Below are 142,327 nucleotides of genomic sequence, written 5' to 3'. Positions count from 1 at the left end.
GGCACCCTCGTTTGTGCAGGCTTTGGCGGATGGACACAGATAAAAAAGAGTGGCCCCTCCTTCACCCTTTGCAGTTCAGTGTTCTATAAGCCAAGCTTTACTGCAGCCCCAGGAGGCCAAAACAGTGGTCCTGGTAGGTGGGAGGTTAGGCAGAGGAAGGGGCAATGGGGTGAGGGCTGGCTGCTGTGGGCTCACAGGATCTCCCTGCCCGGGCCAGGGTGCTCTGCCTTCCTTACCCTTTGAGGGTGAGCTTGGGAGGTTGTCTCAGAAAATGTTAGATGAACAAATATGGCTTTTCCTGACTGGTCACTGTTAGGTCACGTCCAGACCTGCCCTTTCATCTCTTCTTCCTAAGCGCGGCTCTCAGTGGTCAAGCCCTCATTTCTTCCTTTGGTTCCCTCGACTCCTGGCTGCTCTGCCCCAGGTAGCCGTGGGTGGACAGAATGTGGACTGTGGGGAACCCCCAACCCCTCCCCCCCGCACCTTGGTTTAGATCCTGGGCTCTGTTGTTTTTGTCTTGCTGTTGGGCAAGTCACATGACCTTTCTGAACTCCTGTTTCCCCATCAGGAAGTGGGGAAATCAACCCAATGGAGAGGTGATGAGATAATGTTTGGGAAGGTTCCCAGCAGAAGTCCTGGTATTTAGAACACACTTTTTACAATTCACCATTCTCCATTCTTTCAAAAATTCTCCTCTTATTCTTTTGGCTGTTTATGGAAAGTTGACTTCACCTGATTTTTGTCTAACCTGTAGCTGCCATTGATAGTAAACCCACGTCTGCACTAGTAAAAGAGCACAGGGGACAATTTGGGGATTTCTGGAGCCTGAGTCTGTATCTTGCCTTTGCTCTTTCCTTGGGGAGCAGGTTTTGGGGAGATGTTTCCAAACTGAACCAGCTGTCTCATCACTCCTCCTCTCTCCACAGATCCTGCTTCTCAGAAGATGCACTATTATAGATACTCCAACGCCGAGGTCAGCTGCTGGTACAAGTACCTCCTTTTCAGCTACAACATCGTCTTCTGGGTGAGTGGATGAGAGCAGCCATGTTCCCTGGCGTAGTCCTTAATTAGTAAATCATGCTTCTTCATGTTCTTTTGATTTGCCAGAGCCCCGTGAGGCTCTGGGTGAGGTGGCTGACAGTCAGGGTCCTGCCCTCATGAAACCAGTGACAAGTATTGGGTTGACCAAAAAGTTTGTTCAAAAAACTGGAAAATCCAGTTCCATTCAAAACGGAAAAACCAGAACAAACATTTTGGCCAACCCAATAAATTATAAAGTAGACCGTCAGGTGCTGTGATGGGGAAGGCCAAGGTGATTGAAGACTAGGTTAAGGGACCCTACCCCAGCCGTGGGGGGTTTAGGAAGATGGGGCTCTGACCCAGATGCGTGTCGGTTTCCCTCCATCCACACCCCAGGAATGCCCCAATGAGACATCAGCTGCCGGGTCCTTTGTGCACATTGGACTGTGGGCCAGGCCTTGTCCTGGGCTCTGGGAGGTAAGGGTGGACGAGGGGAGTAAAACCCTGTCCTTGTGGTGCTGGTGTTCAGTCAGAAGGGGTATTAGCCTACTGAGCCTCAGAGCAGGGAGGGTGAAGCCGCTTGGCCAGGGTGGTTGGGAAGCACATTCTAAGGAGAGGTGGCTTGTAGGCTGAGACCTGAGTACTAGTGAAGACACAGCTATATGGGGTCTTGGGAAGAAAGCTCCAGTAGGGAGAGCAGCATGTGCAGAGGTCCTGAGGCAGGAATGAACTTGGCATGTGCAAGAAGCCAAAAGAAGGGCATGTGGCTGGAGCTGAGTGAGTACAGGGCACAGGGGACACAGGTGAGGACATGGGCATGAAGAAGCCAGGTCATGCAGGACTGTATGATTCCCAGTAAGTAGCTGGAATTCTACTTCTGTCAGTAACTCTTGGTAGGTTATAAGTTGGATGGTATCATCTGATTTTGGAGTGATTCTGCAGAGTGAAGGCATGGATGGTGGTCCCATGTTCTGAGGTGGGCATTTGGGGCAGAAGGGTTTGAATGGTCTCTTAGCCAGCCACATGGACATGTCAGTGTCCCGTACCAGTGGCCATCCTGGAGATGAAAGTCTTGGCCACCATCAGAGGAAGGGGTGACCAGATCATCGAAGGAGAGTGTATTGACTGAGGAGAGGAGGGGTCTGAATATTGAGGTGGGGATGCTAGAGGTGGGGTTGAGGAGGAAAGTCCTCTCCAAAGTTGGCTGTGAGTGAGTGAGTGGCCTGAGGTAAAAGGAAGACCAGGAGATTTTGTGTCGTGGAAGCCTTGAGAGGAAGCCCTTCATGTAGAGAGGAGTAGGATGAGGACAGAAAATTGACATTGGCTTTGACAAGGTGGAGGGTATGACCTTGACCAGAACTGCTGGGGATGGAAACCCACCTGGAGTTGGTCCAGGAGCCCATGGGACATGAGAAAGTGGAGACCAGTGACTCATGACAGTTCTTTCAAGGACTCTTGCCTTAAAGAGGAGCAATTGGGTACCGGCTGGAACTGGTCAAGGGGTTAAGGGAGATATCAGAGCATGTCAGTGGCATTGGTCCAGGGGGAGGCAGACATTGATTCTGTGCAGGAGAGCACGGTGACATGACCGTGCACAGAGGGTTTTAGAACCTCATTTACTACAAGCGTCGAGTCTGTGGCTAGTGTCTGGGTGGGGCCTGATGGAGAAGGAGGGACAGGATAAGTGGTCATGATGCCACATTTACCTCTACTGAGGATTTTGACATTTCCTATTTGGACTGGAACTTTTGACATCGAGGCCGGCTTACCAGGATCTCTCAGCCTTTCACCCTTGTTTTTCCAGCATCACCCCCTGATGATTTATCTCAAAGTTTGGGGGGTTTTCTGTCCTGGAGAAGTAGGGTGGGATTCAGTGGCTTGGCCATTCACCGCATGACTTTTCTGGTGCCCAGACAACCTTTCACCAGCAGCCTCATTATTGCCCCTGAGGTAGGGCAGTGCTGGACATTTGAGGTGGTTCCTGTGGGCCCCTCCTGATGGGAGGACTGTGGTTGCCCCTTCCCTAAGATGTGTGGCTTCTCAGACCTGCATTGCTCCCTATCTGGAGGAGAGCCTTCCGGCCTCACCTGGAGTCCCCAGCCCCCAGCCAGGTGCACAGTTGAGGGCCACCTGGCTTAGGCAGGTGGTTTGACACTTTAGACACTTTGTCCACCCGCCTGTTGTACCCCTTGCCCAGTGGCCCGCTGTGCTTCCTTGGCCTTACATCCCGACCTCTGACTCTCATCCTGATTTTTGCATCTGGGGTGAAACTCTCCTGCTGCTGCTGTGGCCCAGGGCCCTGGTAATCTCTGTTTCTTCAGAGCCTCTTCAGGATAGATTCTCTGCTCTTGGGAAACTTAACTAACTTGCCCAATATAATACATTTGCAGCACCAAATTCACATAGCAGAGTTCATGAATCCAGAATTGTAGCAAGTCTGCTTGGTGATTGAAGGGGGCTACAGCGTTATCGGAGTTTTGCAGAATTGGCAGTGTCTGTGGTCGAGAGTTAATCATTTTTCAGTTAGTGTGCCCTGGGGCAGAACAGCACAGGACAAACAGGAACAGTCAGGAAAATGAGGCATGAGAGCTCTGTTGGGAAAAAGAGAGGGGGAGGCTGCCCGGCCCCTCCCTGCTGGGTTCTAGGCGGAGATTTGCTGTCTTCATCTGCACAGGAGCTGGGAATGTGGAATGAGGCTTGGGAATTGGGGCGCAGAGCCCTTAGGGAAGTGCATGGTGCAGCGGGGGTTCCTGGGTGCCAAGTCTGGACTCTCAACCTGAGCTGATTTCTTTGTGAAATACTGCTGTCACCTGCCTGCTGCCTGCCTCACAAGGTTGTTGAAAATGAATAAGATGATGTGCCAAGCCCTCACCTCCTCAGAGAAGTTTTCTTCTTTAAATGGAGAAAATACAAAAATAGAGGAATATAATGAACCCCCCACCCCGGCTGCCATGTTCCCATCAGCTAGCTTCAGAAGTTACCAACTCAGCCTATCATGTTTAATTTATATCTTCCCCCACCTTGGATTATTTTGAAGCAAAGCACAGATGGATCATTTTGCAGAGAGTTTTTGTTTGGTTTCGATGAATTAACAGTGAGTAAGCTGAGCAGAAGGGTGACAGCCTTGATGGTGGACTTGGGCTCCTTAGGCAGGTTTGAATATGCAGAAGCAACCTGTTGAATTATTTGACCAATTCTAGGTGCTGGAACAAGCAGAGGTTTTATTTAAGTTTGCCCCATCCAGAATTATTTTCACAGTAACATTCTTTATAGCAAACACCTGTAGCACTCTAACCATTTTTTGTGTTTTTTCTTTTTAAGCTGTCTCCTTCCAACTTCAAGGCCGAGATTTTTCCAAGGGACCATTAATACTTGCTTGAGGCGAGAGATGTGGATGCCCGCCATGTTTGTGTGTGTTCTGAACTGCATGTTTTACTGGGTGTACATGGAGCTGGGCTTCATGGGGATCTTATCACAGGGATGTCAGGAAAATGCTGCCACCACAGCATTTTGAGGACACTAGCACTTTTTACCCTTTCTCGGTTTTTTAAAATTATTATTATTATTTTAAAATTTATTTTATTTTATTTATTTTTGTCTGTGTTAGCTCTTTGTTGCTGTGCGCGGGCTTTCTCTAGTTGCGGCGAGCGGGGGCTACTCTTTGTTGCGGTGAGCGGGGGCTACTCTTTGTTGCGGTGTGCAGGCTTCTCATTGCGGTGGCTTCTCTCTTTCTTTTTATAAATTTATTTCTTTATTTATTTTTGGCTGCGTTGGGTCTTCATTGCTGCGCTGGACTTTCTCTACTTGCCACGAGCAGGGGCTACTCTTCGTTGTGGTGCGCGAGCTTCTCATTGTGGTGGCTTCTCTTATTGTGGAGCACGGGCTCTAGGTGCGCGGGCTTCAGTATTTGTGGCTTGTGGGCTCTAGAGCGCAGGTTCAGTAGTTGTGGCACACGGGCTTTAGTTGCTCTGTGGCATGTGGGATCTTCCCGGACCAGGGCTCAAACCCATGTCCCCTGCATTGGCAGGTGGATTCTTAACCACTGCACCACCAGGGAAGCCTGGTTTTTTTAAATTACAATCATTCCTTGGATGTGTTAGACCTGTTTCTAGGGCAAAGTCTCACTTTGACACAGGAAAATGCAACTCAAAACCACAATGAGATATCACTCTCACCCATTAGAATGGGTATTATTAAAAACCAGAAAAATAACAAATGTTGGTGAGGAAGTAGAGAAACTGGAATCCTTGTGCACTGTTGGTGAGAACGTGTAATGGTGCAGATGCTATGAAAAAAAGCATGGCGGTTCCTCAAAAAGTAAGAAAGAGAATTACCATATGATGCAGCAGTTCTCCTCTGGGCATATACCTAGAAGAATTGAAAGCAGGATCTTGAATAGATATTTGTGCACCCTTGTTCGTAGCAGCGTTATTCATAATAGCTGAGAGCTAGACGCAACCCCTGTGTCTACCGAAGGATGAATGGATAAACAAGAAGTGGTCTATACAGGCCATGGAATATTATTCAGCCTTAAAAATGAAGGAAACTCCTACGCATACTACAACATGGGTGAATCTTGAGGACATTATGCTGAATGAAATAAACCAAACACAAAAGGACAAATACTCTATGATTCCACTTATATGAGGTACGTAGAGTAGTCTGCTTCAGAGACCCAAAGTAGAATGGTGGGTACTAGGGGCTGGGGGGAGGGGAAAATGGGAAGTTACTGTTTAATGGGGACAGAGTGTCAGTTCTGCAAGATGGAAAGAGTTCTGTGGACGGTGGTGATGGTTTCACAATACTGTGAATGTACTTAATGCCACTGAGCCGTACACTTAAAAATGGTTAAGATGGTAAGTTTTATATTATGTGTACTTTACTATGATTAAAATTCTTTAAAAAATCTCACTTTTACTTGCAGAGGAAAGGAAGCTGGGAGGGGCTTACAGCCTTTGTCTTTGTTCATTCTCACCCCACCTGATTCCACAGAGAATTTGAACTTCCCTGGTTTTGCTGAATGAATCCTCTCGAGGGATGATTCCGATGATGCCTGCAGCTCCCACCACAGACACTGAGTTTAATCTGCAAAGATTCTGATAAAGCCCTTGCCTGGATTTATTTCAGAGGTGTATTAAAAGTGAAAAACGGAGACTGCTTGTAGGCACAGACGACAGAGAGCCCGCCCCCTCTGCTGTGGACCTTCTCAGTGACAAGGGCAGGTCTGAGCCACAGCTTCCCTGCTTGTAAAATGCGGGAATTCATTTCTGACCCTAATGTGCAGCCTGTTTCTGGGTGAGGAACATTTGGGCTCTGTGACCAGCATGGCTTGAGGCCCCTTCCTTCGAAGTAACAGATGCCTCCCACGAGTAGGGTGAGCATGTAATTTGTGCTCCAAGTTGGGAAACTTTTAAGAATGAAAGAGAGGTTATTAAGAATTTTGCCGGAACAACAGACGTGCCCCAGGACTGCCCCAGGCAAACCAGGACAGTCCCTAACCCTAACCCTTCCCAAGAGAGGCAAAGCCAGTCTGATGCGGAAGGACCTAACGGTAGCTGCCTGCCCTTGCTCCCGTTTGTGGCATTTTTGTGGGTGGATGGTCTTAACTCTCTTTGTCTGGCCCCACAATGGGCTGTTGACTCTGGATCATTCTAACCATTAGAGAATCGCCCTTATTTGAGCTGAAAGAGTTCAGCTCCATGTGATATCAGACCCCAAGGCCTGATCCCTAGGTCTGAGCGCAGATGGTTTCTCTGCTTCCATTTCTTGGTAATTCAATGCAGTCAGAAAGGGAAAGTCTAGTGTTTTAATAACATGTGTAGACTATTTCACTTCCACTGCTGAGAGGTGGTACCTTTCTTCCCTTCCAGTTTTATTTATTAAACTTTTGTAACTGCATGGAAATTCTAGAAGACTACACAAGGCATCCCAACTTGACTGTGTTCCCTCCTTCAGGCTCCATTTTCCTGTCTGCAGTCACACATAGTTTCACATCTTGGTGAGAGTATCCACGTGATCTTGAAGTGTGCGTTTTCGTATCAGCATCACCTAGTGTAGAACATTCCAGGTTGCCGCACAGTCTTCCTGATTGTATTTTTGGAAATTCCTATATTGGACATTTAGGTTGTTTCCAATTTTTCTACTATCCTAGATAAGGAGCAGTGATTAGCTTTTGTAACACAGATTCTTCCCTTTGGGGAAAGGGGAGAAATTATTTGCTGGGATAGATTCCCAGGAGTGAGAGTAAATGGGTCAGAAGGTGTGTCCATCGTTTTGACCAGCCTGACATTTATATAGTCATATTCTCCAGAAGGGCTGCCCCAATTCATAGGAAATAGACCGCCTTATCTTTTGGCTCATAGGGGTGTGTGTTTGTGTATTTTTCCACATTTTGTCTTGCCAAGACAGAGGGCGAGGATTGCTTAATTAGAGACTCTGCTAGAGCTAGGAGTTGCTGATCCGTTTAGGGCCTCAGCTCCTGATCTCACTGGCTCAGGCGCATCTGCGGCTGGGACCACCAGGAGGGATTTGCGAGGATGGGCAGTATGGTGCCCTGTGATTATTCCCCAGGACATATGATTATTACACACTCACAGGGTGGCGTCAGGTCTAAGTAACTGGTGATGTGTATAACTCTGCTTCCTTGGCCAGTAAATAGTCAGCATGGCCCAGTCTGCTGGGGTGATTTGTCATCTATGGGGGAGTACCCTATTCCCATCTTGTTTGTACCTTTTTTTTTTTTTTTCCTAGAAATGCTTTAAAAAAAATCGCTTCTAGGGACTTTCCTGGTGGTCCCGTGGTTAAGAATCCACCATCCAGTGCAGGGAACGGGGGTTCAATCCCTGGTCAGGGAACTAAGATCCCACATGCCGTAGGGCAGCTAAGCCCACGCACCGCCACTACTGAGCCCGTGCGCTCTGGAGCTGGCACACCACAACTAGGGAGAAGCCCGCGCGCTGCAACGAAAAGACCCCACGTGACACAAGTAAGACCCGACGCAGCCAAATAAATTAAAAAAAAAAAATCACTTCTATTGAAGTGTAGATTAAATAGAATAGGCCTCTCGCCTTCTGAGATGGCCCACACTCTGTCTGTGGAGTGTATTTCTCCCAAGGCCATTCTCGCCTTTTGAGACGGACGGCATTCTGACTATGGAATATGTATCTCTATAAATAAATCCACTTCTAATATACATACTGATACATACATACATAGAAAGAAGGAAGGGAGGGAGGGAGGGAGGAAGGAAGGAAGGAAAGAAAGAAGGAGGAAGGAAGGAAGGATGAACCTGTACCCATTTCAAGTGTTCAGTGCGCTGAACTGGCAGCTGGATCCTCCCTCCCCTCTCATCATGATCGCCACGATGAAGATGTGAAACGTTTCCATCCCTCTAGAAACTGTCCTCATGCCCTTCTGTAGTCACTCCCTCCCCACCCTTCCTCTGGCAACCACTGATTTGCCTCCTGTCACTTATATAAATTAGATTTCACTCTCTGATCTGACTTCCTTTAGTTTAGGTGATGTTTCTCTGTTGTTTTTCTGCTTTTATTTTATTAATTTCTTTAAAAGTTTTTCAAAAACCATATTTTTATATTTAAAAATTGTGGTAAAACATACATAACAAAGCTTAGAATTATAACCATTTTTAAGTGCCCAGTTCAGTGGCATTAAGTGCCTTCAGTATTGTGCAACCATCACCGCCATCCACCTCCAGTCTTTGTCTGGCGTCTTAAGGCAGAAGATTAGGTCATTGATTTTAGATCTTTCTTCTTTCCTATAGTATAAGTACAGGCATACCTCATTTTATTGTGCTTCTCAGATACTGCATTTTTAGCAAATTGAAGGTTTGTGGTAAGCCTGCATTGAGCAAGTCTATTGACACCATTTTTCCAGCAGCATTGGCTCACTTTATGTCTCTGTCACATTTTGGCAATCCTTAGACTGTTTGAAACTTTTTCATTATTATTGTATTTGTTATGGTGATCTGTGATTAGTGACCTTTGATGTTGCTGTTGTAAAAAGATCTGTGACTCACTGAAGGCTCAGATGATGGTCAGCATTTGTTAGCAGTAAAGTACTTTTAAATTAAGGTATGTACATTGTTTTCTTAGACATAATGCTGTTGCACACTTGATAGACTGCAGTATAGCGTAAGCATAATCTTCCTACGCACTGGGAAGCCAAACAATGAGTGTGACTTGCTTTATTGCGGTGGTCTGGAACCAAACCCAAGTACATCCAAGGTATGCCTATATTCGATGCTCTGCGTTTTCTGCATCCTACACATTTTGATATGTTTTCATTTCATTTGGTTAAATGTCTTATATATGCATACTGTTTATATAATGTGTCTTTTCTTTCCCTCTCTGGCTTACTTCAGGATTTTCTCTTTGTCACTGGATTTCAGCAATTTTATCATGATATGTGCTGGTGTGTTTTCTCTGTGCTCTGTTTGAAGTTCATTGCGTTTTATGGATTTGTGGGTCTGTATTTTTCATCAAATATGTGATTACTCCCATCATTATTTCTTCAAACGTACACCCTCCCTCCCTTGGACTCCTTGTTGTCCCACAGGTCACTGAGGTGCTGCTCAGTTGTTGTTTTTTTAACCCCCTTCTACCATTTAGTTTAGAAGGTTCCTATTGCTTTTTCTTTAAGTTCACTCATCTTCTATAGTGCCTGATTGGCGATTAAACCCATTTAGTGATTCTTCATTTCTAATGTTGTATTTTCTATTTCTAATAGTTCTATTTGGATCTTTTTTATATTTTCTATTTGTCTCTTCATCATGTTTATTTTCCTTTAAATGTTTGAGCATATTTACAATATCTGTTTTAAAGTCTTTGCTGCTTCCATCTTCTATCTCATTTTTGTGTCTTATAGTTACTGAATTTCTTTCCTTGTTATAGGTCATGTTTTTATTTTCCCTCTTGCCTATCTAGTAACTTTTGATTGGATGCTAGATCTAATTTTTCTGCCCAAGTATTCTTCCTGTCTTGGTCAGCTTGGGCTGCCATAACAACACATCACAGGCTCTTTGGTTTAAACAAGAGAAATTTATTTTCTCCCCTTTCTGGAGGCTGGAAGTTTGAAATCAGTTTGCCAGCATGGTCAGGTTCTGGTGTGGGCTCTCTTCCTGGCCTGTACATGGCTGCCTTCCTGCTGTTTTCTCATGTGGCAGAGAGAGAGAACCCAAGCTCTGGTCTTTCTTCCTCTAATCATGGAGGCTCTACCCTCATGACCTCATGTAACCCTACTTACCTCCCCGCCTCCAAATACCATCACACTGGAGGTTAGGGCTTCAAGATATGAATTTAGGAGGGACATCTTTTGAGTCTGACATCTTTTGTTAAATCTTGTATGTGAGATTCATTCATGCTGTGGTACGTAATTATAGATCGTTGATTCTCATTGTTGTGGAATATCCGATTGTGGGAATATATCATTTGAGTTATTTGCAGTTTTAGGCTATTAAGACCTGTTGAAGTAATATAAAAACCTACCAGGGTTGGGGACCTGAATTATAGGGATGTCCTGGGGTTCGTGTGGCTGAGCTGAAGGAAATCCTGTCTAGGTCCAGATGGTTTCAGTGTGATAGTTTAGTGCAGGACTTGGCAGACTACGGCTCGCAGGCCAAACCTGGCTGTCTGCCTGTTTTTGCACGTACAACTTTACTGGAACACACTCCTGTCCATTCGTTTACGTATTATCTGTGGCTGCTTTCCTGCTATAACAGCAGAGTGGAGTAGTTGAAACAGAGACCTTCTGGCAGGCCTTTAAAGCTGAAAACACTATCTGGCTTACAGAACTGTCAACCCCTAGCTTAGTATCTTGTTCTCTACTCACTGTTAATCACTGAAATGTGCCAGCGATGGCAGGGGTTGGGGTGGGGTGAGGCTGGGGTGGGGGTTCCTTCTCTCCATTGCCTGGGGCGCTGCCTGTAACCTCCCTTGGAGAACTCTGCCTCCCTGCCTTCCTTTCTTTCAAAGGCTGATACAGTCAGATTCTTGGGCAGGGTGTGGTGGGCGTGAGCTCCCTGTTATCAGGGAGCACGGAGATTATGTGGAAGCTGCCCCAGAGCCCTGTGGGTAGTCCTCCCCACCTCCTCCTCGGGCCCGGGCCCTTCGCAGGAGTTCACTGGCTCTGCGGGAAGGGCACATGTGCTTCTTCTGGTTTTCAGAACCACCCTTCCGGCAGGAGGAAGAGCTGGTGTGTGATAGCTGTGTGACCCTGAGCAAGGCACCATCCTGCCCTGGGCCCATTTCCCTCCGGGAAAAGAAGCTGGGCTTTAGCGTCCCTTCCAGCTCCCAGAACTTCCAAACTCCCACAAAGAACTGGCTTGGTTTAAGCTTTTTTTTCATGTGGGACTGTTTTGAAAGAGGCGTTTCTTTTATGCTCTGTTTAGGGTCCAGAGTGATCGCAGTCTGGAGGGGCAAGGCCTCCTGATCCCGACAGATGTCCTGGGACTCCCCCTCAGTGCACTGGCTCTCAGGGCCAGGTTGGGTCTAGGGTCTGTGCCCTCTGGTGTCCTTTCAAGTGACCACGAGCATCTCTGGTGTTCCCTGGACTCCCCAGGCCTGGACTCCGGATTTCCAGTTCTGGAGAGTGAGTGCCAGGACTGTTGGGTTTCCACCTGGCATGATTTATGGTGGCAGAGCTTAGGCAGTGGGAGGTGCAGAGGCCCTTGGGGATCATTGGTCTCTACCTATTCAGTTTTGCAGGTTGGCAGACTGAAGTCCAAGAGAGAGGGATGGCTTGCTCAGAGCCACAGGGTGAGTTAGGAACAGAGCTGAGACAGTTCTATCTTCTTCCACTCCCTGCCCTGTTTTCTTTCCATCATCCTTTCCCCACCTCACTTGAAAAGCCTCCAGAAGGCATCTGTTTCCTTAAACTCTGCTTTACTCTTGTCTCCAGAAGCCCAATGAAACAGATGCCTCTGGAAAGCAGGACCTTGTCTCAGGACAAAGCTGCAAGTCGTTGGGGGATGGTGCGCAGAGTGCTTTCAATCCAGCAAATGATTATGGCGTCTTGAGGGTCCCCGCGGCCTCTGTTCTGCCTCCATGTCAGGGCAGGGCTCGCTCAGTGCTCCAGGGTAAGCACATCACTCGGGATACTTCTTTGAATTCTTACAGCCCTCCTATGGCCCAGGAAGGGTCATCCCCCTTTTGCAAAGAAAAACAGGCTCAGAGAAATTTCTGGACTCGCACAAGTCCTGTCACTTGTTGCAGGGTGGAGCCGGAACCAGGACCAGCTGACCCATGCTATTTTTTCAGCGCTGCCCTGGACTCCCTCGGGTCTCGGTGCTTACTCTTGGGTTTCCTTCTTGTTTTTTTCTGAGGCTCCCTCTGGTGGCCCAGGGGCAGGGGTTCTGTGAATGTCACCCTTCCTCAGCCAGGGGAGTCTGCAAGAATCAGGGGCCGGCAGGGCATGGCCTGAAAGCGTTTCGTGGCTGCTGGTGGTTTGTCTCGAGCTTGTGGAGGAAGGTCCTCTGGAGCCCGCAAGAATTGCCTAAGTGCTTTCACGCACTGAAGTGAAATCTTACAGGAGACCAAGCCCACTAAATCGTGGGTGATGAGGGGCTGCTTTTGACTTCCTTGGCGTTGGAATCCTCCTCCAGTCCAGCAGTGCCTGGCTACATGTGTACACTTCCGCTGTGTCTGGGACCTGCTGGGTAAAGGCTTGCCCACTTGGTGAGTGGACTCCGTGTGTGGCTTCCGGAACAAGGCAGGGCTGGACCAGCCCAGAATGCCCCCCAGGAGACCTCTCACCTTCTTTCACAGGAGCCTTTGCCTAAGGTGGAGAGGTCACTACTGAATCTTCACAGTGACCCCCAAAGAGGGCCTGACTGGACACAGAGTGATCCTCCCCACCTGATGATGTGGGACGTTGGCTTTAGGGTTGCACAGCTTAGAAGCCCCTCCTGCGGACTCCCACGCCGCCGGGCACTGTGACTGCCCCGTGTGGTGGAGGGCACAGGCTGGTGCCCGCTCTTCCTGCCTTGGGTGGCTGCCCTGTGGGCAATGAGATGACATGATGTCAGGACAGAGAAATGCATGTTTGTTTCTTGACTTTGCCACCAGCTAGCTGTCTGACTTTAGGCAAATAACCAAATCGTTTTACGTCGGAACTTTCCCATTTGAAAAATGGGGGTAATAGTACCAGTGTTATGGGGTGTGGAGGGTCTCTTTAGGTGTATTGTGTTTAATGCAGCCCCTGGCACCCAGGAAGGGGTGGTGCTACTTGCCCTGGTGACCACCTCAGGGTACGCACCTGATGGTCCAAGGCTGGCCTGCCTTTGGGCTTGGTGGGAGTTGGGCTCCATTCTTTGGGAAGGAATTTAATCAGGTGATAGGAGAGAGACAAAGGAGGTTACTCTGAGGCTGGAAGGCACCTTAACTGTCACTCCCAGATGGTTGGCAGCCAGGAGGACAGCCCAGCTCCATAGACCATCTGTCCCAGGGAGGTCCAGGGAAGCGTCTCCACGGGGAGCCAGGCAAAGCTGGCCAGAGTCCTGGATCATTCAGGGGGCTGTCGTGTGAGCTCCCAGACAGGTCACTTCCCCAGTTTGGTTCTCCCTCAGTCTCCTTGTCTCTAAAACAACTGTTGGTCCCTGAAGGTCCTGCCTTGGACCACTGTTCACTGAACCCATGATCTGACATGGGTCCCTGCCCCCCCAGTTCCTGTCTTTCTGGTGCAAAGTTAACTTTAGTTCTTCCTGTAAAACAGAATGGAAAAAAACACAAGCTCTCATTCTTAGAGCCCCGTTGTTGCGAGAGAAGGAGAACTGGGTTGCGGTGGTAGGGAGCTGGTGTCTCAAGCTGACTGTATTCGGCGAACGGTTTCCGAGGGGCAGAACTTCCTCACCGTCCCTCCTGGCACCGAGTGGTGGGTGGGTTGTCACGGAAAGTGGTTAGGCAACACTGAACAGAATAGAAAACATCGCTGCCCTCAGAGGGCTTAAGTGGGGGGGAGGCACAGTAGACAGACAGACAGCTCATGTGGTCTAGGATATGCGCCATGAAGAAGATCTAGCAGGGAAGGAGATCAGGAGTGATGGATGGGGAGCGTCCACATAGCATGGCAAAGGGAGATGTGTTTGAGGAGGAGAAATTTGAAGAGACCTGAATGGAATGAGGGAGGAAGCCAGGAAGGGATATGGAGGAGGAACATTCTAGGCTGAGGGATCTAGTCAAGGCTCTGAGGCAGGGATGAGTTTGGTGAGTTCAAGGAACAGTAACAATACCAGGGTGGCCCAGAGAAGGGGATTGGGACCGGGGAGCCGGGTCGGAGATGGTGTTGGAGACGCACGCCACAGCATGGCTGCCCATGTTCTCGTGGTCTACGGCAAGGAGTTTGAATTTTATTCTAAGTGTGAAAGGAAGTCATCAGAGCGTTTTGAGGAGGGGAGTGATCTAGACATATTTTTAAAGGATTGTTCTAGTTGCTTGGGGACCTGTGGGGAGACGGTGGGGAGGCCCCTGCAGGGATGAAGCATGGACAGGTGGGAGCAGAGAGGGTATGCTATGTATTTTGAAGGTAGGACTAACAGAGGGGTCCTGATAGGTTGAATGTGGAGTTGGAGGGAGAGAGCTGTCAAGCCTGAGGTCTAGGTTTTCTGTCTTAAATGAGTAGATGGTCAGTGGTGCCATTTAGTGAGAAGGGGAGAGGTGGGGAGGAGCTGATCCGGGGTTGGGAGACCACAGCTCCATTTGGGGGCACGTGGAGATTGAAATGTTACTAGTCATATTCAGTGGGCAAGTCGAGTAGACCTTGGGGTGTTTGACTCGGGAGCAGCTATGGCTGGAGGTTAGGATTTGTGAGTCAGCCATGTTAGTTATGAGATCATCTAGAGGGATCAGGGGAGGGCAGGGGTCCAGGACTGAGCAGTGAGGTTCTCCAGCATTTAGAGGGCTCTGAAAGACGAGGACAAACCCACAAAGGAGACTGAGAAGAAACAACAGGGAGGGTGGAAGACAATTGTGTGTGTACACTTGGTGTCCCCAAAGCTGAGTGCCTCAGTGACAGAGAGAATGACCAGCTGTGTTGGGTGAGATCAGGTAAGCTGAGGCAAAAGACGTGACCCCCCCCCCCCCCCCCCCGCGGAGAACGGGCAGCTCGTGCTCAAAAGACCCAAACTCCCCGATGGCTTTCAGTCAAGGGTTTTTAAAGGAAATGTTAGGGGTGGGAGTTGCAGGGTGTATGATTAACTTGTGGACTTTCTTCTGCTTGGTTAGTGGTGATGTAACAGGGAGATGGTTCGGGAATCTGAATCATCTGCCTTCCGGTTCCAGTCAGTCTGGGATCCACATACCTCTTCAGGTCAGCGGGTTATCACCATCCTCTACAGGGTTGGGGACGGGTGGTGGTCTCAGTTTCTGCAGAACAGCTCAAAGATAGTGTCATATTGTTATCTAAATCCCTTCTGGAGGAACCAGGAGTCCTGTGACTCTGTTGTTCTAATCAGTAGCTGCTTGAGTCTGCTCTTCTGAATGGGGGGAGAAGGGGAGGGGAGACCAACAAGAAGCAGCGGGCACAGAGGGGCTCATCGTACCCAAGAAGGCCCCGCAGGGTCCTGCTCGGTTTCAGTCACCCCTTTTCTTTGATATTCCTCAATCTTGAGGGAAACAGGGGCGAGACGAGAAAGGGAATAAAGTTGTGGATAGAGAGATGAATCATCAACTTGTCAGGGAAGTCTGTTTCAGAGGAACTGTGTTTCAGAGGGACTCGGTTTCAGAGTTTTGGTCCTGGCCCTCTCGGCTCGCGTGCTGCTTTGTTAGGTGGGGGAATCAGGTCTTGGCTGGACTCCGTCACTTGGGGTCCACAGACTGCTGTGGGAACCAGCAGTAAGGAGTCTGAGAACCCTCTGAAATTCCCTCCAAAACATGGGGCATGTGCACATTTTCTGAAAGTGGCCTGTGACCCAGAGGAGGTTGGGAACTCCGGGGCTTTCTCTGAAGGCCCTTCTTCCGAGTCCAGCCTGCTAGGGCTTGCGGTGGAGTAGACAGGAGCATCCTAAAGCTGGAGAATTCACTTGGGAAAGTTGCAGCCACAGAGAACCTTGCCCTTGTTGTTTACCGAGAGGTCCTGATAAACGGCAGCAAAATGCCAGCAGAGTATAAAGCAGTTAAGCAGAAAGATACGGGACTGCTTAATTTGTAGAGGCCACGTGGTGTTTGTTTTCTATGGAACAATCCTCCCGGGTGTAGGCATCTGTGGAGTGTATTTGGGGGTCCCTTTTTGTCATGGTGCACGTGAGGCACCTTAGCCCCGGTGGGTTCCTGTGGGTAGGAGGTCAGGTTTGGGGGGCACTGCTTTTCTGGGGTGAGCACTTGGCCTGGTGCAGGCTTCTTTTAATTCGGTAACATAACCAGGCATTTCCTGAGCGCAGGCATGCCCTGCAGTGCCGAGTGTAGGTACCACAGTGAGGAGCCTGAGCCTTGCCAGCAGACGGCCTGGGCGGCTGCTTGTCTGTGCTTGGAGTCTGTCTCCGGGGCTGGAGGCCCGAGGTGGGCGGCACAGGGTGTGCTCTGTCCTATGCAGGGCTTCACCTGCACTGGGAGCCCATGAAGGTTCCTGGGGCAGCCATCATGAGGGGTGATGTCTTCTTACACACCAGATAGTGCATTGAAATGAGTAGGGGGCTTGTGGAATGGGGAAGAAATGGGGCGTGGCCTGATGTCTCTAACTCCATAGTCTCACCTGGACAGAGTCTGCTCCGAGATCTTTGTCTCTGCCCTCCAGAGCATGGGGACAGCTGGGGTTGAAGGAATTTGTCCCAATGGTCAGGGAAGATAGGTGTGGGTTATCTGAAGAGCCTCACCGTCCTGTTGTTCTGGTGTAGAGTCCCTGTCATCTGCAGGGGCCAAGGGGGCCGCCTTGCCCTTGTTCTGCCCAGCCTGGACACGAGCCAGGAACACCCCCTGACTAGCAGTGTGGTCCCTCCTATGAGAAGCATGTTTGTGGAGCTGGTTTCTGACCTAACTTTCTCTCTCTCTCCTTCCCCTGTGCCTGCTCAGTTGGCTGGAGTTGTCTTCCTCGGTGTCGGACTATGGGCGTGGAGCGAAAAGGTAGGTGTGACTGTCACTAGGACCCTGAGCATCAGTCCGCCGGGTTTGTTTGTCCCTTGCTCCAAACTCCTCCCTGACGAGCCTCTCTTGTGCAGGGTAATGGTTCGTAGTCATTAATCTTTACAGAGCCAGCTCTTGGAAGTTACCGAACTTATGATGAAAACTCCTGGGGTCCTGCTGCTGGCCCTGTTTCCCTGTGGTAGGGTCGCTGCTAGAGGTCAAGGTTGGGCTGGTTGGGATTTTGAGCCCTGTGAGTGTGGGGAGCCCTCTCTCCTGTTCCCAGAAGCCCTGAGTCACCCTGGGGCATGTCTACAGCTGTGTCCAGGGCAGGCCTGGGGCTACCTTCTGGGATGGACCCTGTCTGTGCCTCTGGGAGCCAGCAGGACCCTGAACACAGTTGTGTTGATTCCTGAAGCTCTTGTTCTTGTCCACGCGAAGGACCCCTGAGTCAGGGAGCAGGGCTCTGGGATGTGCCCCCGGGTGCCCAGTAGGCACCTTTGAATCTCCTTGCCCAGCCTGTAGAGAGGGGAGGAGAGAAGACCAGGCTCTTACTGTCCGGAAGGACAAGGGGCAGTTGGAACTCCGAGGATGGGACTAGACCCGGTGTGGGCAGGGTGGAGCTTTGGTGTCACATTTTGCTCTGCAGGTAGGTGGGCGCTGGGGAAGTAGAGAGACCAGGCTGGAAACAGTGGGAGCTAAAGCTTCCTCTTGAGTCTCAGGCCCAGGGCTCTCTGTTCCTTCAGTGGAATCTCTTTCTGCTTTCAGGAGGAGGAGACAGGACCGCTTAGGTCTGTGGGCTTTCTTGCCATGGCCTTAGGAACTGGATACGGTCTGCCTTTGGGTTTGGGCCCCTTTAAGAGCTTGTAGTGCAATGTCACTTTGCCCTAGTGACCAAGAAGCTGGTGCAAACCATGACTCGTAGTGCCACCGTGTGACCACCTCCGGAACAGCAGCATCTCAGCCAGCGGAGCCCTGAGCCTAGGCCTGGCTACCCTGGCTCCCTGATTCTAGCTGGGTGCCTGGTCCGGCTGCTCTTTTCTCCATCCTCCTTTGAATCCTGTAGAACTGCTCTGTCCATTTCAGTCGCCATTAGCTAGATATGACTAATTATATCTAAATTAATTAAAATGAAATACAAATTAAAATTCAGTTCTTTAGTTCCACCAGGCCACATTTCAAGTGCTCACTAGCACGTGTGACCAGTGGCTACCATTGTGAACAGTGCAGATAGAGCACATCTGCATCGTCACAGGAAGTTAGTGGATGGCGCTGCCTTCGCCTGTCCTTGGCGGGTGTGCTGTTCACAAGCGTGTTCGTGTGGAAGCTGTTTTCATCTCAGGATAGTGGGGTGCTCCATGAATTGAGTGCAAAGTCAACCACCAGATGGCCAGAGGCCAGGGCCCTGGGGTGCCTTGACCACGGACCAGAGGGCCCCTCAGGGCCTCTTCCACCCCAGGCCTGGCGTCAGTACCCTGCAGGCTACAAAAGAAGTGTGGGGTCTGCCTGGGAGGCGGTCACAGCCTAGATGGAGGCCAGGAACAGGAGAGTGGCTGGGGGCTGACGTAGGCAAAGATCTACTGGGCAGAGGGGCCTCTAAGGGGGCAGGTGGGGAGGGGCCGTGCCATGCCGTGGCTTTTAATGACAAGACTGAGGCTTGGAAGGCAGGTCCCTGTCCTCATTTAGGTCCGGACACAGCCCCCCAGGGCACCCTCGACTCCCTTTGAAGCTGATGTTACCCTGCTTTCTCTGCCTCTTTCAGGGGGTGCTGTCCGACCTCACCAAAGTGACCCGGATGCATGGCATTGACCCTGTGGTTCTGGTGCTGATGGTGGGCGTGGTGATGTTCACGCTGGGTTTCGCTGGCTGTGTGGGGGCCCTGCGGGAGAACATCTGCCTGCTCAACTTTGTGAGTGGCCCTAGACACGTGGGTGGGAGGAGATAGGGAGGTAGGGGTGTGGGCTCTACCGGGCAGGCCTAGCCCTTATCTGGGGGGTGGGTAGCAGCTCTTATGAGCCTCCCCCAGGATCTGGCAGTTGGGGGAGGAGGCAGCCCTTGGTGCCCTGCTGCCCAATGAAAGGTAAGGTTTCAGGGAACAGTCAGATGAAACAGATCCTCATCCCTGGAGAGGTTGGGCCCCTCTGGATTTTATCTCCTAGTGGGCAGAGTCGGCTGCTCTCTGGCCTGCTCTCCTCCCCTTCCCTTGCCTTTCATCTCCCTTAAGAAGTCCCAATTGTTTGTTTGCTACTCACCTTTGCCCTTCCTGGCTAAGATCAAAAGATGTCAGTAGTGTTAGGGAATCTTTTCCCTCCTCCAGGGCGTGTGAAACTGTTGGCTGTGCAATGCAGAATCCTTAATTTCCTGGCAGAACTTCGAGTTACTAAGAGTTTAGTTTTATACTTAGGTACACATTCATTTTGAAATGCATTCGGCTAAAATTAAATAGCACCTGGTGGGGAAAACACATAATTGTCTTTTGCACTATAGTTTTTGTTGAATTTATTAGATCAAGCCTTTTTTTTCTGGGCTTCATTTAGAAAGCAAAACACGTGGGCTTTTTCTCATTTTTTTTTTCTCTTAAAGATTACGTTTGGTTACCTTGCTTCTCTATGAATGGAGAGTTCACTCTGGAGGGCCTTATGTGTGTGTATGTTTGTACACTGGAGGGCCTCATGTGTGTATGTTTGTACACGTGCACGTCTTATTTTGAGATATTGTTGGTTGTTGCATAGCTGCTTAGTGTGCTGTATGGCCAGTGATAACGGCTGTGATAACTTGAGCTCTACAGGCTGGAGCCCCGCCTTGATGGGAGGGGGTGTGGACCTGTGCCTGCAGTGGCCTTTACAGAATTCCACCACTATTGTGGCCAGGGACAGCTGTGCTTCTGCAGAGGTTTTTATGCAGTTGACTATCATATACACACATACAGAGTAGGTACTGATAACGTTAGCAGCTCCAGAGTTGTAAAGAACCCTGCCAGGGAACTCAGATGTCCTGTATCTAAAGTATGTAACCTGAGTGAACCTCAGCTTCCTTATCCCTAAAGTAGGAGTAACAAGTTTCTAGCAACTGGGTTGGTTGTATGTGCGAGGAGAGTGGTCAGATAGCGTGTCTGGAGCACAGTCTCTGCCCTGAAGGAGCTGATACCTGGTGGGGTAGGATAGCCATTCATTCCCGTGATGGAGTTTCCTTGGAGTGGGGGCTACTTCATAGGAGGTGGTTGGTACGTTCGTTGTCTTGGAGCTTTCTCATACTTTCACTCATCTGACTCTTACCAACAATGCAGCAGTGTGAGTAAGGATGAGTTGCCCAGAGTACCCAGCCAATAACGTGGGATTCCCCAGACTCCAACGTGAGTCTCTTGGGTGCCGAGCTCGTGCTGTTCGCAGCAGGCAGAGGTTCTGGGTCGTCCAAGGATGCGCGTCTGGCTGGGAGGCCAGAGGTGTAGTGACTTCTGCTCCTGTGCTTGTCCCCCTGCAGTTCTGCAGTGCCATTGTGCTCATCTTTTTCCTGGAGCTGGCCGTAGCCGTGCTGGCCTTCCTGTTCCAGGACTGGGTGAGGGACCGGTTCCGGGAGTTCTTCGAGAGCAACATCAGATCCTACCGGGATGACATTGACCTGCAGAACCTCATCGACTCCCTTCAGAAAGCTGTAAGCACCACCTTCTCCCTGATAGAGCTTGGCTTTCCTGGCTTCAGTCTGTGTGCATGGCTCGGGGCCCAGGCTGGTGGGGAACACTGGGCCTTCCCGTCTCAGCTCTGCCCACAGCCGGGAGGCCAGGGGAGGTGCTCCCCCCTGACTCTGGTCAGGTTAGCTTTGTCTGCTTGTGGTTGCTGGCAGGCCAGGCTTGCTCTCAGGGTGCCCTCCCCCATTTGCTTTGGGCAGGCAGTCCAGCTACACCCACAGCCACCCTACCCTCTACCCCCGCAGGGCCCGGGTCTCTCCAGCCCTGGCCACGCAGGCGGCTGCAGTCTCCTAGGTGCTGTGTGTGCTGAGGGGTAGAGCTGGGCGCATGACTCCCCGACTGAGGCTATTCTTGTCCCCTTCCTCCTCGGGACCTTTTCCCCTTCCTGTTTGGGAGGGCAGAGCTGCCTGGAGGAAGGTTCTTCAGATGGAGAGGAATGTGACCTCCCTGGACACTGTTCCCGGGGGTTTGTCTAAGCAGTCCCAGGCTGTGGCCTTTTCTCTGTCAGGCCTTCCTCCCCCTTGTGTGTGGCTGTACCTGGAGGCTGGGACCACTGCTGTCCCCCATCCCTGCCACCCCTCCCGCCCCCCCCAGCCCCAGGAGAAACCAGCTCCCCACCATGCCAGCCTGTGCAAGGTTGTTGTTTGATCTGTGCTCTGCCAGAAAACCTAGCTTCCTCAGGAACTTTTTATATGGAACCCTTTTGTTCTGAGGAGAAAATAGAAGAGCATTAAAAATAACTATGAGCTGTTCTCCTTATTAACCAGAGCTTGTTTGCTCCTTATTTCATGTATTGTAGGATCCCACAAAACCCATTTATGTGATCAGAGATCCTTCCTGTGTCGTTAGATCCTTCCTCTGTTGTTAGATCTCTTCCGTGTTCGTCTGCGAAAGTCCCCATCCCACCCTCTCCTGACATCACTGCCCCCTGTGCCTTTTCCTTTTCTGTTCAAGGCTGCCATTCTCTCTTCACTTCCACATAACCTTGGGCTTGCTGGTGTCAAGGATGCCAGGGTGGTTCCTCTCTGCAGTGGCCTCAACGACATTGTAGTTTTCTCCACTGCCTTCCTCTCCTTTTAAAAGATACCTTTCCTTAGAGATTCAGTAAATGATGGAGCTTCCTCATGGTAGAATATCAGGTAGTCGTTAGAGCACCTGGAACCACGGAGGACAGGGGCAGGGGAGGCGGGATTTTTACCTTAGAACCGAAAGTGAAGCCAAAATCCTGGTTGTGGGCCTGTGATCACGGCCATAACCGTGACAGCTGTAAGGGCGAGTGTGAAAACGACGTCTGCTCTCGGATTGGGACGCCGCTGACGTCACAGTGCTGCTTTCACTGCATTTGGTTTTACGATTTTTTAGACAAATGGGGTTTTTCTTTGCTGCTTCACCAGATAGTGGGGGCTTCTGGGAAGGGAGGGTGGAGACCCCGGGTCAGGGCAGAGCTTTGACTGCGTTACCTTTCACCCCAGTCATAACTCTCCTTGGGAGTAGACTTCAGCAGCTGTTTCCTGTAAAGAGGCACGAAAGGTGACTGGGGTCAGCTTGGACCTTTCCTGGGGAGGAAAGCACACTGCCCACAAAGAGGTGTTCTCTCGGGGGGCAGTAGAGGACCACATCAGAAGGAGAGCGAGAAGCCCGCTCTCCCGGGTTGGGGGTCAGTTGGGGAGGAAGGGAAAGTTCCAGGGTGAGGAGGGAGTGGAGCTGACTCCACGGGCACTGCCGAGCCGGCCTGGTGTGTTGGGCCCAGACAGGACCTGGACACAGTTTCCTTCTTAAGGGTCCACTCGGGTCACCTCGCTCACATCTCAGTGATGGGAGGTCCGTGGGGCGGGCTTCGATTTCTCTGAGGTGCACTGAACCCCATGTCCCTAAGACAGACACCTACGTGGGGCAACGACAGCCCTGGCTCAGAGCCTCGACAGTTCTCGGCTTTATGATTGCAGAACCAGTGCTGTGGGGCATATGGCCCTGAAGACTGGGACCTCAACGTCTACTTCAACTGCAGTGGCGCCAGCTACAGCCGCGAGAAGTGTGGGGTGCCCTTCTCCTGCTGTGTACCCGACCCCGCGGTGAGTCTGCCCGAGCATGGACGGTCCCTCTGGAGCGGAGCAGTTCCTGCCTCCCTGAGGGCTCTGGCTTCTTCTCTTCTGCGGATGGATTGAGTGCCCAGCTCCCCCTCCACTCGCCTCAGGGCTCTTGCAGCTCTGAAATCTATAAATTCCATAAGTGTTTTTGCATGGCCCACCCTGGCTCTGGTGTGCTGGGTGAAGCAGGCAAAAAACAGTGGTCCCCCTCCCGTGAGGGCCTCTCACTCAGGGGCGCCTGGACAAGGTGCTGTGAATATAATGAGCCCTGGTCTCCTTTCTCTGGAGAAAACAAACAGTCAGTCCTCCGAAGCCCTGGGCAGTGGCATACATCGCCATGCAGAATTCTTTCACTGTTCTTTCTTCTTCACCTGTCTTCATCCCCAGGCCACAGACCACATCCTTGGGTTCCAGAAACTGAGCTCTTCGGTGGCCCCTGCCCTGTTTTTTTTGGCCACGCTGCACGGCTTACAGGATCTTAGTTCCCTGACCAGGGATTGAACCTGGCGCCACAGCAGTGAAAGCGCCGAGTCCTAACCAATGGACCGTCACGGAATTCCCTTGGGTGTCCTTGAAGGAGCACTAAATGTTTGCCCAAACCTAGCCTGAGCAGAAGGGAGCCCCTACGGCCGTCAGTACCATCACACTGCCTGGTGCTGGGCCACGGGGCTCTAGGCACGTTCCCCAGCCCAGGAGGGGCTCAGGTCTGCAGAGGCTGCACAGCGGTGTCTGACATCTCCACCATGACTGTGAAATCTTTAGCAAGTGTAGCTTTTCCCTTCTAGCTCAGGGATTGGCAGACTACAACCCCTGCACCAGATCTGGCCTGCTGTCTGTTTTTGGATGACTTGTGAGCCATGAATGGTTTCCGCCGTTTTAAGTGGTTGAAAATAAATCAAAAGAAGGATAATATTTTGTGCCACGTGAAAATCATGAAATTCAAACTTCAGTATCCATAAATAAAGTTTTATTGAAATACAGCCATACCTGTTCATTTACATATTGTCAATGGCCGCATTCATGCTACAACAGCAGAGTTGAATAGTAGCTACGTAGGTGGGTTTGAAATATTTACTATCTTGCCCTTCACACAAAAAGCTTGCCAACCTTTGTCCTAGCATGGAAGGTTAGTTGGCAGCATGATGGAAGGGCATGAGCTGTAATGGAATTGGTGCAGGTGTTTGCTGGCGTTTGGTTGTGACTTTTCTAGAGCTTTCTACCACCGGCTTCTGGAGCACAAAAATGACTAATCTTTCTGCTTTTCTTACAGCAAAAAGTTGTGAACACACAGTGTGGCTATGATGTCAGGACTCAGGTGAGCGCTCCAATGCATATGACTTTGAATTCTTCAGGTTTATTCTCTAGGGTCCAACTTCCCGATTTAGCACAAGTGCAAATTGGAGTGGGAAAGCCAGGGGACTAAGCTCAGAGGTGCCACCTAAGCTGGGAACCAGGCAGGCGGGAGCATACGGCCACGCACACGCCTTCCCGGAGCCGCTGGCAAGACAAGATTCATAGGGACAGTAATGGGTGTGATATCAAGCTCTGTGAACGACAGTCACAAAATCTAGCAGTTGCTACGTTAGTGGAAAGAAGATGGATGAAAGTTCGGGGGAACAAAGACGACATGTTTAAGAGGTCCTTGGAGTCCCAGGAGGTGTCTGTTATGTAGGGGTTCAGGATGGAGTTGCAGGAGGCACATGGCTTGGTCCAGCCGCCATTATGGAGGCAATGCTAACAGGGAGGGAGATAGGCTCAGGGCAGGAGCAGGGCTCAGCCCTCTAAGGGCTTCCGCAGGCCGTACGGAGTGTGCGCTTGGATGTGAAGAGGCGAGGACCCACCCCAGTCCTTGCCCTGGTGGCCTCTGGTGATGTGAATGACAGCTGTTCTGAAGGAGAGGGATCTCGGGGAAACTGCAGGCACCCTGCTGTTGGCCGTGGACACTAGGGATGTGACCCTCCAGGCTGGGAAACCTCAATTCCCTCTGCAGTGAGCTCCGCTTCATAGCGGTGGGCCTATGTCAGCATCAGCTTCTTCAGTGACCAATTTCCTCACCACTTGCATCAGTTGCTAAGGCTGCTGTAAAAAAGTACCCAGGCCCTGCGGTTAAAATAACAGAGATTTAATTTTCTCATAGTTCTGGAGGTTAGAAGTCTGAGGTCAAGGCCTCAGCAGTGTCGGTCCCTTCTGAGGCCCCTCTCCTTGGCTTGGATGGTGCCTCCTCTTCCCTGTGTCCTCACGTGGGCTTCCCTCTGTGTCTGTCTGTGTCCTAATCTCTTCTCACGAGGACACCAGTCATATTGGATTAGGGCCAACTCCAATGACCTCATTGTAATTTATTTACCTCTTTAAACAGCCTCTCTCCAAATACAGTCACATTCTGAGGTCTTGGGGGGTTAAGACTTCAACATAGGAATTTTAGGGGGACATAATTCAGCCCCTAACACTGCTAACGAATGAATGTTCCGTCAGTGTTTCATGGGTGAGGCTGATAGGGGAGGGGGGCCGGGGCTGACTGCTGTGGTCGGGGTGGGTGAGGACACGGTGTCTGCCGAGGCCACATCCCTGTGTGCTGACTGAGCCTCCGCTAGGGTCGACTTCAGCCTGTTCCTGCTGGCTCTGCTTCTTGGAGCCAGGCTCACCTGGGCTCGGGGGTACACTCTGAGAAGCCATTGTCCCTTCCCTCTCCTGACTCAGAAGACGCTGAACCCTCTTTCCCCAGTTTCTCTCTTTAAGGCACATTTTCCTTCCCCAAGCCCTCGTCCCCCTCCCCTTTCTCCAGACGTGGGCTGTGGAGGTGTGTTGAACAAGCTGACCTTGAAATGTGTGGAGGCCCTAAGAGAAAGGGGTTAAAGATCACAGCCAGGGAGCCTTTGCTTAGACAGGTTATAAAATGCGAACGGCCCGGGGAGGGGCAGAGACCGAGGCAAATAGACGTGTTTCTCCTGGAGAGTTCTGTCTGTCCGTCTGTCCTCGGCATCAGCCTCCCAGATCCCTCGTTCCCCCCAACCCCCGCCGAGGTTTGCTCTGCCCCCGGCGGGAGTCCTCTGGGGATCCAAGGTGGGGACGGCCTGCGTGTCGCGGGCTCAGGCCGCTGTCCTGTTTCCCTGCAGCTGAAGAGCAAATGGGACGAGTCCATCTTCACGAAAGGCTGCATCCAGGCGCTGGAGGGGTGGCTCCCACGGAACATCTACATCGTGGCCGGCGTCTTCATCGCCATCTCACTGCTGCAGGTTTGCCCCCGCTGCCCTTCGTGGCTTCCTCTCCCCTTGTGGCCGCACCTGTTCCCTTGAGCCAGATTTTACACTGGGAAAGATGCTGGTGGCCGAGGGCGCGTGAGGCCCGGGGTGAGTAGGCTGCTTTGTGTCTCCCGGGAGAAGAACTCGTGGGAGAAAGTCAAGAATTCAGTGAATCACAAAAACCAGGAGTTTTTTCAGGGTTGCCCAGGGCTGGGAGGAGAAGCCGGCAGCCCCCCAGGCAGCCTCGGAGGCAGCTGAGGCTGCTGCTCTGTGGAAAACCCACCATTTAGAAAATGTTCGGCTCTGACCTTGCCTTGAAGAGGGTGACTGGGGTGGACTCGGGGTCACCAGCCATCCACGCACCTTTTTCCTCCTTCACTCAGTGGTTGACTGATCTCAAAGGAAGGCCGAGAGACAGAAGCATCTGGAAAAAGAAAGAAAAAAATTTACTTGCAAAGCAGGCAAGGATCTCTTACTTCAGAAGGCCTGGCCCATCAGATACCAGCCACAAGAGGGATTGAAAGTGGGGGGTGAGGGGAGCAGAATTCCTCAGGTCACCAAGTTCACATTAGTCTGTTCCTGGTAGGAAAAGATCAGCCTTCCCACGTGATTATCCTGGTCACTGAGGTCGGGGTGTAGCTTCAGACACCAGCATGGCCCAAATCGGGGACAGTCTTGTTTTTATGGTGGAATCCAGGTTTGCAGGAAACATTCGCGATTTGGTATTTGGGGAATCAGAACCAGTCAGGGTGACCCTGTCATTTTCCGTTTCACCCCGGGTACAAAGCGAGTCGCGGCCTGTGATACGGGATGTGCATGGTCATGTTGCAGGCAGGGCAGAACGTCCGTTTTGCTTCTGTGGTGCCTACTGTTTGCCCCTTCTAGGCTTTAGGGAAGATCCCATTGTTTTTCACGCAGCAAAGCAGAGCCCGGGCTCGTTTGTTTTAGCTGTGGGTTGGTCTCGTTTGGCCACATGCCCAGTTGCTGCTCTCTGTCTTCAGCCTCTGCGGGTGGGTGTGGAGGTGATGGGAAGTGCGGGGTGCCCTGCCCCACCTCCCCCTCGGCCCCGATGCTGACGGCCGCTGCCTCTGCCGGCTTTGTTGTCAGATATTTGGCATTTTCCTGGCGAGGACCCTGATCTCGGACATTGAGGCAGTGAAGGCAGGCCACCACTTCTGAGGAGCCACAGGTGGGCGAGCAGAGCTGAGCCACGCCGTGGAGGCCGAAGCCCTTCACCGCCATCAACTTCACGTCCAGAGGGAGAGAAACGGACGCACCCAGCCCGAGCCAGCACCCCGCCTTCAGCATCCGCGTGACGTGATCTCTGTTTCTGCTTGCTGGTGCTGGAGACCCAGGGGCCCCCTCTCACCTGCACAGACTTGTGACCAGCAGCCCCGCTGGGGTCTCCCTGGAGTCAGAGGGTATGTCTTTAAGTGGGGGAGGTGACTCTGAGGGACAGACGGCTCTGGTGGCTGCACCCTGGCCTCCTCACCGCTCATGTCATTGGTGCTGGCCTAGGGGGCAGCCACACCTTCTGTGGCCCTCTGAGTGCCAGGGGGGCCCGCAGTGTCTGCACAGGTCGGGGTTTTGGCAGGATCCTCGGCCATGTCAAGTGAAGTAAGCCTGAGCCAGTGCGGGGACTGGTGCCACGGGAGTGCCTCGTCCATCGCCCCCCGGCGCCCAGGGCGGGAACTGTCTCCAGCCTCAACCGCATTATGCCTTGAGGGCACGAGGGGGCAGTGGGCATGGCTCTCCTGCGGAGTCAGCTCTCCTTTTCCTGAAGTGTGTAAATAGTTTATTTATAGGGCAGGAATGTTCTCACACCACATCTTCATTTCCTGTGGCATTCTCCTCTCAACAGCCTTACGCGGCATCTGGGACTGACGCCGTCCCTTTCAGTTCCCTTGAGTGTCCCACGAACCAGCTCCAGCAGCTTCTCCATATCACCCCTAGTAACCCAGCTGCACATACATGCTCCCCCTTCGTCTGTGCACCCCCCACATGCATACCCCCACTCCCCTCCCAACTTGGCCTCACTGTCTTCTGGTCTTGGTGCTACTGAAACTGTTACCCAGAACTTGAATCGTGATCCTGACCCTCCCCCACTGCAAGGCCGGGGAGCCCCAGCCAGAGATGGCCAGCTGGACCCCTTTGGCCAGGGCTCCTCTCCAGGCCACATGCTGAGGGCCGGCTGGCCGGCCTGGCATTCGCCTCTCCCTGGAAAGAGAAGCCCCGTAGCCAGGCCCCTGGGCCGAGCCACGGACCCCAGCCTGCAGCTGCGTAGAGGCTCAGACGTTTCGTTGCTCACTTTCATGGTGACCTTCCACCCCCTGACGGGGATATCTGTGGTCACCGTGTCCACCTTTCCTGTCAGGGCTATTGGGGGCTTGCTGTTGGAAATGAAGTCTGTCTTATGTACTGAATAACCCCCCAGGCGTAGCTGGGGCGTTCGTGCGTCTTTGGCTGGTCTACACTCTAACGCCTCTCTGGATCTCGTACCAGTTCTGTCCTCATCGTTCAGGGATGGAGTGCCACCTTCACATACTTGCCGAAGTGTACATGCTAATGTGGTATATACTGGTGGGTGTTTGTTGATGATGTTGGTTTTGTTTTGTTTTTTTACCATTTTCTCTGTAGACTAGGGGAAGAATGCTTGTGTTTTTAGGAAGTGTGATGCTTTTCTTTGACTGCCAAACTCTTTTATGGAATATATCTTTATATTAATGCCGTTGTTGTGATTGTTTTTGTTTTGGGTCATATCAAGATGGCATTAAGCATCTCAGTGGTAAACTCGGCTGCCGAGGGAAACGGTGGGATCGGGTGTGGGTAGGCATGACGGGAAGGTAGGTGGTTGGCACAATCTGAAATAAATCTCATCGGGTGATTTCTTTTAGGTTCTGTGTGCCACTTTCAGTGATTCTTTGTGCAGAGGTTACACCTGGAACAAGCTGGCTTGTGGCTTAGTTATGCCCAGCTGGAAGCATAAGGTAGAACTTTGACTCCACAGGCCCGGAGGAAATGTTATTTTAGGTTATAACTGTACAGCCCCAGGCAGTAAGGTCCAGGCAAAAGAGCTTGGGGACACTGGGTTGGAATCTGGGCACTGCCACTGCATGAGCTGTGTGTCTTAGACCTGCTGGCCCATCTGTGGAGGAGGTTAGTGGCAGTGCCAGGTACATCTGACCCAGGCTGCCCTGGGGGAGTCGGTGGCCCCAGGCCCTCACCGCTGGTGTGTGGGCACCAACAGCTCCTGCTGTCCCATCTATTCACGTGGACCTGGTGGCTGGACCCCTTGCAAGTGTCTTCACAGGTCACAGCCCAGTTGAGGGTGAAGTCTAGCTGTGACTTTTTCAGAGTTTGGGTTTGTTTTCCAATTAGTTTACGAAACTTGCTGGCCACCTTCAGCCATCTCATCTGACTCCGAGTTGGATGAGAATAGAAAAGAAGTGCAGGATAAGGGATGCTCACGTGGCATCTCCAGCACACTGGGCTCCCTCCACGGAGCTGCAGTGCAGCCCTCCCAGTCACTCCCTGCCCAGCCTACCCTGAGTCTCCAGCCACTCCCTGTCCTCTCAGCCTGTGCCTCTGCACTTCCCCTCCTGGCCCCCCATACACTCTCGCTTTGAAGTTTCAGGGTCTTTGCTCATCCTTCCTGTGATCCTCCTGCCCACCTCCTCCTGGAGCTTCTGCACTGTTATCTTTCCCACCTGCTGTCCTCGCCCCATCCCACGTATCCCCATCCCAGAAAGCTTGCCTTGGCCCTCTTGCCCTCTTACCGGCCCACGCCCCACCACTGCTTTCCTTCCCAGGCGGCTGCTCGTCCGGGCTCTGTCCCCCTCCCACCACCACCCAGTACTCTCCTCACTTGACTGAAGGCCACACACCCCAATCACCGGCCTCCATGCCTCTCTTGGCCTCTGCAGCACCTGGCACTCTGGACCACCCCATCCTCAAAGTCCTCTGCTGCCGCCAGGGCTCTCAGGTCTCTCCCGCCCATCCTTGTCCCACCTTCAGCTGTACCTGCCAGGGCTCACCTGTCTCCTGGGGCTCCCGTGCGCCCAAGGCAGGGCTGTGAGCCGGGCAGGAAAGCCATCTGTGCTGGTGCATGAGACTGTGCTGGTCTTCTCCACATGAATAACAATAAAAATTAATGGATCCAGAACTTCCTGGAACGTAGGAAGTACACAGAGTACCTAACACTTAAAAACTGATTGTCTGGCTTCCCTGGTGGCGCAGTGGTTGAGTGTCCGCCTGCCGATGCGGGAGACACGGGTTCGTGCCCCGGTCCGGGAAGATCCCACATGCCGCGGAGCGGCTGGGCCCGTGAGCCATGGCCGCTGAGCCTGCGCGTCCGGAGCCTGTGCTCCGCAACGGGAGAGGCCACGGCGGTGAGAGGCCTGCGTACCGCAAAAAAACAGATTGTCACCAGAAGAGCTGGGGGAAGCCATTTTTATGCTAAAAACATGAGGTAATTTGCTGATCAAGGATTTGGAAGAGCTGGGTTGAAACTCTGGGAGCCTCTTGCCCCTGAACCTGCACCTGCAACTAAAATAGGAGGTTGGGTGCCTGCCAGCTCCTGATTCTGAACCTCTGCTTGGTGCCTGCTGAGCAAAACCAGCACCGAGGGCACGACTGAGAAGCATCGGCGTCCTGAGGGTGAGCCAGTTACTGGGCTCCTGAGGCACACTGACAAGCAGCTGGAGGAAGAGTGCGGATCCCCGTCTCTATACCTGGATTTGGGTGCCTGGTTTGGTTTGGGGGGACCTTTGGGGGAGCATGATGTCAGCCCCACCCTGTGCCGGAGGCCCTGGCTCTGGGCAGCAGCACGCCCACTTCCTCGCATGGCCAGAGCTGCCGTCCACCCAGCAAGCCTGCTGGGCGGTGAGGGATCGGGCATAGCTCTCTCTTCAGGAGATACTACTTGGGGGCTGCCACTGGGACAGTAATGGGCGTGCCTGTGAGTGTAGGCTACTGCAATCTTAGGGACCCTAGGGGAGAGCTCCCCAGAAGAGGAGGCGGGGTGAGAGGCCAGCAGAGGACGGAGGGACTCACCTGATCGCTTCTCGGCCGGCAAGCTCAGAGTGTGGACTGCAGAGGCACAGAGAAAGGGGAGGGGCTGTTGCCGTGGTCCCAGCACCCAGGGCATCCTCCTGCTCAGGTGTCAGGAGCTCAGCCCTGTCACCTCGTGGTCCAGGGCCCTCAGCTGTCCCCGGTGAGTGGGGTGGCTGTATGACCTGCATGGGTGGGCGCTTTCTAGCTCTAGGGTCATGTGAGGTGTCTGGTCACAGGGTTTGTAGGATATGGGCCCCCAAACTGTGGTCACCTGTCCCCAGGGTTGAATCTTGGTACAGGTGCTTCCACGTGCTTGTCTGTCATCCAAGAGGATGCCTCCCAGCCTTCCAGGGCAGACTGGGCCTCCTGCAGTTCCTTTCTCCTTCATCTGGGTGCTCTCTCCAAAAATCCAGAGAATTATACAACTTTAGGTCCTTTTTAGTTCCTTGTAAACTCAGTAAGACCTGGCTTTTCCTCCTCAAAGGCTACAGTAAAGGTAGATTCATTCTCAAAATGCTTTTGGGGTCTCCAGGACACCTCAGGAAAACCTGATGTGGGCACTATAGAATGGCAATGGCAGTATAAATTTGGGAAGGAGAAAGTTAAGGCTACATTCAGATGGATGCTGTTCTGGTGTACTTACCGATTTTAGAGACTCCAGGTTTGTAAAAGGAGGAAGTCTGTGTGCCTTGTAAAGGTCTGGAAGAGTTATTTCTTCACTCTGCTTTCTTCCCATGCTCTGCATCTTGTACATCAGCAGGGGCTTCAAAACCATGGCTTAATAACTACCAAACTAAATTATCCCCTTGGATTGTAATTTTATTACCTCAAAGGGCTCTTAAACTAATCTGTTTTTTTCAGTATCCAAGCACAGAGTGTAAAAGGTATGTGTCCTGTTTTCCAGAGGCATCCACTCTTAAGTACCCTCCTAGGAAATGTCCATGCATATTCAAATGAGAATTTTCCACACAAATGAGAACTGTGTTTTACAATGAGTTTTACTCAGTGTATCTCAGAAATATTTCCGCATACGCATCCACAGTGTGTTTTCACAGTCCACTGCAGGACTGCCATGAGGGAATGAGCCTTGCTCTGGAACGGGGATTATGTTTACAGTCACAGGTAACAGAAAACCCAGTTGAAACTGGCCTAAACAATGAAGGGAGGCTTTTGGCTCCTGAACCTGGAAAGTCCAGGGGTGGGGTGACTTTAAGGGTTTGATCCGAATGACTCAGTGATGCCGAGGATCCGGTTTCCTTTCCCCTGTCTGCTCTGCCTGTCACAGTGTTCCCATCACCCAAGGCAGAGGGAGGCAAGACCCCACCAAGGACCACCTTGAGCCTCTGGTGAGGACAGTATGGTGGTCCCATTGAGGGAAGCCCCCCCTGCCCCAGCCCCCTGTGCTTGTCCATCCCGCTGAAACCACGTGGTGGGGAAACCGGGCTCCTATGGGAGGAGATGGACATGGGGAAGGCTGCCAACCACCCCCATGAACTCCTGTGTTTCAGTTACGGGGTGTTTTGCTCTTACAAGGGCTTATGAGAACCCCACGGTATTTTGTTATTAGAATTACTTCCTAGAAGGTTTAATAAGAAAAACATGTTTTTAAACAGGTTCTCCAGGGAGGTGGGCTGGCTTCATAATGAGCGGCTACTCGGAGCTGGTGTGTGTGAGGGCGGCCTGAGCACCAGGGATGTACGGGCTGTTTCTGGGCCAAGAGGGTTAGTTGGGAGTGGGGCGGTGACATCTCCTCCAGTAGCCTGTGACCTGCAACAGCACAGCTTCCATAGGGAGGCTCAGCAAGGTGGCCCTGCAGTCTGCCTTTGCCTTCGGAGATAGCTGGTCATGTGGGAGAGCAGTGGTTTGGGTGGCATCCCTGTGTACCGATGAAGACATGCACTGGAGATCCAGTGCCACCCCGAGGTTGCCAGGGAGGGAGCTGCAGAGCCCGGCAGACAAGCCTGCGATGGGGCTTTGGGGTCCAGGCGGCTCACTGCCTGGTTGCTGGAGAAGGGCAGCACACTCGGGTGGGCTCTGCCTGCCCACGTGGCCACTTCCCCAGACAGGCAACTACGTGCCCGAGGCAAAACTAGACAGTGAACCCAGGGTAAGTGGGGAAGGGAGAAGAGGGGGGTCTTGGCCCTGTGGGGCTGCATTCCCAGGGAGACCGGGTGGGGTTGCGGTGTATCTGTTTCCTCTGTAGCACCAGGCAGACTGCTTTGGATTAAGGATTAAGTAAGGCCTGTGCTGCAGTGGGAAGAGCACTGAGCCTGAGTTTGAGCTGGGGCTCGAAAACAAACAAAAATCACACGCACACATGCACAAACCCAAAACCCCTTAGTGCCTCCATTTTTCATCTGTCAAGTGGAGATCATTTTATTTCTTTATTTCACAAAGTTTCTGGAACCATTGGATGAGTTCGTGTAGATGAGAGCTTGGTAAACTTGGCAGGTGTTATCGACTCCGCAGCACCTACTACTCACTAGCCTTGTGGCCTTTAGCAAGTTACTTAAACCTCTTTGAGTCTTTTTTTTGTAAAATTGGGATAAAAACACCCCAACACAGGGTTGTTTCAAGGATTAAATGGGATGAGGTGGGTAAAGCGTTTTGACACAGGTCTAGATTACTTAGTAGGCACCCCCCAAAATTACTGCTAATGCAATTATTGAAGAAATTTTATCTGTAACTACCAGTCCCCACCAGGCTTAGCTGCCTGGGTTACGTGAAATACAGCTCAAGTTCCCAGCCAGACTGAAATGAGAAGACCCACTTCCCCGTCCTTTCAGGAGCAAGGCTTAGATCTGTGGGGAGCTCAGCAGGCATCTGGAGTTCAAGGTCTGTTTGTTTGCTCTCTGGGTCATGGGGGTGGGGAGGGGGGAGAAGGGGTTTCTTCTGCCTGGGGTGTGGATCCTGCCAGAAATCAACACAGCCTGAGAAGTCGTTCCTGGAGCCCCCAGAGGAAGCAGAGTGGTCCTCACCTGTCGAGGGGGCCAGGCCATCTGCAGAGACCGCCCGAGGGAGCCAGCAGAGGGCCACAGCCTGCTTTCGAGGGCTCCAGCGGGGATGATCTGGGGGAGAACAGGGGTTAGAGGAGCTTGGATGGGAAAGAAGAAAGGGCCGAATAGATGCTCTGAAACCAGCAAGATGACATGTTTGGACAGGATGGGGAGGGTCTTGGCTGGGGAGACCCCATCTGGTCCCACTCATGGTAAGAACAACAGAGGCTCAGGGAAGTGCTGGGACCCACCCGAGGCCTCAGAGTGAGGCGCTAAGTCCAGGAGGTGGTCTGTGCATCTCCCACCTCTGACGAGTGAGGGTGTGCATCCCCGAAGCAGGGCAGCCTCAGCAGGACTGGAAGCGTGTGTGTGTGTGTGTGTGTGTGAGTAAGACATGTGCATGGAGCCCTGCTGTGCTAGCCCAGGCCCCCAGGAGAAAATCTTTGTGTCTAAGACCATGTGGGTTTTACTATTCAGAGCCCCATGTCCCTGTCCGCTCCTGCAGACACGTTGAACTTGTCTTCTGTTCCTCCAACCCTAAATCCCAACCACACCCAGCCGGCTCCTCCCCGTCTCGCCCATCTCAGCTGAGGGGACCACCATCCACCCAGGGGCCAAATCCAGGAGTGTGGGTGTCACCTGGGCTCTGAGGATGAAATCGGCTCCTCCACAGTCAACAGAATATCCGGTCAGTCACCTCTTCTAAAGGCTAAACCTTTCACGTGCATTCGAATAACGGCATTTTGAAGTGAGCTTACCTCCCCTCTCTGCAGATCTCAAAACCATTCTTGGAAGCTGCAGGGGCTGGGGGTCTTTGTAGGATTCTCATATAAAAATGAATCTGTAATGATGTTCTAAGAAGCTAGGGTGTGCGGCCCAGCCCCCAGCTGGTGAACTCCCCTCCTTCCTCCCGGCAACACAATTCGTACACCCCGCAAAGTTGCATTTAAAGTTTTCGATTGTGTGTGGGTTTTTTTTCCTACACCCCCATCCCTGCTTCCTCCACCCCAAGGCTGTGCCAGGATAGATGTCAGCCACTGGCCTCGGAGGCAGCAATACAGCTGAGGCTGGAATGGGCTCATCTAGGACCCACGTTTGTTCCTGCTGTTCCAAGTATCTGCTACTGAAGTGCGACAGTCAGACAGCCTCATAAAAAACCTACTGTGGGCAACACTGCTGGGCAGGTGGGTGGTATTTTTAACACGAGAGGAAACGGGACTTGCCTGGTGCCACACAGCTGGTGAGGGGCAGAGCTGGGTTTACAGCCCAGGATGTCTACTCCAAGGACTGTTCTCTCTCCCTCTGAGGATACTAACTCAAAAGACACAATCAGTGAGCACAGAAGCGGGCAGGTGTGTGGGGGACATGCACTGATGTGGTACAGTGTGAAGGCAGCTCAGTGCTAGTGAAAGAGCCAGGAACCTGGGACTGTTTCCTCTGTAAAGTGGGGATAGTGATTCTTACACTACAGCTTGGCTAAAAGTGCAGTGGTTCTCAATGTGTGGCTCCCTGGACTGGCAGCCACCGTGTCACCTGGGAACTTGTGAAACATGCAAATTCTGTGGTCCAACTCCGGGCCCGTGGAATCAAAAACTCGGGAAGGGAGCTCAGCAGTCTCTGTTTGAACCAGCCCTTTGATGATTTGAATGCAAGCTCAAGTTAGAGGACCATTGCATTAGAGTCAGGATAGACTAATCATTAGAGCAAATGTCCCCTAAACTTTGATGGCTTTGAAAAATAAATGTCTTTTGCTTACATCACAGTCTCTGGTGGAAGGCTGAGGGGCTGGGCTGGCAAACACTCTGCGCAGTCTTTCAGAGACCCAGACTCCCTGCATTTTGTGACTCCACCCTCTGATAGGTCTTTGAAGTCTCTAGTCTAGTCAGCTGGTGGCTGGGGAAGAGGGTGAAGGTCCCGGGAGGGAGAATCTTAGGAAAGAGGCCTGGATGGCTTGCACATCACTTGTGCTCACGTTCTATTGGCCACAACTCAGAAGCCATGTCAAACTACCAGGGCTGGAAAAGGCCTCGCTGTGTGTGCAGGAGGAAGAGGCGAGGCCAGGTATCGGAGGACACCAGTGGTCTGTGCCCCGAGACCCACAGCTTAGGGAAGTGAAGACTGGGACTGGAATCCCCCTCTGTAGGGAGCTGAGGGCCCAGCCTGTGGTGGGCTGTTTGCCTATCTCACAGCCTCCACTCAGCCTTCTCACTGCTCCCAAGAGCAGCCTGAAGGAGGGCACCTCATCAAGCTGGATGGGTGTGTGGGATCCCACGGGGCTAGAGATGTGGTCTGTGAGCAGATAAGGGGGCAGACGGCACACGATCTGTCTGTGCCCTCCAGGTGTGACCACTGGGGAGGTGAGGCACAGCTGCGTGGCCCCAGAAGGACTGTCCAGCTCAGAACAAGAGTCCACGGGGTGGGAGTGGAGGATGGGAGGGCAGGAACCTGTTAGGGCTCAGTAAGACTTGGAGCATTAGCAGCTGTTTGACCTTGACAATAAAATTGACCTTGGCAGGGTGGCGCAGTGGTTGAGAGTCCACCTGCTGATGCAGGGGACGCAGGTTCGTGCCCCGGTCCAGGAAGATCCCACATGCCACGGAGCGGCTGGGCCCGTGAGCCATGGCTGCTGGGCCTGCGCGTCTGGAGCCTGTGCTCCGCAACGGGAGAGGCCACAGCAGTGAGAGGCCCTCGAACCACAAAAAAAAAAAAAAAAAAAAAAAATTGACCTTGGGATAATAAAATTGCCTGCTTCATAATCTTGTTCTGAGAATTAAGTAAGCTAGGAGAAGAAAGCCCTTGGCACAGTGCCTGCTGCCTCACGGTGGGTGTGTAGGAAATATTAGCAGTAATCTCTGGTTGCTCTTCTGAGGAGGGCCTGGGGATGGGGGGCCCAGGGCTCACTGGAGTTCTCAGCTGCTTACAGGGCAAGGGCACTGCTTCTCTCTACCGGGCAGGACAGCCTTGGGGCCTGCTGGGGCTGGGCCTGTGGTCTGGAGGTGACTGCAGCTGAGAGGGGCAGCAGGCAGGGCTGGCCGACTGTGTGGTCTTTAGTAGGTGCCAGGGGACCTGGGAAGGGCTGTGTGTAGGGCTGCCAGCGTTGAAGCCTGTTTGCCGTCTGCAGCCTCGGAGTTTCCTCCTGCCCTTTGAGTGAATAAGAATCCGTCCTGGGCTGAGACTGAGTCAATCTGTTATACTTGTGCTGAGTGGCCTGGTTCCAGGGGAATTTGGACGGAGTAGAGTATTTTCTAATTAGCAGGACTGGGGCTCCTGGAGAGGTTTTTGGGTCAGGGGTGCAGGCGAGTATAGGTCATCTGTCTGCATCAGAGGGCCGGCTGATGGAGAGGGGGGCGGCTGGCTCAACACTCCCTCCACCTGAGGACCCGGAGCTGCCTACTGCACCAGCTGTGTGCAGGCCAAAGGACTCAGCATCCTGTGAGCAGAGGACTGGCCTTCTCTGGAAACCTCCTTTTCTTTGCTGTGTCACTGGCTTCCCGGGGGAGGCGATGGAAGTGGTGCTGGGCAGCAAGGAGATGGGGTGGCTGCAATCAGAGAGAGATCGGGGCCCAGGAGGACCTCCTGTGGGAAATGGGCCAGCAGGAGGGGCCCTGAGAGAGGGTCTGGCCCAGGTCCTTAGTGTCACGTCCTGTCCACTTCCGCAGCATCCTCGGCAAGACAAATGGAGGGCGAGCCAAGCCACTGCGGTGGTCAGGACACACCGGTTGCAATGACCTCAACTCAGACAAGGTTAAGCAGAAGGGGACTCCTATGACAGGGAGGGAGGGTGGGACAGTCACAGAGAGGAGCGGGGCCTTGGGGGCTGGAACAGACTTCACACTGCCCAGTGTTTTCCTCTCCCCATCAGTGTCTCCGCCTCTCTTCAGCTTGGCCCATCTGCCCTACTACACACAGACCCTCACCCCTGTGGGGAGACGCAAGAGCCAGCAGCCCAAGTTAGAACCGTAGCCGAAAATCAGCCGACTTCTGCCAGCGTTTGTGTATCAATCCCTGGCCCAGGGATTGTGCGGGACTCAGGACTTTTTCCTTTAAACTAGGAGTCTGGGGACACAGAATTAGCTACCGGCACCCACAACCCCTGCCTAATATACTGACTCACCAAGTTAGTGAGGAACAAGGTCCCATATGAAGGAGCAGGAAACAACTCCCACTGTTACCTACCGTGAGCCTGGCCAGATGACTCTGACAAAAGCCCTGTGCAGTGCCCTGATTACTTGAGAAGCTCTGCCCAGGAGATCGGGCCTGGCTGGCTGCAATCCTGGGCTCTGAAGCTGAGCTCATAAACTCGTGTGTTTGTGCTCTTGTCTTTTTGTTTACAAATGTCAGCATTGGTGTCCTCACCCTGCACAGGTACTCCGATCCCAGCAATTCCATGATGGGGAGAGCCCCAAGCCCTCTCCCACGAACTCTGCTAATTCCTGGCACTCGTGCCCCTGTGCCTCCCACTCCTGTGTCCCTTAATGGTCCCCTTTATGTCCCTCATCTGTCCTGGCAGAATTGGATAAAGTTCACTTTTTTTCTTTTCTAAATAAGAAACCTCACAGCAAGCGTTTTGTGAGTTAAATCGTTTTGATAAAGACCTGGGGCAGGGTGGTCCACAGTCTCGGGTGTGTGGCTGTGCCCCTCGCTTCTTCCACTGCCATCTCTGGGCTCAGGAACCCTGATTTTCAGTCCTGTGTTACATGGAGTAACGCAGTTCACCCCAGCTTGGCCTCCCAAATGTGCATACCCAAACCTAGCATGGTTTGCAGAAGTTCACAGGCCTTTTCTTTTAATAGGACCTGCTTACTCTCCTTAGAAGGCAGTGAGGGTTAAAATACTCTTTTTCCTGATACGTAAAACTGGGACTATCCTACACACGCTTTCCCCCAAGTAATACATCATGAGTACACTTTTATGCCAATGGATATTCTCAACATGAATTCCAATGGCTGTATAGTAGAATCACAAGTGATAGGCAAGGATCTATTAACCCAACTCTGTTTATTGAACAAATATCCATTCTCCCCCACCCCATTATTATTATTATTATTATTTTTGCGGTACGCGGGCCTCTCGCTGCTGTGGCCTCTCCCGTTGCGGAGCACAGGCTCCGGACGCGCAGGCCCAGCAGCCACGGCTCACGGGCCCAGCCGCTCCGCGGCATGTGGGATCTTCCCAGACCGGGGCACGAACCCACGTCCCCTGCATCGGCAGGCGGACTCTCAACCACTGCGCCACCAGGGAAGGCCCCACCCCATTATTAACTTTCTTTTGATCACATACGAAATAATTACATATGTATTTGGATCGCTGTCTGGACTTTCTCACTTCAATCTACCTGTTTTTGTCAGAACAGAAATGTTTCTTTTAGAAGTCTGAATACTGACAGTATGGAGTTCAATATTCCACAATATTTTCTAGGCTGTTCTCGTTCGTTCATTCTTTCAGTTAACTTGTGGATCATTTTATTGAGTCTCTCCTCCACCTCCCAATTAAATTTCAGGTTGGGCTCGAAATTGTATTAAACGGATGGCTTCTTTGAGATTGTATTAGTTAGGCATTTCTGCATGACAGCACATATACATCTCACACTCTTTCTGAGGGTCAGGAATCTAGGAACAGCTTGGCTGGGGGATTCCGGCTCAGGGTCTCTCATGAGGTTGCACTGAAACTGCTGGCTGGGGCCGCAGTCTCCCCTGACCAGGTCCTGTGCCAACTGCACTCACGTAACTTTTGGCAGGAGGCTTCAGTTCCTTGACATGGGGGTCTCATGACATGGTCTCCCCAGAGTGAATGACGAGAGAAAGAGAGAGAGAGGGGGAGAGAGAGAGGGAGAGAGAGAACCCGAGGGGGAAGCAGAAAAGTCTTTTATAACCTAATCTCAGAAGGGACAGATCATCACTTCCGGTGTATCTTATTGATCACACAGACCAACCCGGATATGCGTGAGAGGGGCCACGCCAGGTCACAGCTGCCAGGTGGCGGGGATCATCGGGAACCATCTTGGAGGCTAAGTAACACAGAGGCGAATTGAACATGTTATGGTAATAGGTCTTCCTGATTGTGAATGTGGTGTGTCTCTATATCAACTTAAATCTTAGGTATGCTCTCAATGAGGATTTTTACTTTTCTTCATATAGGTCCCCCACAATACTTATCAAATTTATTCCCAGAGTTTTATATCTGGTTCCTATTGTGAACGGGATCTCTTTCACATTGTATTTTCTAAGTAGTTGTTGCACTCATACAGGAACACTATTGCTTTTTATGGCCATGATTCTTCCGTGGAGCTTAACGGGTGACAAAGCAGAAATTCCTCTAGACTTTCACTGAGCCCTTGGATCGCAAATGTGATCCTAAATCACATTTAGGTAAGATCCTAAATGTGCTCTTGGGACCAGCTTCCTCAAGTGACTGTGTGCCGGGGAGGCGGGGGGAACGTAAGGACGGCCTTCCTGTGGCCTATCTTTTCGCGGTGCCTGTGCTCCGGGCTGCCTGAGGCCGAGGTGACAGGGTCCTCTGGCCAACACGTGACCCTACCTTCGAGGGAGCCCTGTGGTCAGGGCATAGGGGGACAGTCAGGAGAGGCGGCCTGTGGCAGGGCCAGTCCACCTAATGCTCCACAGACTTAGCCCATCTACCCACGACTTCCAGGTACGAGTCTCAAGCAGCCTCTCTCCAGAGCCCTATTCCGGATGCCTCCCCAGCATTTGCACAGGCTCTGGTCAACTCCGGTATGAACGTTCCTTCATCCGTTCTTGTTTCCAGTAGCTACAGTATTTATCCAGTACCTGCTGCACGCCAGACAGTGCTCTTGAGGACATCAGCAAAGCACCTGCCCTTGTGGTGCTTGTTACAAGTCGGGAGAGAGAGAAAACCAAACTGTAAAATGGTATTTTACAAAGTGAGTGATACGGGAAGAAATAGAGCCGAATAATGGGGGATCAGGACTACGGAGGAGTTAAAAGTTTGAGCAAAGACTTGAAGGGGGTGAATGAGCTAGCTGGGTTCTGGGCAGACGGACAGCCAGCACAAGGAAGCGGGAGTGGTGGCGCCAGGGGCTATCTGAGGGGGTGGAAGGCAGATCCTGTGAGCTTTGGGCTTCTCTGAGTAAAATGGGAGCCACTGTAGGGTTTTGAGCAGAGGAGTAACATGATCTAAGTTTTAAAATGATTTTTGATGGAAGCAGAGACACCTGATAGGAGGCTCTGGGAGGAGGAAATGTCCCCCAATTCTGCCCTCTTGGTCCCCGCTGGTAATGCCACTACAGTCCTCATCACCTCCCTCCTAGACTCTGGCCAGACTCTGCTGACTCTTCTCCCCGCCTCCTGCTCCTCTGTCTCGGAGAAATGTCTCCAAGTCCTTCTCCAGTTTAGGAACTCTGGCAACATGAACGGTCTATCCCTGCCAACGTTGTAGCCTCCCAGGCTACGGAGGTCTGGCTTTGTCTGCATGTCCCTCTCTGGGGGTGGGTGCCAGTGTGGACGAGGCTGTGCACATCCTGCCCCATGAGTACTGAACTCCAGAGGCCAATTTTCTTGGGTCGCATTTTAGAACTTCTGAAATACATTTATTTCAGCCGCATGAATTATGTATCTTAGTCACTGCATAAAGCAATACAGAATTGTCTAAAGTGGGCTTCCTCCCCCTTCCAAGAAGAAAGAAACCATGTGTGTGTTCTTCCATATTTTTTCCTTTGCCCATACAAAAATAATCAAACATAGAATTTAAAAAATGGATTACACCGTGCACAATATCCTGCGTGTCGCCTTTTCATTTTCCTGCCCCGGACATTTTCCCCGGCCAAAGCAGACAGATGGACTTCATTCTCTGTGACAAATGTTAGTGTTCCTCCCCAGGGGCCCTCCCCGCCCCACCCCACTGAGGGACATTCAGGTGGTTTCCAGTCACTTTCATAACAACATTGCGTGCGTGTACCCCGCCCCCAGAGGGAACTGCTTTAGCATACAAAGTTAAACACATCACATCGGCCAATAAAAAATGAAAACAAAATAAAACCAGTTGGAAGGCGGCAGAAAAGCGTGTGTGAATACCCCGGGGCCCCTCATCTCGTTCGTTTGCAGTCGCCGGAAGCTGCCTGGGCAGGAACCGCCGCGGGCTCCTTTGGTCTGCGCGGCTCCCGGGCCGGGGTCCGGGCCCTGGACGGCCATCGTGTACCCGCCGCACCGCCGGTCCTCCCGCACCCAGATCCCGGCGCATCCCGGCGGGCGTAGCCGACCTTGTGCTGCTCCCGGCGCCCGGCTCTCCCACGTGCTGCCGCTCCCGCTCGGATCGGCCGCCAGGGGGTGCCACAGGCCGGGCTGAGCGGCCTCCTCCGCCGGGGGAGGGCGACGGGCGGGAGGACACCAGCCCATAGGTGGCGCCGATCAGGGCCAGGCAGCTCCCACCGGCGCCGGCCCTAGAGCGTCTTTCCGGAAACCGGATCCAGCCCGCGCCCCGGCTGCGCTGCGCGCTCGGCCTCCTGCCCCACTGACCTGGGATTGCCAGGGAGCGCTCCGCCGGCTGCGGCACAAAACGGGCAGCTAGCGGGGCCCTTCCCAGCCGGCCGCCACCCACCCTCTCTCAACGGTGTCACCACCGCAAGGATGACACCATCACCGCTCAGCCAGAGGACTGGACCTCACACCCACAGCAGTCGTCCCATCCCTACGGCCCCGTACTGTGCTGTCTCTCCCCTCTTCTTGTAGGCATCTGGTGGACCCAGAAAGTAAGAAGCTGCCCGCGGGAAGCTAGACTCCCTTCGTGCCGTTCGTGCCCCTCCTCCCCTTGTTTCCTCTCTGGACGCCGGGCTCCCACCCAGCCAGCCACAGTTAGGACAAGGGAGATTAGAGCTGTGCTGGAGGCTCGGATGGTCTCAGTCTAAGAAACTGAGCGAGCCGGGACGCCGAGCCCTGAAAGGTCTTCGGTGAGGAGGAGAGAGAAGAGGGCGGGTGGGGTCCAGGGCCACAGCGCTGCATGGCAAGAGCCTCTGTGTGGAGCCTCCAAGGTCTGGGTCACCCGGGGACAAGCCAGCCAGACCTGGGGGAGGGGCAGCCTGGCCCTCTGCACTTCTTGTGACCCCGTGGGATTAAAGCTCATCTGAACCCGCTTAATCCTTACTGTTGTGGGTCTACCTTGCAGGAGAAGACCGCCCACTCACACCTGGATTCCATCCGTTTTGGGTGCCTGATCCACCTTTAGTCCTCATGGGGAGGGAAGGGGACATGAAGGTCACCAGCCCAACTAGGCCACAGTGCTACAAACCATCAAAAGATTCACAGTACCCAGTGGTTGTCATATTTGAAAGTAGGATGGAGTCCCAGGGTGGGTAGCCATAGGCAAGTTGCTTACCTTCTCTGAACCCCAGTTTGAATACAGGGTCAGCTGGGAGTAGCTCTGAGCAGCTGTTAGGGTGAACTTTGGGTCTCAGCATGAGCAGCACCTACCCATCCTCACGGCCAAAGACAGGTGGGCTCCCTCCAAGCAGAAAGCAACATCCTGCTCTGTCCAGGGTGCTTCGCATTCAGGGCACGGAGACGACAGAGAAGACACACTTGCATTCTTTGTTTGTGATCATCTCCAGGTACTTGCAACAACAACAAAAAGATAAGCAACAACAAAAATTGACCCCAAATTGAGGGTTAATCTGTCAGCACACGCATAGCCTTAGAACCTCATTATAGGGAGAAGGCAGAGGATGTCTGCCTCCTTCATGTCCTTGAATGCCATGATCAAGCCCCTCGGGTGGCCCTACTGGTTCTATTTTGCTTTCTTCCTTGGCTGCAACACAGAAAGAAGGAAAGCTCTTTTCTCCTCCAAGGCCGAGTGTTAGAAGCATTACCTCAGTAGCCCAACGTCCTGGAAAAGAGGAAGCTTGGCAATGATGGAGCAGGTAGAGCGAGAGGCTGGGCAGCCTAGAAGCTCCTGGCTGGCTCCTCTGGCCTGTTTGACGTTGGCTCAAAAGACATGGAATTAATAGGCAAAGCTGCCTCCTCCTCCTCCTCTTACCTGTGGAGGAGAGATCGGTTCCCGGTTGGCTGGGGCAGTGTCATTGATATAGCTGGTGTCATCGTTACCTTCCATGAACGGATCACTCGACACCTGCCAGGGCCAGGAAGGGCCGGGCCTGGGTTTTGTCCGCAGAGCTGGAGGCTTTCACTCTCCCGTTGTCCCAGAGCGCAGGGGAGGTCAAGACACAGGCTCTGCTGGGATGTGGCTCTTGGTGGCCCAGTAGAAGGACTGGACAGCTCCTGGTGCTGGATCCCCCTTGCAGGTCCTGGCTGCCTCTTTGCTTCCTGCTGCCTGATCCCTGTGGCTGTCCTGGGCAGAGGAGATGAATTCGTGGCTGGCTGGGAGCTGAGGCAGAGCGATGATGCTGCACAGAGAAGTGGCTCTGGGAGTGACCCTGGCGTGAGGAGCCAGGGGCGAGGAGTGGCCTGGGGTGTCCCTCCTGGCGTGTGCATCCCAGGTGACGCCATGCTGCAGCAGATCCTGCACGACATGTACATCGACCCCGAGCTCCTGGCCGAGCTCAGTGATGTGCAGAAGCACATCCTCTTCTACAAGATGCGAGAGGAGCAGCTGAGACGCTGGAGGGAGCGTGAGGCTTGGGAGGCCCTGGCCCAGTTCGAGGGACTCAGGCCCCCCAAGGTCAAGCGAGGTATGTGGGTGGGAGTCACCAAGGGGCTGACCCCTGGCCTCCCGGGAGGTAGAAAAGTTATCGATGTCAGGCTATGTTCTTCTTTAAAATGGGCACTGGTGTGATGAGGGCTGGGGGCTTGAAACCCTTGTTCTGTGAGCATCCCTTCCCATTAGCCTGGGCGTCTATCTTTTGACTAGGTCTGTAGGGCTCCAAGGCTGCACAGGGAACTGCCTGGGGACCCTGATGGCATTGGGGCACGGGGACTTGCTTTGTCTTGTTGCGGAGGGCCCAGGTTCTGGGAAGACACCACTGGGATCTCAGACTGTGCTCAGACCCTGTGGGTGACTGCCTGGTGGGTAGAAGCCATGTTCTTTTTTTTTTGCGGTACGCGGGCCTCTCACTGTTGTGGCCTCTCCCGTGGCGGAGCGCAGGCTCCGGATGCGCAGGCTCAGCGGCCATGGCTCACGGGCCCAGCCGCTCCCTTGTCCCCTGCATGGGCAGGCGGACTCTCAACCACTGCGCCACCAGGGAAGCCCGAGGCCATGTTCTTGAACCTCACCGGTGGTTCTGGACGGAGGGCCAGGGTGCAACAAAGACACATCGCCCCTCCCTCACTTGCGTGCGCGGCATAGTGGTTCCAGCACAGCGCCCGTGCCCCTCCTCCCTGTCCTTGTGTGCGAGGATGCTTTGGGTTGTGCTGGAGCCCCAGCGGGCCTCTGGAGAGAGGGCGTCAGGGAATGTCCTGCGCTAAGAGTGACCAACCCCGATGGCAACAGCAACTGCAGACAAGAAGCAAGGGTTCAACCCACGTTTCCGGTGGTTATTCTGCAGTGACGTGCCAGGCAAGGCCGTTGCCGGGGCGCCTGTGAGTGACGGCGCACCTGACGCAGGCAGGCTGCTGAGTTGCTGCGGGACTCAAGGTCCTGCCGGGAAGGGCACTTTACGTGGATGCTGCACTTCACAGTTTGCAAAGCCCATTCATCTCTCTCGTTCACTCCCCACAGCAGCCCTCCTCTTGGTCTCCATACTGTTGACCAGAGTGAAGTGCAGACTTGATCTGTTTGTAAGTTTTCAGTCCGGGAAAAAGACATACAGGCCCCCTGGTGACCTGGCTCCCTCTCTCTACTCCAGGCTCACTGCTAGACAGTGCCTGCCACGTGCCGTAGGCCACGCTGGCACCCATCTGGACACCTTGCTCTAGCCTCTGTCTTTACACATGTGAGTCTTCCCATTGGGAATGTTCTCCCGCCTTCGTCCTCCTGACAAACTCCTTCAGTTCTAGCCCCTGCCTCCTGGAGTCTCTTGGGGATGCTCCTGGCCTAGGGAAGTACTTGCTCCTGGGCACATAGGACCCGTCTTTGCCCTAGCACTTGCCACACTGTCAGTGTCATGCATCGTCTGCTCGCCTGGCTCTCCCAGGGGACTCAAAGCCACAGGAGTGAGCACATTCTCCATTCTGTCTTCCATCCTTGGGTCTAGCACAGAGCTGGCACAGAGCGCGGAATCCCCTTTGAACAGGACACAGTAGGACCCCAGGGAGGGGGAGCTATGACGTGACTGCGTGTGGCTGGTGCCAAGGGTGGGGCTACACTGGCAGCTGCATCACTGAAAATGACAGGCTGCCTTTCCTGCCCCACCGGCCTGGGCCCTGCGGCCTCATGCCGTCCGTCAGGTGGCTCTTCTGCAAGGAGGACAGACGCCTAAAGCTTTAACTGCAAAAATGTTTTTACGGCGATTTGTCACACGTTGACATCTACATTTTCGTGTATAAATTATACATTAAACTTATTGGGGTTTCTGGTGCAGAAGACTCTTTTCCAGATAATTAATTTTCTGATTTATAAAGCATGGATAAGAGGAGGAGTGTGTGTATTCCAGATCAGGATCCCACTCAGATCTCAGCTCTTTGCTTCAGTCCTGGTGTGGAGCTGGGCAGATGGGGAAGCCCTGAGGGGCAGGCGTGGCCCCAGAGGCTGAAGAGCTTCTTACTGTGGGCCTGGGGTGCACAGTGCCTGCTTCCTGTCCTAGGATCACAATGAAGGGTTGCAACAACCCTCCACCTGGTCTGTGACCTTTAATATTTACCCTGTGCCTGTCCTCACTGAATGCCCCCATAGCCCTGTGACCCCATCTCAGATGAGGAAGCCACTGCTCACAGAGGTGACACAATCCATCCAAAGTCACCTAGCTGCTAAGAATGGAAACGGGATGTACACCCTGTGACTTTGACCTTGGTCCAGTGGCTGATGTTTTTCTACTCATTCACTTCTGAACTTGGGACTTCCATTCGATGGATGATCTGTTCATGTGTTCATTCATTTATTCATTCAGTCCCTTAGCCAACATTACTAAGCGCTGACCTTGGTGAACTGGACAGAGCTTTGGCCCTTGAGTCCATGGGTAGACAGATCAGATCCCAGGGAACATGCCAACGGGAGTGCCAGGAGGGTGGCCTGGGGCAATGCAGCCGCACAGCAGCTCAGGACAGGGTGTGTGGGGACAGACTCCATGGGCTGGATCTTTTCTCTTCCTTCCTTTCACAGGCACTTCCTTCCCAGCTTTTGCCTCCCTCCCTCCAATCTGTCCTGAAGGAAGCATCTGCTGTGTCCTGTTGCGTGTGCCAGCCCCTTGGGATCCCTGAGCACAACTTACTCGGTTCCGGTCAGACTGGAATGACCTTGCACCTCCTCCTGTCCATCCATCTCCCCAGTCCTGCCTGTCCCCTGAGACCTCCCTCCCACCCTCTCTCTTCTGAGGACACTTCCCAGCTCCTAGCAGGCCTGACCTGAGGGCTTAGCAGGGCAAGGTGCACCCTGTCCCTGAAAACTTCTCTGCTTCTCCTGCAGAGGGTAGGTGTAAACACTGGTGATAGGGATTATTCCACTTTACAGAAATTCAGGGGTTGTACTGGTCCTGGGACACACATTTGGGGTCCACAGAAGTAAGCTGGGGTGAAAGATGACGGTCGTGGCTGGGCACCCGTCACTCCCCTGACCATGCAGGTGTGTCTTTTTGTTTTCACCTTATATTTTACTGAGAAGCTTCTGGTGTTCTGCCCCGTCATGGAAGATACAGACCCTCAGCTTACATTGTTTTCCCATCTGCCGTCATGTTTGCTGTTTGTCACATTTCTGACAAAAACTTGAGGTCCAGCGGGAATTTGTGTTGCTTGTTGAGACTCTGGGAAGGCGGTCATCACGTTACATTCTCGCTAGATTTAAGCCACGCCCATCCAGCAGTACCATGACTTTCAACATCGTTTCCCCTTTTCGTGCCCTTTTGCCACCGCAGGAACCTACACCCAGTGTGAGGAGCTGCAGCCTTTACAACCCTTGGCCCCTTCTGGGCTGGCCCAGTTATCCCAGTTTTTGGGGGCTGGAGCTGGGTGTCGCCTGGGACACAGGACTCAGGACACATGTGTTCCTACTGCTGTTGTGACCCAGGAAGCTTCTCTGCCTGGTCTTGCTGGCTCCGCTGTGATTGGCAGTCTCTGTCAGTGTTAAATTGATTCCTCGGTGACCATCTTCTTATCCATATGGATGTCATCTGCCTGGGAACAAGACCTCTTTCCCCACCCTCCTTCCTGCTTTCTTCTCTAACGTGGCTGACACTGGCCACGCCACAAACCAAACCTGCAGCCTCTTGGAGGTGCCTTATTCTCACCCCCACAGCCAGCCCTGTGCCTGCCCCAGTCCAGCCTGTGGAGGGCTCTAAGTCCAGCTGTCCAGCCCTCACTACTTCCATTCCCCACAGCTGGGGTCAAGAGGCACCTCCCACCTGCTAGGCCCGCCTCTCTCTGCCTGCCCAGCCTGTGGCGCTCCCACAAGCAGCCCTGACCTGGGGCTGGAGGGAGACACCCGATCCAGCATCCTGTCTCAGCTCTCAGCCACTCCCACTGGGCGTCTGCCCTGGACTGGGTGCCCAGGTGGGCCTGGTCCATGCTCTAATGAAAGCTGTGTGACACAGTCCTTCTCACTGGGCATCTGCCTTCTCTCTGTTTCCTGGGAACCATCCAGTAACCACGGCAACCTTGCCCGCTGGGCCCAGGCCCTCCTAGCCTCGGTGTGTTTCCTTTCCGGGCGTGGGAAGCAGTACTTGCCTGCAGACATTCCCGGTGCACCCATGTTCTCAGTGGTCCCCTGCCTCAGGCTCACGCCCTACGACTTTTCTCCCCAGAGCAGCCAAAGTGTCCTTTTAACACACTGACTAGCTCAGGCATCTCCCTGCCTCCGTGGCTTCCACTGCACTCAAAGAAACACGAATGCTTTTCGGGCGCCTCTGCCTACTTTCCAACCCGATTTCCACCCTTTTGGGTCCCTCTGTGTGGAGGCTGGGCCCTCCCCGTCATTCATTTCTCAGTTAAATGTTGAGCTCTTCACTGACTACCTGCTCTCAAGGACCCCACCCCAGTCTCTCTCTCTCTTACAACATCTGGCCTGATTTCCTTCAAAGCACTTACCACATCTGAAAGTATCGTGTTTTTTGTTGTTGTTTGTTTGTGGTAAGAAAACACAACATAAAATTTACCATTTTAACCATTTTAAAGCGTGCGATCCAGTGACATTTAGTACATTCAAAATGTTGTGCAACCACCACCTCTGTCATTTCCATCATCCCAGAAGGAAAGCCCGTATCCTTTAAACGGTCCCTCTGCATCCTCTCCTCCCCCAGCGCCTGGCAACCACTGATGCGTTTTCTGTCTCTGTGAAGTTGCCTTTGTCGTCATCACCTTCCTCTTTTCTCATGTATCTGTTTGCTTGTTTATGGTCTGTCTCCTCCGTTAGTCTGCACGGGCCATGACACCATGGCTGCGGCGGCTGCCTTGCCTCCATCCCAGCGTCTGGAACAAGGCTGAGGGATATGGTTGGGGGGCAGCCGTGGGCAGGGAGCTGCTAAGACCGTTGCATGCGTGGTGTGTCAGTGGGGCTGGATAGAAGAGACGGGTATCAAAGGATTTCCCTTTTGAGTAGAAGACTGTGAGCTGTGCAGTGTGACCCCTTCCCTAGACCTTGAAAATCTTCAGTAAAAGTCTAAAAATCCCAGTATACTTGTGTTTTGGGATATATTGTAGAAGCTGAACTACAATCTATACTATGTAAGTAATGGCAGTTCTGTGACCTTGTCATTCATACTTACAACTCATTTCGTTTTCATTTCTTGTTTTAGGATTTTGACTTAGAGTTTAGTTTGACCAATGCTACTTTTTTCCTTTGCATCCACTTAGTGTACATTTCCCTGTATCTTTTCTTCCCCCTCACCCCGCCTTTTGATACCATTTTGTTTTAAGGGAGTCTATTGAAACATGTATCTTAACTAGCATATGTTCGTTTAGAACTTATTTTAAAGATAGAGTTGAACCCATTTTCTTTACCTTTATCAGGAATGAAACATTATCTACTGAAGATGAGAAACTTAAGGATATTTTAATATCCGTCTCCATGATTTTGTTGGCATAATAAAGAATTTTAGATTTTTTGGTTTACTTACCTTTCAAGACTTATTTTTTTATGCCAATGGCGGTTTCATAATCAAAACATAATAACAGTAATTACTTGGACACTAACTCCACTTTGTATTACTCGTACCCCACATTTTTCCCTCTGAGGGGAAAGTGAGAAACATTTCATTCCCCCTTTGCCCCCTTGTACAAACGCTTTGGCCAACCCAGCAGCACACCCTTTGCTGTTCGGATTCTCAGCACATCACACAGAAGTTATTAAACATCAAGGGAAATCCACATTTGAAGCCGTGTCCTGCACCATCCCTGTTCTTGCTGTCATATGGTGGTAGGCATGCTGATTTTCTTCAACTCCCTTTGTGAATTTTTCTGTTAGTTCCAACAGTTTTCCAGTAGATCCACTTAGAGGGTGGTGACTGTGCCGGAACATTGGGGAATCAGGGGCATGGATGCCCTGGATTTCTGGACTGTAGCTCTTTGGAGCTGTTGCTCATGGCCCCTTTCCTGGGCACAGTGGAACAGTGCTTCTAGGACAGTGCCACGGGGGGAGGGGGCTGGGGAATCTAGCCTCTCTGTTTTCTTACGGTGCCGGATTATCCACCAGTAGTGTCCCATCCCTTCTGTCAAGAAGATGTTTCCTGTCCATATGCAAATATTCAAAGAACAATTCTTTGGGGAGGGAGAATGATCTTTTTCACAGAGTATATGTGATGGGGAGAGAAAAAGAGGTGTCTGGCGGCGCGGGGAGGGTGTCCAGAGTCCTGTGCAAGGTAGACAAGAGGTAAAAAGTCCCCTGTGGCACGATAATTGGTAAATTGGGGCTGAGTGTGTGTCCAAGGGACCAGTGAAGGCAACAGATGAGCAATGGGGGTGCTGCCAGCTTCCCAGCGAGAGCCCTGGAGTCAGGCAAGAGGAACGTCATGAGAAGTGTATCTGTGGTGACACCAGGCCATCCAGCTGACCCCAGAGAGGTGTCCTAGTGTCCGTCACCTGTAGATGGGCACTGCAGCTCTCAGGGTGTATGTGGGGGGGGCAGGCAGATCCTGCTTGCTCTTCCAGACTTCCACACCCGAAGGGATGCTCCATTAGCTCATTTCCTGAGGGGCTCAAGGGTGGAAAATGACAGTGTCACAGATCACTTCTCCACCTTTTGTTTGGGTTGATGCTATTTTCAACATGTCTCTAGCTTGGTGGAATAGAAACAAGTCCCCTGGATTTTCATCTTTGGTCTACCGGGTTGACCTTGGAACATCACCTGTACAATGGGAATAATAACCCTTCCCCAGCAGTTGTTGGCAGGGTTCAAAAAGCTTCTTCAACAAGTGGGAAAGCTCCCGCCACCATGCGGGGCACATAAGAGCCAAGCCATGTCCACCTCCTTCCTTTCCTCACTGCCTCCGTCTGCCTCTGGTGGCAGATGCCCTTGGAATTTGTTCAGCCTCTTCCTGAATGTTCCCATGGGACCCAGGCTGTGAGCCCAGCTCCACCACTGCTTGGCCAACCTCAGTTTTTCTGGAGTCTCAGAGATGAGGGTGGGGATGGGACTTTTCCTGTGTCTGTCAAATCATTACTCCTGGTGTGGTTACTTCTTAGGGTAAATTGCAAGAAATTCAGTTATTCCAGTAAAAGGAGACTCTTGGTTCTTGGATGCTGATAAACTTTCCTACAGGTGAAGCAAAGCTGTGGCATTATGGTGGGTGGGAGGACTAGTCCGTCGGGAATTGCACAGTGTATGGCCTGGGACCACCCTGGTTGTGACTGTGTAGCTGGGTGTGGGACCCCTTAGGGCATGGAGAGAGGGGCTAGGGGCCAGACCACTACCCCCGCCTGGACTCTGAGACCCAGTGTGGGCCTTGCACGCAGTTGGTGCTCTGCCCAGGTGTGTGGAATTGACCTTGAGGGGGAGAGCCCACTTTCTGTCTCCTCAGCCCTGTTCGGCCTCCATATGGTGGACAGAAGGGTGGGGCAGCAGTGCTGGTGAGTGAGGTCCTCCGTGTTACAGTCTCAGCGTCGCTGAGGGGTGTCACTCTGCTCCCCTGCAGCTCAGTTCCTTCTTCCGTGAAGAGGGAAGGGCTTTCTGGGTGGCTGTAAGACTGAAGGAGCCACTGTGCAAAGTTCCCACGCTGGCCCTGGCTGGGGGCCTCTGCAGCCCACCAGCTCACTCCCTTTCCTCCCTGCCTTCCCCCAGCCGGCGCTGTGGTTCTGGCCGAGGCAGCTCTGCCAGCATCCACGGCTCCCCGTCTCCAGTGCCAGCATTTGCAGAAGCTGCAAAGCCCCAGACTCACCAGGCAGGCAGTGGGAAGAGCCAGGCAGAAGCTGCCATGAGAGCATGTGGGGCTCTTGGTGCCCAGCAGGTGTGGGTGTCCCCAGGGGTGAGAGTGCAGTTTTCTTGGCTCTGGAGGGAGATCAGCCTTATGTGGAGCCCTTAACTGTCAGCTCTGAGCGTCCTGTATCTAGAAGGAGAGAACTGAAGGTGTGGCCTTGTCCAGCTGAAGGCCTTTGGTAGGGGAGCCTGGAGAGGTTCCCAGAGAGTAGGCTCAGGTTCTGGAAGCTAAGGGGGAAGGGCCAGGGCTGCAGGAAGAATGAAGCCTCAGAGCAGCTGCATTCTTTGGAATGAAGGAGAACTCACCCAGATGGAACGCCTTGCCTCCTGTGTGTCTGACCTGTCCTGGGCCCTTTAAGTGCCTGTTTATCCCACCCCCTTAGGGACCTGAGGTTGGGTCCTTTGTATTTCATGAAATCTAAGATGCTATAGCTTGAAAGACACACTATTTTTATATATTACTAAGAAAGCTGTAAATTAAACCATGATACACCATTGTTTGTAAGATACATCCTGGTTTCAGAAATGTTAAGGTGTGTGTCTTCAAATTAATGAAATAAGTTATTATCTCCGTTTGAGTCGAGGTGGAGTTAGAATCGGGTCCAGGCCTGCTGGGGCTCCAGTTCCCCCCACTGCAGTGCACACATCTTCCTCCTCCTCACAGCTGCTCCCATGGTGAAATGACATATTCCAGGTGATTAAAGACCAGTGCAGAAAAAGCAAAAACAAAATCATAGAAGTAATCAAAGAAAATATGAGAGAATAGTGGGGAGAGCGAAGGTGTTCTTAAAATAAGATACAGCAATAAAAATTAAAGGAAAAATAAAGATAAATATGACTAGATTTTTAAAATCTTCTTGATAAAAGACACCAAACGGAGTTTAAAAAGAGAACAAAGCAGGAGGTAAATGAGAGAAAAATATCTGCAACATTTATAACAGGCAAAGGACTTGTATCCAGAGAAGAAAGCAACTTCCTAAGTCAGTTAGCAGAAGACAAACAGTAGAAAAGTGGGGAATAGACATGAACAAGCCATTCACAGGAGTGCAACTTCGAGTCACAATGACCGTGTGGAAAGGTGTTCATCCTCACTAGCGAACTATCAGTACATCACTGCAAATTAAAACAAGAATCCTAGCAAAAGTTAAAGAAGTTTGCTAGTAGGAATGTTGATGGGGGTCCAGAGAAAGAGATACTCTCTCTCCTGCATGGCTGTGGAGGGACAGATTTTCTGCAGGTTCCCGAGGAGCTTGGGCCCATGGGGATGGGGTTCTCCTGTCCCTGCAACTTTCTCCCGGCTGCTGCCAAAAGCCCACGGGCTGTGTATTATTATTATTTTTTAAAATTTTTATTGGAGTATGGATGGTTTACAATGTTGTGTTAGTTTCAGGTGTACAGCAAAGTGAATCAGTTATACTTATATCCACTCTTTTTTAGATTCTTTTGCCATATAGGTCATCACAGAGTATTGAGTAGAGTTCCCTGTGCTGTACAGTAGGTCCTCATTAGTTATCTATTTTATATATAGTAGTGTGTATATGTCAATCCCAATCTCCCAATTTATTCCTCTCCCCCTTTCCCCCCTGGTAACCATAAGTTTGTTTTCTGCAGCCCATGGGCTCTTTAAACAGATGGAGTTTTGCTCAGCTCCGGCTGGAGGGAAGCCCTTCTCCTGCCTGTTGCAAGGCCCCAGCTGGGGATACTGGGCTGAGCTGCCCAGGTGTAATCTCCTCCCCTTGCTTCAGGGGTGATCATGTCTGCCACCTCCCTCCTTCCCTAACTGTCCACCTCACTGCTTCCCTTTGCACCTGGAGGTCAGCAGGGGCAGTTTCTGAGAAAGGCCACCAGCTGGTTATCTCCTGACTCCCTGTAACCTGACGCTAGGTCTCAGCCCCGCTCAGGGGAGCTGGGCTGAAGCGGCAGGTTGCAGGCGGCTGCCTGCCCCTCTGTTATCTCTCCCAGTGGCTAGTAGCATCGCTGCTTTCAAGGTTCTTCTCACGTAAAAACTAGCAAAGCTTCCTAGGATTCTTGCATTTGGAACCAGATTTTGCATTCACCTTTCGGGTTTAAATTCTTTGGGTACATTTCCACACCTGTTTCCCTCATGTCCTTTCAAAATGACAGGACCTCAGGGAGCATTTATTTTTATCCTATCATCTCACAGATGTGCTTATTATCTGGTCACCACGGTTGGGTTCTCAATACATACCATAACTGATTTCAAACATGTGAAATTGAATGGCTGAGAATGTAGTCAACCTTGTTTCTGTGTGCACTTGATAAAGAAAGTATTCTGCTGTAGTGTGGAGTGTTCTATAGACGTCAGTTAGGTTAAGTTGGTCAATATGTTATTTAGACCCCTACACCCTAACTGATTTTTTTCCCTATAAATTACCTTATCGTATAAATTACCAGGAGAGTTTTTGTTGTCACAAACAGCTTTATTGAGATATAATTCATATACCATACAAGTCACCCATTTAAAGTGTACACAAGTCACCCATTTAATGTGTACAACTAAATGGTTTTTAATATATTCACAGAGATGTGCAGCCATCACCACAGACAATTTTGGAATATTTACATCACCTCAAGAAAACCCATACACCTTAACTAGTACCTGCCAGACCCCTTTCTCCCTGCTCCAGCCCTTAGCAACCACTAATCTACTTTTTTTTTTTTTTTTTCTGCACTGGGTCTTCATTGCTTCGAGTGGGCTTTCTCTAGTTGCGTCAAGCGAGGGCTAACTCTTTGTTGCGATGCGCAAGCTTCTCATTATGGTGGCTTCTCTTGTTGTGGAGCACGGGCTGTAGGCGTGCGGGCTTCAGTAGTTGTGGCACGCGGGCTTCAGTAGCTGTGGCATGCAGGCTTAGTTGCTCCGTGGCATATGGGATCTTCCTGGACCAGGGATCGAACCCATGTCCCCTGCATTGGCAGATGGATTCTTAACCACTGTGCCACCAGGGAAGTCCACTGCTAATCTACTTTATGTCTCTATGGATTTCCCTATTCTGGACTTTCATATGAGTGGAATAATAAAGTATTGGACTTTTGTGACTGGCTTCTTATACTTAGCATAATGTTTTCAAGGCCCATCCACAATGTAGCATGTATCAGTATCATTCTTTTTTTATGGCCAAATAATATTCCATTATATGGATGTACCACATTTTGTTTGTCCATTTATCTCTTAATGGACATTTGGGTTGTTTTCACTTTTGGCTATTATGAATAATGCTTCTATAAACATTCACATACAAGTTTTTGTGTGGATGTATGTTTTCATTTCTATTGGGTGTGTACCTACGAGTGGAATTGCTGGATCATTTGATAACTTTATGTTTAATAACTTGAAGAATTGGCAGATTGTTTTCCAAAGAAGTGGCACCATTTTACCTTCCCACCAGCAGCGTATGAGAGGTCCAATTTCTCCACATTCTCACCAGTACTTGTTATTATCTATGTTTTTGGTTAAATCCATCCTGGGAGATGTGAAATGTCATTGTGGTTTTGATTTGCATTTCGCTGATGAGTAAAGATTTTGAGCATCTTTTCTTGTACTTGTTGGACATCTATATATCTTCTTTGGAGAAATGTATATTTAGATCCTTTGCCCATTTTTAGACTGAGTTGTCTTTTTATTATTGAGCTGTAAGAATTTTTATACACTCCAGGCACAAGTTCCTTATCAGATATATGATCTGTAAATATTTACTCCCACTCTTTGGATTGCCCTTTTACTTTCTTGATGGCATCCTTTGAAACACAAAAGTTTTAATTTCAAATTTTGATGAAGTCCAAATTGTATTGATATATATTTTCTTTGTTGTTTGTGCTTTTGGTATCATATCTTAGAAACCATTGTCTAATTTAAGGTCATGAAGATTTATACCTATATCTATATTTTCAAATTTATTAACACAGAATAGCACATGATATTCTCTTTTAATCATTTCTTGTTTTACATTGTCTTCTTATTCCTAATGCCATATATATTATATATACTGTATACACATTCCATATATATAAAAAAAATATATATGGCATATATATGACATACAACATATATATATATATATATATATATATGTTTTAACTTAATTTAAGCATGCTAGGTGGTTTCCTACTTTATTACATTTTTCAAAGAAAAAATGTTATGTTGTATTTATAATGTATATGCTTTGCATTCACTAATATTAGTTTTTTTCATTAATTATTTTCTCCTGCTTTTATTTTAGTGTTCTTTTTTATGTCTTAGATTGAGAACTTAGTTTATTCATGTTACATCTTTTTTTTTAAATTTTATTTCATATTTTTAAAAATATTTATTTATTTATTTATTTATTTTATTTGGCTGTGCCGGGTCTTAGTTGCAGCATGCATGCAGGATCTAGTTCCCTGACCAGGGGTCAAAGCCTGAGCCCCCTGCATTAGGAGTGCGGAGTCTTAACCACTGAACTACCAGGGAAGTCCCACATCTTTTTTTTAAATAAAGCTTATAAAATTTCTCATTATAAAATATTTAAACATATAGGTAAAATGGAAAAATAATATAATAAGTACTTATGGACCCATAATGTCTTTATTAAGTGTTAACTTAGTGCCTTCTTTGTTTCTATTTAAGTACGTCATATACAGTTGAGACCCACTTTAATGCCTTTCTAAAATTTCACTCCCCATCTCCTTCCCCATATGCAAGCCTATTATAAATTCAACATGTATCATCCTTATGTCTTTTCCATACTTTAATATATATTTTGTAAGCAATATGTTGCTTAATCATTATATGAATGACATTATACTGTAGGCAATCTGAAGTTAACTTAATTTATTGGTTCTGCATTTTTTAAGGAGATATGTTTGTGTTGTTCAAACCTATTTACTTTTCTTGCTATAGAGTACTGCATTATAAGAACATACTATAATTTATTTATCTGTTTTCCTTGATTAGTCATTTATGTTGTTCCTGATTTTTAATATTTTGGACAGTGTTTCCATGAACCTTCTTGTTCAGGTTTCTCTGGGCACGTGTGTACTTGGAAGTGCTATTCCTTGGTCATAATGAGTAGCATGTTCAACTTTACTAAATATTTGCCAAATATCTTCAAAGTGGTTGTATCAGTGCCTTCAGCCATCAACAATTTATAAGAATTATCATTGCTCTATATCCTTTTCAACAATCAGAATTTGTCATCACACTTTTTTATTCTTTCCAGTCTTGTAGGAGTGAAATGACTGTATTTTTTCATCATAATACACTCACAGTAAAATTAATGGTGGTTTCACTCCTTGATGAAACAGTAAATCTTATTCATTTTATTATATGACAAAATGGAAGGATGCATAAAGCATTTCTGAAGTATGATGGGTGTCTTGAGGAAAGGCACTGTGTGATTTTTTGAGTTATGTGCTGAACTAGCCTCTTTACTCATAGAATACCATTTTTACTTGAAAGAAGACTGACAAACTATGTCTTTTTTCAGACTTGGGTATTTGCAGATGAATAAAGTGAATCTGTCACTTCAAGGAAAACAATGGATAAAATTTATTCCAGTCATAAAATTCCAGGTTTCAAGCAAAAATTAGAATTTTTGGAAAACTTGTATCAGCTACAATGAACTTATTAGATTCCCAATACGTAAAGGCTTTTCTCTGAGGTTCATAGTAATATTAACAAACAATTTTATGATATTATAAAATAAAATACGTATTTTATTTTATAATATCATAAATTTGGAAGATCTGCTTGATTCAGTGAACCAATATTTTCCAAGGACCAATGAGGAATGTTGCAAAATCACACATGAGTAAAAGATCCATTCAAAGTGCAAAATAAACCAATGGATTTTATTTATTTATTTATTTATTTATTTTGTGGCACGTGGGCCTCTCACTGTCGTGGCCTCTCTCGTTGCGGGGCACAGGCTCCAGACGCGCAGGCTCAGCGGACATGGCTCACGGGCCTAGCCGCTCTGCGGCATGTGGGATCTTCCCGGACCGGGGCACGAACCTGTGTCCCCTGCATCAGCAGGCGGACTCTCAAACACTGCGCCACCAGGGAAGCCCCTGGGTTTTAATTTTATTTTGCTTAAAAATCTTTAAACTTTTTATTTTGAAGTAACTTTTTTTTTAGGCCACGCCCTGTGGCATGTGAGATCTTAGTTCCTCGACCAGGGTTTGAACCCACGTCTCCTTCAGTGGAAGTACGGAGTCGTAACCATTGGACCGCCAGGGAAGTCCCAAGTTGCTATTATTTTAAGTAAATATATATTAAAAATTTTCTCAGTTTTAATTTTGAATATGGTAAATATTGATAGATATAACCCACGTAAACAAAAATTCTTTGAGATACTCAATATTTTTAAAGAATATGAAGGGGTCTTGAGAGCAAATTATTTGATAACAAATGCTTTAAAGGATACACTGTATGCGATGAGTTAGCTTTTCTACAATGCATCTAGACTAGTACTATCTATATTCCATTCTTGGGAGAACTGAGGGAAAAAAATGACCATTCAAATTATGTTTTATAGGGCTTATTTCTCTCACAGGACCCTAGTAGAGAAAGATTGTTCTAGACATTAATAAGTTAATACATGTAAAATATGTTGAACCATGATTAGCAGATAAGCCTTCTGTAGATGTTAGCTGTTACTATTGCTTTTATTAATTGGTGCAATCGTTTGACAGTTATGTGTATTCAAGTATCTTCTCTTAGTTGGTGACTTGATTTTTAATTGTCTTTATGGCATTTTTTGTGTGTAGAAATGTTAAGCTTTAATCTGTATTCAAATATATCAACATTGTCTCTCATAGTTTATTTTTTTATGTCTCATAGAAGAAATTCTTCCCTTCCCAAAGTAATAATGATATGCATTTATATTTTCCTCTAAGAGTTTCCAAGCATCCAAATGTTCCTTTTCACAGACTCATAAAACCACCTTTGTCAAGGTCCATGTTGTTGAATCCAATGGTCAATTCTCAAGTCTTCATCCCAATGACCCATCAGTAGCCTTTGACACAGTTGACCTCCCTTTAATTCCTGAAATTCTTTCTCCACTTGGCTTCTGGGATACTGCTGTCTTTTGGTTGTTCTCCTGCCTCGCAGGCTTCTTTGTCCTCATCTCCTTGGGGGTCCTCCTCCTATCTAGGTGTTGGAGTGTGCTGGGCTTCAGTCCTTTGACCTCTCCTGTTGTCTGTCTACACTCACTCTCTACCTGCTCTCGTCCAGTTTTGTGGCTTTAAATATCTATACACTGATGCCTTCAAAAAATTATATTTTAGTTCCAGCCTCTCCTCTGAACTCTGTTTTATTCAACTGCCTATTGGATGTCTAATAGACGTCTCAAACTTAATTTAGCCCAAACAGAAATGTTGATTTATCCAAGCAGTTTCTTTCATGTTACTCTTTTCAGTAATATGACCATCCATTCCATTGCTTAAGCGGAAAAGTTAGAGTTTTCTTGCTCTTTTTCTTTCACAACTCATATCCAAAATTTAAGCAAATATTGCTTTTTCCTTCAGAATATATCCTAAATCTTAACCACTTTATACCTCCTCCTCCAGGACCATCTTAGTCCAAGAAATGATTGTCTGTCCCCTGGACTATTACAAATGCCCACTGGCCTACAGATTTTCTTGTCCCCTGTTTCCCACACTGAATGAATGAAAGCTGCTGCTTCTCCAACTGCATTTCCAGTTTCCCTTCTTGCTCCCTCTGCTGCAGCCACAGTGGTCTCCTTGCTGTTTCATGAACTTGCCAAGCACATTACCAGCATCTGACCTCAATCCTACTCAGCTCCCAGTCTCACCTGGAGAACTTTGATTCCCCTCTACCCTGTAGGAGTCTCATTCCTGGTGACCACTATTTGCTTCAGGACCCACATGGGAGCATCCACCCTGCTCACTGTTTCACACTTCTGTTTGGAATAGAGTCAACAAAGCCATCTATATTGTGTTTGGAGAAGAGAATTTTATCTTCATGGGGACATCAAAAAGAAAAGCCTTTAAGCTTATAATTTTTCTTTTGAGCCTACTGTTATCTGTGCCCATGTTTTTTTGCTACAATTTTCCCCCTAGATAATGTATAATTTTAGTTTTGATTTCCCCTAAGATCCATGGGTTCTCTAGGAGATATTTTCTTTTTTTCTCAGTTTTGTTTTTTTTTTACATCTTTATTGGAGTATAATTGCTTTACAATGGTGTGTTAGTTTCTGCTTTATAACACAGTGAATCAGTTATACATATACATATGTTCCCATATCTCTTCCCTCTTACATCTCCCTCCCTCCCACCCTCCCTATCCCACCCCTCCAGGCAGTCACAAAGCACCGATCTGATCTCCCTGTGCTATTCGGCTGCTTCCCACTAGATATCTACCTTACGTTTGGTAGTGTATATGTGTCCATTCCTCTCTCTCGCTTTGTCACAGCCTACCTTTCCCCCTCCCCATATCCTCAAGTCCATTCTCTAGTAGGTCTGTGTCTTTATTCCTGTCTTACCCCTAGGTTCTTCATGACATTTTTTTTCTTAAATTCCATATATATGTGTTAGCATACGGTATTTGTCTTTCTCTTTCTGACTTACTTCACTCTGTATGACAGACTCTAGGTCTATCCATCTCATTACAAATAGCTCAATTTCGTTTCTTTTTATGGCTGAGTAATATTCCATTGTATATATGTGCCACATCTTCTTTATCCATTCATCCGGTGATGGGCACTTAGGTTGTTTCCATCTCTGGGCTATTGTAAATAGAGCTGCAATGAACATTTTGGTACATGACTCTTTTTGAATTATGGTTTTCTCAGGGTATATGCCCAGTAGTGGGATTGCTGGGTCATATGGTAGTTCTATTTGTAGTTTTTTAAGGAACCTCCATACTGTTCTCCACAGTGGCTGTATCAATTTACATTCCCACCAACGGTGCAAGACGGTTCCCTTTTCTCCACACCCTCTCCAGCATTTATTGTTTTTAGATTTTTTGATGATGGCCATTCTGACTGGTGTGAGATGATATCTCATTGTAGTTTTGATTTGCATTTCTCTAATGATTAATGAAGTTGAGCATTCTTTCATGTGTTTGTTGGCAGTCTGTATATCTTCTTTGGAGAAATGTCTATGTAGGTCTTCTGCCCATTTTTGGATTGGGTTGGTTTTTTTTTGTTATTGAGCCGCATGAGCTGCTTATAAATTTTGGAGATTAATCCTTTGTCAGTTGCTTCACTTGCAAATATTTTCTCCCTTTCTGAGGGTTGTCTTTTGGTCTTGTTTATGGTTTCTTTTTCTGTGCAAAAACTTTTCAGTTTCATTTGTATATTTTTGCTTTTATTTCCATTTCTCTGGGAGGTGGGTCAGAAAGGATCTTGCTGTGATTTATGTCATAGAGTGTTCTGCCTATGTTTTCCTCTAAGAGTTTGATAGTTTCTGGCCTTACATTTAGGTCTTTAATCCATTTTGAGTTTATTTTTGTGTATGGTGTTAGGGAGTGATCTAATCTCATACTTTTAAATGTACCTGTCCAGTTTTCCCAGCACCACTTATTGAAGAAGCTGTCCTTTCTCCACTGTACATTCCTGCCTCCTTTATCAAAGATAAGGTGACCATATGTGCGTGGGTTTATCTCTGGGCTTTCTATCCTGTTCCATTGATCTATCTTTCTGTTTTTGTGCCAGTACCATGCTGTCTTGATTACTGTAGCTTTGTAGTATAGTCTGAAGTCAGGGAGCCTGATTCCTCCAGCTCCATTTTTCGTCCTCAAGATTGCTTTGGCTATTCGGGGTCTTTTGTGTTTCCATACAAATTGTGAAATGTTTTGCTCTAGTTCTGTGAAAAATACCAGTGGTAGTTTGACAGGGATTGCACTGAATCTGTAGATTGCTTTGGGTAGTAGAGTCATTTTCACAATGTTGATTCTTCCAATCCAAGAACATGGTATATCTCTCCATCTATTTGTATCATCTTTAATTTCTTTCATCAGTGTCTTATAATTTTCTGCATACAGGTCTTTTGTCTCCTTAGGTAGGTTTATTCCTAGATATTTTATTCTTTTTGTTGCAGTGGTAAATGGGAGTGTTTTCTTGATTTCCCTTTCAGATTTTTCATCATTAGTGTATAGGAATGCCAGAGATTTCTGTGCATTAATTTTGTATCCTGCTATTTTACCAAATTCATTGATTAGCTCTAGTAGTTTTCTGGTACCATCTTTAGGATTCTCTCTGTATAGTATCATGTCATCTGCAAACAGTGACAGCTTTACTTCTTCTTTTCCGATTTGGATTCCTTTTATTTCCTTTTCTTCTCTGATTGCTGTGGCTAATACTTCCAAAACTATGTTGAATAAGAGAGGTGAGAGTGGGCAACCTTGTCTTGTTCCTGATCTTAGTGGAAATACTTTCCGCTTTTCACCATTGAGGACGATGTTGGCTGTGGGTTTGTCATATATGGCCTTTATTATATTGAGGAAAGTTCCCTCTATGCCTACTTTCTGCAGGGTTTTTATAATAATTGGGTGTTGAATTTTGTCAAAAGCTTTCTCTGCATCTATTGAGATGATCATATGGTTTTTCTCCTTCAATTTATTAATATGGTTTATCACATTGATTGTTTTGCGTATATTGAAGAATCTTTGCATTCTTGGAATAAACCCCACTTGATCATGGTGTATGATCCTTTTAATGTGCTGTTGGATTCTGTTTGCTAGTATTTTGTTGAGGATTTTTGCATCTATGTTCATCAGTGATATTGGCCTGTAGTTTTCTTTCTTTGTGACATCCTTGTCTGGTTTTGGTATCAAGGTGATGGTGGCCTCGTAGAATGAGTTTGGGAGTGTTCCTCCCTCTGCTATATTTTGGAAGAGTTTGAGAAGGATAGGTGTTAGCTCTTCTCTAAATGTTTGATAGAATTTACCTGTGAAGCCATCTGGTCCTGGGCTTTTGTTTGTTGGAAGATTTTAAATCACAGTTTCAATTTCAGTGCTTGTGATTGGTCTGTTCATATTTTCTATTTCTTCCTGATTCAGTCTTGGCAGGTTGTGCATTTCTAAGAATTTGTCCATTTCTTCCATGTTGTGCATTTTATTGACATAGAGTTGCTTGTAGTAATCTCTCATTATCTTTTGTATTTCTGCAGTGTCAGTTGTTACTTCTCCTTTTTCATTTCTAATTCTATTCATTTGAGTCTTCTCTCTTTTTTCCTTGATGAGTCTGGCTAATGGTTTATCAATTTTGTTTATCTTCTCAAAGAACCAGCTTTTAGTTTTATTGATCTTTGCTATCGTTTCCTTCATTTCTTTTTCATTTATTTCTGATCTGATTTTTATGATTTCTTTCCTTCTGCTAACTTTGGGGTTTTTTTGTTCTTCTTTCTCTAATTGATTTAGGTGCAACGTTAGGTTGTTTATTCGAGAGGTTTCCTGTTTCTTAAGGTAGGATTGTATTGCTATAAACTTCCCTCTTAGAACTGCTTTTGCTGCATCCCATAGATTTTGGGTCATCGTGTCTCCATTGTCATTTGTTTCTAGGTATTTTTTAATTTCCTCTTTGATTTCTTCAGTGATCACTTCGTTATTAAGTAGTGTATTGTTTAGCCTCCATGTGTTTATAGTTTTTACAGATTCTTCCTGTAATTGATATCTAGTCTCATAGCGTTGTGGTTGGAAAAGATACTTGAAACAATTTCAATTTTCTTAAATTTACCAAGGCTTGACTTGTGACCCAAGATATGATCTATCCTGGAGAATGTTCCGTGAGCACTTGAGAAAAATGTGTATTCTGTTGTTTTTGGATGGAGTGTTCTATAAATATCAATTAAGTCCATCTTGTTTAATGTATCATTTAAAGCTTGTGTTTCCTTATTTATTTTCATTTTGGATGATCTGTCCATTGGTGTAAGTGGGATGTTAAAGTCCCCTACTATGAATGTATTACTGTCGATTTCCCCTTTTATGGCTGTATTTGCCTTATGTATTGAGGTGCTCCTGTGTTGGGTGCATAAATATTTACAATTGTTATATAGTCCTCTTGGATCGATCCCTTGATCATTATGTAGTGTCCTTCTTTGTCTCTTCTAATAGTCTTTATTTTAAAGTCTATTTTGTCTGATATGAGAATTGCTACTCCAGCTTTCTTTTGGTTTCCATTTGCATGAAATATCTTTTTCCATCCCCTTACTTTCGGTCTATATGTGTCTCTAGGTCTGAAGTGGGTCTCCTGTAGACAGCAAATATATGGGTCTTGTTTTTGTATCCATTCAGCCAATCTGTGTCTTTTGGTGGGAGCATTTAGTCCATTTACATTTAAGGTAATTATCGATATGTATGTTCCTATTCCCATTTTCTTAATTGTTTTGGGTTCGTTATTGTAGGTCTTTTCCTTCTCTTGTGTTTCTTGCCTAGAGAAGTTCCTTTAGCAGTTGTTGTAGAGCTGGTTTGGTGGTGCTGAACTCTCTCAGCTTTTGCTTGTCTGTAAAGGTTTTAGTTTCTCCATCAAATCTGAATGAGATCCTTGCTGGGTAGAGTAATCTTGGTTGCAGATTTTTCTCCTTCATCACTTTAAATATGTCCTGCCAGTGCCTTCTGGCTTGCAGAGTTTCTGCTGAAAGATCAGCTGTTAACCTTATGGGGATTCCCTTGTGTGTTATTTGTTGTTTTTCCCTTGCTGCTTTTAATATGCTTTCTTTGTATTTAATTTTTGACAGTTTGATTAATATGTGTCTTGGTGTATTCCTCCTTGGATTTATCCTGTATGGGACTCTCTGTGCTTCCTGGACTTGATTAACTATTTCCTTTCCCATATTAGAGAAGTTTTCAACTATAATCTCTTCAAATATTTTCTCAGTCCCTTTCTTTTTCTCTTCTTCTTCTGGAACCCCTATAATTCAAATGTTGATGTGTTTAATGTTGTCCCAGAGGTCTTTGAGACTGTCCTCAGTTCTTTTCATTCTTTTTTTTTTATTCTGCTCTGCAGTAGTTATTTCCACTATTTTATCTTCCAGGTCACTTATCCGTTCTTCTGCCTCAGTTATTCTGCTATTGATCCCATCTAGAGTATTTTTAATCTCATTTATTGTGTTGTTCATCGTTGTTTGTTTCATCTTTATTTCTTCTAGGTCCTTGTTAAATGTTTCTTGCATCTTGTCCATTCTATTTCCAAGATTTTGGATCATCTTTACTATCATTATTCTGAATTCTTTTTCAGGTAGACTGCCTATTTCCTCTTCAATTGTTAGGTCTGGTGGGTTTTTATCTTGCTCCTTCATCTGCTGTGTGTTTTTCTGTCTTCTCATTTTGCTTATCTTACTGTGTTTGGAGTCTCCTTTTTGCAGTCTGCAGGTTCGTAGTTCCCATTGTTTTTGGTGTCTGTTCCCAGTGGCTAAGGTTGGTTCAGTGGGTCATGTAGGCTTCCTGGTGGAGGGGACTAGTGCCTGTGTTCTGGTGGATGAGGCTGGATCTTGTCTTTCTGGTGGGCAGGTCCACGTCTGGTGGTGTGTTTTGGGGTGTCTGTGGACTTACTATGATTTTAGGCAGCCTCTCTGTTAATGGGTGGTGTTGTGTTCCTGTCTTGCTAGTTGCTTGGCATAGGATGTCCAGTACTGTAGTTTGCTGGTCATTGAGTGAAGCTGGGTGCTGGTGTTGAGATGGAGATCTCTGGGAGATTTTTGCCATTTGATATTATGTGGAGCTGGGAGGTCTCTTGTGGACCAGTGTCCTGATGTTGGCTCTCCCACCTCAGAGACACAGCACTGACTCCTGGCTACAGCACCAAGAGCCTTTCATCCACACGCCTCAGAATAAAAGGGAAAAAAGTAGAAAGAAAGAATTAGGTGAAGTAGAAAGAAAGAAAGAAGGGAGGGAGGGAGGGAAGGAGGGAGGGAGGGAGGGAGGAAGGAAGGAAGGAAGGAGGGAAGGAAGGAAAAAAGAAAGAAAGAAAAGATAAAGTAAAATAAAGTAAGATAAAATATAATAAAGTTATTAAAGTAAAAAAATAATTATTAAGAAAAAAAAAAAACGGACGGATAGTACCCTAGGACAAATGGTGGAAGCAAAGCTATACAGACAAAATCTCACACAGAAGCATACACATACACACTCACAAAAAGAGGAAAAGGGGAAAAAATCATAAATCTTGCTCTCAAAGTCCATCTCCTCAATTTGGGATGATTCGTTGTCTACCATGTATTCCACAGATGCAGGATACATCAGGTTGATTGTGGAGCTTTAATCCGCAGCTTCTGAGGCTGCTGGGAGAGATTTCCCTTTCTCTTCTTTGTTCTCGCAGCTCCCAGGGGCTCAGCTTTGGATTTGGCCCCGCCTCTGCATGTAGGTCGCCGGAGGGCATCTGTTCTTCGCTCAGACAGGACGGGGTTAAAGGAGCCGCTGATTCGGGGGCTCTGGCTCACTCAGGCCGGGGCGAGGGAGGGAGGGGCATGGAGGGCGGGGCAAGCCTGCGGCGGCAGAGGCCGGCGTGACGTCGCATCAGCCTGAGGCGCGCCGTGCGTTCTCCCGTTCTCCCAAGTTGGCCCTGGATTCCGGGACCCTGGCAGTGGCGGCCTGCACAGGCTTCCCAGAAGAGGGGTGTGGATAGTGACCTGTGCTCACACACAGGCTTCTTGGTGGCAGCAGCAGCAGCCTTAGCGTCTCATGCCCGTCTCTGGGGTCCGCGCTTTTAGCCGCATCTCGCGCCCGTCTCTGGAGCTCCGTTAAGCAGCAATCTTAATCCCCTCTCCTCGCGCACCAGGAAACAAAGAGGGAACAAAAAGTCTCTTGCCTCTTCGGCAGGTCCAGACTTTTCCCTGGACTCCCTCCCGGCTAGCCGTGGTGCACTAACCCCCTGCAGGCTGTGTTCACGCCGCCAACCCCAGTCCTCTCCCGGAGCTCCGACCGAAGCCCGAGCCTCAACTCCCAGCCCCTCCCACCCCGGCAGGTGAGCAGACAAGCCTCTCGGGCTGGTGAGTGCCGGTAGGCCCTGATCCTCTGTGCGGGAATCTCTCCGCTTTGCCCTCCGCACCCCTGTTGCTGTGCTCTCTTCCGCGGCCCCGAAGCTCCCCCGCTCCGCCACCCGCTGTCTCCGCCCGCGAAGGGGCTTCCTAGTGTGTGGGAACCTTTCCTCCTTCACAGCTCCCTCCCGCTGGTGCAGGACCCGTCCCTATCCTTTTGTCTCTGTTTATTCTCTTTTCCTTTGCCCTACCCAGGTACGTGGGGGGTTTCTTGCCTTTTGGGAGGTCTGAGGTCTTCTGCCAGCGTTCAGTAGGTGTTCTGTAGGAGTTGTTCCACGTGTAGATGTATTTCTGGTGTATCTGTGGGGAGGAAGGTGATCTCCGCGTCTTACTCTTCCGCCATCTTCCCAGAAGCCCTCTAGGAGATATTTTCTTGATGGCTATTTTACTCCATTGATTTATAAGTTTTGTATTATTATTTGAGGTTGCGGTCTATAAAATTTTCTCATAATTGCAAGATCAGAAGAAGAAAAGTATATTGTCAGTGTTTAAGGAGTAAAGTTCTGTAGTTCTTAAGTAAAATTTGTTGACTATATTATTCAAATCCTCTATATTATTAATTTTAGAAATCTATTTGGTCTACCAGCCTCGTAAATAAATATAGCGAAACTCTCCACCATGAGTATATATGCATTTTGAAATTCTCATTGTGTTGTTAGGAGTTTTTGTTTTATGCAGTTGTCAGCTATGTTGTTTGTTGTATAAAGTTTTATGACTGTTATGTCTTCTTTGTGGGTTTTATCTTTTATAATTACGTAATATTCTTTTTTATCTTGTCTAACACACTTGTCCTTGAATTTACTTTGTCTGACATTGCCACTTCTGCTTTCTTTTTGCTTGCCTTTGTATGGTCTATTGTTAACTAGCTCTTTATTTTTAAACTTTTTCTTTTTTACATGTGTGTTTTATTTAAATAGTACAGAATTGGATTTTACTTTTTTTTCTCCATCAGGAGAAGGAAGGATTTATTATTATTATTATTGTTTTTCCATGATGGGGAAAACTTGGGAATACTTATCTAACCTAAATTCAAAAATATAACTGGCGGGGCTTCCCTGGTGGCGCAGTGGTTGAGAGTCTGCGTGCCGATGAAGGGGACACGGGTTCGTGCCCCGGTCTGGGGTTCGTGCCCCGGTCTGGGAAGATCAGAACAGCGAGGCCCGTGAGCCATGGTCACTGAGCCTGCGGGTCCAGAGCCTGTGCTCCGCAACGGGAGAGGCCACAACAGTGAGAGGCCCGCGTAAGGCAAAAAAAAAAAAAAAAAAATATATATATATATATATATATATATATATATATATATATAACTGGTAGCATTTTCTAAGGACAGCTCTCATGTGAAACACCCTTATGCCCAGAATTACAGGGTTAGAATGTTCACCAGTAGAGATTTAATTTAGTGACCATTCTAGTGGAATTTTAATTTAGTAAAAGAAGAGAAAATTGACACTGAAACTATAATGAAATATGCCTTGTTAGAAGTAGGGTCAAAAAGTGATGACTTAATTAATGACATTAAATAGTGGGGTTTTACTTTTTTCCTTTCTTTTTTTTTGAATTTTATTTTTTTTTTATACAGCAGGTTCTTATCAGTTATTTATTTTATACTTATTAGTGTATATATGTCAATCCCAATCTCCCAATTCATCCCACCACCGCCAAGGAAGGATTTATTATTATTTGCAGCCAGTAAGGAGAACATCTAGGGTCTTTCCTAAAGCAGTGTTTGTCTTTTACTTTTTATTTACATCTGACAGTCTCAGGTCTTTAATAGGGAAATTAATTCTGTTCCCGTTTTTGTGTTAATGAATATACTTAGGATTTAGGGATTCTGTGCTATTTTTCATTTGTTATCTGTATCATTTAGGGATGTGCTTGGCTGTAAGTAACAGAATGCACGATTAATAGTTGCCTAATTAAATAAATCTCTCATTTATTTATATTACCACATTCCATTTAATAATTACAGAACTTTATTCCTTGGAGTTCCTTATTTTTCTCAAATGATAAGAATTCCAGAGGCATACTGCAATGGATAGATTAGTTTAGCTGGTCAGCAAGATCATCGAGGCCCCATCTCCTTCAGTCCTTCCGCTTACTCATCCTTAGTATGTGGCTTTCTTCCTTATGGCTGCAAAAGTCCTCCAGCAGCTCCTGGCATCACTTCTTCCTTCCAGGCAGGAAGAAGGAGGTGAGGTAAACGAGTAAAGAGTGAAGGGGCTTCTCCTAAGAAGTGTTCACCTTTTTTTTTTTTTAATGTTTCTTTTATTGTGGTAAAAGTCACATAATATAAAACATACTATTTTAACCATATTTAACTGTACAGTTCGGTGGCACTAAGTACATTCACATTGTTATGCAACTCTCACCATCATCCATCTCCTGAATTTTTCACCTTCCTAAACTGAAACTCTGTCCCCTTTAAACACTAACTCCCCACTCCTCCTACCTCCCCTCCCCCGGTCCCTGGCATCTACCAATGTACTTTCTGACTCTACGAATTTGACTATTCTAGGTACCTTGTATGAGTGGAATCAAACAGTATTTGTCTGCAACCTTAAGAAGTCTTCACCTTTTGTTTCGAGAATGAGTCCCTGTCATTGGGACTTCTGCCTGCATCTCCTTTGTCAAGAACGGGGATGTCTGGTCACTCCTAGATCGATTACTTGCCAAGGAGAATAAATTTACATGATGGGTTTAGACTAATTTTATTTGTCCTTTGAGGCTGGGGTAGAAACCTGCCTCTCCTGAAACCAAGGGATCTCTGTTACTCCCCAAAACAAACTGGGGTTTTTAGTAAGGCAGGAAGGTGGCTGGAGTGGGTGATGAGGAAGTAACTGACGGTGCCTGCTATAATAACTACACATTTTCTGTTGTTTTCTCTTTTTCCTTTAAGTATTTTTGCAGGATTGGTAAGCCCCTTATTTACTTTTGCCCACTATTAATTTGGAAGTTCTACAATTCTAGTAGTGGTTGCTTCCCTGGTTCTGTCAGTCATAATTAAACTTATATTCCTCTATTACTATATTGCTTTAACATACTAAAAATATACCAATGCCGGGGGAATTAATGCTGCCTTCTGCAATAGGTAAACGCTGGAATTCCAGTGGGTTAACATAATGAAGGTTTATTTCTGATTAGGTCACAGTTTGATGTGGATTAGGTAGCTGTCTGCCTGGCTTGCTTTCGAACACTGACTCATGGATCAGGCTGCTTTTTGCTCCCCCGTCTTGGAGTCGTTTATTTCCCACTGAAGGGATGGGAGAGAGAATGTGGAAAAGGCACTCAGATTGCAACCAGCCTCAGCCTGAAAGTGGCACAAATCACTTCCCCTGACGCTCCACAGACTAGAATTCAGTCACATGGCCCCATGGAATTGAAGGGAACCTGAGAAAAGTGGTCATCCGGTGGGCTCAGGGAGTGGAGCTGGGGTGCTGGACATAGCGTGGTCACTGTCACAAGCTGTCGTTCTTGTTACTCACTTGTTTTGTTCTTCTCTGCATAAATACACTCACCACCTCCTTAAGGGGATGCCCGCAAGTCTCACCCGGTCACTGCGTCAACCCGAAGTTCACAGTCTACACGTGTTCTGCGTTAGGCACTCTAAGGTCCTGATGTGGCTAAAAAGACATGTCATCCTAACACAGCCCACCTTTAAGACATGATGTACAGTGGGGGAGCAGGGTCAGAATATCCACTATGGAAAAGGGGGGAGTGTGAGCCCCACTCAATCACTAGTCTATAACATCCTGAAATCCTCCAGGTCAGGCTCTGCGAGGTCCCCCTGCCCTGGCAGTGAAGGAATGGCCTTGAATGGATGCTGTCTGTGCCCTGGAGGCTCCTCTTGTTCATTATTCCCCTTGGCCACATCCAGAGTGAGCGTTGAGGGTCGCATCCTCCTTGGACCAGTATAGCCTCTGAAACCTGCCCCCTGGTCATCGAGGCTGGGTGCCCAATGGTTGTTTAAGTCTTGAACAATCAGAGGCTTTTTTAGTCCAGACTCAGAGACTTGGGAGGCTTCTGATCTGTTTGCTTCCATGTGCCGGGAGCAACATCGAAGATTCTTCTCTGGACGTATTCCGCAAATTGCCTGTTTTTCTTTGCCTCTTCGCCCTGATGCCTCTACCTTTCGACTGAAGGTCATCTACGTTAGGCTCTTTGAAAAATAAGTGTGAGACATTGCAGTCTGAGTGTGCTTGTGAGGGGCAGAGACAGGGTTGGGAGAAAATCACACAAGGCTGTTGTTCAGGAAATGCCTGTGAGAGAAAAAGGAGCAGGCTGGGAGAGCCGTGGCACGGCAGTGCAGGCGTGACCTTGAGTGAAGGAGAGGGGGACGGCAGGTTGGCTGGAGGTGTTCCAGGCAGCCACGCAGTCCAGGGAAGGTTTGTCAAGGCCTCCGGGGAGTTGCCCATCAGTGGAGTCCCATGTCTCCCAGGAACCAGCCTGCCACGCTCAGTCAAAGGCTGGGAGCCTCCTCTGGAAGCATGGCCTTGGGCAAACACAAGGGCATAGGAGCTGGAGTGCACAGTCACTTATGCTGCCTGTTGTGGGATGTCCATGGAGCACATTCTCATGACCATCACACAGATCTGTGTCCTAGGGCCCTTTATTCACCTTAAAAGTTTTACTGGGCCACTCATGCAAAACCTTTAAAAATCCCATCTCTTGCAGTTTGGGCCCTAGAAAGAGATGGCTTTTCCAAACCTACAAAGTCCCGGATTTCTATATTCTCTTTATTCCCTTTCATTTCTACTTGCAAAGTGCTCAATTCTTCCTTGAACTTAACATCTTGCCAAACACAGCTCCTAGCAACCAACCCACTACCCAAGTTCTATTTTCCGGTGTCTTCCCTTAGGGGGGACAGGTTCAGAAGGCAGGAGGGTCTGCCTTTTCAGTGATAGCGTCTGATAAATTTACCAGGTGCTTTGCTCCTGCATCGCGTGGATCGCCAGCCATTCAGCCTGCTAAACGTCCCTGGTAGGGCAGTGACACTTAGTTGACATTCCTGTTTCAGCCAGTACCCCACTTTAGATTTCCATTTTAGTCATGGTTATCAATGGAATCTGTTAGAACAGGCAAACTGAAAATCTCAGTGACTTAATCCAACACAGGTTTATTTCTTGCTCAGGTTACAGGCTGATGTGGGTCAGGGAGACTCAGGGGCCAGCTGCTTCATCTTGCAATGACACCGTCTCCAATTCCTTATTTCCAGCCAGTGGACAGGAGAGATAGAGATAGAGATAGAGATAGAAACAGAGATAGAGATAGAGATAGATCGATAGAGAGATAGAGGAAGGGAGGGAGGGGGAGAGAGAGAGAGAGAGAGAGAGAGAGAGAGAGAGAGAGAGAGAGAGAGAAGACTCCCGGGCTCCTAACTGCCTTGGCTTGGGAGTGACACAAGTCTTCCTTCAGTGAGTGCTGTCACCTGATGTCTTCTGTGCTGAAGATTTCAGGGTCTCTGGGCTTCGGACCCCAGTTCCAGCTTTGAACACCTGCTCCAGCAGACTGACTTGGCTGACATATTGCTCCCTAGAGGGAGTGGGAGAGGGAGATGGCCATGGACCTGCACTCAGGTCAATGTCTCTCTGGCATCCTCTTTGCAGATGACCACGTTTTGTAGGGTGGCGTGATGGTTGTGCACCCCTGGCCAGCCCAGGTCATTCCGGACTCAGTACAACTCAGACCTGTTTCTCCTTCCTTCCTTGTTCTTCCTGTGTTGTGAGGCAGCGAGTGACAAGCACATCCAGTGGCTCCTGGGGGCAGATGGTGAAGTCTGGGTCTGGGTCATGGGAGAAGGCCCTGGAGACAAGCCCTATGAAGAGATCTCTGAGGAGCTGATTGCAGAGAGGGCGCGGCTGCAGGCACAGAGGGAGGCGGAGGAGCTCTGGTGAGAGGTGCCAGGTGGTACTGGGGCGGGTCCTGAACACGGAGGCTTGGGGTGGGTTCACATTAAGGACAATAGGTTAGGGTGGGAGGGAGGGGGCTCCAGGCAGCTGGCTGGCTGTTTGGAGCTCTGCTAAGATTAGGGGACCAAAGCACTAGTCTTACATCAGGTAGACCTTGTGGGTTCAAATCCTGGCTCCACTAATTCGTGGTGAGCTGATCCAGGGCCTCAGTTTTCACATCTGTGGTTTGGGCATCACAACACCTTTTCTATATGGATGTAGTTGGATTTACTGAGATAATGCGTATGATATCCTTTTGCCTCTTTCCTCACTGAGTTGTCCCAAGGACAGCAGAGCAATTTGAATTCACTTTTAAAATCTGCTTGTTCCTCGTCATGTTACCTCCATTTCTCACACAAGATGGACAGTTGAGCCCCTACTGATACTGGGGGGTCAGACTTCTTTCATAAACCACATTTGACATATTTTTTGCCAGACTTGGAAATTTGTATGAAGTCGACTCTAACATTTTTCCCCCAGTTTTTAATGACAGTGTTTTAATCATAAAATTGTAACGTGTAAACAACATTGAAAACTGTAAAGAATCAATTAAATAACAACTCAATACCCACCACTTAAGATAACCATGGTGAGCATTTGGGCAATACATGCTTTGTAAGCTGCTTTATTCACACCTTCATAAATTGATTAATATAGATCCACAGTGTTATTTAAGATTACTGTATAGTATCCTATTACGTGAGAAACCCAATTTATTGGTCTTGTTGAGGGACATTTGGGTTGTTTGCCACTTTTTATGTTATAAAAACCCTCTGATGAGCTTTTCCCTACACCTTTGTAAACTTGAGTGAGAAATGGGGTTTCTGAGGTTTTATCTTCTGGCTTCCAGAGCAATTCTGGTGATTTATACTCCCCACCTTTGCTAACACTGAGTTTTGTGAACCTCAGATATTTGCCGTTCTGATAGACCAAGAATGATTGCGCATGGTTTTTATTTGAAGCTCTGTTGGCATGTGGTCCTTCAGTTTCTCATACCTCCTGATACCTGCTGGTGTTCTCTTGGAAGGAGACAGAAGGAGGCAGAGATCACCAAGAAGTTCCGGGATGCTCTGGCCAATGAGAAAGCCCGGATCCTGGTGGAGAAGTGGAAAGTGGAGACGGAGGACCGCAAGGCTGCCAAAACCCTGGAGGAGCGCATCCATGAGGAATTCAAGGTGGGCCAGTGCCTGGGCATCTGTGTGAGGCCAGCTGTTCTAGCCCCCAGGCCCCTGGGGTTGATCTCTGGTTTGGACCGGTCCTTGGCTAATGAGTGCTTTATGAGAACAAAAATCTGGCATGTCTGAGCAGCAAGGAACTTGACACACCATTTGGGCCAATCCACTTCCCCTTGAACAGATCAGGAAATCAGGGTCAGACAGGGGAAGAGACTTGCCAAGGCTGTGTGTACTGGTGGTTGGGGACACAGCCAGGATCGGAACTCATCCCTCTGCATCCCAACCCAAGGGTCCTAAAACAAGGCCTGAAAAGAGCTGAGTTTGTGGTCAGACCAGCCTGGGATCCAGTTCCAACTCTATTGCTTACTGCTATGTGACCTTAGGAAGCTTGCTGAACTTCTCTGAGTCTTCACTTTCTTGTCTGTAATATTAGGGTAGTAACGACACCCTACCTGAGACTTTTGGAGGATTCGAGGAGATGAAAAATGTATATTTTTTGCCCACGATAGGAGGTTGTTTGTAACCTTGCATATCTACTCATTCTGAGAGAGTTTGGAGCTGTTAAAGGAGCTTTACTGTTCTCTGGCAAGAAGCTTAGGTTTCTTGAAAAAGAAAAAAATATTTTCGTGGTTCCTCTTTTGAGATTTTTTTTTTTTTCCTACAGGAATAATACATTTTGGGGGGATAGAAAGCTCAGAAAATACTATAAACAAAAAGAAAAAAATGATAATCATGCTGAATCTCAACAATTGTATTATTTTGTGAATTGTATATTAGTGGCATTTGCTCATTTTTGAATTTTTAAAAAACTTTTCCCCCCATAATGATTAGGTAATGGCGACATTGACCCCTTAATATCATTTCTATTGCAAATATTTTTTCTCACTGTTGTTGCTATTTTCTTAATTTTGGTTATAGTGGTTTGGGATGTACAGAGGGTTAAAATTTTTATTAGCCAACTATATCAATCATTTTCTTTATTATTTGTTTTATGCATAGAAAGATCTGTGCCATCACAAGCTTATAAAAATACTAATCTACATTGTTTTATATATCTTTCGTTAGTTCATTTCTTCGCACTTAATTTTTCTTCACTCTGGAGTGTGGTATGATGTATGGCTCTCACTTTATTTTCTTCCAAATGGCTAGCCCGTTATCCTAACATCATTTACTATGTAAACCATCCTTTCTCCTGTCACTGGATTTGCTGCCTCGATTCTTACTTCTTACTTACTTTCGGATCTTTTCATGGATTTTTCTTCTTTGACTGATTATTCCTGAGCCAGATTTAATTGTTTAATTATATGCAGCTTTAACATAAATTTCACCATCTATTAAAGTCAGAGTCTATCATTACTCTTCATTTCTAAAATATCCTTGGCTAATCTCATCCATTTTTTCCTGTTAGAGATACTTCTGAAATATTTTCTCACTATCCCCCTCCCCCCAACATCAAAAAAGCAACGTGGTGTTTTTTATTGGAATTGCATCAATGCTATTGCTGTATTTATGGAGGATGAACATTTTTATAATATGAGCAAGTAAATCTTCTTGTTCAGGAATGTGGTATGTTCTTCCTTTTATTCAAAGCTTCTTTTTTGTCTTTGATATAGGTTTTTTTTAAACACCTGTAAATGCACTGGCCACCCAATCCCAAACATTCTCAATGACGTACGTACCTGTGGGCTTCTAATTTTTGGACTTTGGTAAAATTTATTGTTTTATTTAGGTGCCCTACATTTCTTTTCTAATTAAACTTTAGGTTTAATATTTTTTATTGCTATTGTGCTCATTATTTTTAAACTTATTGCAATTGCTATTTATATATTTATATTGTTACTGATCTCCTTAGTTAACTTTCCTATGAGTTGCATTTTTTTCTAGGAGATTCTTTTGAGTGTTTTTTTTTTTTTTTGGCTGCTCCATACGGCTTGTGGGATTTTAGTTCCCTGACCAGGGATTGAACTCGGGCCCTCAGCAGTGAGAGCACGGAGTCCTAACCACTGGACCATCAGGGAATTCCCATCTTTTGAGTTTTTAAGTGAAGCAATATTTACTCTAAAACACTTTATTTAAAAAAAAAATTCAAACTTGAAGAAAAGTGGAAAGAAAAATAAAATGAATACTCATATTATCCACTTAAATTTACCAATTATTAATATTTTGCCACATTTTCACTCTCTTTCCTTCTCTCTCCATGCACGCAGGCACACACACACATACAGATACATGTATGCACTTTTTGGTTGCTGTCATTTTGCTGAACAATTTGAGAGAAAGTGGCAGACATAGTAACTCTAACCCAACGGTTAGCAAACTATTTTCTGTAAAGGACCAGATAATCAATATTTTGGGCTTTTTGGGTCTGCCTCTGTCACAACTACTCACCCAGACCATTGCAGCACGAAAGCAGCCACAGACAATATATAAACAAAAGGGTGTGGCTGTGGTCCAGTGAGACTTTTAATAATGCATGTCAGCCAGGTTTGGCCTGGGAGCCTCAGTTTGCTGCCTCCTGATCAAACCCTTCAGCAAGGATCTTCCATGAAAAAGGACATGTCCTGTCATAGCCACAATAATCATTATCACACTGATTGAAATTAACAGTATGTTTCCATAATAGTAGCTCAGATCTAATCCACAGTGGAGAGGTATTTAGGTTGTATTGTTGGATTTTGCATATGATTATTTAAATCTGCTGGGGAAGAAAAACAATACTTTTTTTTTTTTTTCCGCGGTACGCGGGCCTCTCACTGTTGTGGCCTCTCCCGTTGCGGAGCACTGGCTCCAGACGCACAGGCGCAGCGGCCGTGGCTCACGGGCCTAGCCGCTCCGCGGCATGTGGGATCCTCCCGGACCGAGGCGCAAACCCGTGTCCCTTGCATCGGCAGGCGGACTCTCAACCACTGCGCCACCAGGGAAGCCCAAAAACAATACTTTTTATATGTTTCCAACAGTGAAAGTCACCTGTTCCAATCTGGGCTCCCTCCTCCCTAGAGGTGAGCTGAGTCCCAGATGCTGGGAGGGTAGCTCAGTGGAGCTGGGGTCTTGGGGCTCAGTTCCCAGCAGAGATTTTCTGGTTGATGTTCTTCTTGAGGACCTCAGTGATCGACAGATATAGATTGTGGGCTGGCTCTGTGTGGGGGTTCATGGAAGGATCATAAAGCTCTGTGGCCAGGCATCAGGTTCACTGAGGGACCCAAATGCAGGCTTTGGTGTTATTTCCAAAGAAGGTTGTTGTTATTATGTGTTTGTTTGGGTTTTAAAAATTAATTTTCTAAGTGTGGATGTGTTTAATATACATAATAACCCTGATGGATATGTCTGCATTTTGAGGAGCCTCAGAAATGCAGGTAGCATCTTTGAGGCCCTGGAGGGGCTCATTAAGGAATATCAGATCAGACTCTGGCATTGGACAGTCCATGTTTATGAGCTGGGATATTTTCTGTCAGAGCTGTCTGTAAATGAACTACCCGTGTATTGTGACGAGCTCTTCATCACAGGAAATGGTTATGTGTAGGCTGAAAGTATCTGAAAAGGTTTCTGTGGTGGATTAAATATGCCTCTCGGTAAGTTTTTGGCCTCACCTCCCTTTGAGAAGTGGGGTCTGCTTCCCATGCTCTGAGTCTCCGCCGGCCTTGTGGTGAGCTTTGGTCTGTAGGATGCAGTGGAAGTGACTCTGTGTAACTTCTGAGGACGGGCTGTAAGAGATTTGTAGCTTCTACCTTTGCCCCTCTGGCAATGCTCACTTTTGGAAGCTGCCTTATGAGAAGCCCTCCTTGCCCTAGACTGCCAAGTTGCAAGGACACCCAGGCTAGAGCCAAACAGAGGCCACGTGGAGGAACACCGAGGCACCAGGCACGTGAGTGAAGCCTTCGTGGTTCTTCCAGTCAATGACCTCAACCAAGTGATTGACCTTGGCTGACACAATGTAGGGCTGAAGGGCCACCCAGACAAGCCCCGCTCGAATTAATAGTCCACAGAATCACAAGCACATATAATGGTTGTGTTTTAAGCCACTAAATTTGCTGATAGCTTGTTGTTACTTAGCAATAGATAACTGCAACAGCTTTGCCAAAGGGATTTATACATCGGGCTAGAAATTGGTTAAGATAATTTTTATGTGTCTTTCAACACCAAGATTCTAACATAATGTGAGTCTTGCATGCAGCAATGCAGCAATAACATTCATCTAATTTAATCCTTTTTTTCCCCCTGAGAACCTAAGTGCAGGTTGTTTGGGGGAAGGTGGTGGTGGTAGTAATAAACTCCCTGCTCTCAAAAAGCTTACAGGGTGCCAGGGGAGAGACAACTCTATGAGCAGCCCTCAGCCCTAACCACGCCCAGGGGACCATAGAGGGCTAAGGTCTCTCCAGGAGTCTTGCACGAGCAAAGACAGGAAATGGAGAGGAGATCTGTGGAACGATGAATGGTCCGCTGGGGGCAGAGAAAAAAGCACACAATGGGTGGAGCCAGATGTAAACGTGGAAAGGTAGGCTGTGGAGTCCTTGGATGCTACGCTAAGGAGGTGGACTGTTTTCTGTGGGCAAAGCAGACCTGTGAGGATACAGAGGGCCATGGTTGGATCAAGTTTTATGAGGATAACTGGTGGGGATGGTGTGATTCAAGTGATGAAAGTTTGCAGGGAGAGAGAGGCCAATTAGGAGATCTTTGCAGTGGTCAAAGTGGGAAATAAGGGTCTGGACAGAGTCTGTGACTATGGAGAGATAGAAGGGGGATGGGCAGAGAGAAACGGTGGTTGTGAAATCAACAAGGTTTGGCATCAATTAGATGTCGGGATGAGGGAAAGCAGAGAGCAAAGTATCTGAGCCCCAGGCTGAGGGATGGGTAGAGGGCACCACCCTCTAACCGTGGGGACCTGGGAAGGAGGTGCAGACTTGGAGGAGAGAGAATGTGCTTGGAATGCCTGTGCTGAGGGGTTTTTTTTTTGTTGTTTGTTTGTTTTATTTTATTTTTTTACCACCCAGAAGGGGGAGAGGGGTGGGGGCTGGGGGAGAGGGGTGAGGGCTAGGGGAGAGGAGAGAACCTAGATGAGAAGCCTGGTGGTGGAGGGAGGTTGGCTGGGCTCACTTTGGGCAGCCTGTGCTGAGGATGTAGACGTGTTCTGTGAATTCTCCTGGTCATAGGAAATTCCTTTTAGAAAATTTCCTTTAGGAAAACAATCTCAGAACCTTGTGTAGGGTTAAAGAGGGAACTTCAAAATAGGAGATACAGACAGCTAAAAACATGTTTTAAAACCATTCTGTTGTGGCTGGCACCATTTGAAGGAGATTTACATAGAAGTTTTTGGTTTTTTTTTTTTTAGAAAAAAGGAGATCATGAGGCCAGATAAAATTTGCATTTTTTCCCTTGCTTTCTTAACCCATAAGACTGATTTTGAATGCTTCTCCCTCTGCTTCCGACCACAGAACATGGGTTAAGGAGCCCGCTCTCTCCCTCTCCCTCAGGGCCTATGACCTCCTTTCTCCACCTCCAAGTCTCCTGCCCCCTCCCGCCTCCTCCCAGTTTCCCTGATGAGGAAGACACCATACAGCTAAGTTGTCCTTTCATTTCTCTCTGTTTTCTATTCAAGGCCACTCTCTTTTTATTTTTTCTCCTTTAAGGCTGGAGTTCGTTTTGGCCACCTCGTGACATCCTCCACAACTAGAGAAACTATCACTGCCTTATTCCCAATCAGGTTATAACCGGTGGGAAAACCTTCCAATTTCCATTTTCTCTTGAAAATTGTAGGCTTTATCTGAGTTTCTCTTGGACAAGGCTGGCATCAACCAGACAGCGTGGTGTGGTTTACCCTTTCCCCATCACGGATCATCACAAACCCTCTCTTCATCAATTTGTTAATTCACTCACTCTTTCGGTCAGTGTTATGGAGCACCCAGTATCTGCTAGGCCCTGTGCTGGGAACTGGCGATGGAGGAGTAAACGACACAGGCCTGGCCCTGTCCTTTGGGAGTACATCATCCCACAAGGCACAATGGTATCATTGGGGCCAGGCTAAAAACGAAAACGACTCTACCTTCCAGAAAAAGCATCTGTCTCCGTGACATTTTCCATTGGGGTGAGACGGGCCAGGCCTCTGTGGGCTCCTGCGGTGTGCTGTTACTGATGGGTTATCAGGAGAAGGGGGATTGAATAAGCTGGACAGCTCAGAGGGCTTTGGGCTTGCCAGAAAAAAGCAATCGACTCCTAAGGTGGAAGGCGGGTGTTTTTGCCTATCTGCCTTTTGGCTGCATTGGCCTTTGGCTGCCAAGCCTAAGAAAGATGGCCTTTTCTTCAGTCATCACAGATGCGCCAAATGACTCTGAAAGCAGCAACAGTGAAAGTTTTCAGGCAGTTTTAGCTGTGAAGGTTGAGCATTTTAGCAAAACCAGGGCGAGAATATGTAGCACTCTTTATTTGTAATTGAAAGCGTTTTCTTTTGTCGACGCATCCCCGTGAAGAGCTTGCCTTTGTCACGGTAACTTACCAGTTGCTTTCCTTTGAGATGGAGGTTGATGCAGGTTTCTGGCTCTTAGGTGTTGTCTCAATCTCAGGAGGAAAGGATTGAGTGAACAGTGGCACTGCCATCCGTCTATCTATCTGTCTATTTATTTATTTATTGGGAGTAATTTTTTCCCATCTTTATTGAGGTGTAATTGACAAATCAAAATTGTATGTGTTTAAAGTGTACAATGTGATGTTTTGACATACAGGTACCTTGTGAAATGATTACCCAATCAAGCTAATTAACATATCCATCACTTCACCTAGTTACTTTTTGTGTGTGTGACGAGAACACTTAAGATTTACCCTGAGAAAATTTCAAATACACAACACAGTGTTAACTTATAGTCCTCATGCTGTACATTAGATGTCCAGAATTTACTCACGCTGCATAACTGAAACCTTGTGCCTTTTCATCAAACACAGCTTAAGTTTCTATAGACAGAAGAATAGATAAAAGAAGTAGTATATATGTATACACGGTGGAATATTATTCAGTCTTAAAAAAGAAGGAAATCCTGCCAGTTGTGACAACACGGATGATCTTGGAGAACATTATGCTAAGTGAAATAAGCTAGACACAGAAAGCCAGATGTTGCATGAGCTCGCTTAAATGTGGAGTCTAACAAAGTCGAACTTGTAGAAGCAGAGAGTAGAATGGAGGTTGCCGGGTTGGGGTCGGGGGAGTGGGCACTGCCATTGACCCTGCTGCTTCATGTCACCACAGCTGGTTGGAGTAGGAACACTGCATTTAATTTGAGGTGGTTGGTCAAATGCTATTATTTATCTACGGTAACGCCAGTCATGACCCTTCAGTGTCCTAAATTGTGTCCGCTTAAATACATATGTTGAAGTCCCAACCTCCAGTCTTTTAGAATGTAACTATATTTGGAGCTAAGGTCTTTAAAGAGGAAATTAAGTTAAAATGAGGTCTTTAGGGTGGGCCCTAATTCCCTATGATTGGTATGCTTAAAAGAAGAGGCAATTTGGACACAGACATGTATGAACACAGAGGAAAGACCATGTGAAGACACAGGGAGGAGATGGCCATCTATAAGTACTTTGTGATACACCCCTTATCCTTACAAGGGAGTAGGACTAGGGGGTTGAAGCCCCTCTGGCTCTGATGTGCCTTGACTGCCTGGATTTTCCCTGAAATCCACGCCTGTCTGGAAGACTCCTGGGGGCAGATGATGGATCTATAGTCCCCGGGTGGAAGCTGTCTTGGTTGGTGCCCTGTGTATCACGTGATGTGGTGACCACAGTCAGGTTGGGGATTCCTGGGGGAGGAATAGAAACCTACTGTGTAAACTGTGAAGTGCTGTGCCAGTGTGATGCTTCATTTTTGTGCTTCTGAGATGCTAGTGACTGATGAAGGTGAAATACAGCTTTGGGATAAGATTCAACTTCTGCTTTGGAGTCAGACAGACCTTGGTTCCACTTTTGCATCAGTCATTAACTCTCTGTTCTAGTATTTCCCATCTTAAAACCAGCCAACCAACACACCGTCCCTCCCCATTTCTATCTTAACCCCACGTTCCCCTCCGGCTGCCACTTCCTGTCTCTGCTCCTTTTTTACAGGAAATGTCTTGAAAGGGTTGTCTGCGGTCACTCCCCTGCCTCCGCCACGCTGCCTGGATGGCTGCCCATCGCACCACTAGGGCTGCTGTTGACAAGATCTCCCATCACGTCCTGAGACCACGTCCTGCTGTCCCTTGTTGCTTCTCTATCCTTATCTTCCGTGATGTCTCAGCAGCCTGAGCTCAGCTTACAACTCCCTTTTTACTTGAAATGCTTTCCTCTCTTGGCTTCCCCCACGGACGTCGCCCCTTCTGGGTTTTTATCTTACCCCTTGGTCTGCCTTCTCAGTCTCCTTTTCTGGCTCCAGCTCTTTCTCCCAACTTTAAAATGGCTCAGTGCCCCAAGACACCCTGGCTTTTTTCTCTTGATCTACCTTCTTTCTTGCATTGATAACATCAAGTCCATGGCTGAGAAACATCACCCCCGAGCAGAGGACCTCTCAGTCAACATCTGCAGCCTGCACTCACCCTCAAGTCCTGGGATCACGCGTCCCACTGCCCACGGCAGGCCTCTTGGATGTCAGATGGCGTCTCAAACTCATTAAAGATAGAATTTTGTTTGTTTTCCTTCCAGCCACAGTGGATAATTCTCTACTCAAACATGCCAAACCTGTTTCCAGTGCTGGGGCCACTGCACCTGTGGTTCCCTTGCTCTGGAAATTTCTTCTCCCTGAGACTCACTCATCAGCCTTCTTATTATTTAGGTCTCAGATCAGTCCCTTTTGAGAGGACTTCTGGTCACGCAGCCTACAGTAGCCTCCCAGACTCTATCACTTACCCTGTTTTAATTCTCTGCACGCTTTATTATTTCTGATATATTTTTTATTTTACTTGATGGGTGTTTTTCTGTCATTGGAAGGCAAGCTCCGAGAGAGTGGTGCTGTGTCTGCCTTGTTCATGGCTACATCCCCAGTGCCTGGAGCAGGCCGAGCCTCCTGGATGCTCAGTAAGGATTTGGTGAATGACTAGATGAAGCCGCTCAACTTCTTTAGCCCTTAATTCCTGACTCCTAGAGAGTGGGTCAATAGGAAGTTGGAATTTTGTCTATGTTTTAGAATTTTAAAAAATCATTGAATTGGAGAAAAGTCCTCAATCTATGCCATTTCAGAAGCAACAAAATCCTTGCCTTTTTTTTTTTAAATGAGGGACTCAAAACTCACAGTTACTCTCTTCTTTTTTTTTTTTCTTTTGATCCATTAAAATATCAGTGGACTGAAAAAGTTATGAGCCACAAAAACAGAGAAAATGAGAGAAGGGAAGAACAGATGAGAAAATGTCCACAGAAGTTTGGTTTCTGGAAGACAGAGGGAGAGCGGTGCGGGGGTCAGCGGGGCTCCTGCAGGAGGAGGGCTGGTGGCACTGAACCGACTCAGTCCAGAGTCCCCACAGGCTTGGGACTTGGGGGCAGCAGATACATGAAGGATGGCGCTGAGAATGTGGGATTGATGGCAAGTTTCTATGTGGAGTGGCTGGACCCTCAGGTCCCTGCTTTCACCTGTTTCTTCCAGGCTACTTCATCCCTTCCTCTAACCAGGAGGAGATGGGGAGTTGCAAGGGCAAGGTTGGGACTCAGCATATCAGGCTGAGTGGAGAGAGCAGATGGGGGCCAAGTGGGAAACAGGGGGAGCAAGCAAAGGTGTGAACTCTGAACAGGGGGACCTGCAGCCAGGGTTGCCTGTAGGGTGTACAGGGCTGGCAACTTTTTTTTTGGTGGTGGTGGTTTTGTCTATAGCAAATTAAGAACTTGAACTACATAAAATCAGCCTATTAGCTCTATTCTGGTGGCCCAATCTCATGTGATCCTATGATAAAAATGTTGTGTTGGCCAACAGGATTCATCTGCTTGCTGGCCACCCTCTGGAACCAGGGCCTGGCCACTGGGCCCCAGGATGACTCCATAAATATGAATCCTGGAGCTCCTTGGGGCACTTGGTTAACCCCTTGCATGGAGGAGAGGGTCAGAGAGCACCTTGAAGGGGAGAAGCAGGCACTAGGACTCATGTGGGACCTAGTCTGGGCTTGGGGCATCTTACCTGGACCACACTGCTGCCCCTGCCAGTCCTGGGGGTACTATCTCTGGCCAGTCTTGGGGGAACTTGCAAGGGAAATTTGCAAAAAGATACCTCAAAGCATCGGTTTCCCATGAAGTGTGGGGCTTAGGTTAGGGGTCCTGCTTGCTTGAGTCTAAGGGCTGTTCTACCTGTAGCCTGCATCCCACCACAGACTCCTGGGATGCTGGTGGTCTCATACCACCCAGGTAGGACAGAGAAGACACTGAATAATCTCAGAGGAAGGACCTCCAGATACTTACATTTGAGGGTCCTCAATGAAATGGCTGATCCTTCATCCAGTCTTCCTAGAGTTAAGCCCATCTCTCAAGGAAACCCTGACTACACACTCTGAGTCTCTGTTTCAGATACATACTTACTTTTTCTCTTTAATGTGAGCAGTCAGGGAACATCAGACATCAGAGGAAAGCCTCCAACACGAATGACAGGCGCCAAATAAAACAAACTTAAAAGAAAACAAAAAAGCAAAGAAGAGAGGAAACAGATCTAAATCAGAATATGGGGGAGAAAAATCTCTAAAAATCCTCAGAGACGAGCTATTGCATTCATGACACAATTTCAGGGTGCAACGAAGCAAAAAGAAACAACCAAAGAATAAGAAAGAGGGCTTGGGAATTACAAATGTGCTAGCTGAAATAAAAAATTCAGTAGAAGGTTTGGGGGATAAAGTCAGTGAAATCAGCCAGGAAGTAGAACAAAAAGACAAGAGACGGAAAATAAAAGAGAAATGATAAGGCACTTATAGGGTCAAATCAGGCAGTCCAGCAGTTGACACATAGGGGTTCTAAAAAGAAAAAAGCGAAGTGAGAGGAGAAGAAATTATCACAAAAATTCTAGGCAGAGATGTATTAGACTAGAAGAACCTGAAACTCCAATCAAAAGCATCCTGATTGCCTAACACAATCAATGAAAGAAAATCCACATCAAGGCACATCTATTAAAAAGGTTCAGGGACTTCCCTGGTGGTGCAGTGGTTAAGAATCCACCTGCCAATGCAGGGGACATGGGTTCGATCCCTGGTCCAGGAAGATCCCACATGCTGCGGAGCAACTAGGCCCATGCACCACAACTACTGAGCCTGCGCTTTAGAGCCCATGAGCCACAACTACTGAAGCCTGCATGCCCTAGAGCCCGTGCGCCAAAACTACTGAGCCCATGTGCTGCAACTACTGAAGCCGCGTGCCTAGAACCTGTGCTCTGCCACAAGAGAAGCCACTGTAACAAGCAGCCCGCGCACTGCAATGAAGAGTAGCCCTCACTCGCCACAACTGGAGAAAGCCTGCGCGCAGCAACGAAGACCCAACGCAGCCAAAAAAAAAAAAAGGTTCAGAATTCAGTGATAAAGAGAAAAATTAATGCCTTATGCAGAAGAATGAGAATCTGAGTGCAGTACTGGATGCTGGAAGACAAGATAGTAAAGTCTTGTAACTTCTGCAGGAAATTTTTTTTTTTTTTTTGCCTTACGTGGGCCTCTCACTGTTGTGGCCTCTCCCGTTGTGGAGCACAGGCTCCAGACGCGCAGGCTTAGTGGCCATGGCTCACGGGCCTAGCCGCTCTGCGGCATGTGGGATCTTCCCGGACCGGGGCACGAACCCGCGTCCCCTGCATTGGCAGGTGGACTCTCAACCACTGCGCCACCAGGGAAGCCCAGGAAAATTATTTTTAATCAGATTCTATGCTTAGCTAGAAGTTACATGTGAAGGTAGCATATAGATATTTTCAGACAAGACTCTATATAGACGTATAGCTTATATATAGATCTATCTATAGATATATATAAATACATACATATATATATATAAATATATTTTCAGACAAGTGTCTCTCTGTGCATCCTTTTCTGAGAGGTATTGTGAGCTATGTTTCTGCAAAATGAGGACGTGGACAAGAAAGAAAACATGGAACAAAGAAACAGGGGCTTCAACTCACGGGAGGCTGAGAGGCGAGTCCTGAGAGGACAGACGGACAGGAGACCTAGATGGCAGCCAGCTGAGATGGGGAAGGAGAGGTGCATCTGGGGGGCGGGCGTCCCTTGGAAAAGATCACTGCTGTATTGCCTGTTATAAAAAAAGCACTTGGTTAAACACAGAGAAAGATTTACTGCAGATCTTAGAGAAGTTTGGCAAAAATTCAACACTCTACTTCAAGATAAAGCAACTAGTAACTCAGGAAAGAGAATTATTCGAAAGAAAAAATCATCACACTGCCATGTTTTACTGAATTTCACATGCCATTAATTGTAAAATCTATCATTATTTTAAGAAGAAAGAAAAAAACTGTTGGCTATGAAAAAGGCAAGTAGTAAGTTGTAAGACATACATATTTTAGAGATATTAGAAAGTTAAAAAATGTAATTCTTAGAATTGGTGGAAATAGCACCCTATTTGGCGTTACAGTGAACTATATTTAGTTCTGCACCCATCTTTGATTTAACCACAAATTGTGATGTAAATCTATTGTGAGGGTAAAGGAGAGGAAAAGTATGGGTATGAACCTGTGTGGGAAATATAAGTGCTAAATACTCATGTACCAAAAAACAAAGGTAGTAGTTAATGTCTAGAATTGATAAATCAAGAATTAGCAGCATTATTCAGACACGGATGTAACCACATGAAGGAAAGCTAAAATAATCGAGGATGGTGACCTCTGGGCAGTAGATGAGGGCGGGGTAGGTTGGGGTGAAGTGAATTGGAGAATTGATGTTTTTTTTACAACAAGCCTTTTGGCATATAATGCATGATTGACATGTGTGTGCATGTTGCTTCGATTAAACAAAGGTAGAGGAAAATACACACACGACCTTTTTGGAGCTTGAAAGCAGGACAATAATTGGAGATTTGGGGCCCCCAAACCTGCTCTCTCTCTGAAATATCTTCGCTGAAAATAAGGTTAAGATATAATCATATCCTGCTTAACTGGCCTCCAGGAAGACCAGGGGCCCCTCCCCATGCCTCCCCTCCCCTCTTCCCCGAGAATGGAAGTGTGACCAAGGGTGGCCCAAAGTCCTCTTACTATTGCAGAAAGCTTTAGAGTCTACAAATCGTTCACATATTTCAGGCCACTTGATCCTTACCATGGCCTGATTGGGTGTAAGTATCACCATTTCATGTGGGTAGAGACAGAGCCTGGAGGGGCACCCTGGCCCACCTCTTCCCGTGACAGCTCAGCCCTTCCCTGCCCGTGCCCTGTTACCTTCACCTAACGTCATCCTGTCCCCGTGGTATCTTAGAGGAAAGAGGAAGAGGAGAGGAAGCGAGGAGAAGAGCAGATTCGCCTCCAGGAAGAGCAGAGGGCGAAGGAACTCTACTGGACCCTGAAGCAGGCCCAGCTGCAGAGCCATCCCAGTGAGAAAGAGGAACGCGAGTGGGAAGAACAGCGTGAGTAGAGCTTGTCTCTTGGGGACTGGGGGGCCGGCCTGCCTTCTTCACCCACTCTCCTCCCACCTGTCTATTTGCTCAGTCATCATTCCAGTTCACTCAATCAGCCCAGAAGCCTTTGCCTGGGGTCAACCATGTGTGTGGTCCTGCTAAGGACCCAGGGGGTAAGGACTCCATCCTCAAGGAACTTACTTGCCTGTTGGGGAGGTTTCTTATACTAAAGAATAAAACCCTACATTTACTGAGTTACCAGTATTTTTCTGACTCTGTGCTAAGCCCTGGGGATCCAGAGATGAGGGATCACGGTCCTTATCTTGGGGGAACTCACTGGCCAGACAGGAGATAGACGCACAGGCTAAGGGCTTTGAGGGAAAATGCACACGTTCTGTTGGAGCACATGGTGGCTATCCTGGTGGCGTTCCAGTTGAGTTATGAAGTGAGGCTTGATGGCGGTGTAGGGATAACAGACAAAGAAGCTGGAGAGGGCCCTTGGGAAGGAGTACCCAGAATATGACAAAGAAATGTGGTGTGCTTAAGAATTTAGAGATGTATGGGGTGACTCTTAAACTCGGAGAGTGTCAGGGGTGGTAAGAAGTTAGGTGGGAAAGAGAGGGTGGAGCCAGGTTTGAAGGGTGGTGTTTTAATATGTCCTTGAGATTTGCTTTAATCAGGTATGGTTAGACATTCAGACATGGAAATGACTGTCTTGCAGGAAGAAGTTTTTCCTCACAGATTCCTAGACATGGAGAGCATGGCATGCCGGGCAGGGCCACATGGGGAAGCACGAGGGTGAGTCAGGAGACAGAGGGAGCAAGGGGAAAAAGTGGGCAAGAGCCTTCACTGTGGTTTCTTTGGAAAAGGTAAGGTAGGGCAGGTAAACAGGCTTAGGATTGGCTAGTATGAATAATTTCAGCAGGCTCTGGGGTCCAGGGGCTGCCTCTGGTTCTCTGATACCTGGCCCTGGGGTGATTATGGCAGATGGATAGATTGTGGAGTGTAAGAACTAGATAAAAGAGATGGTTGGAAGGTGGGCTTTGCATTGGTTAGTTTGCATTTGAAAGGCACACTTGCCGTTGCCGGTGAGTCCTTTACTAGAATTGGCTAGCTTTTGGAGGGGCAGTCTCTGAAGGATCGGCAAGGCCCCAGATGTCAAAACTTTGAAAACTACAGAAAATAAAAAGGCATGATTAATATGGGTGGACACTGGAAGCTTCTAAAGGTGAGTGACATGCTTCAGGCTGGGTTTGGGAGTGAGAGGAACTCGGGCCACAGCAGGGAGAGCAGAGATGTGAGGTGCCTTCTGCTGGCCAGCTTCTGGTCCTCAGCACTTCTTAGTCATCTGCCAGATTCATTAAACAGACTTAAAAAAATTGAGATGTAATTCACGTACCATAAAATACATCCTTTAAAAGTGCTCAATCCAGTGGTTTCTAGTAGACTCACAAAGTTGTGCAACCATCACCCCTATCTAATTCTAGAATATTTTCATCACCAGAGAAAGAAACTCTGCCCACTGGCTGTTACTTCCCCCCCGCCACCACACCCCTGGAAACCATTAATCTAATTTCTCTCCCTATGGATTTGCCTGTTATGGACGTTTCATATAAATAGAATCATACATTATGTGACCTTTTGTGTCTGACTTCTTTCATTTAGCATGTTTTCAAGGTCCATCCACATTGTAGCATGGATCAGTCATTCATTCTTTTTTATGACTGAATAAAATTCTAATGTGTGCACACACCACATTTCTGTTTATCCATTTATCAGTTGATGGACATTTGGGTTGTTTCCACTTTTTGGCTATTATAGATGATATTGCTCTGAGTATTTGTGTATGTTTTTGTGTGAACATATATTTTCATTTCTCTTGGATATACATCCAGGAGTGGAATTTCTGGGTCATAGGATAACTCTATGTTTAACATTTTGAGAAACTGTCATACTGTTTTCCGAAGTGACTGTACCATTTTACATTTCTGCAAGCAATGTGTGAGTGTTCCAAGTTCTTCATATCCTTGTCAGCACTTGTTTTTCGTGGTGTTTTGCTTTATAGCCATCCTAATGGGTATGAAGTGCTACCTCATCGTGATTTTGATTTGCAGCTACCTAACGACTGCCACAAAAATACTGAGGATCATAAGAAACTACTATGAACAATTATATTCCAACAAATTAGATAACCTAGAAGAAATGAATAACTTTCTAGAAACATACAACCTACCAAGACCGAATCATGAAGAAATAGAAAATCTGAACTGTCCAGTTACTAATAAGAATATTGACTCATAAAGTTATATATGGATATTCAACCTCACAGGGGTTGGTGCCGCTGACCCCGCATTATTCATGGGTCAACTGTATTTCTTTTGACATTATAGAGGTAAGCTTTTTTGTAAAGTCTCTGCTTCTACTGAGAGTTTTGAGGAAAACTGGAAGGAAAAATTAATATCAGTCCCCAAATAGAAGATACCATGCCTGTTCAAAAGCAGGTTTTTCTATACAGCAGGAACCAGGAGATAACTGTGGGTGGCAGCCTTGGTGTAGAGGTGTCCTGTCTTCATGAATGAAATTACTTGCCAGGTTTAGGTGCTGCAAGGCATCGATCGGCTCCCTGTTTTGGTATGAACTCATGGCAAACTGTAGCGTTTGGGAGGTCAGGGGCCTGCCGATCTCTCAAAGGATGACCGTGACGTCTACTATTGGAAAGGTCAAGCAACATTTTGATTTTTTAATCTTGAATGTCCAGTCTCACGGGTTGGAATTTGGCCGATTGAAATTAGGCATATACGGTCTTGGTTTTTGCATGGGAATTCTTGTAATGCTTATAAATGAAAATGAAATTCAACCATCTTAAGTCAAACAAAAATAATAATAATAAAAGAAACATACTGGCCTTGGAACAAAACAAAAAAAAGAATGTTGAATCAGTCATAAAAAATCTGCCAACAGAGAAAAGTCCAGGAGCAGATGGCTTCACTGATGAATTCTACTGAACATTTAAAAAAGAATTAATACAAGTCTTTCTCAAAATATTCCAAAAAATTGAAGAGGAGGGAACACTTCCAAACTCATTTTAGGAGGCCAGCATCATCTCATACCAAAGCCAGATAGAGACAATACAAGCAAAGAAAATTACAAGCCGGTACCCTTGATAAACATAGATGCAAGAATCCTGTAATATTTTGCTACAGAATATTTGTACATTTGGAAACGCCCCCTGGAGGAAATGGCATTTGGTTTGGGAAAAGTGGGGAGGTAAATAAGGCGGGCAACGGCATCGCAGCCGAGGGAACAGTTCTGAGCAAAAGCAAGGTCATAACGTGCATAGAACACGGCACATGCTTTGATGTGGTTGCAGCCTGGGGTTCATGGTGGGTAATGATGGAAATGAGGCCAGAAAGATAAGATGGGCAAGAGCGAACGAAGAATTCATTTGTTTAAATTTGGAATGGATGAAGAGATGGGTGAAAAAAGAAGGCAGGACAAAATTTATACTGAAAAAAATAGTGAACGATCACAGAGTGAAGTCACACGAGGCTACTGTGGTCTGGGGGAGGAGCAGTGGGCTGGGAGCCCGGTCCTAGCTCTGCCACTTCCTGGTGTGTGACCTCGAGCAAGTTCTCGCTCTGCTCCGTTTCTCAGTTTCTTCATTTGTGAGATGAGGGTAATCACGGAGAGCTGAGGGTGAAATGAGAGGGCAGAAGCACACGTGCTCTCTAAGTTGTGAAGGGCTGTCACTCACGAAGTGTCCCTCTTTTCTGTAGCTACACAATGAGATGGAAAGTTATGGGCTGGGCTGGTGTTTCATTGGTGATGGTGGATGGAAATCATTTGGCCCCAGTGCTGCCTGATTGCTAATTCATGTACTGTGTGGCAACCGAAAATGGAAAAACCTACCCTGAACAGAGAAAAGATGTGATCATTCAGGCCCATGATTTTGGTTCCTCATTTTATGCTTTCTTAAAGAATGATGAGCTAAACTCTGGAGGCTGTCATTCAAACCCAGCAAAGCCATTCTGCACTCAATTAACTTAATATGAAAGCTATAGTGGGCCATTAATCTACTGGGAGCAGCAGTTTTCGATAAAACACCTAAATTAAATTCTCCAAGTTAGAAAAAAAGGGAATTGTTCCCTTTAATATCACTTGAATACAGAGTTAGTTATTCAGTTCAAACGGCGGAGCAGGCTCTGGCTTCTGAGAAGCTCTGAATATATCAGGCAGAAATTCACTTAATAATTTCTCAACGGTGAATTTGGAAGAGTGCGAGTTAGGTAACCTTTAGTCATCCAGAGATTTAGAGATGAGCCGGCCTGACTTGGTTAACGGTATCATTTACAAAAATTGGAGCTGTGTGACTGTTCGCTCCTCCCCTCCCTCTTTGAGCTGTGTGATCCCGGTTGTGGGCCCCCCCTGCCCATAACTAGCACTCTGGTGTCGCACGCCTTGTGGGGTTCGGTCAGAGCTGAGAAAATATGTGCTCGGGCCCAGTAGGGAGTCCAGTTATGCTGGTTCTGTTCTCTTCGCTCATAAAAGGGCATGTGCTCTGGAGTCTGGGTTTAAAGTCAGTGATTCTAAAATGCTGTGCGCTTGACACAGGCAGAGCTTGAAGGGGCCTGTGGAGATGGGGTGTGGGTCTGCCGACGGGGTGGGCAGAGAAGAGTTTTGGGCTTGAAGGAAAGCTGAAGGAGAGCACGGAAGGATTTTTTTTCTCTCTGCTGACGGGATGGGAAACTCTGTAGTTGCTCCTTGGACATAAGCTTGAACTGATCCCCAAACTCCAGGTGCCATATATTTTTGGCTTTACAGCTCAGAATGATGCCAGCGTGAGTCCCACATGCCTGATTCAGGTCCTGCTTAGGGTTCTCTCCCCTCTTGAATTACTCAGGAATCCCTGGGCGCTTTATATTGTCCCCAAAGTGAAGTCTTTTGGAGCTTCACGCTGGCATGGGGAGCGCTCCGGTCTTAAGGAACCCCTGAAGTTCCTCCTGGTGGCCACAGGGGGTCACTGTTGGCAGCAATCAGGATTGCAAGCAGAACAAGGATGGTTGACAGGTGATCTCAGAAGCCTCGGGGTGCAGGTAGAGACAGCCCCTTACTTTGGCCTTGTTTAGCTGTTGGTGAGCCTCACTGGGTGTCCCCGAGGCTCACCAGAGCTCACTGTCTTGGCACCAAACACGTCCTCTCCCCAGGTGACGGCTGCTCCAGCAGGTTGAGTCACCAGAGGCCTGTATGTATATCCTTCAGCATCCAGACCACCTGTTTCCCTTCTCCCAGGGGTCAGGAAACGTACCCTTCTCACGAACTTTCATTTTTCCCATTTCCCTGACAAGAGCTCCTGACTCTACCCAGCCCCCATTCTTACACCACTTCCTCACCTTCACCCTTTTGTGCCTTAATGGGGCTGGACCCATCCTAAAGGTGGTATTCCAGTCCCCTTATCTCACAGTCAACATGATCATAACAACAATAGATAATATTTAATGAACCTCCTCCATTTGCCTGGAACTGTCCAAGCCCCATCTATGTACAATCTCATTGATGTCTCAAAGTAACCCTACGAGGCCCTCATTTTACAGATGAGGAAATAAAGTGTAGGTATAGTAATTCAAGTTGTCCAAGGTTCCCATGAAGCAGAAAATGGAGAGAATTTAAACACATCTACACACATACACAATTTAAATCTTTATTGGTGCCTTTTCCTGTATATAGGATTATTCACTAATTTTCAGAGACATTATGCTATTCACCCAAGGGGTTACTACAAATTGATATTGCTTTGAAGCATTTGGTTTCTTGGCAGGCTGTAACTGGCTCATCTGAATTCTATTCAGCACTGAGTCTTTTCGATCTGGGCAGAGGTAGGGAGAACCATGGGCAAGTGCTCTAGAGACGGGTCTCATGAAGAGCAACAGTTAATGATCTTCCAGAACCTTGTGGCCCCTGGACCTTCCCCCCTGAATCCCATAGGCACCTCTCACTCCACACATCCAAAACTCCATCCTCCTCTTCCCCCACCTGCCTCATCACCTGACTGTCAGAGGCAGAAACTTGGCTGTCATTCCGGTCTCTCTTTTTTGCTCACTACCAATCCCCAAACCACCAAGTTGTAAAGATTTGCCCTCCTCAATATTCTTTGAATTTACTCCCCTCCTTCCCATTGTCCTGACATTAACCCCATTGCTCTTTGCCTAGGTTTCTTGTTTCCAAGCCTCTATTCTTGTTCCTGTCAGATTCATTTCCAACACCATAGCCAAGTCAGTCTTTGAAAAGTGCAAACGGGCATCCTGCTCTCCTGCTTAAAGCCTTTCAGTGGCGTCCATCACCCTTTGGTAAAGCACTAAAATTAATTAGCCGGTTTTAATTGGTCTCCTAAATGGCCTTTTCTGTTTCTGCATCTTCACCTCTTGTCCCCTCCCCACAGGAGCTTCCCCCCAGCCATTCTAAGAGGAATGCTCCAACTCCCTCTTGCCTCTGGGCCTCTGCCCCTGAGCTTCCTCTGCCTAGAATAGCCTCTCCTTGGCCTCTCTTTGTTGAATCCTGTGTGTCCACCAGGCATCAGCTTAGATGTCCTTCTCCAGAGGATTTCTCTGCCTGGATGAGGTGCCCCCCCTCCGGGGCCCCGCGGCACCCTGTGCACACCCCACACAGCTCCATTCACCATTTGCTGGCGTGTTTCCTCTCCCAGGCAGTAAGCTCTCCAAGGGTGTGGACGGTGTCGTGCTGGTTGCTCTATCCACATCCCCTAGCAGGAGCCAGGCAGCCAGCTGATATGGTGACCTTGTGAAAATTAGAAAAAGGCGCTGATTCTATAAGACGCTACACTGCCATCTACCAGGAAATTGTTACATCTGTACATGTCAATGATGGTCATGGGCGACAGCGCCCCCTGGAGCTGTGCAATGCACAGCTCGGGCCTGCACAGCATGGAGCTGGCACAGGGAGGCACTATACACACGTGCTGAATAAGTGTGTTTTTAGTGCCCGAATGTGTTATTTAAAGTGTTAAAAACCCTGCCTCTTGCAATGACTAGCCTGGCCGTATCTCTGGAGCTATGCAACTGCTCCCAGAGATGCTGCCAAGAGGAAACCCAGCTCCTGCTGTTTCTCTTCAGCATTGGAGAACTGAGCAGGAGCCGGGGCACAGGCAAGGACGTGATTCCAGAGCAGCCTGGCCGTTCTGGCAGCCCTTGGACGAAGCGGGGGGTGGTCTCTATTTTCCATGGAGGGAAAACTAAGACCCAGAGAGATGAAAACGTGTCCTGGGCTAGATAGAGAGTTAGGAGCAAAGTCAAGCAGAATGCTCAGCTGTCTCCCCACCCCCGAGCCTGGGACGGCTGAAACTCCCACTCTGGCATGGGTGTGGCTGGACTCCCCAGACTGTGGGACTTGGTTTCTTTTGCGCAGCAGGGCTGCAGGCCAGGCAGTCCTGGAGGGTGGTGTCTTAGCTCTGGGAGGTGGTCCCACGCTGGGCAGATGTGGGTGCATCCTCGTGCTAGGAGAGCAGAGATGGAAGGGATCGTTCCCCCTATCTGCAGGTGAGAGAACGGAGGGATGGCAGCAGGGACACAGCTGGGGACATTTCTAGCTAATGGTGACACCCTGCTGTGCTCTGGCCTCTTCATTCTCAGCCTGGTGCTCCCCAAGCCAGAATGTCCTTTAGTTTTTTTCATTTTAATTGTGGTAGGGGACGTCCCTGGTGGTCCAGTGGTTAAGATTCCACGCTCCCAATGCAGGGGCGCAGGTTTGATCCCTGGTCAGGGAACTAAGATCCCGCATCCTGTACGGCACAGCCCTCCCCCCACCCCAAAAAGGTAAAAAAACCCAAATAAATTGTGGTAAAACATACAACTTAAAATTAACCATTTTTAGGTGTGTAGTTCGGTGGCATTTATAGTGTTGTGCTACCATGAGCACCACCCACCTCCAACGTTGGTTATCTTCCCACACTGAAACTCTGTCCCCATTAGACTAAAACTCATTTCACCCTTCCTGTAGCCCCTGGCAGCCGCCACTTTCCACTCTGTGAATTTAACTACTCTCGGTGCAATAAGTAGAGTGTAAGTGAAATCATACAACGTCTGTCCCTTTGTGGCTGGCTTATTCACTTAGCATAACGTCTTGAAGGTTCATCCATGTTGTAGCATGTGTCAGAATTTCCTCCCTTTTTGAAGGCTGGATACTGTTACTTGTATGTGTATCCTATATTTTCTTCGTTTATCCATCGATGGACATTTGGGTTATTTCCACCTTTTGGCTATTGTTAATCATGCTGTTATGAGCATGGCTGTACAAATATTTGTTTGAATTCCTGCTTTCAATTCTTTTGGGTATATATCCAGAATTGGCATTGCTGGATCATATGGTAATTGTATGTTTAATTTTTTATGGAATTGCTGTACCATTTTCCACAGCAGCTGCACCATTTCACATTCCCACCAACAATGCATAAGGGTTCCAATTTCTCCATGTCCTTGCCAATACTTGCTATTTTCATCTTTTTTTTTATATTTAAAAATTAAAAATATAATAGCTATCCAAATAGGTGTGAAGAGGAATCTTATTGTGGTTGGTCCATTTTTTCAGTCTCTAAGTTCAGCTCTTCTTCTGGTCCTCAGTGTTTTCATGCTGCTCTGCTGTCTTTATGTATTTCTGAGAGATGAGATGGAGAAAGGGGACCCTGGAACCTACCTTAGAAGTGGAAATGGCCATGGCCCCCCTTTGTTCTGCATGCAGTGCAGGCCCTGGGAACTTGGGCCGTGGGAGGAAGCCGGTGACTCGGTTGGGGCCCTCGTCTCTGCAGTGCATCCTCTGGGGACAAGGACTGTCCGATACTTGCTGCTTCAGGGCACAGATGCTTATGGTTGTTTTCAAAGGGATAGAAGAAAAAACTTCAAATTCTGGCTGAGGGTTTCCATGGCAGAGTCATATGATACAGTTCGAATCTATCCCGGATTCAGAGAAGGAACAGAAGCAACCTTTTAAGATTTCAAAGCTTAATTTAGGGTAAGCTGGGAGTACCTGGCAGTCCAGTGGTTAGGACTCGGCACTTTCACTGCCGTGGTCCCGGGTTCAATCTCTGGTCGGGGAACTAAGATCTCGCACTGCTTGTAAACAGACCCAGATTTCATGTGACCGAGCATCAAGGGTGCCCCCTCCTGGACTGGCCAAGAATTGTTTATGGCTACATTTTGAACAGGGCAATGCCAGGGCTAATGAAAATAAAAGTTTTAGCTAACGCTTATCATGGTGCTTAAAATGTACCTGACACAAGTCTAAGTGGTTTATATTATTAGCTCTCTTAACAACTCATAACAACTTTATGAGGTAGGGACTCTTATTACGTCCATTTTACTTTTGAGGAAACGGAGGCCCAGGGTGATTAAGTAACTTGTCCAGTGTCACACAGCTGGTAAATGAAGTTGAGATCTGAACCCAGGCAGCTAGGTTCCAGAATCAGGCTTTGGGAAATTTGAAGAAAGGATCAAGTTCAGAGGCCTGATTTAGTAAGACATTGCTTTAAAAAAAGTACTTCATAGTTTATAGAATTTTATGTTTCATTTAATCTTCATAGTAACTCAGTGTGGCAGACATTCATGTCATTCTCATTTTGACAGAGGTGTAAAGTGAGGCCTAGAGGCATAGAGCTTTCTTAAGAAAGCTGGCATGGGGTGTTGGTGAGGATGGGAGAAGAGGGAACCCTGTGCACTGTTGGTGGGAATGTCAAATGGTGCAGCCGCTATGGCAAACAGTATGGACGTTCCTCAAAAGATTAAAAATAAAGCTACCATATGACCCAGCAATCCCCCTTCTGGGTATATTTCCAAAGGAAATGAAATCAGGCTATTAAAGAGATATCTGTACTCCTGTGTTTATTGCAACATTATTCACAAGAGCCAAGCTATAGAAACAACATGAACATCTGTCAACGGATGATTGGACAAAGACCTGCCATTTGCAACAACAGACATGGACCTTCAGGGCATTATGCTAACTGAGAAAAGTCAGACAGAGAAAAATACTACACGATATCACTTATATGTGAAATCTAAAACAGCCAAACTTGTAGAAACAGAGAGTAGAATGGTGGTTACCAGGGGCCGGGGGGGTGAGGGGGTATGAAGGGGGAGGTGGGGGGGAGTTAGGGAGATGTTGGTCAAAGGGTACAAACTTGCAGTTAGAAGATGAATAAATTCTGGGGATCTAATGCACAGCCTAGGGATTACAGTCAACAATATGTTATATGCTTCAAAGTTGCCGAGACTAGATCTTTTTTTTTTTGCGGTACGCGGGCCTCTCACTGTTGTGGCCTCTCCCGTTGCGGAGCACAGGCTCCGGACGCACAGGCTCAGTGGCCATGGCTCACGGGCCCAACCGCTCCGCAGCATGTGGGATTTTCCCGGACCGGGGCACGAACCCGTGTCCCCTGCATCGGCAGGCGGACTCTCAACCACTGCGCCACCAGAGAAGGCCCAAGACTAGATCTTAAATGTTCTCACCACACAAAATTAACTATGGGACCTGAGGGAGGTGTTAGCTAATGCTATGTTGGTGATCATTTTGTAATATTTTAAGTGTATCACATTCGCACATAGTACACCTTAAGCTTACGTATGTCAATTATGTCTCAAAAAAAGAACACGAGAAAAGAAAAGGACCCAAGAGAGCCCTCTCGGAGCTGCCGTTAACCTGTCTGACTCCACATCAGCCCCTGGGCGGCAGGGCTGGCTTCCTGTTGCAGCCTCAGCTGCATCCTCACCTCCAAGTGCCCTCCAGGCCTCTGCCTGGGCATCACGGTTGGTCTGAGTCGGTGGACACAGCTGCGCAGGGGAGAGTTCGCAGAATGGTGGGGAGCTTGGTGCCGCCTGAACACCGAGTGTGGGCAGGAGCTCAGAGGCCCACTGGACTGGGAAAGAAAGTGGGGTGGGCAGGATGCTCCTTAGGGGCCAAGGGGTTTGCCCTTTGTCCTGTGTGCATTGGGAGCCACTGAAGGCTTCTGAGGCAGACAGTGGCAAAACTAGAGCTGGGTTTTAGGAGGCTGGGTTTAGTCCCTCTGTGACCCACAGCTTGTGCACTCTCCTAGCCAAGTTCCAAAAATCTGTCTTCGTAGTTTGCATGTGACTTCCTTCTGTCACTGAGTGTGACTGTCTCTCAGGGGCTGTCAACACTCAAAGGTCACTGGCCCTTATAGGGCACAAGCTTCTATGTTAATCTGTAGTCTAGTGACCGCAAAGCCTGTGCTGGGGAACCTGGCCTTGTTTGAGCCTGTGGTAGCAGGCACTATGGTGTTCTTAGTACCTGGAGTGGAAATACAGGGGTTTTTTTTCCCCTGGGGTGGATTCCTCCTTCTTTTTCTGGAAGAACTCCTATTGACCTTTCCAGACCCAGTGGAATGCTGCATCTCCTGTAGTGGCTCCTGGCTTCCTCATAGAATGTGAGTGCTACCGCCCCTAAACTCTGACAGTACTCGACCAGTCCCTGTTCTCCTTGTGCTAGAGATATTTATTTGTCTGATTGTCCCAGCTAGGCTCTGAGTGCCTTGAGGGAAGCGTCTGGTCTTTGCTGTCTCTATATCCAGTTCAGGGCCTGGCAGAGTTAAGTACTTAATTGGGCACAGCATCCAAGCATATTATCACCTGCTGACTGATACACATGTATTCTAGGCACTAGAATGCATCAGTGAATAGACCAAAGAAAATTCCCCTCCTGCCCTGGAGCTCTCAGCTTATTAGATCCTCTGCATGTGACTTCCACATCCATAAATACCTTCTGAGGGACAGACTTCCTGCTGCCTTCCTCAGATCTGGGGGATGTTATGTTTCGAGGGTGGACTTTGACAACTTGAGAAGGAGAAGCGCTTTCTTTCAGCATGAGGGCCATGTGCCTTGTGTCCTCCAAATGCTAACAGAACACAGTTCTCTGACTGGTAGGTTGTAGGTGCTTGCTGCACAGGTATTGGATGGAGATTGGAGTAGAATTAGACTGGGGGTAAGATTTTACTCCCGGGGGGAGGGTGACCTGCTTGGGCCAGGGCAATCCCAGGTCTTGCACAACGAGAAGAACACGGCCAGCTCCACGAGTTCTCTACAAAAGGATTGGATTTTAGAGGCAGACAGGGGCCTGACACGATGCAATCAGACTACAAAATAATTGGCTTTAATTCTAGACCGTACCTGCAACAGGTTTTGTTCCCTCTCTTGGCACTTTCCCAGCCCCAGGACTCCCTTTTGAGTTTTAGAAGCAGCAACTTGCAGATGTCCACCTTGCCTTGAGGAACATGAAAAGACAGAGGCTAGAGAGAGGGGCCTTGTGGCATTCTGGAACCTGTGGCGTGACACAGCTGTCAAAGGATCCCCTCCCTTCCCTCCAACACACTCACCCACCAGCTGTCAAGGCCACAGGAAACCAAAGAGAAAGGGCACCGTAACTGGGACTCCAGAGTTTCCAACAACTCATCCTGTGGTAGCAGACAGGGTGGTTCCCGGCCAGGCTTGGCCACTGACCCAGCTGGGCAAGTCAGCGTCCTTCCTTGGAAAGCAGTTTCCACGTGAATAACATGAGGAGGTTGGATGGGATGGTCTTAAATGCTCTTGTGGCTTTTTGTAGGAAAGAGCAGGGGCTCTGGTGTCAGATACACCTGATTTTAAAATGGAAGGAAGCTTGAGAGGTGGGGTAGAGTGGCGTAGAGAGCTGCATAGGTTTCAGAGCCAGAGACACCTGGGTTCCGACCCTGGCTCTGCCCCTAATTAGCTATTTAACTTCGGACAAGTTGCTTAACCTCCCAGAGGCTGGGTTTCTGTGCAAACATAGTGATGTGCCCTCCTCCCTTGGTGGCGGGAGGAAGCGTCTATAATGCGATATTGCAGGGAGGGCCCGGAGCTCAGGGCTTGGCACAGAGAAAGCTGTAATCAGCATGGGTGGTAGCAGTGGTATTTGAGATGCTAACCACTTCAAGGTGGACAGGTGTCCTTGAAGCAGGGCACAGGGTTTGAGAAGCTGCTCTGAGCAGGGCACTCCAGGAAGAACTACACATGGAGGTGTAAATTTCCATCCACAGGAACAGCTGGACCACCCCAAACTGTCATGAGTGTCTTTATCCCCACAGGGACAGGCTAACCCAGGGCTGCTGGCTTAGGTTGGGCCTGCCATTGCTGGGTGCCAAGCCTCCACGCAGCGCACGCGGGTGCATCCGGATGAATCCTGGGACTCTGGGTGAGTCCCAGGGCTCCTGGCCATGTACTGGCTTGCTCAGTGCATGGTCTGGGCTGCGGGTCTGGGTGAACACGCTCTCTCTTCCTTTCCAGTGCGTCGGTCCAAGGCGGCTGATGAGGAGAGAAGGCGCCGAGCCCAGCGCGCCCGGGACGAGTACCGGCGTCACTCCCTCCGCGCCATCCAGAAGGGCACGGTCGCTGGCCTCAGCTCCAGGTTCCGAGAGCTTGGCCAGAGCCACGAGCAGGAGGCGAGACTCTACCACCACCTCCTGGGCCCGGGGCTGCCTTCACCCCTGGCCGTGCCTGGCAGGTGGGTCGCGGACCTCGCATCCCGCATCCGCATGCGCGGTGTGTCTGGGGGCGGGCCTCCGGCTGGGGCGTAGGGCACCAGGGATCCGGTCCGGCTCTGCCTCCGACTTGCTGTTTAATTTGGGGCTAGTCATCTCCCCTCTGTTGGCCTCAGTGCCCTAGTCTGTGTTATGGGGCAGGAGTTGGGGAGAGGAGTCGGGGTTGGAGATTTCTACCAACTCTGGAGTTCTGGGAGGCTTCACCTCTTTGGGGTCTAGGATTCCTTTGAGAATCTAAAGAAAGCTGTGTACCCTCTTCTCTGTGAAATGCACATATGTAAATACCCCAAAACGTTTGCATATAATTTCAAGCTCTAAAAGATCCGTAGACCCCAGGTTAAGAACTTGTAATATAAGACCTCAAATGGGTTAAACGTGGTTCCCAGCAGCCTGGAACCAGAACTGGCTGCTGCTTTTTGTAACCACAGGCAATGCTGGTGCATCCCGGGTTCTGATAGCCGGTTGCAGATGGACGCAGTTGAGTGCAGGAGGGTCCTTACACGCTGGGCTGATGAGTGGTTTGGCAAGGGCGCTCAGGTGACTGACTGCCCATGATCGCTGGGACGGAGGATCAAGAGGTTGCCTGGAGCCTCTCGACCTGCCGCCTGTGCCCACCTCAGGCCAGCCCTAAGGTTGGTTCCCCTCCTCATTATTGCTGATTGTCTGCTGCCCGAGGGAGGGCTCAGAGGCTGGATGCTGAGTGCCTGCTGCTCCCTGAACCACAATAAACCTGCAGAAGAGTCCATTCAGCCCCAGATGAAAGAGGGTTGTCTGGGTTTTGCTTTAATTGGGATTTAGGGTTATTCATAAAACCCCCTCCCTCTCCCTGCAGCCTAGGGAGAACTGACATCTGCGTTTCTTCCTTCCTTCCCTCTCTTCCTTTCCTCCTTCCTTGTCATTTATATGATTCACAAACCAGAAAGTTTAAAAAGATACATGGAGGAAAGGCTGACTCCCATCCTTGCCGTCCATCTACTCAGTTCCCTCTTCCCCGCACAGGGAGCCACTGTTCTTAGTTTATGTGTCCTCTCGGTTCCTTTTTGCAACTGCCAAGGTGAAAAGTTGTATCTCCTTCTTTTTCTTTTCTTTTTTTTTTTTTTTTTTTGCATGAAAGTTTGCCTATCATACACATGGTTCTGCATCTTGATGTTTTTTCCATTTAACTATAAATTTTGGAGGTCTTTACATATCGATTCTTACCTGATTATTTTTATTTCGTTTTCTTTTCACAGCTGCATAGTATTCCACTGCCTGGCTGTGCTCTAATTTATTTTTCAAAACCTCTATTGATGGACATTGGTGTTGTTTGAAATCTTTGGTTATTACCAACAGTGCCCTTAATGAGTAACCTTGTAGACATGCAACTAGTATCTACAAGAGAGATCCCCAAAAGTGGGACTCCTGGGTTAGGGGCTACATGCACTTATAGTATTGATAATTCCCGTCAACTTGCCCTCCACAGGGGTGGTACCAACGGACACTCTCATCCTTTAGCCTTGCCAACAGTGCGTGGTCAGACTTTTGTTTTGTGTGAGACATAATATCTCAGTGAAAACTTAAATTTGCATTTCTATTTATGTGTGAGATGAAGTATTTTGTATATGTTTAAGGGCCTTTGGTATTTCTCTGTCTGTCTGTTCATTTCCCTTCCTGCCTCTTCATTGTGTTATTGGTCTTTTCGCCATCTGTTTCTAGGAACTCCTTAAATATTAGGGAAAATATTAGGGATGCTTTTCTTTGTGATAAACATTTTTTCCCCCTCAATTTGTCATTTGTCCTTTGACTTTTATGATGATGTTTTCTGTCATGCAGGAGTTCTTTATTTTTATGAGGTCAGATTTTCTTTTATGTTTCCTGGATTTGGAGACATAGTTAGAAAAGCCTTCTTCCTCTTGTGCTTTTTTTTTTTTTTTTTTTTAAAGGAGACATATAATTTGTCCTTCAGGCCCAGAAGACAGAGCTGCATGAACTGTGTTGCAGTCTGGCTCCAGGCTCGCTGTGTGTGGCTGTCAGTAGAGGAGAAGAAGTGACAGCCACAGTGTGCCGTCTTGGGTGGAGCAGGGGGACCAGGGACCATGCAGATGGAGCGGCAGAAGCCATGCCTCAGCCTCCTTCCTGGGGCTGCCCCATGGAACAGGTCCCCGTGGCCTCACTGCCCTCAGCACTGTGGTGCTGGCACCGGCGGCCGGCACCGGCGGCCAGCCCACGCTTGCCCGGTTATGCTGGGGGCAGACACATTGTTGATGGGAGAGAGTTCCAGGTGCAGGAGTGAGGCTTCTGGCCAGGTGGCCTCTGGAGCACTTGGTCCGAGCGTTTATATTCTGGGGAATCAGATTCTCTGCTTAGAAACAGAGGGACAAGAGTGAACGAATTTTCCTTGCTGTTATTTATAACCTCCTCTTGCCTTCTAAGGAGAATGAGTCCTAGAAACCAGAGGAAATTTCTTCCCCCTGAGCACAGTTATTTATTGGGGAAGGCGAGTGTGAAGGAAGAGGCTGGGGCAGGGCTGCAGTGTGCCGCTTCATAAAGAGGGAGAGCACCTGAGGTTCCTGAGAAGAGGGCAATCCTCAAGGGCGGATACAGAGGAGCAAAGCTGGTGGGAGGGGGTGTTAAAAAAAAGCCTGCAGAGGTGGCAGCGGGAAGCAAGGGGTTTGGAGAACAGACTCCACTGATGATGGCTTTAGGCTGTTCAATGGAACCTCACCCTCTGTCTTATTGCATCTTTTCTAAAATCTGCAGTGTTCACTACTGTGTGTGTGTATATGTGGATTCATTTTAGGGCAGGTAAAAACAGGGGCTCATTCTGGGGTTTGCCAGGAAGTGCTGGGCTCAGCATCGAAGTGTTGGTTGGTGCGGGGGAAATGCAAAGACTTGGGGACTTCGTGCTGGTGTTTATTTCATAAGAGACGACGACAGCGGTGGTGAATTCTAAATGCCAGTGCTGTGAGGTGGACAGACAGCAGTGACAGTGTGAGCCTTTGCCAGGTTGCTGTCACTCAGGGGGAAGGGTGAGAAAGCTGTGCTTGTTCATGCTGGGCCCAAAGTCTGCTGAAGCTCTATTTTCATCCCATACAGCGGTGCAATGTGATCTTGCTGGATATCACCTCAACACACAGTGGTGTGTGTTGTTACGGGGAATGTGCTGTCAAACCCTTACTGGGCTTCATGTCAGTGGGGCTCTAGTACAGCGGGGTCTCACGTGGCCCCGTCTCTGTATGCGTTCAGGAGCCACAGTATGACAATTAAAATCTGGGCTTACTTATGAGAAGATATCAAAAAGCATCTAATTTATTACTCAGACCTTCTTCAGGTGCCCCTCTTCATCTCCCTCCCAGGATCTTCAGTTCCACACCTGCTTCTCCATCAAGTCAGCCCGTGCAGCGACTCTTTCCTCCCCTCTCCCTTTCCTCTGTCCTTTTCCCTCTTACTTCTTGGTGGTGAAGCTCAGCCGTTTCCAGAGCAGATTGAGGCTGTTCACTGTCCTGGTTCTGCCTCATAAAACATGGAAGGCTAGCTGGCCAAGCCAGGTGTCCCCTTAGATGGCAGCAGTGGGTGAGACGGGGAGGGGCAAAACCAGAGTTCTCTTCAGTGCAGGTTTGGGGAGGGCGGAGGACACGCACATGTGAATAATTTTGCTCCTATTACATTATGACCCTTCTTCGTAGACGCTGCTGTTTATGCCCTGGCCATTCTAGAGGGCAGATATGCCTTTTCTCTCCCTCTGACACCCCCTCCTATCCTACTTTGCACTCGCACCTGCGTGGCTTTTTTTCAAACTAAGTGACAACAGTTTTCTTTTGGGGAAAACAGTAACAGCTGGTACATTAATGACCTGCAAAGCGCCTTCAAGTACCTGGACTCATTTAATCCTGTCCACAGGCGTGAGTGTGGGCGTCGGGACTGTTCACTCTCACAGTGGTCTCCCCCACTCCCTCCCCCTCCTTCCTTCCCCTCTCGCTGTCCCCCTGCTCTCTCCCTGACTCTGCCACACTCGGTCTCTGTCTCAGCAGGACTTGGGAGCGGCCCCTGTGTCCTGTCTCCAGAGAAGTCATAGTGCGCTGGTTTAAGGAGGAGCAGCTGCCTCGCCGCGCGGGCTTTGAGAGGAGCACCAAAGCCATCGCCCCCTGGTTCCACGGTAGGGTGGCTTTCCGGATCCCTGGGGCAGGGGCAGATCATTTCCACATCTCAGCCTCCCTCTGGGGTTGGTGCGGGGTCCTGAAGGGCCACCACAATCAGAGGAGTCAAGGACTTTAGACTCCGCTAATTCCGCTCCGGCCCCACGAAGACTGGCCGGTCTCCCAAGGCTAAGGCTCAGCGCTCCTGGCTCACCTGCTGGGAGTGGAGTAGAGAGAGGTCCCATGTCTGTCCTTTTTTTGCTCACTGAGTGGGTTGAGCTCAAGGCACAAGCTTTGATTTCCCCAGGGCGTGTGCTGAAACACTGAGTGGCCTTGATGGAGATGGTCAGAGACCAAGCACAACATCTGTGAGCGGGAGTCCAGGGGACTGCAGGCCCCAGGGCTCTGGACGTGCACTGCCCTCTCTGCTGGGAAGGGATGAACATGGCTCTTGCCTACTGCCCTCACCTTGGCCGTCCAGGGCTCCTCAGAGGCATCTTCTGTCTCTGCATTGGGCCTGGTAGGTGCGTGAGTCCCCTCAGGGCCTGATGAGTAAGGTTAATCTGGGAGCAATGAGAAAACCCAGCCACACGAGAGGTGAGGCTAGCCTTTCCGGTTAGCCATGGGCTCCAAGGGGCCAGGGCCCTGTGTCTCAGGCATCTCTGTACTCAGCCCTCACCTCTGCTTCTTACCTGCTCAGGGATCAGGTAGAGAAACGCATCCAAGACAAATGAACCCTCTTTCTCTGTTGCCACTGATGTTGAGTTCTTCACCTCGGCAGCATCCCCATCATGTCAGCCAGATTATGCTTAGTTATGCTACAGTGAGAAATGATCCCAAAGTCTCAGTGACGTCTGCCAGCCAAGACTCATTTCTTACCCATGTGACATGCCCAGTGGGAGTTGGTTGTGAACTTTAATCTGGGCCTCAGACAGAAGGAGTTGCCTCTACTGGAAACGCCAGTGATCTCATGACAGAGGGAAAAAGAGGGGCATGGCCAGCGACACACTGGCTCCCGGAGCTTCTGCCTGGAACTGACGTGTGCCATGGTTGCTCACATTCCTCTGGCCAGAGCCAGCCTGGCATCTGTGGTACGGATAGTTTGGAATGATAATAGAATCTGTTGGGACCACCATCCACTTTCAGACCCCTTCCTTCTCCTGGGCCTCCACAAATCTAACAGAAGGATGGGGTAGCTCTTTATGGCTCAGAAAGTCGACAGTTGACGTTCACGTGTGGCCTAGCTGTGTGTCCCGGGAGCTGGTCCTGGGGATTCCCTGCCTCTAACTTCTGTCCCTGTTATGTGTCCCTGTAGCCCCTGTGAGAGGTTCCATTTGCATCACTGCTTTCCTGTTCATGTGTATATTATCATAATCAGGGAAACGCAAAACTAGCATCTTGGGCACCTGCGTAGTACAACTTAAAAGTTCTGTCGCGGTTGGGATTTGTCAGAACCACTGGCTGCTCTGCTGTACTTGTGGCAGCCAACGGAGAAGGCACGGCAGAGGCGCTTACGTTTATCTTTAGCTTTATTTTCTGTCCTGATGAAAAAGACATGTACTTTTTATATTGTCACAGAAGAAACAGAACTGTGATTTTTTTTTTTTTTTTTTGCGGTACGCGGGCCTCTCACTGTTGTGGCCTCTCCCGTCGCGGAGCACAGGCTCTGGACGCGCAGGCTCAGTGGCCATGGCTCACGGGCCCAGCCGCTCCGCGGCATGTGGGATCTTCCCGGACCGGGGCACGAACCCGCGTCCCCTGCATCGGCAGGCGGACTCTCAACCACTGCACCACCAGGGAAGCCCCAGAACCGTGATTTAAGTCTCGAAATTTACGTAACTGATTTCGTGTTCTTCTCACAGTTCCACCATAAAGCCTGTAGGAATGTTGCTAATCCACAGACGAGAGCTATGTGTCAAAGTTTTCATTGATCTGTGACAAGATGAAAGGAAAAGGCTCACATATGGAGGGTGGCCAACTGTCTTTGCTTGAAAAGGACTGTGTTATACTCGAAGATGATATCCTCTCCTCAGTTTTAGTGTTAAAATGTCCTATGTCTTATGAATTGATGGTGATAGTAAGCAGTAGTTATTTTTTTTATATACTGCCTTTGCTCAGAAGAGCAAAAAGGGAGCAGCCCCATGTTGGTTTCCACCCTTTTAACTTATACCTAAAACCCCAAAGTCTGGTATGGTCCAACTTCTCTTCCAATGTAGCAATTCCCTACAGCATCCTTGGTGGGACTCCCCCATGTTAATCTGTCCAAGAGAAGAAACCTCCTGCCCCACAGTCTCATTGTTAGGGAGTCCGCTGCAAGTTGGCTGGGGCTCTGCTCTCAGCTGGTCTTGGCTGGGCATCTTCGCTGGGGCGGCTCTGCCCCGTGTAGCTCTCAGGCTCCTCCTGGGACTGGCAGGCTAGCCCAGGCATGCTCTTCTCAGGAACCAGAGAGCACCTGGCAGCACGCTAGGCTCCAGAAGTCTAGCCTCCAAACCAGCACCCTGTCACTTTCACCCCGTGCCATTGGCCACAATACGTCACAAAGTTGAGGCGCTGGGAAAAATCTTCTGCTCCTTTCGTGTGAGGAACTGCAAAGCCACGCGTCAAAGGGTTTGGAGACAGGGAGGGGAGGAGAATTTGAGCCGATAATGCCATCGATCGCAATCCCAATATAAATCTTTTCTTTCCTGGGGAAAGCATTCCTAGTTAATTTAGATGGATTTTAGATGCAGGTTAAAAAGGACTGCTGTGACTTCTATTTTCTTCCCTTCTATCAAACGTATTTGGATGTGTCGAGGTGTAATCCAAAGCGCGATGTGGGCAAGGAGTCTGAAGATCTGGGGCCCCTCTAGAACCTCGCAGCTCTGTGACCTTGGGTGTGTCCTTTAAATTCCCCATCTGTGATGATAACATTGACTCCACAGGATACGTATGAAGATCAAGCCAACAATGCACTCTGTCCGCCATAACGAGCCGTTGGCAAGAGTGCTGACGCACTGAGGTGGGCCACTAGAGACCCCACCTCCCCGGGGAAACAGTTTGGGGACGTGGGCTCAGAGCACAGAGCGGGAGGGAAGGAGGAACTGGCTCCCCGCTGGGACCACGGGGTTGTTGATAAAGTCCCCTCTGTTAAAGAGAGAGAGAAAATGTTAAAGTCCTTCCTCGTTTCTCCTCGGTTCATTGTTACGTTCCAGTGGTTCTAAGAGAGACTTCTCGTATACAAAAATACTCCTGAGAAAAGCTAGTGCATATAAGCTTGACGTTGGGGGAAAAAAGTATCTATTTTTGGACTTCAACATGTATCTAAAACTATTAAGAATATCCTCTGAACACTGGCTCAGTCAGAACCCATTTCTCTTCCTGAGAATAGAAAACAGTCACACTTGGTCCGTGGTTCATTGTCCTGTCAGCAACCCACTGGCTGTCTGTGACCGGCCCTTAGTCAGGGCTTGGCGGGGAGTGGATGGGGCAGATTCCCGGCTGCACAGTGGATGGTGGAGCTGGGGCTCCGGAGTGGATCTCCTGATGGCCTGTCCTGCATTCAGGTGGGGTGTTCCCATCACGCCTTTTCTGACAAGCACCATGTGGATGGTGCAGCCTGCGAGGGTCCAGCAGCTGGGGGTGGCTTCCCGTGCAAAGCAGAGCTCCTAAAGTGGAATGGGCACTGCTTCCTACCTGTCCATGCTGCGACTTCAGAGCACACGTGGAGGAGAGGAGTGTTGAAGGTCCCAGGGCTGCAGGGTTCTAGGCTGGGTCCCTCCCTTCAGGTTCCTTGTCCACCTTGCTCTTGACCACGGCGCATCCGAATGTCTTTGAAGGGGGGAGGGGGGAGAATGTAAGAGTCATAGCGCTGTTAGTGATTATTTGGGGAAATGTTTGTGTTGCAGAAGGGGGGAACAGAGCCACTACTCCCCAATCTCTGGAGTCCTGTCTGGAGAAAGGGAGATTATTAAAGGGGCTCGGGGGCTGGGGGTTCTAAAGAGACACATTTCACTTCAATAGAAGAAAGGTGGTTGCAGCTACTATTGGGCAGCAGGATGGCTATTGGACCCCTCAGATGGCTGGCCCGAGGGCCCTTGAGAGCTTTCTCTCCTTAGCATCTGGGATGCAGTGTGATTCTGCTGGCATTGCCCCAGGACCTCCAAAGTTTTCTCAGGCGGTCAGGAGAACGGGGAAGGCTGGCCAGGGTGGGAGGCTGGCTGCAGAGCAGGCGCCCGGGCGGGAGTCTGCGGGCTGTGGAGCGAGGTGTTCTTCTCCCGGCGACTGTTGTGCTTCTCCTTATTTGTGTCCCTATTACTGATGTTGTTTGCGGTCCAGGAACTGAGGCACAGCAGTGGGCACCCTGTCTGGATGACCCTTCCAGGAGTCCTGCAGGGCTGCAGCCCCTAGGAGGTGGGAAGGATTGTGCCTGGGGAGGCCGGGCCTGAGTGGGAATGGGGTCTCGCTCGCTGCCCCCGGCCCCGGTCCCCCACAACTGCATGCACCGGGACAGCACATCCCCTCTGAGCTGCAGAGCAGGAAAGGCTTGAACGGGCTGATCAGTGTTCATCACTGGCTGCTGCTGTGAAGTCTTGTGTGTTTGCCTGGCTGTGTAGACGTGCAGAGTGGTTTGACGTGCACCATCTCACAGGTGCTCTCCACTTCTCCTCGAGCTGGTCATGGTTAGCCCTTTACAGATGAAGACGCCGATGACCAGAGAGCTTGAGAAGTCACCCCTATTCACCCAGCAGTAAGCATGGGAGCTGGGACAAGATGTAGGGCCTCTGGACCCCAGGTTTTCTTCCTCCACTCTGGTGGCCTCTTGAATATGCTGCTAGCCAGGCAGGGAGCTTGGGGCGAAAAAGTGCCTCCTCTGGATCCACAATCCCTTACTGTATATTCACTTGAACTTCTTTTACGCACGGCCTGAGTTCCTTCTCTTAAATCCCACCCCTCCTCAATCCGTGGGCCTTCCAGAGCAGAGCTGCCACTGGTCTCCTGGCCCAGCTTGAGGGGAAATCTGGGAGCGCCCTGTTTGGTCTTTGGGGTCATTCTCAGGGGCTAGAGTGTCTGGGGCTGAGATGGAGAGAGTGAGCCAGCTAAGCTCTTGTCCTCGGCTTTCAAGATCAGTGGAAGGATAGGAAACTACGTGAGGCTTTGGAACCTGTTGAGAGGTGGCAGCCAGAATGGGGGACCCGGCACACCAAATCCATGTGAAGCAAGGACTAGCTGAAGAAACCAGGGGTAGAGAAAGTAGTGGTGGTGTTATAAGGATTACATGTATGATATTTATAAAGTGTTCAGAACTTGCACTAAATGCTTCCACTTGTTACCTGGAATAAATCAACACGGTAGCCTTTGGCGATGCATATCGGGATGTGAAGCATGTAAGTGTGGCTTCATACCCTTAGAGTATGCCACTGCTATCACTTGGAAGTAAAGAGAATGATGACATCAAACGACTGTTCACAAAAGGAAGATGGTACATATTTAGCCTTCCCCACAAAAAGTAAAAGTCTGAATTTTTTTTCATTATAAATATGATTGACATTTTTTTGAAAGCTGTGAGGGGTAACACGTGGGTCATTTGGAAGGATGATTAGCATGTCATGATCCATCTCGTCAAGTCAGGTCGCTCATTTTCCTTTCCTGAGCAGAATTTGGAATGGAAAATTTCCACCAACTCTGATCCCAAATGCAAACATTTCTAAAGAAGAAAAGAAGTAGGTCAGTTGACCTACTTTTCTCTTAAGTTCTTGCTTAAGCTGTTCCAACTAAGAAATAAAGGAATCTTTTTCCTTCTTTTTAAAAGAACTGTGCACTGGCTATAGGGTATCAAAAAAAAGATTACAAAGAGAGCGAAATTATTTTTTGCTTTAGGAAAGCATCGACTGTAATGGTGTTCCCAAGATTGTAACTCTTTCCTTTCTGCTCTCTGTAATTCCGTGTTTCTGATTTCAGACCCTTGGTGTCTTGTCTACCTAACACTTTTAGTTTGGATGTTTTGCTGAGATTGTTTTCTGATGCACAGCTGTGGGTAATTAAAATGTGTGGGAAGGGACAGGGGTTGGGGGACCTAGATGGCTTAGATTTGATAGAACTGATTTTTTATTTTCTGTCGGGATTAAATAGAAGCACAGAGTGACAATAAACTTGATTTCTGGTGATGTAATTGGTTTAATATACTTCTGACAGTCTCATCGTATTTCTGGTGGCTACAAGAGATTCCTCCTACCTTGCTGACTCCGGGAAGTTTCTATCATAGGTTAGACCCAGGAAACTGCCGTTAGGTTTTTTTGGCTCTGGGACCTGTAGTCTAGTTTCCCACCAGTCCCCAGCCACAAGCTCATCCCAGCCCTGGCACCCAGGGCTCCAGCTCATGCCAGAGCCCTTGGCCTCACATTTCTGTGACGACAGGCATGGGGTTGAGGTGGAAGACTTGGGGTGGGTGGCACAGCTGCTGTGTCTTCAAACCACTAATGTCCTCAAGGTCAGCGGCCTCACGCAAAGGAACACGGGGTGAAAATCACAAGGTGCTGGCTTTGGTTCAGTCTGATCATCTTTTTAGCAGTTAGCTGTCCTGAGATGGGATAAACTACCTCCAGGAGCTGGGAGCACCCACTGCTGGGATGTGTAAACAGAGGCCAGATGGCTCTTCAGTCAAGACAGTGAAAGCGTGCGTTGTCCAGTATGATGGGGATTAGATCAGATGACACGACTTTTCTCTCCCACCCCTTCCTACTGTGAGCTCTGCTTTCTCTGTTTATCTGAGAAACAAATATGGCGGCTTTGACACTTGCTAGAGAATAAAGGATGGTCACTACAGTAGTTCAGAAGCTTTCTGGAAATGACTTATGTAACACTTATGCTTAATTATGAAAAGTTTATTAGACCCAAATTAGCTTCTGTTTAGTACTTAAGTTCTTTATACATTCACGTGTCAGCGTCATTTGCTTACAGCTTTCGTTTAAAATGGTGATGCTGCTTTTGGGTGTTGTGACTCACACTCCCCCTCATCAGCCCCCCGGGAGTGCACGGGGCAGGAGGGTGTCCCCTGCTTTAGGATTCAACCTCCAGGAAACACTTCCTGCAGGGGATCAACATGGCTTGCAATTAACGTGTGTTTTCTCCTGGAATCGTCACAAATATGCTGTCAGCCCCCTGCAGACAGTAAGGCATTACCAACATTTGTGTAGCCACATTTCAAGTTTAGTTAAGTGTACAGAGAAAATGCACTTTTATTTTTCTATAATTTCTCTGATCTCATGAAGTTATCACCAGCCCCTTCTTCCCTGCTTCCAGGCCCTGTCCCCTGCATGGGGCCGTGTCTATCTGGAGGTGCCCAGAGGCACCACTTGGACTGGTGGCATCCCTGGGCAGGGGGTACCTGACCTGGTACCACTTCTCCGTCAGGTGTGCACTGGTCTATATCCACAAAGTGTGGTTGGTTGGCCTCATGTGTGGGCTCACACTGGCTTTTATGTTTTACCTGGTAATTCAGTGACCATTTCCTTTGTGCTAGCTTTGTGTCCAGTAAATATCGAACATCCAGTATCTCATTTACCCTTTGCACAACTTTCTGGAAGAGGTAATAATACTAGCAGTTAGGTCCATGGTGCTTAGAGTATGTGGGGCCCTCTTCTAAGCACATCACATACTTTAACTTCTTTGACGCTCATAATAACACTGTGTGCTTGCTACTAGCATCAGCCCCGTTTCACAGATGAGGAAACTGAGGCATAGAGAAGTGATGCCACTTGCCTGCGGTTCACTGTTAGTAAGTGGGGGTGGTGGGATTCAAACCCTGGTGGTCTGGCTCCACAGTCCACGCTCCGATCTGTGACACACTGTGGCCTTGCTGCCATCTCAAGGTAAGGAACTAGAGGCTCCAAAGGTTAAGAAACTGCCCTGGGGCACGCAGTGCCCAGGAGAGTCAGTTCCTTTCCAGTCCAGGATGTCTCCTTGAGGATGAAGAGATGGCTGTTCCTTTAGGAGACATCCAGCCATCTCTGGGCCGTGGGGACAGCTGTTTCAGCTGCCATGCCTTATTCTTGGCTGGGGCAAGTGTCTGCTCCTCGTGCAGCTGGGGCCGCCTCCCATAGACTTCCTGAGGGATGCTATCCCAGTCTCCACAATAAATGCAATAAATGGAGTCCTCATGGAGTAAATGCAGTAAATGGAGTAAAAGAGGGAGTTGTCAGAGTTTGGGGTTGTTGAATTCCCTGGGCAGGGGCACCAGGGAGCAGGCTCCCTGTGTAAGGCAGTTAAATCATTTGTTGATTATTAATATTAAGCTTCTGTTGTCTGTGAGACACTCTGTACTAAGTACAGGGCATGTGGTGGTGAACAAAACTGACAACTTCCCTCCCCTCATGGCACTTACATTCACTTGCCATTGACAGAAAAATAATCGTACTGGTATACTCAAAAGAGAATTTATTGGCTTCTGTGACTGGAAAAACCCAAACATCAGGCCAGCTTCAGGCTTTGCTTGATCCAGGGAGCTTAAGTTTTTAGCAACTGGCCTCTCTCCATTGCTCAGCTCTGTTGCGCTCCATGTTGTTTTTATTTTCAAGCAATGCATCAGCCTGTGGTTGCATGCGTGCGTTCATTCTCCTAGGTTCGAATCCAACAGAAGATAGGGCATACTTTTCTCTCAAATAATTTCTGGTATTAGTCCCATTATTCTGCCTTGTTGGCTCTGGTTTGGTCACATGCCCACTCCTGAACCAATCACCATGGCCAGAGGGATGAGCTCTCTGATTGGCTAGGCTTGAGTCACATGACCATCCCCAGAGCAGGGAAGAGTCTATCCCATTGCAACTGTATAGACCGAGTGGGATGGTGTGGCCTCGCAAAGGAAGCTCACCATTCCCTCGCCAGAAGAAGGGCAGATGGTCCTGAGTGGGCAAGACCAATTATGTCCACCATATTGAGGAAAATAACTGGCCTAGTGGAACTCAGTAAGTGAGACTGGCATGAATCAAATAATAAATTTATGCTTCCAGTTGAGGTTAGTGCTACACAGGATCCTTGTGTAGCCAGTTTCAGAAGTCGTTTTGCTGGGTGGCTGCAGCCATGTCGTGAACAGCGGCATCAGTGCTTTGAGCCTGGCGTGTCAGCTTGGAGCAGGCAGTCGTGGGCGTGGAATGGTGCCTCTTGTGCATAATACATCTGGAACCAAGATGCTTGTCCAGAGAAACACTGGTCTCAGCAGTTAACTGTGGCTAAATTTCATCTGGAGTTATAAAAAATGAAGGCATTTGAACTCATTCATCACTGAGAAACTGTTGAGAATGAAGCGATTAATAATTCCAGCCCCCTTAATGATAGATACCATCTGGAAAGTACGGCAATAAGAAAGGGGAAGGAAAGTCACAAAAATGAATGAGAAAGGTAATGGAGGAGTTGTTGGCCGGTGAGGTGTAGCTGTGGTGAAAGCTTTAAGAAATACGCATGTCAGATAAATTGAGACCCATAAAAAGTAAAACGTCCTGTCTGGGCTGCCTGCCTTTCTTTTCAGGGAGAAGCTCTAACAGAAATAAAAGGAGCTCATTTGGTTACTGAGGTTCAATTCCAAGCTAACGATTTCAGGGACGGAGGTACGGAGGTGGCAGAGGGGTTGGGAACTGAATCCCGGGTCTGCTTTAGGATTTGCTATCATGTGGATTTATGGGTCCATTAGAGCAGAGGGTCTTTTGCAAGTGTGCTTAAAGTGCCTTTCCTTTCCTGGGGCTGCCACCGGTTAGCACCGATGGAGCAAATATTGAATATTTTGATAGTGAACGTGGAGTAGTTGGTGTTTGAGAGCATGTGCGTGGAATCCAGGGAGGTGATTAGGCGAGGTGGCAGGAAGAATGCTCGGGAATTGTGCTCGAGGTGCAGTGACAGAAGTCAGGAGCAGCTGGCTCCACTTCACAGGTGTGCTGGCTGCAACTCCTGCCTGTGATGTTCACGTGGGGGTGATGGGAGCCTGGTCTTTGCTGTGCCAGCGTACATGCTCCCATCTGCCTGCCCCACCTTTTCACCCTCGCCTGATGCAACTGTGGGGAAGGGGGCTGCTGCCCTGAAGGGCCTCTGTCCCCTGACCTTGGCCCTGTCTTTTTGGGCAGTGTCCCCACAGAGGGCGCTGCAGTTAGTCGGACTGCCTCTGACCTCCCGAGAAGCCTTGGGCACATCAGGGACCTGTGGGCCCGCTTGGGTCCAGTGCCCTGTTCCCCTTAGTCCCCATCAAGGGCCTCCATCTGTATGCGGGGATTCTGCCTCAGTTTCCAGGTTGCACCTCTGTTTGCTTCTGCCGCTGACCCTGGTGAAAAGCAGGGCAGAATGAAAACTTAAGGAGTGGAAACATCACCAATCCTTGGAAGCCCCTGTGTGCTTCTCACCAGGGCAGCCCTCTTCCTTCCATCAGATACGATCCCTATCCTCAGTATTTTGTCCATCATTTCTTTGCTTCATGTATTGTTTATATATTGATCTCCAAACACTAGACTGTTTAGCTTTGTGAGTTTTTCAATTTAATATAAACGGAACTATAGTGTATTTATTTTTCAGTTATTGGCTTGTTTCACACTTCATTGAAAAAAAATTTTTTTTCTCATTGCATTTTTCCCACTTCTGTTGTTGGAGAACAACAGAACAACAATGCCTATCTTTTAGTGGTTAATTCAGGTGATTTAACATGCATACTTAATATATTATAAAGTTAATATATATCTTTACCCTCTTCCTAAACAAACAGATTTTTTAAACTCCAAGCACCCTTCTCTCAACTGATAAGATGTTGTCCAGTATTATAGTTCTATCTTATTCAAACCCTCAAATTACCCATTATTATTATTATTTTGTAAGTCAATATATATTTTTATTTATTTTTTCACAAGGACACGATTTTAATAGTTACTTATATTAAGATGCAATGTCTGCTAAATTATAAAAATTGCTTTAAAAATATATTGACTTAATTGCACTCATTTCCTTTTCTTTGTGTATTGACATTTTTCAAACACTGCATATTGAAATCAATTCAGAACATGATCATTACAACATGTGGTAAATAACTTCATATCTACCTAACATTGTTCTCATTCAAATTTTAAACTAATGCTTAACTTAGCTTAGTTTATTGATGAAAATACTACATTCACATATTTCATAAAACCAGAGCTAGAAGGGCCTTAGAAAATAATCACACTTGCATGAAATGCTGACAAATAACTTACATATAGTTTCTATACGGCATTCTGTTCACACCATGTATAATCTTGACTATTTCCTATTATAAAATCATTTCCTATTTCCTATTATAATTATAGATACACTAATGTTGAACTTACAATTTTAATGTAAGTCAGTATATATTTTTAAACTGACCTACAGTAGCCATGCTCATCATTCCTTCTAGCAGCTCAGATTCTCTGTCTAGGATTATATTTCTTCTAATTGAAGTATATCCTCTAGAATTTTCTTAGTAGTCAAATCTCAAATTTTTTTTTTCTGAAGACATCTTTATTTTTCCCTTCACCTTGAAAGAGTTTCATTAAACACCATTATTTTTTTCTCTGCACTCTGAAAATATTATCTCATTGTCCTCTGGCTTCTATTGTTGCAATGGAGAAGTCAACCATCAGTTTAATTCTTTATTCTTTGCAGGTAATCTGCCTTTTCTCTCTGGTTGACAAAATGAGACATTGAGTAGCTTTGTGCCATTTCACTGTTATGGGTCTTTGACTAATTCTCAGCATTCACTCTTGAAATATTCCCTCCTCTTCATTCTCCTCTCTCTTTTTTGGAATTCAGCTTATACATGTGTTAGACCTTTCATTCCATTCTCCATGTCTCTTAACCTCCTGAAATGTAGATTAAACTTATGTCACATTTATATAAATATCCCATGGTTGTGTCATTCTTGGTCTTCACTGTGACGCTTCACTCACTTACCCCTTCTTCTCTCCTTTCACCTCATCGTCACTCCTTTCTGCTCACGTAGCATCTACCCAGCCTTCAAGGTGCACTTCCCATCCCCCTTCATTGCCTCTATAAATCCTGCCCTGACTTCTACAGGCCTCATTAATTTCCCCCTTCTTGTGTCTTTCACAGCACTTGCTGTCCTCTGCATGAGATAACTTGGTGTAGAGCAAAGAGCACTGGACTTGGAGTCCGAGGACTTGAGTTCAAATTCTGGCTCCACCACTTAATAGCTCTGTGACCTTGGGTAAGTCACTTCTCTTGCTGACCTTCAGTGTCCTCAGTTATGAACTGATGATGGTAGGGTTGTTAGGAAGGCTAAATGAGATGAGGGCCACTGAGTCCCCAGATACTGCCCAGTGCTGGCTTTGATAGAAGGCCTCTCATGTGACCCTTGGTGTATCCTTTTGCCTTTCTGCTTCAAAACAGAAACCGTTCCTGGTAGACTAGTGGCTTGGGAGCTGGATACCAATGTCACAACTGTGGAAATGGAGCTGTGAAGCAACACTTAGGTGAAAAAGCCCTCAGTGAGTTGAAATCCCTGGCTTGTATGACTCCAATCCATACCTTTCAGTCCATTTTCCACCCTTGAACATTCTCACATTCTTCTGTTTAGGAAAGATCAGTAGCTCCCCATTGCCCTCAGAATTAAGTCCATAATCCTTTTTAATGGTATGGAGAGCACTTTGGGGCCTGACCCTTGCCAGCCTCTACACATCTTGCCACTGCCCAGCTCCTACTTTTTAAAACAATTAATTAATTTTTGGCTGCACTGCGTAGCTTGCGGGATCTTAGTTCCCCAACCAGGGATTGACCGGCGCCCTCAGCAGTGAAAGTGCGGAGACCTAACCACTGGACTGCCAGGGAATTCCCCCCAGCTCCTACTTTAGCCCTCCCGCCAGCCACAGAGAATCACCTGCTTGTTCCTTTTGCAAACTGCCCTCCTTTCCTTGCCTCTCTGTTTTAACCTTTCTGTTTTCAGTCTAACTGGAGCTTCCATCCCTGGGCTCCAGGGCTGGGTGGGTCGCCTCCCTGAGCCCACGCCCTATAGCCTTTATCGCCACTGGTTACAGCGAGCACCACCCCTCCCCCGCCCGCTCTTAAAAAAATTTTGCTAATCTTGATTTCAGTCCAGAGTCAGAGATTCTGGAAGGCAGGAATTGTTTCTCATTTAATACTGACTCCCAGGTGCCCAGCATGGGACCTGGTTCCTAGAGAGTTCTTGATGAATGTTTATTGAAGGGAGGAAGGAAAAAGGAAAAAAGGAGGGAGGGAAGGAGAGAAAGTGTTTCTGGAAAAACTACATTTCCTATTGTCTGGGGATGAGACTTGGCTCAGAAAGAACGTGTAGCTGCATACTCCAATAATCATTCCAGAGCAACTTACCCTGGAACATCGTCTGGTAAGGCCATCTCCCTCAGCAGAAGATCCTAGTCATTAGCAGAGTTAGAAAGTTTCCATGATCCCAAGGGTAAGCTCACTCCCCAGCCAGAAGTGGTGAGGTGAGGCCCTCCCCTCTTTCCTCGGCCAGGAGGTTGTAGAGTATTTCAGGTAGGAGGTGGGATGGGATGGGATATGATTAATGCTAATTCCTAGTACACTTGGCTTCGAGGTGATCCAGAAGAGAGAGAGCGATGGAGAGCAGAGGGAACGGGGCAGGAAAACCTAACAGCCTCTCCTCACCATCATCCTACACGGCCCTCAGCCACCAATTAATTCTCTTAGGAGTCAGGTTTCCTGTGAAATTCTTTGCCATCCTGAACTGTGAGTCTGTATCACCTTTGGTCTTGGGCCAAATTACAAGTTTGATCCCCAGGTAGGTATCAAAGAGGGGGCAGAGTTCACAGATGCTTACTATTTGAGATACCTGGAGAGTCTCCCAGGAATATCCCAGGCTGGGGCCCGGAGGAAGTCCCCTTCAGCAGCCTCTGTTTGAGAGGACTGTGTGCGGGGTGTGGGCAGCACAGCTTGGCAGTACTATGACCATTGCTGCTACCAGCTCAAGGTAACATCCAACACTCGCATGTGTGGAGTGTACTCAGTGTATCCAGTGCAAATTAGTTACATTGTATCGGGTAGTCATTACGTTCTCAGGCACATTCATGTGTGACGAGCACATTCGTGCGTTACCGCAATGAATTCTCAAACAACCGGATGATGTAGGTGTTATAGTCAGTACCGCTTAATAGATGAGGTCACTGAACTGGGTTTCAGAGGGGCTTAAGTGACCTGCCCAAGGCCACCTATTGATCAAGTCCTTGAGCTGTGATTTTAGTCCATGTGCATGATCACTGCTCCAAACAAGCCCCCAGCGTTCCAGGCACTTGGAATACAAAGATAAGATTTCTGTGTCTATTCAGGTCTTCCAGAAGCAGAAGTCCAAGAGCTTTATTGGAGGAAATGTCTGTGAAGGATAAAGGGGAGACAGAGCAGGACAGATGGGGAGAGTCTTCTGAACATGGTACAGGTCTGACACCTGTGAAGGAGCAGAGGGAAGGAAGGACAGATTATTGGGAGGAAGAGCCTGATACGGGAGTACAGCTCAGAGAACATCTTCGCCAGGCTGATGGGAGGCTCTTGAGGAAAGACTGCTTGCTAGAGGAGTCCCACGTTGGGTAGGCATGGCAGCTCTGGTACCCCCTGGGCTCCGTCATAGTACCCCTTGTCCGAGTCAGGCACATAGTACCCCCTGTGCACAGTGGATCCTGAAGGACCAGCAGCTGGAGGCTGTCAGCTCACCAGCATTGCTGCTCCTTGAAGCAGGGTCTCTGTAAGGGAGGCTGAACAGAACACTCCCACGGCCATCACAGGCTCTGTCCTTGAGCTATTCCCAGCCACTTTACTAATATACCATAGAGTTTGGACAGAAGGTTGTAAAAGTCCAAAGGTGGGACGTTCTAGGAGCCTCCTGGGATAACAATGATTTCCTGACAGGGTTAAGCAAGTTGCATACTGAATAAAGGGAAGCCAAGGGGGCTAGTTTGGGGGAGAACGGATTGAAATACAGAAAAGTGAGCTTAGCCATTTTGGCCCAGGGAGGCACCTTTTTCTAGTTCAACCACCCAGAGGGACATCTTTTTCTAACCCACACAAAGGTAGAGTGTAGGTGACCAGCAGCCTGTGATTCCTGGGAGAAAAGAGGAATCCTTCAATGAGGATTCAGGGTCAGCTGGGACAAATCGGGCATTCAGAGCCTGGTGTCCGTTGTTCCTGAGCCAGACTCTGCCAGACGGAGGTCAGTGGGAAGCCCTTCGAGGGTTTTAGATGGCAGAGATGCATGGCATTGTCATTTTGGGGTTACTGGTCACTTTTGCATATTAAAAAGTCAAGTCATATTTAAGTTTGTTCAGTCTCCCGCCCATTATAACACTCCCCTCCTCTCCAACTCCCAAGTCTAGGCTGGGCTTCAGCTTGAGGTACTTGGAGTTGGGACAGAGGTGACATCTTCTGGTCCTTCTTCCTCGCAGCCCTTGGCTCCATCTCTATTTCCCCTTACTTACCTACTTGCCCTAGACACCTTTAGGGTCTAGGTCCTCTGGTATTGGGCCAGGGAGGTGGGTTGGGGACAGTGCTGAGTCTTCTGACAAATCCTGGGCATGCTTTTCGGTTGGTCCTCTTTTGGCTGTCCTTGCTTCTCTGGCTGAACCCACCAAGGCCATCCAAGGAGCATCCTCCCTCCTGCATGGTATGTATGTGTGATTCTTTGGGCACCCTGCGGTGGGAGTGCTTCCCACCCTCTTCTCTTCTTCTCTCTCCCTGGTTTTCTGCTTACACAGCCTGGTTGGGGAGCGGGTGGCTGGCTTGATTGCCTCTCGATAAGTCCTGGGCAAGGAGGAAAGAGGTGGCCCCCATTTGTGTTGGCTGTCTTAAAAGGGGGACATGTGACAGTGTGGCTGCTTCTGTGTCCTCTGCTTTGGGCACAAGGAAGTCGTGCCACACCTCCTGTTAAGTAGGAAGGATATGGGAAGGGAGTGTCCCTACAGTGAAGCATGGCAATGGCACCAGGGGTGCAGTGGCGGGGAGTCACAGCATGCAGTGCCTTCAGGGTCATGGTGATGAGCAGCCCATCTACCTTCTACCCTCTGCTATGTGACTGGCAATAAATAATCCCGCTGAATGAATGCAGATGGTAAACAAGTAGGTGTGTAAGAGGACATTGTGTTGCAATTTACCTTTCCCCCAAGTAACAGCTGAGAGCAGGAGCCCACATTTCTGTAGCTCTTGTGTTTATGAAATTATTTTCAATTCTTGGTCTCACTTGAAAGTCGTAACGCGCCCTCGAAGTAGGTAGATTAAGATTGTCACTTAAACGTCAAAGGACACTGGGGAGGTTGAGGGCTTGGCTGAAGGTCCCATGCGCAGGTGAGGGCAGAGGTGGGCAGGTCATCTAGGTCTCCTGACACCCCTCCTCTTCCCACCGCCGCCCCCTCTAGAGCCTGACCTACCAGACACATGGCCTCTCGTTCACTCCCTTAGAGGACAGCGGCTCCTGAAGAGCCTTTTGGGGGATTGACCCTGATGTACAAACACCTCCAAGGCCAGACCTGACCCTCCTACTGTGGTGAAGCCACATCGTGTAGGACCGCAGAACCTGAGGACGTTTTGTTCTTTGAGCCGAAGTGGAGCTTAATTATGTGCCCCTATTAAGAAACTGTTTGCCTGGCATCCACAGGTAGACAGAGGAAGTGTTTTTACTTCTTAAGAGGAAACACTGTTTTCAGGTGCTCACTCATGGGTACCAGAGAGATAACCGAGGCAGTAATCGTAAGTCATTCTGGTCTGGTCATTAAAGCAGTACTCTTAAGGCTCTCCACAGGGCAATTCTTGTTGACTTGTATTTGTAATCGATAGATGCTATAATTCCAGCTCATTTACTAATTCTTTGCTTACCCAGTTTTACCCAATTAATCCAAATTAGTGTGGCTTAATTTGGGGGAAAGCTTGCTAAATTGGGGTCTGAGTAGCAACTCTGCCCCCAGGCTCACTGCTAGTTGCTCCGGGCCAAGGTGTCTCCTCAGTAGAATAAGTCAAGTGCTGGACAGCTCCTGAGGCCCCTCCCTTCTCTAGACCTTTGACCAAGGCTGAGGGGCAGGAATGATCTGGGGAGGGTAGCTGGCTGGGGAAGGGGTTGCAGAATCTGCTGACTTTTTTTTTTTTTTTTTTTAAAAAACAGGAATTATCAGCCGAGAAGATGCCGAAGATCTCCTTGAGAATATGACTGAGGGCGCATTTCTGGTCCGGGTCAGTGAGAAAATCTGGGGTTACACCCTCTCCTACCGCCTGCAGAAAGGGTTCAAGCATTTTCTTGTGGATGCCTCTGGGGATTTTTACAGCTTCTTGGGAGTGGACCCCAATCGCCATGCAACGCTCACGGATCTCATTGATTTCCACAAGGTATCCCTCTTAGGGGTGCTGATGGGGGTGGCTGGGGAGAGGCAGGCTGTGGGCATTCTAAGAGATGGGGATGGAGAGGGAGCAAGCAGCCCCAGAAGGTCCTTAGGGTCACAGGGATCTAGACCATGCTGGTAGAAGAGACAAGAGATTGTCTAGACCAGGCTCTGGGGCCACTGCTCTTCTCTGGCTGACCCTCTACTCACGCGGGCACCTCAAACACCCATCTCCAAGCCGCTTCTCACCTTGAGTACCTGAGTGCTGCCTACTGTCAACACTTAGGGGCTGGTTGACCTGCCTTCTGTCCCAGCCCATGTCTCACCCCCAGCTTTTTCCAGGGTGTCCCTCTTGAGGACATTCTAGGCAGGCCTTCAGCAGCTTCGTCAAGCTAGCTGGGCAGGCAGCCCTGTGGTTAGAGAAGCTTCTCAGGTACAATGCCTCTTGTTCCAGCTATAGCTTTGCCACTTAGTGTGTGTGACCTCAGGCAGCTTCCTTAGTCTCACTGAGCTTTAGTTTGCTAACCAGGCAAATGGATGTAAATACTACTTAACTCAGATCCTGTGAGTGTTAAATGGGGGGATGTACATAACGGCGCCCTGTAACTGAAGTGGTATGCATGTTCTTATTTGTTCCCCTGTCGTGGACCTCACATTGTGAAGGACGTCTTCTTCCAAACGATGTATATAAAAAGAAACAACTTTTGTGTTAACGTGGCTGTTGGCATTAGTAGTAACTGGAAGAAAGCCAGAGGTGAAGCTCAGTGACCCGGAACGGGGTGGGGGGGCTCAGGATTCCGGGAGACAGAGCTGTGGCAGCTCAGGGGTCCCCCATCTCCCTGAGCTTTGCAGGCGTAGAAATGTTCACAGAATTACTTGACCGCCTCACTGGGCTTTTGCTATAATAGAGACTCTTGGATTTGTATTACTTTTTCTTCATGGATGTCCCCAGGGCTCTAGGGCAGCTCTTAACTTGAACTTATAAGTAAAGCACATAGAAAACCACCCAATTACAAATACCTAGATGCTGGGAGGAGAGGACTGCTCAGAAAACTAGGCTAACCGGGATCAAAGCAGATTTCTACTTGCATCAGGAAGAGCCTTCTAACAACGATAGGGAAGAGGAAGGAGGGGTGCGTGGATATTGGTACCTTCTGTGTCGATCGCTGTGCCTGTTGCTCTCATCCATGTTCTCATTTAATCTTCACCATGGCTCTGGGAGGGAGGCATATTAGTCCCATTTCATAGATCAGGAAACCAAGGTCAGGGAGTTTGAGTAACTTGTCTAAGTTTTCATGGCTGGTACCAGCTAGACCCAGGAGATAAGCCCCAGGCTGTCTGCGTCTAAAGCTTATGCTTGTCCCTCTAAGCCACGCTGTGTGCTCTCTCTGTCCAATACAAGCTGCTTTGAGCAGTGATGATCTCCTTGTCCCTGGAAGGGTGAATGTCCGTCTCTCAGAGATGCTATGGACAGGTTCCTGCATAGGAAGGGTAGACCAGATGCCTCTGGAGGTCTTTACCCTCTCCCAAATGTAGGGTCTGAGGCTGGCAACTGAGTTTCTAACACTGAAGAGAGATATTGTCTATGCCCCTGTGTAGATCTGGTGGTCAGCTTTTATAAATTAACATTTTAATTACACAATTTATGATTACATTCTAAGGAAAATCAAATACAGTACAAAGCAAAAGTCTTGTTCATTTCAAGCCCCCATTTTTATCCTCCATCTTGAATTACCAGTCTGCTGTTTCCCTATCCAGGTATTTCCTGGGCATTAATGTAGAAATTTATGTACATGAATTTTTTTGTTATGCATATAACAAAATGTATGTCCATAGTTTTGTTATTTTTCACACAAATTGGATAATCCTTTACCAAGAGCTTAGCAATTGGATTTTAAAAAACTTGCTTAATATTTCAAGAATGTATTTTTTGAAAGCATGGTCCCTGAGATCGGGCTGCCAAGTTTTAAATCCCAACTTCATTACTGTGTGTGACTTTGGGCTACTATTCAAATTTGGGACCTTAGTCTCCTCCTCAGTAAGGTAGGTTTAAGAACAGGACTCACCTCTCAGGGCCACTGGGAGGTTTCAGTAAGATATCACTGTGTAAAGCACTACAACAACGCACCTGACATTTGTAAGCTGTCAGGACATGCTGGCTGTTACTGACATACATCTGTGGGATCTCTTCATGTCCGAGCACGCACCGCACCCTTGGTATGGATGTATCTTACAGTTTCGTTCTCCATCCTCCTCTTGCTTGTCACTTATGTAGCTTCCAGGTTTTCGTGACCACAAACAGTGCTGCAGAGACTTGCTTGCATGTGTCACTTTGGGCACATGTGCAAGTCTTTCTCTAGGATGGATCCCTCACACTGGAATTGCTGGATAGAAGACTAAGCACATTTTATTTTGAAAAGATCTGCCAGATTGCCCTCCAGAAATGTAGCGCCAATTCATGCTTCTTCCCAAACTATATGAGGCTGTTTCCCTACACTGCTGCCAATACTGGGGATTATCAGTCATTTTAATGTTTTCCCGTAAGATGGGCAGTGTATCTCACTGTTGTTTAGCTTGTATTCCTCCGATTACCACTGATGCTGAGGATTTTTTCATGTGTTTAATGGCCACTTGGATTTCTTCTGTGAATTGTGTTAATGTCTTTTGTCCATTTGTCTACTTAGATGTCTCTTTCTTATTGACGTGTCAATTCTTCTGGCGACTAAATTGCTCTTTAGTTACGTCCATTCTGCTCTCCAGGTCTTCCACTGGAAAAAATTTTTTTAACTTAAATGGGCATCCCTTTCATTTCCAGGTTTTTTAACTGGTTCTTTTATTTTATAATAGTCCATTCTTGTTTCTTGGATGATTTATCTTCTTATTCCAGTGAGGAGATTAATACGCATCTCTTAAAGACTCTTTCTGTTTGTTTTATAAACCTGATATTTTCTTGGGAGTCATTTCGATTGTTGAGTTTGGCATCTTTCTTTTATGGTTATGATCTTCCTTAAATGTTTATAAATTTGGGGCTTTGAGGGGATCTTTGAACTTTGAAATTCCTGTTTATTCATCCGTGGATATAGTCCCTGTTTCCCAAATCCAATCTGTTCATGAAGTGAGGGACGGAATTGACGGTGAGTACTTCATCTTTGGGCGTGGAGATGTCTGAACTAGTTGGATCTCTTTGGTTTCCCAAGGAACTGCGTGCCTCTCCTCACTTCCTGACCTGCCTGAGGCAGAGCCCTCTGCCACCTACCTGGAGTTCCCCAGCCTGTCCCACTGACACTTGTTCTTGCCCCTGCCCCACAGTCAATCCTCTGACAATCTCATCCTGTATTGCCTTTGGTTTTCAAGTATTCTCCAACATTTTTGTTCTGTTGGTGGTCCTCCTTCTTATTTTCCCATGCTTTTATGGATTTATTTCTTTTTAAAAGCAAATTTTTCCCTGCCATTTCTATAAATTTGAATGCAGAGGAGGCAGATACATATTCTTAGTCTTTCTATCTCGAACTGGTCTCTCTCTGGTGGACCTTTATTTCCTTTTTTTGATTATAAGTGAATTTTCCTTTTTTTTTTTCCTTTTAGGAGGAAATTATCACTGTTTCAGGGGGAGAGTTGCTGCAGGAACCCTGTGGACAGAGGGACAGCCCACCAGACTACCATCTGTTGTTTGAATGATATTTTTCCCCCTTCTCGATTGGACTCCGTGGGGCATCCTATTTTTGACCTCAAGAACTTCCCAGCTCAAATTCTTATGGCCTTCTGGAAGATCCACCACCATCCACAGGGACAAGTAGATTAGTATATTTCAAGGAATATGAAATATATGGTGTACGTGCTGCTGGTTCCTGACCCAGTGCCCAAGACAGAAATTGCTAACAGCTGGTGCAACTCTTTCCTGAAAAATTTAGATACAACCTCAGAAGATGAAGCCTTTTTGTCATGGCTGCCCTAAACTGAATTCCTAGAATACAAGGATCATGTTTTAATTATACAAATAATTCCAGTGCCGAACTCTGAGTTTAACATATGGTAGACATTCAATAAATATTTGCTGAACGACTGCACTTCTTCTGAAAGTTTTCCAACACTCATCAGCAACGATCTCTAGTAAGTTATTTTCTATTTGTCACTGTTTATAAAGTCATGGGGATTAGAGAAGAAATGTTGTAAAGGATTTATATGGAAGGCATAGGTACTGTGTTTTAAATGATACTCATTGTCACTCTCATTGATATTATCAGTGGAATTACCTAAGGCTTCTGAGCCCCAGCTTCCAGACGAGATGACTGATACTGCCCTGCCTTCGTATTTCCCTCTTCTGCCATCCCTCCTCTGTCTTGGAATCATATCTTGGCCCTGGTTTTGCAATATTGAGGCAGTGGTTTCATGTATTCCTACAGATATGCCTAAGCCCCAGGGGGAATTATAAATTCAAGAATGGCTTGTAGATATCTGATAAGGCCTTTGCTTTCTAGGATGTGGTCCTGTTTATGCAGGTTACTCAAATGATTACCTCTGCCTTCCTACTTCTTTTGATTTTGATTCTACTGTCCATTTATACCGTGTTCTTCATATTAAAAGAAGACTCTCCAGTAACTCAGTAACTTTCAGCGATGGTGTCTTTGTGCATACTCGTATTTTATATTTATGGATTTTATATATATATATACACAATATATATCTGTATATGGCATGTTACCATGGGATTATTTTAGGCTCTAGAATCAAGAAGACTTGGGTTCAAATCTCACCCTGAAACTGACTAGTCTAATAATGCTGGCAGCGTTGTATTTGGTGGGAGTAAAAGGATGAATGGACTCTGTGGCCATCAATGAACTGGTTACCTTACTTGATAGTTGTATCAGGCATCTCTTATGTTCTACTCCACCCCTTGCCTCACCTGTTCCTCAGATCACCTTGGCCACTTGTTTCACTCCAGTTGCCACCACTGAAACCAGATCTGCACGGCTCTCCCACCGTGTTGATCGGCCAATGGTGCCTTGCCTCGTGTGGTGCTATGGGCCTCTCTTCTGTTACTGCAGAGGCATTAAGACGCCATGCAGCCAAGGAGAGCCTGGAGGTTAACTCCCCATGAGGGGAACCTTTGATCAATGGGAGACAGAGGATGGTGATCAATTCTTCTCCCTTCCTCTTCCCTTCTGGAGGGACTGTTCTGAGAGGCAGTTCTTCACATGCAAGACGTATCAAGACAGTCCTGCAAGACCGAGCAACTAGTCACGATGAAACGAAGCAGTGGCCAGATCAGTGCCACCCCCTCCTGTGTGTTCTTCCTCCCTCTCTGCTTCACTCCCCTTTCGCTCTCTCCTGCTCCCCTGGGACTATGCTCCTGGGTGACGCAACAGCACATAAGCACTGCTGCAGGCTCAGCCTTTCGGGGAAGCCAGGGTAAGGACCCATCATACAAACGTGCTCAATACCATCAAATTTGCATGCTGACTCCATGTCCTCTCTCCTATCTACCTGCCTCACAGGGCCCCTGGATGAATGCAGTAAAGTGATGGAGGGAACCTGCTTTCTGAACTGTAAAGTGCTTTAAAACCTGATTATTATTATTAAAATTACCTTCTTTCCATTAGACTCAGAGGAATCAAATTAGAGCTTTGGCTGCTACTTACCAACCATGTGACTTTGTTCATGTTATTTAACCTCACTAAAGTTCAGTATAACTGAGGAGAGAATTTTCTATATGGCCAACACTAGGCCTTATGGCAGGTCAGTTAAATGATAAATACGAAAGCTCTGTCAAATGGAGGGTATCGCCGATGACAACCGCTTTAACAACAGCAACGGTTTCATGCTTAGCAGGGACGTGTCGGGGGGATGTGATGTGATGATTTTCAAGGTGTTAGAAGAAACTAACAAGAAGAAAGTTCTCACTCCAAAGCAGCTTTGAAAGTAGACCAAGATGGGTTGAGAACCTGATTCCCCAAGCTGTTGTTCCTGTCACCCCTAATTAACATGTGAGAGACCACAGCTGAGTTTTTCCATGCCTAATACATTTATTTCTTTTTATTTGGGGCCTGCACTTTCTGCACGTCTCATAGATTTTAGGTTTTACCTGGCTTTAAAATAAATTCCTTGTAAGTTGTCCTGCAAATGAAATTACTGTCTGGAAAACTGCAATCTCTTCTTGAGAGTTTTATTATGCTAATAAATGTCAGGATACTCAAATAAAAGAATTGTCTTTTTTTTTTTTTTCTTCCCTGAGCCCCACAAATATAATGAAAAACAGTCAGCCAGCTACAAGACTCAGCAGAGGGAAAATTTACAATCTATAACTAGAAAGAGGTATAAAAAACACTGTGCAACTCGAAGATAAATTTCAAGAGCTGAAAGGGTATCTTGGGGTATAGATTTGGGGAGGTCCCTGTGTGGTAGAGTTGGACCTGCATACTTGGGGAGTGGGGGGGATATCTAAGAAGCACGGGCTGAAAAGGGCTACTGAGAGGGGATCCTTAGAAGGGACACAGGGGCAGGAAGACCTGAGTGCCTGGGGAGTATGCCCCCTCCTGTACCCTCAGCATAAATTTGGAGGCAGAAAGACTCTTGTTTTGTGACGCTGAGCGTGTGTCTCCAATTCTCTGGGCCCGTTTCTCCACGATGCCTGTCTCAGAGTGTGGCTGGGAAAATAACATAACATGAGATTGAGATTAAACTGCAAATGTTGTTTCAGTTCTGTGTGTGCGCCCGGGCTCGTGTGTGTGATCCTCACAACTATCATGAGGGAGACGATGCTATCATCCCCATCTTGCCTGTGGGGAAAGTGAGGCAGGGAGAAGTCCAGAACTTTCCCAGGGCCACTTAATTCTCTGGGAAGTTGTATTACAGCACTGGGATTCATCAGGCTGGCTTTGGAGTCTGCAGAGAACTTACACCAGTGCTTTTCAAACCGAGGTGTGCAAACGAACACAGCTGATGTTCTTAAAATGTCCTTCAGTGGCTCCGGGGTGGGGCTTGAAGTTGTGCGTGTCTAACAAGCTCCTGGGTGCTTGTGACGCTGTGTGACTGTCAGCCACAAGCCGAGGAGCAAGCCTTGCAAATTAGAGCTGCAGGCCGAATTCGGCCTCTCTGCCTGTGTTTCTACAGCCTGAGAGCCAAGAGTGGTTTTTACATTTTCAGATGGTTGGAAAAAATTAGAATAATATTTTATGACCTGTGAAAATTACATTAAATTCAAATTTCAGCGTTCACCAATAAAGTTTTATTGGAATACAGCTTTGCTATTTGTTTACGTAGTCTTAGGCTGCATATGGCCTGCAAAGCCTAAAATATTTACTATCTGGCCCTTTACAGAAAAAGTTTGCCGACCCTGGCTTTAAATTATGGTGCATAGGTGAAGAATTCTTTTGCTTTCTTTCTCTGCTTTATCTAAATTCTACCCTTAGGAAAGATTTTGACACCATCATTTATATGTCAGAGAAACCTAAGTAAATGTGTTACATTTTAAATTTGAAACTCATCTCATCTGTATTAGTTAAAAAGGAGGCTGGTTTCTTTGTCAAAGAATTTTAACCAAATGCAAGCAAGTACTATCACGGTTATACAGATACTTTACAAGGGCGCAGGATCTTTTGCTTTCTAGAACGTACCATACTTCCCTACGCTTAACTGTGTTATGTATTTGTTTTGCCCTTCAGCCTGTGAGGTCCTGGAGGCCAGGTAATGCCATTTACCTATGTGTTTTATGGTGCCTGGAATAGTCAATGTTGTCGAATTGCATTTGCTATGGGTTGGGGACAAATGGGCTGTGTGAATTTCAAAGGGCTGCTTTCATCTTTAGGGGAGCCCTATGGTTGAAAAACCCAGGCTGGGCATCTGACTACTTCGGGTTGGAATTCTGAATCCACTACTTTCAGTTGTTAACAAGGAATAAACAAACAAACAAACGAGACTGATAAAGTCAAAAAAGCTCTGCTAACAGCTAGTCTGAAGTGGGGGAACTGAGAATTTAAACAAAAATCCCATCTTGGCAAGACTGTTCTATAACTTGCAAAACAGATAAGCTGAACCAATTAAACAATAACTCCCCATTCTCCCCTCCCTCCAGCCCCTGGCAACCGCCATTCTACTTTCTGTCTGAATTAATGTGATGACTCTAGGTACCTCATGTAAGTGGAATCATATCGTATTCGCCTTTTTGTCCCTGGCTTATTCCACTTAGCATAATTTCGTCAAGGTTCGTGCATGTTGTGGCATGTGTCAGAATTTTTTCCTGTTTAAGGCTGAATAATATTCCATTGTATGTATATACAACATTTTGTTTATCCATTCTTCTGTTGATGGACACCTGGGTTACTTCCACCTTTGGGCTGTTGTGAGTAACGCTGCTATGAACAAGGGTGCATATCTGCATGACTCATGTGTTCTGAAGAACTCCTGGGTGTTCCGGCAACTCCTTAGTTTACAGATTCTGACCAATCCCTGCCAAGGTCATTCTGTGATCAACTTCAGCTCCCCCATCTCAACAAGTGACCTTTCCTAGCTCCCACGATTATCTGGTATGTGCTCCCCCTTGCTGCAACCAGCTAATAAATCTAACTTTGGTTATATGTGTGTTCCAAGAGGGCTTTAGCTGATGGGCTTTAAAAAGATGATACCTGTAAAGCGTGGGGTCCACAATAAACACTTAATAAGAGGTGAATGTCTCCTTTCCATTGACCACGCTAAGAGCAGCTGTGTGGGTCCCTGTTGTGGGCAATATTCCATGTGCATTTATAACGTCATCCCACAGGATAAGCTCGTGGACTTGCTGGGCTATGAGCTCTTACTCCAGGAGACTGTGTAAGGTAAAGGATGGTGAGGTTGCAGAGCCAGAGCCAGACTCAAAAATGGTTGTGCCAGCTGCTCTTCTGAAGGGGAATTTGTTATCCTGGGGGCACCAGTGTCAGAGGCCCAGCAATCAAAGGGACCCCCTAGAGGGGAGCTGAAGGAGAAAAGGCCTCAAGAGCACCCACGGTCTGTAGAAGGAGGAGGTGGCCAAGCTGCTCTACGGTCGACCCTTAACCCATTCACCAAGGGGCTTCTCCCCTCTGTGGACACGCCCTCTTTCATCCCCCACCCAGGCAGGGCGTGGCGGCAGAGTGCAGAGGGAAGGGGAACTCATTGGGGATCACCAATATGGTAGAAGAACAGAAGAGGCTTCCGGGGAGAGGAAAAAACGCGCACAAGCCAAGGTATGGAGGCATGAAAGTGCATAAGTGTGTGTGTGTGTGTGTGTGTGTGTGTGTGTGTGTGTGTGTGTTCTAAGGAAAAAGCCTTAAAAGCCCCTATGATCCACGGGGTCCTTCAGAACCAAACTTGGGCTGTGTGTATATGGGGGGGCTATTTAGCATATGGTAATCTACCCCTCCCTTATCACACAAACTGAACATTTGCACAACCAAATTCATCATAAGGGACACATTCTGCCCAGATTCTCAGTCATCCGCCAAGTGTCTTGGACACTCCTGCGAGCCTATGGGGCAAGACCAATCTGTACCGATAACTTGGGTGTTGCCCCAAAATTCTGCCTCGACTTTCCATAACTTGTTTTGTTCCTCATCTATCTTTTCTTGACTCTTTAAATCGATAGTACACCTTGCTGTTTGTGCTGGCATGACTCTGGTTCATTTCTTTTTTATTCTCACATCTTCATGGATTTTTGGTGGGTCTCTCCATTTGGCTTGTTCTGATTGGCTGTAATTATTGCCTTTCATTTTGCCGTTCTTTAGTGATTCTTTTCCCTCTGAGCAGCTGCTGGGCAATTTAATAAGGTGGGGGGCCCCCACCCCTTTATATATGGCATGTGTATTGTTTCCAGCCTCGTATTTCTACTGGTAGTTGGTTGTTGAAAAGAACTACGGAAAGTCCTTTGAGCTAATGGAACCTCTCTCCTCATTTCCAGTTTCTAAGGACTCTTGCAAAGTGAAGACCACTTATGGCTTACAAGCAAACAAAAACAAACAGAACAACCAAAATAGTACGCTGGATACAAGTTAGTATTCGAACAAATAACTAAAATCCATAAAAACGTCTGTGATTTAGTAGCCCGGAGCCTGACTCTAACACATTATTTTAGGAATAAATCAAGACACTTCCCCAAGTCTGCCTAACAAAATATCATTTTCCATTAATCGCTTAGCAATTTGTTCAAGAGGCGTGGACTCCCTGAACATATGCACCATTGGAAAACTAGTTAGCGATGCTCTGCATTAGAAACACTCTTAACCTTAGAAAGCAGATGCTAACTCATAGCTGAAACAGAAATGCAAAAATCATTTTAGGAACAACTTAACTTTTATTACTTAGTAATACCAAGGGAGGAATACTTTGTGTTAAAAGCACTTACCTGACACGTCTATAAAACAATGGAGCCCAGGCTGGTAGGTGGAGCACACGGAGCCCTTAAGAGAAAAGATCAGTATTCACAACGAGATTTATGTTCTCAATTAAGCAATTCAGTTATTGGTTTAAGGGAGGTACCGTTTCTCCCATCAATTTAAAAAGCCTCTTAACACTAATTTTTAACCAATTGTACTCAAAAGTACAATGGTAACTTAAAAGGGAGACAAAGAGACGCATTTCATAGGTTCTTACAAGCTTTTTGTCTTGTCTTTTTTCTTCTTCAGATGGAATCATTTTTTTTTGTTCCATTGCATATGTAATTTGTCTTTTTCCACAGACACTTGAGAATGGCCAAGAAAAGATTGAGAGGCTGTTGGTGTCTATATTAGCTGGTGCCCCAATAGGAAAGAAGAGGGGGCCTCAACAAAGGGCCATTTGATGAGGTTTCATTCACAAAGGTGGGGGGCGTAGGGTACCCACAGTGGAGAGTGCAGTGACTTGTGTGTGGCTTGGTGGCGTCCCAGCTGTTACCCCATAGCCCCTCAGGATGGTGGGGTGTGTGGGAGAACAGTTACGGCATGAGGAGGGAGATACACATACAGATGGCCGTTTTGAGCAGGTCAGGACTGTGTCCAGGGACAGAGCCAGCCTCAGGTGGCCGTGCAGGGAGGCAGCTGGGGCAAGAAATAAATACCCTGCCTTCACCCTCCTCCCTCCTTCTAACCTCTGCTGAGAACCAGCCTACAGCCAGAGGGTCTGAAACTCTTGGTGAAATCTACATAAGTCAGCCCCCCAAGGCGGAAGGGCCAAGAGTGTATTGGGTTGGGGGCAAAGTTAGTCTGAGGGTGTCCCAGCTCTTCTTGCCAGCCATGGGTCCTCTCACATATTCAGAGATAGTGTCTCTGCCTGCTCTCCTGTTCCATCCACCACTGGCACCTTTCTAGGTCCATTTGCAAAGTCTGTTAATGGACCTCTTTATCTTGCTTTGAAGACAGAAGCCATATCTCATTACCCAACCTCCAGCTTTTAAACTTGGCTGTAGTGTTTCGGTGCCTCCACCATGAGGTGACCCTCACATTTCCCTCTGTGCCCGAGGAGGTAGACAGCCTGGTGGTGGTCACTGGACCCCAGGATGGAGGACCTCGGCATCCTCTACGTTCTGACATTCCTTGGTTATGCTGCTTTTGATGGACTTTCCAGCATCTCAGTTTCATTTTTAGCAATGAGTCCATTCTTGGTACATTTCTGTCTGTGATCATTTGAAGTCTCTAGTTAAAGGTTTATTTCACTTCTTCTAACTTTCTTCACTTTTCCCACAGTGTAGAGTTTCTCCTTTTTTGGCTCTCCAAAGACAAAGTAACACTAGGTGACGTGGGAGATTCATCAGAAAAGCACACACTTGGAGTCAGTACACTCTGAGCATCCCTAGGCGTTCTTCACCTGGACCTGTGGCTCAGCATTCCTGCACGGGTCCTTCTGGAGCTGGAAGCCGGGGGTCTGCTGCTGGGACACTGTGGAGACTTTGGGTCCCACCCACCAGGCAGCTCTGTCCAGTTTCTCTGTGTAGTTATTTTATGTTTTTGGTAGAATGAGGGGATGGCCGTTCAAAATGACTGCTGTCATTTCCTCACTGGTTAATCTGAGCATGGGATGAAATTTCTAGTGTAATTTCTGGCAGATTAGAAGGAAGAAGTGAAGCCCAACTACAGTTTGGACTTGAGGCAGAGTCTAATTTGACTGTATTTGAAACTTTGCAACAACAAAAAGGAAAGAAACTAGCAAAGAGAGGAAAGGACCTCAACTGTCTTCTTCTATCTGCCCAGCCATGCACAGAATTACATGCTGGGAATGAACAGGAAGATCTAAAGCAGTTTCCAGGGATCTTAAAAACAAACAAACAAATAGACAATAATATTTCTATTGTAGAGATGCTGACACCTGGGTCTGGGCTGGGGCCTCTGCATTAGTCTATTTTAAGGAAATGGAGTCTATGTTGCTGAGGTTAAGTGTCCCCACCCCCCCCCACCCCCCGTGCTGCATAGGACAGTGTGGACGTGCTGTCTTTGTGATGATGGATGACACTTACAATCTTCATAATTCAGGTAGCTGTGCAAGAAATGCCACTTTAATTTTCTGTAATTGAACCTAATTTATATCAAGTTCCCATTTTCTGAATAAAATTTGGTTATTTCAGGTTAAAGTCAGTCAATTCACAATCCCCTTTCTTCCCAGGATGGGTTTACTGCACTGGGGGATTTGTGACTTACCCTGGTGTGTGATGGGGCTGCTGGGGGTCTACCACTCAGGAGATGTTCCATCCTAGTCGATACCCACTGGTGTATCTAGACCTACCTTACCTCTGAGGTCTGTCCTGTCTTCCTGCTGGACCCTGGCAGAAATTCCCATTGAGTTTCCAGCCATAAGGTTCACACTGTACCTGCTGAGAGTCTTGCCCTGGCTTCAAAGCCCCTCTAGGTGAGCCACACAGGAAGACGTTTGCATGCTTTCTGAACTCTCTCTATCCAGGTCTGTGGACACTCTGTGACACTGCCTGACTCCATCCTTCTGGGCACTTCCCTGTAGCCTTTATACTTATATATACTTATATATGTGAATCTGCAAGGTGGGCCATCAGGCTGGAGACCCAGGGAAGAACTGATGTTGCCGTTCAAGTCCAAAGACCATCTGCTGCAGAACTCCCTCTTGCTCAGGGGAAGTCAGGCTCTTATTCGATCCAGGCCTTCAACTCATTGGATGAGGCCCATCCACATCACGGACAACCAGTTTTATTCAAGGTCCACCAATTTAAATGGTGTCATCCAAACACACCCTGACATAAAGGTCCAGAATAATCTTTGGCCACATATCTGGACACTGTGGCCCAGCCAAGTTGACATAAAATTGACCATCACGGCGGCCCTTAGCTCCAGAGGCCAATGGTGGTGTTAAGCGCTGGCCTGCTGATGACACGACCTGGGCCACGGTGACCCTAAGCAGGGCCTTACTTGGTGGTCCCTTCTCTTGGTGCCCTGCCACATTGCCGGGGCTACCATCTATGCCTCAGACTGGAAGGACCCAGATCTCTCTAGCATCCCAAATCAAGCCTTTGCTAAATCACTCCACCCTCTTCTTATCCTAAAATGGGAGGGGGAGACTGCCCCTTCCCCCCGCCCCACTGGCTCTGCCCTCTTTCTCTGAGGTTGGCCAATTCAAAGGCATAGGATTAAAAATAGCCCTCTCTCCAGAGTCAGCCTGGATGAATTCTTCTGGGGACTCTACCGTGAAAGCGCATTTGTCAGGGGCTTACAGGCCTGTCCAGTCCTGCCTTCCCCCTGCTAGTAGACGACAAGAAGTGAGCTGCTATGGCAAATCGCCCATGTCCTCTGGGTATCATACATGACTTCAGAAGCCATCTGTGTCAGCTCCAGCTTCTAGCCTCTTCCCAAGGGGATGGGTAGCTGTGGGCCACAGTGTCTGAGAACTCCAAATCCTTGTTCCCCTTCTAGAGACAAGTGCTCACCCGACACTGAATCCTTTCTGACGACGAAGGCCCTCTGACCTTGCGAACTCCATGAATTCTTTCTCTCCTTTGTCTGGACGTGTGGCCAGGACGCGCAAGATAACGAAGGGATTATAAATCCCAGATTGGAATTCCCGGACCCTTGCCTGCTTGCTTCCCGTCAGGGTCTGCACTCATCCCTTTGCTTCATTTTGCAGCCCGAAAGCAAGATGCCCCATCTAGCCGGCATTTATTCACTTTTCGAACACTTCCTCGGTGCCTCCTAAGCTCCTGCCTGTGTTGGGTGCTGGGAACGCAGGGACAAATCAGCCACAGGCAGCGCCGTCGAGGGGGCTCCCAGTCTAGTGGGGTCACTGGAGCAGACGGCGTCAGAGCTCCATCCCATCCCCTCAGACCTCATTTTACTGTCGCTGCTGTCAACATCGTGCTTTCAGTAGCTCGCACCTGCCGCTCTTCTTGGAGGACTGTGCTAGGGCAACAGAAGCCACTTTGCAAGGATGTGCCTTGGATTTATATTTATACCTTCCTTCTTCAACCCTGGCTGCCTTTAACTCATGCCTGTTGGGCATCAAGTGTGGGAACCCAGCCCCTTGCCTTGGTTTGAGGCAATTCTGAGGTGTAGTTTGTGCTCTTGAGGTCCCCTGTGGGGGTCAGCTTGAAGGCACCTCTGCTTCACTTTCACCCAAGATCTCCCCCTTGCTTGGCTTTCTCTTCCTCCTGTCCTGTTTCCCCACTCCCTCACATATCTTCCCTGGAGAGCTTCCCTCATAAATTACTTGTATGTGATTTCTCCTCCCAAGGTCTGCTTTTTTGGGGAGTCTGTCCTAAAGCAGTCGCATAAACCTAGTCAGAAAAATGTAAAACCACACAATCAAGTTTAAGGGGTGCTGGGAGCACAGCTCGGGGACACAGAGAAAAGTGTGTTGGGGAAGTTTCGGCACCACTGTGATGCCAGACTTGTAGCCTTGTGTCTGTCATCCATCTGGCTGCCTGGCTTCTGAGCCCTTTACCTGAGTGTGTCTGGCTGGAATGCAGGATTCCACCACAGAAGTTGAAAAGCCCAATTCCCCCATTTCCTGTCCTCCTGGTAAGAAGGGCAAAGTCCCCCAACTGGACAGATCTGTCTAGGACTTGCACTGCAGCTGCTGAGTTTCATTTCCTGGGTCGGTGATGGTGGCAGTGCGGGGGCAGGGCCAGCCTTCCAGGGTGGTGGCATGGGTGATGCCCACACCTACGGCTTCCAGTGCTGGCTGGTGGCAGCAGAGGGGTCATCCCTTGGCTCTTTTGCTCTGAAGTCTTGGCTGTGGTTCTGACTGTGATTTCCTCAATTTCCCTCCACCTGCCCAGCTGCTCTCTCCAGCCTTCTAGCTGATTCTGTCAGCTCCCTGATAGCCTCTGATATGTGATTTCACTGCTTACGTCACCCTGGGAAAGATTCTGTTGAAACCAAGATCGTTGACTGGTTCTTGAGTCAGAAGTTTGGGGAGGATTGAGGAAAAGGACAAGGGAGGGGCATGTGAAAAGGTGCAGAGGTGTAAAAGGGCACCAGGATCTGGGAGTTTGGAGTTACTGGGGATGGAGTCAGGGATGGGATGGAGAGGGCCAGGGCAGAAGGCTTTTACAGGCTCTGCTATGGAGATGGGGTTACATTGGTTCAATCACTCTTTGCTTCAAAATGTAACCCAGATGGGGGGAATGGGCTTTTCACACAACGTGACCTAAACTCTTTGATGTAAAATAAACCATAGTATATTTTAATTACAAACAAATATTTCTGTAACATCTGCTGCTTCTAAATTCCTGGGTCCTTGGGTCCAGAACTAACTGTGGAGAAAGGGTCCCAATTTATCTTGAATTCTAACTCCCCTCACATAAGGGGAACCAAGGTAAGGGGGATGATCCTTTTCAAAGCAGTTCACATTCTGCGTTTAATCTGGATGCATTATTTTCATCACCTCATTTTACAGGTGAAGAAACTAAGGCTCATATAACTTAGAGGGTTTTTTGAGGTGGCTCAGTGACAGAACACTGATGCTAGTATGTGAATCAAGACCCTCCAGCTCACAGCACTAAGTCTCTTCCTACGCACTTCTCTTAAGATTTTATCTGCAGGTCACGTTCCAGTGTCTGCCTAGGGCACATGTGAAATACGGCTCACCTCCAGCGTCGCGATGAGGCATCAATCTTACCTCTTCTGTATCTTTCCAGTTTGGATGTGAGAGATGTACATTCATCAGGGACACCTGAGATGACTGTTAAGGATTCAGCTCTAACTGACCAAAAGCCTCAGGGTTTACAATTATAAGTAGATCTAACCTTGGCAGTGAGGGTCTAATAAATGAAACTGTGATGTCCATAAGTTTGAGATGCTATGGTTTACATGTTTGAGCAAATCAAAGCCTTTTAGCAGTATCCACGAGCAGTAAGCTGCTGAGGACGTGAACCTATTGGGAGAAAACTCACATTATGGTAATAGACACCATTTACTGAACATCCATGACATACTGCATACCATCCTAGGTAGGTGTATATGGTACTTATACAATCCACTCAAGACCCAGTGAGGTAGGTGTGGGCATGCCCATTTTACAGACATAGAATTCAAGGTTCAAGATGACTTAACCATCTTTGTCTGAGATCATACAGCTGGTAAGGGGAAAACCTGGGGTTCAGACCATTCTGTCTGACTCCAAAGTCCAAGCACTTCCATCTACAATCTTGCTACTCAAAGTGTGGTCCTTGGACCAGCAGCATTGGCATGACCTGGGACCTTGTTAGTAATGCAGCATCCCAAGCTCCATCCTAGACCCGGCTAGTCAGAATTTGCATTTAAACAAGATTCCCAGGTGATGTCTGTTCCCATTAAATTTCAAGGCACTGCTCTGGGCTTCACTACCTGGGCTTCATACTTTCAGGATCTTGTGGGTGCAGTTCTGATTGCCATAGTCTCAACTGAGCATGAACAGGACAAAGTCTCATGGAGCATCTTCCTTCCCCTCCATGTGGAGAATTGCTCTACTTCAGCCCCATATCCATGAACAGGTTTTAAACCGCTGGAGACAGCGCCAGAATCTGTAAAAGGGAGGGCGGACTGGCCTGTGATATTCGGTTTGGCCAGCAGGGGGCACCTGCAGTATCTGCCTAGGCAGCGTCCCCTGCAGCAGGAAAAACGGGTGGGAAGCTAAGACCGTGGCAATCGGGAGGGTGTACTGTAGGTATACTACGGTGAAAAAGCCTTACTCTCCGCTTGCTTAGCCTGGGGGACCTAGCTCTGTGGTCCAGAGGTGGAGGGAGCTTTTGTCAATGTGTGCGTTTTCGGGGTAAGTGACGGCACTAACCCCTTGGAAAAGCCCACGCACCTCTTCGCAGCCTGTAAACCTGCGCATGGACGCAGAAGCATGTGGACAGGGCTTGGGGGTCGGGGGTGGGGGTCTGGGTTCTAATTCTGCCTTTGCCACGAAACTCCCAGTGTGATTTTCGGCCTGGATTCCTTTTCTCAGCCTCAGTTCCCTCAGCTATCTGAGGAATAAGGTGCATAAGATCACCTCGGGTCAATTCAAGCTGCAACGTTCTGTTAAGTCATAATTAAAACGCCCCACGAGAACACTCTCTATTTAAAAGAATTATTTTGTTAAATCAAACTGTGCAAAGCTAATTATCACTCCTTAATTCATCTATTTTATAACTTTCACTTTTATTCTGCCTAAGATTTTTTTTTTTCTGGTACAGAAGTGAATATTTAAAATATGAAAAGAAATCACAACAAAACACAAATTTGAATGAGTTGCCAAATACCACAAACAGCCTCAAATTCAGAAAGACGGTATAATATTTTCACTAAATAACTCTCTAACACATCTCTATAGTGCTTTCAAATTCCTACATTTTTTGGCTTCATACTCTTTGATCATATCTCTGTAAAATTGTCATTTGATAATATTTTGCAAGCAAAGAATTAAAAAGATAAGCTATTGTTTCCTCTAACAGAGTTGGTCAAAATTTATGTTTTAATCTTGATATTTGGGATGTGTAAACCATATGTCTTCAGACACAGACATACTGTAGTCTTGCTACAGGATTGTGCTATACAAACAGGATAACAGAAGAAATTGTATTTCACCCAATTCCCATCAACCCAGAGAAAATATATGGTGCATTTATAACTTTATACGCTGTATTCTTGAGTCTGTTCTTGAGAGGACAGAACTTGCATTTTGACTAAATGTCAGTGAGAATTCTGGCCTCCACCATCAATTGTATACCTTTGATGACTTGAAGACTTCTTCACAGGTGGACTTCTGGCTCAGTACATCTTAAACCTTGCATCTCCTCCGTTCTCCATTTACTTCTGGTGCCAGGTGCAGTAGGACATGTTCCTGGGGTGACAGACCTGGGGGTCTTATACTTTCATGACAGGTTGCCTAACGAGTCAGCGTGCAGAGTATTCCTGGAAGCCGTTCCTACACTCCTGCTTTATCCAAAGCTCTGGAGGAAACTGGGGCTGAGATTCCATTGGAGGTGAGATCCCATCCCTGCTGTTGAAGGATTTTAACCTGCCGGGGGGTGGGAGTGATGCAGGCCATGGGCTATGGCTGGGCAAGGCTTTGCTCTCATCTGCCCCCAAAATGTGTCCGCGGAGGATGGGGTGACTAGAAAAACTTCTTTCACTGCTGTTAATTTTTCTTCACCTCTTCTGAGCTGGTTCAAACCTCAGTGCCATTCTCCTCCTATCTGATGCGTCCTTTCTTTCCATTCACTGTTTTTCTCACCACGTTCCGAAAGTCTGGAATTATGAGTAGGCTTCAATAGCTGAATCCTACTTTTCCTTCTCACTTCAAACCACAGATTGAGACATTAACCTAAATGGAAGCTAATGGCTTGGTTATTCCTGTTTTTTCTGGAGCGTATTCCTTAGGTAGGCTTCCCTGCCTCTTGCCTGTGCTGGTGATTCTCCGCCTAAGTTTTTGTTTGTCTGTGTTTTTAAATTAAACCTCAAATGAGGATGTAGAGAGCCAAATTCAGAATGAGGGAAACTCTATAGGACAAATGACCTGACTTCTTTGAAAAAGAAATGGCATGAACAAAATAATAGGGGTGGGAAAGAAACTTCTGGATGAAAAGAAACTTAAGAGACATATCAACCACATGCCATGTGTGGACACTGTTTGGATCTCCATTTGAACCAATCACCTATAAAAAGAACATTTGTGAAACACGTAGGGACGTTTGAACGTGGTCTGGAAATCA

At 47.9% G+C, this 142,327-nt stretch overlaps 2 protein-coding genes across 4 annotated transcripts; both read left to right on the top strand.

The window, feature by feature from the left end:
* The first annotated feature begins 932 nt into the window (after positions 1-932).
* TSPAN14 (tetraspanin 14) lies at positions 933-28,819 on the top strand. Of its 2 annotated transcripts, XM_065894202.1 has the most exons (8): positions 933-1,024; positions 17,037-17,087; positions 18,847-18,993; positions 20,565-20,735; positions 22,716-22,841; positions 24,127-24,171; positions 25,970-26,089; positions 27,203-28,819. In XM_065894202.1, the coding sequence occupies exons 1-8, from the start codon at positions 944-946 to the stop codon at positions 27,272-27,274; spliced, it is 813 nt and encodes a 270-aa protein (XP_065750274.1). In that variant the 5' UTR covers positions 933-943; the 3' UTR covers positions 27,275-28,819. The 2 variants fall into 2 exon arrangements, with proteins under 2 accessions (XP_065750274.1, XP_065750275.1); XM_065894203.1 differs by lacking the exons at positions 17,037-17,087; positions 18,847-18,993; positions 20,565-20,735 and having other exon boundaries at positions 944-1,024; positions 27,203-27,274.
* A 15,797-nt stretch (positions 28,820-44,616) lies between these two features.
* SH2D4B (SH2 domain containing 4B) lies at positions 44,617-126,891 on the top strand. 2 transcript variants are annotated; one of them, XM_065894524.1, is made up of 8 exons: positions 44,617-44,808; positions 73,281-73,444; positions 74,530-74,677; positions 88,060-88,207; positions 101,515-101,731; positions 105,776-105,903; positions 123,000-123,220; positions 126,799-126,891. In XM_065894524.1, exons 1-8 carry the CDS (start codon positions 44,617-44,619, stop codon positions 126,889-126,891), a joined length of 1,311 nt encoding a protein of 436 aa, XP_065750596.1. The 2 variants fall into 2 exon arrangements, with proteins under 2 accessions (XP_065750596.1, XP_065750597.1); XM_065894525.1 differs by lacking the exon at positions 123,000-123,220 and having other exon boundaries at positions 105,779-105,903; positions 126,799-126,887.
* The last annotated feature ends 15,436 nt before the right edge of the window (positions 126,892-142,327 follow it).

The sequence above is a fragment of the Phocoena phocoena genome, chromosome 16 (genome assembly GCF_963924675.1).
Source record: "Phocoena phocoena chromosome 16, mPhoPho1.1, whole genome shotgun sequence".
NCBI lineage: Eukaryota > Metazoa > Chordata > Mammalia > Artiodactyla > Phocoenidae > Phocoena > Phocoena phocoena.
Note: the sequence above shows the minus strand (reverse complement) of the source record. Positions and strands in the feature narration are given on the sequence as shown.

Coding starts and splice junctions, on each gene's coding strand:
- TSPAN14 (XM_065894202.1), top strand. CDS start 944: ATGCACTATTATAGATACTCCAACGCCGAGGTCAGCTGCTGGTACAAG. Junction 1,025..17,036: donor GCTACAACATCGTCTTCTGG/GTGAGTGGATGA, acceptor GTGCCTGCTCAG/TTGGCTGGAGTTGTCTTCCT. Junction 20,736..22,715: donor TCGACTCCCTTCAGAAAGCT/GTAAGCACCACC, acceptor TTATGATTGCAG/AACCAGTGCTGTGGGGCATA.
- SH2D4B (XM_065894524.1), top strand. CDS start 44,617: ATGCTGCAGCAGATCCTGCACGACATGTACATCGACCCCGAGCTCCTG. Junction 88,208..101,514: donor ACGCGAGTGGGAAGAACAGC/GTGAGTAGAGCT, acceptor CTTCCTTTCCAG/TGCGTCGGTCCAAGGCGGCT. Junction 101,732..105,775: donor CCCCTGGCCGTGCCTGGCAG/GTGGGTCGCGGA, acceptor TCTCTGTCTCAG/CAGGACTTGGGAGCGGCCCC.